The sequence below is a fragment of the Anguilla rostrata genome, chromosome 13 (assembly GCF_018555375.3).
Source record: "Anguilla rostrata isolate EN2019 chromosome 13, ASM1855537v3, whole genome shotgun sequence".
Lineage (NCBI taxonomy): Eukaryota > Metazoa > Chordata > Actinopteri > Anguilliformes > Anguillidae > Anguilla > Anguilla rostrata.
The window spans coordinates 28452059-28596237 of record NC_057945.1 but is presented as its reverse complement, the minus strand read 5'-3'; the positions used below and the strand labels follow the sequence as shown (position 1 = coordinate 28596237).

The window sequence follows — 144179 nt, the reverse complement described above, 5'->3', positions numbered from 1 at the left end:
TCTAAGACATTGATTTGTTATAGTCCAGTTTACGTTTTTGCTTTGTTTTCTCTCATTTGCTTATATATTTAATTGTAGGTGTGCTATTTGGATAGGCCTGTACTGACACACACAGACACAGGGCACTTAAACTAATAGATGAGTATAAGTCTGTTCTCCACTAGTCACTAATGCATATATACTGGCCATTCCATTTAGATACTATAATGCATGGAAGGTGGACCGGCAGAGAATAAACAGATGTAGCATCTCACAAATAGTCCTACAGTCATAATTTGCTGCCTAGAGGTAAGGAACCCATCCTAGAGGCTGTGGTGCCAATGTTAAAGCATTTGCCAGAAATATACTGTTTTTGATCAGGATTACTGGTGGCCATGTGTTTAATTTTTAATTTACAGATGGAATAACAGAATAAAAACATGTATTTTAACTATCAAAACTTTCACCCACCATTCCTGATCCAAGGTTTCCACAGGGGGTTCAGCTGCATCAATTTGTTTTACTTTACAAACACCATAAAACATTCATATTAGTTCTGATGGATAATATTTTGTCTAACCTCAACAGATGCATCAGATGGATGTGATACCCATTATGGGTATTGCTCTGACACTCTCAACATGCTTGACCGATCACCTAGAGAGTTGGTCTGCCGCAACAGAGTTTAATCATTTACACAGCTGTTTTGAAAAAGAGATTCATAAATCCCCTTCTTCAATCTTCATTTATCTGACTGGAGTACAATTTGTATTATTGTTATTATTATTATTATTATTATTATTATTATTATTATTAATAATAATAATATTATTATTTTACTGTTAAGTAATTATCTTTATATTCATGTTGTTCTGGAATAAATAGTTTTCTTTTCATGAGACTGCCTTTATTAACAGGGGACTAACAACTATAATTGTGCTAGCTGTCATTCACCCATAGTATGAACCCCTAACGGTACTGATTAAATTATCATTCCTAAATGTATTCACTATCATTTAATTATATTACATAATGCATGTATTATTGTCCATTATTCATTGATTCATTGTGACCTACATGACGTACAGTGACCTATCAAGACATAATACATCCTGTTTGGCATGTAAGAAAAAAATGCACCCAGTTATGTGTTCTGTGTTTTAGACACTCTTGGAAATGAAGCTGGTACAGTCTTCTTTTTCAACAATTTGTGTTCCTGAATTTTAGCTCAGTACACTGTCCTTGATGACTATAACACATTTTTAGTTGTTTCACATTGATAAAAAGCCAGAACTCAATAACATTCTCAAGGGGAACACTGCAGATGGCTGTAAAATTCTTTTTTAAGGCTACTCAAAACACCCCATGCTGACACCTGTTTGTGCTTTGAAATAAACCATAATAAACCAAGTCAAAGGCATTCATGCTGTATTCAGGTTAGAACAACAATATTCCACAACACTTTCCACAATGGAAAAATAAATAAATAAAAGTATTTACTTACTCATGTACCTAAAAAGTGTCTTTTACAAAGCCATATGTAGCCAAAGTCCAGTGCACCCAAATGGTGTGATGGTGTGACTTTGTGGAGGCAGGTGTTCAGCCATACTCCTTGCTGAGGTAAGCATTACCTTGGGAGTTTATTGCAGATAACATCAAGCGGAACAAACAAGCCAAGAAAGCAATTTAAGATTTCATCAGACCTCTCAGCTCTCATCTCAGAAAGTGCTTCGTGTCAGCACCTGGTAAATAGATCAAATAAATGTTTGCTATATACTATATAGTCACAACAGGAGGCTGCATATACAGTACTGTACTGTATGGGAGGTGGTGATGTATAGCAAACTGGACATAAATGTGCTACTTGCGCTACGATGCATTTTATACTGTATTTGTGTGGCTCATCTCAGTTTTAAAGAAGAACAGAGAGAAGAACTTAATGGTCTATTAAATTACTATTTTAACTGGATCATATGCCCCCAAGTGCTTCTGTCCATAAAGGTGCTTGTGACCAGCATAGGCTAGGGCCCATAGTTGCAGGTTTCAGCAGCTAGCCTGAGTTTTCTGTGACTGTGAGTTTGCAATGGCAGGACACTTTGGGCCTCTTTCCTGCAGGGCAAAGCTAGGTTGAAGTCATTCAGCATTTCTCAAATTATCTCTGCATTAGTTCCAACAATGCACCAGCTGCCCTGGGGCAAGACCATCTCTTCCAATTCACACTAACTGCTCTGTAATGCTGTGTGGTCTGTAATGTAGAAAATAGTCATTAGGGTAGAGGAAGACTATATTGGAGAGCTCTCTGCAGTGCTCTTTGCTCATGCGCAGTGGCACAGTGATAGCAGTATGTGGTCATTTCCTTTCAAAAGCAATCAACCAAACTCCTTACTGACTAATACTCCAGAGAATATGGACAGTTTTTTTGTTGTTGTTGATATTTTCATTGTATTGTAATTCATAATTTTGTCATGTATTATTTCCAATATTATATTTGTCAATGATTTAATTTGAAGAAAAAAATATTCTAACAACACAGGCTACTTGAGTTGTTTTCTATGATTCTTCAGATATGCAGTATTGTTTTGAAAAGCATGGCTCGGTAAGCATTTATTTATTTGTTTATTTATTTATTTATTTATTTATTTATTTATTTATTTAGTAGTCTGTGAGAGGTTGACTATTGTGGTCGAGATTTCATTTTTATTTATTTATTATTTATGGGGAGGGGAGGGTCTAAATTAATGTCTACCCAGCTCTGTGCATTTTTTTATTTTTCACACAATGGGCCTCATTCATCCATCCATCCATTATCCATTTTCACTTATCTTGGGCAGGGCCGTGGGGGTTTCTGGAGCCTATCCCAGTGTACATTGGGCGAGAGGCAGGAATGCACCCTGGACAGGCCGCCAATCTATTGCAGGGCACACACACCATTCAATCACCATTCACCCACACACTCAATTTAGAGTCTCCAAGTAGCCTACCTGCATTCAACTTTTCTTAAATTATTCTTTGTTCTTAAAAATGTTCCTCCAAATAAACAATACGACCTTTGTTTTTGTGCATATCCCAGGTGTATGAGATGATGAATGCTGGCTGTTTGTAAATTTTATGCGCAGTCCTACTCAAGTGATTTGCATAAGGAAACAGCCATGAACAAATGCAAATAAGAAAAAAAAAAAGAATTTCGAAATATTCTTGAAAACTTACACGCAGTTTATGATCAAATGTGACCGTACACATGTTTTGTGAATGAGGCCCAATGAGAGCTCTTAACCATGCATATCATTTCATAATTTTAAAAAATACATGTATATTATTTCATGCTTTTATTAAAATTTCTATTCTCTTTGTCAAATCAGTAGCAGTGGACCCTAATTCAATCTAATTAAGACCTCCAACCTGTGGTCTCCATCAGACCTGTGTCTCATGGCAACTGCAGTTTGAGCCAAAAAATAATATAATCTATAGCACTGCTGTGATATAAATTTAATGGCACAAAAGCACACTCCAAACTGTCTAGAAATTACTTGCAGAAGAGCTTTAAAGTGAGAACCAATCAGGCACAGAAACAAATCTGACATCCACGCAAAACCCCTCAGCTAATCAGGCTGGCTATTGTGGAGGAGATTTCTTTTCCACCCTTGTTTGCCAGCAAGTAGTTAAGGGGAGTTTAACCTCTGGCAAGGAGCCACTGTAAGGATACCCATTCTGATAGCTTTCCAGTCTATACTAGTACAATCATTGACCCATATTGTGATAGCAATTGCGGATGGTCACTAATGCATTTACAGTATAGGCTCCTACACTACTACTATCTCACTACAAGCCTAAGATTACTTACCACTCCCGTCAACACACCAGGCACCCACAGGCTACCATGGTGAAAATGCAAGCTTGGTTCCTGCCTGGTTTTAAGCTGGTCCAGCTGGTTTGGATCTGGTTTGGAAATTGTCAAGCAAGCAACACGATGGTTGAGATGCGGGCAAGACTATGTTCAGCTGGTGCACAAGCTTGGTACAAACAACAAATCATCACCAAATTCCAGATGGTCTCTAGCTGGTGCAGCTGGTTCCAGCTAGATTCCATCTTAGGCTGGTAGCTGGGTAGGGGGTAGCCTAGGGTAGATGGCTTGTCAATCTCTCCTCCGTTCAAGGCTAGGCCTCTTCTGCAGTACTGAATGGGCTCTAGGGCATTGATGGTTATTGGCATGCAGGGGAGCACATCAGGAATGCAAGCCCCTCAGCTATTGTGGTCCTTGTGTAGATGCAGGTGACTGGAGAGACACAACATATAGAAAACAAAATGACAGAGAAGACAGGGTAGGTTAAACAATAACCTAAATCCATTATTTATTTATTTATTTAGTTATTTATTTATTAATTGGACAAGCACTCTATTTTGCAGGCATGTCCATAGAATCACATGGTAAATAGTCTATCCATACTGAGAAATTAAATTGATTTGAAAGCAAAAATGACAAATTGCAACAAAGGCTTCATTCCTCCTTGCTCATTATTTACTTTGACAGTATCATTCATGTTATAGCTATTAATTAATTGAAATTGAGGAGCTGCAACAATTTTGTGCTGAAAGAACAGACATCAATCATTTATTCAGCATGCCTGTTTACATTCAGTAAGCAGAGCTGATTAGATGCATCTATAAAGCTATGCACATCTTCCATTTAATATAAATTTATTCCACTACCCCTACATATGTCCATTGTGTACAAATTAAGTAAGCATCCATAACAGCCACAGATGTTGAGTATGCTTATTTATTTATGTATTTATTCACAATATGTGCCATATGGGACAGGTCTTTCTCAGAATTTATGTTTTTAAGTTCTGGGTGTCCCGAAAGTGATCTATTTTATATGTGCTGTCTTGCTAATAGTTCCAGAACATTAACTAAAACACAGAGGTGTGAGGATTAAGTTTGATTCAACTATTCAACTATTTATTCAATTTGTTTTGGGCTATAGGTTTTTCTGACTAATTAAAAGCAAACATGGCATGAAACTAACTGCACAATGAAGAATCCACAAGCATGTACTCCAGTACTTTTAGGTTTTAACAATGGTATAACCCTTAAAATAGTCAATCTCTTTTTAGGTTCACTGAACATGAACAGTGGCTGGGACTCAATCAGTATTCATCAACTTTTTCAACTTTGACCAACATTAGAAGCAAAATGTTTTTTCTCTTCAGTTTTCTCTTGAGTTCAACAATCATCAAAACTCACCAACGTAGCTTGTAAAGAATACGCGTGAAGCTTGAAATCACTTGTAATGCTAAGGACACATATTGACGGAATATAGGCAAAAACATAAGAGTCGCACATTTTAGGCTTTGAGTATATATTTTCATACAGAGCAACTTATTTTTACCCATTTATGCATACAGCTAAGTACTTTTCTCAAGGGTAAAACAGCAGTGGATTCCCTGGCAATTGACCCTACAACCTCTAAGTTACAAGCCCAGTTCTATAAACATTATATTACACTGGTGTCCCTTTAAAAATGCAGGTTTAAACAGAAAGACTGGGTTTTGAGATGAATTCTGTTTTGCACACACTAGCGAGTAGTTACTTCACTATTTGTCTTCTTCAGCTGCAGAAATAGACTCAGTTTTAAGAAGTGCTGTGAAATGGAAAGAGCCATCAACTACTCTAACTGTGGCATGCACTGAAATCTGCTGTTTTATGTAACAATGGCAGCGAAAGGTGTGAAAAAGCTTTCTGGGCCAAGCAGAAATTAGCTTTTTCCTTCAAGCCAGCTCAACAAATTGTTACACCAATAGCTTTAAAGTGAAAACAAACTATATGAGGGAAGATTCTCTTAAAACAGCCAGTCCATTTTACAACATTCACATTAGCGCTGGTAAACGGGGCAGGGAAAGTGAGGCTGTGCATAGGGTGGGCATGTCCTCACCACGGGGAAGTGGAGCAATCAACAGGAGCTGTTAATTGGTATGTGCAAATAACAGAACAAAATTAACATTCATTATTTTTCCATGTTGTACCTAACAGGGTTGGCTGTACAATTCAGGAATTAAACAATTGAACTAAATCAAATCTATGCACATTCATTCAGTCAAGATGCTACTATATTATCTCATGGTAACATATTTTCCAATTTCCACAATGAATATTCACTGTCAAATTACTCAACAGGATGTACATATAAAGAACACTGCACTAAAATCATTGAAAAGGTGCACATCACCACCAAAGCTGAAAGGTGTAGTTTTCACATTTATACTTGAAAGAAAGAGGGAACAAACCCCTGAGTGTAAGAGAGGCAACAATTTATAGATGGAAACAATGAGGTCTAGTCTTGAAAGGGGAGATCTGAGACGTTTGCCATTGTGTCTGTCTTTCTGACTGATTGAAGAAGGTCATTCCACCATCAGGGGACGAGGGCTCAGAAGAGCTGGGACCCACAGGGTGTGGCTGCTGCGTGCTCAAATATATGGGACAGTCAGCTGGTGTGAAGATGCTGAACAGAGAGGTCTGTTTGGAGTGTATGGTGTTGTCATTGTCTGAAGATAGGAAGGGGCAGTACATGTGCAAGATTTTAATTCAATGCAGGCTGCCACCAGGAGGTATCGATGGGTGTTAAAAAGTTACCCAACGTGTGAATCTTAAGGTCCGTTTTGTTGCAGCACGCTGGACCAGTTGCTGTGGCCACATGGCACAGGCTTGCAAGAGTTACAATAGTTCAGGCGAGATGCTTGCACCAGCCGCAGTGGCGAGTGAGGAAGGGGAGTATTCTGCTGTTGTTGTGAAGGCAGAACTAGCAGGAGTGGTAGTTGCTGCGGTGTGTCATGGGGAGCTCAGCTGGAAATACAGATTTTTTTTTTTTAAGCTCCTCGGTCTCCATGGTTGAATCTTTGCTTGAAATTCATGACCTTAACTTAGACACGTGTACAGGCAGCGAAAAAAAAATGAAAGCACAAATGATCTAATGGGTTGGGCCAGTGTGGCCAGAATGGCCTGAAAGTGGCATAGCATATCAGTTTCCGGAATTCTCCAGGAGGAACCACTCTTTCTCGAGAAAGTCAATCAACTCAGGCTTATTGAGCTAAGTGGGAAAACTCAGGCGTTGTTCCTGAATATCTCACAAATGCGGTTTTTCTCCATCATGAAAGATGCTCCTTTCTGCTGGACAGAACTGCTTTAACATGGAGTGAAGATGAAGTAATGAGTAATAATTGCCATTGGCTTTATAGCAAGTTGAGTACCTACAAACTGCCAGGAAAATGTGCACCAGTTTACACAGCCATCAGAACACTTTGTGATACATATTATTTCACTATCTGTACTTATTTTAATTATTATTGGCATTCATTATTTTATTAGATTGGGTATTAACATATTTTGAGGGGGCAATACAAGGTATCACATCAATTAAATGTGTGTGTATGTGCATCTATGCGTGTGTGCGTGTGTACGAGCATGCGCATGTGCATGTGCATATGCCGCTTAATTCAACCCTCTGGGTCCATTCTGCTTGTAATGCTTTGTCTTTGATTTCCCAGGTTCATGATAGTGAAAGGCAGGCACCATTTAAACAGGTTTGACTATATAGAGTTATGCCTTCTCAAATAAAATAGTCCCACATGCTGGCAGTTTAATTGCCTGTGATGTTTGGCTGAGTTTTGATGTCGTCCTCCCTGCGGGAAGACATTTTACGGGATATCATTGTCCTTTGAAGAGGGTAAAATTACTTCAGTTCAGTACATTCAGTCAGTCATGGACTTTTAAGTGGAAACTGACCCATAGGGTCACATACAAATATTTAGCCATCATACACAGGGGATCAGTATTACCCATAGAGGTCTTTAGCCAAAATACACATATGAACTTTCATACTATATCTTTAGTTGTCATTCTCAGGGGAACTCTTACATTTACTGACAATAGGTATTAGACAGCAAAAATATGTATCTAATGCTATTATACTTATTGTGTCTTACTGACAGAGGTCTATAGCTATCAGATAATAGTCTAATGTATTCAAATGTGCAGCCATTAGGCACTTTGGAACTGTGAAAATATTTTTATCCATCACACATATTGGGACATTACTTTCTCACAATGATGCCTCTATGACTATTTTATTCCCTCCTCATAACAAGTGTTATTGCTTTTGAAATGTTTTCCTAAGACTTTCAATGTGCAACACTTACATTACCTAACGTGTTTCCATTCTATGTATATTTTATGGCATTGCTACATTTACTCCCGTAATCACCGGATATAGCATGTTGGATTTTAAAGGATTTCATCTGCATATTGCACCTCCTCCCTCTCTCCCTCACATATTATTCTGTTTGTAGCACATAGCAGCATTTATCAGCCATCCCTTATTTGTGTTAAATCCCAGAAAATTGCCTAACTGAAGCCAATCTCTCTGAGTTGAATGGGTTTTTGCACTGATTCTCTGATCTTCAGACTGACAGGTGAAACACACCCCCGCCTCCTGAGACTGTGCATCTCTGCAGCCGAAAGCACCGCCAATCTGCACACTTCTCTATTCACCCCGACATTCTGTCTGCTCAGGACCCGATACTGGCCTATTTATTTAAAGGCAATAAATATTTAATTTGCGAACGTGTTGGGGAAGATCACACGAGCTCTCACAAAGGACCCACAGCTGAATATGCAATGCTCTGATGAATATTTCATCATCCCATTTCACCAGCCCCCTGTTGACTTGCCATGTGCCGCTACCCAGCGCTTGCAAGAATTAAACATGTTTTGCTTGCAATATTTATTTGTTAAAAACAGTAAGTGCCTCGCAGAATGGCTGCATGCTGGATGCAGCTGCGCCTTGTGCCTGATTCTTACGTACCTCAGCAGTTGTAATATTGGCTGTGACCCAGAGTAGCACAAACACCTGGTGCAGTGTCCTAACTCTACCCATATAAATCACTTACCTAAATTAATCCTTTCACAATTTACGCCTTATTGTCACCACCTTACTCATAAGCACTGCATCTCAACAGGTTTTCATTATAAGACATAATTATTCTCATTATTAATTGATATGAATTATATGTGTCGTACATTTGGCGCATTAATATCTGTCTGAAATGCAGTGTACAGCATTTTTTCAAAGCCATTGCACAGGGCTGCCAAATTATTTCTTGAACCTAAAAAATTGAGATAATCATGAACAGAATTCAGCCATTATACTAGCACTACAAGTTTGTGTCAGTGTATTGCAGGAAAGGGTATTGTATGTATTAAGTTTAATTGTTCTTATTGAAGGAGGCCAGCATTGGCAAAAGATGTCCTGCCAAAATTTTGAGTCAATAGTAAAAATTCACTGGAGTAGTAATACTTATTTAGCCATAAGTAATAAGAAATAAACATAATAAAAATAAACATAGTCATCATACTGGTAAATTTGACACTGCATTGATAGAGCTCTGGTGTCCCCTGTTGAACAAAGTCACACATAAACAAATCCATAAGCACCCTCATTTCTCAGATGCAGCCATGCAAAAAATGGCATGTTATGTCACTTCATGAACACCTGCCATCCCAAGCATGTTTCATCATTTTTGTGCTTATTTTCATAGTGGAGGAGGAGGAGAAGGAGAAGGAGAAGAAGAAGAAGAAGAAGAAGAAGAGCTGCAGCTTCTTTTAGTTGTAAACCTAGACCCTGGTGGTAGGCTAATTGTTGAAGTATGAAAACCAAAACCTTTCAATAACGAAATATAGAAACTCTGGCTCTGGCAGATATTCCACTCACGACATCTAACATGACCTTGTGTTCATGTATTGAATTTGGGCCCCAATCTTTAGGCTTTTGAATTGGAAACCACTTTTTATATTTCTGTGTCTATTAACTTGAAAAAGCAATGAAACTTATTTTCTTTAATGAACAACAAAATTCAAGGCCAAAAGACCTTTGCAAAAAAAAACAAAATTCTCAAGGGTGAAGCACTGCCTTCCACAAAGCACATCACAGAAAAGCTACTAGTGCTCATATGAAAACAAATTGTTCTTACTTTACATAAGTGTGAATAAAATGTGTGCGCTAGAATAGAACACTTAACATGGATGCTTGTTCCCATGCTTGGCTATGGCACTATTCCCTATATGATAAAATTCATCAATAAAGCAATTGTTTGAGCTCCCAGCAGACTGTGCTGTGCTGCTGCTTGTAAAATTTATGAGCGGCAGTAGAAACAGACAGAGAATGGATCGAAGAGGGTCCCTGAAGCGGCAGGAAGAGAGTCGTTAGCAATAACAACACAATCAATCACATCTCATGCTCACAGGGCCCTAGGTCCTTCAGCAGGATGTACACATGCATTTCTACCTCCACATGTGTATTTTGGACTTTTAGTTTATGAAGTTGTTTTTGTTTATTTAATTTTGGTAGGTTTTTTTCTCCTTTGGGGTTGGGAGTGTGTTGGCGATGGGGGGTTGGGTGGTTGTGAGGGGGCAGGTGGTTAATATAATAGCAACTATACTCAGATTCAAAATGGGTGTTACTTCTCAGTTTTATCGGCGCAGATGGTTTCCTCTCAGCCCCATCGAACCGGTCTGCTCAGAATGTTTGGAATAATTATTTATAGATGAGAGAGTGAGGTTTGCTGATCTCACAATGGGCTGATCTTCAATGAACAGTCAATCATTGACTCTTTTGAAGCTCCACCTATTTGTAATAATACTGTTAGTATGAGTGCTATTTTACACCTTACATATTTAATAAGTCTTTCCAATCCATCACTTCATGTTTTCATGATTCAGTCAATTACATGTTATTTTGTCAGCATTTTATTCAATGGGAAATCTTTTGCCATGGATTTTAGTGCAAACTGTACTGGACTTGATGGATGGATAGAAGAAAACAGTAATCCATTATAAATATAACTGCACAAGGCCAGGAACCTGCTATGCAGATATGTCCACACATTTCTGCCTGTCATGTATATGAAATGTGAGTGTACTGTAGCCTACGTTCTATTTTAGAAAGACGTGTCAGATTCATCGCCTTTGGTTGACACCTTCAGCCCAATCCACTCCTATCCTTACTGGTCACATATTTCATTTCCTCTCACTTCCTGTTTCCAGCAAAAGCAGCACAGCATGGACTGGTTTAGCTGAGCAGACCTTGAGAAATGTTTTGTGGAGGTACACGGAGGCAGCCACATATTTATGACTACCGTGACACAGAGCATCATGACGCCCACCATCTTAAGGCTGCCTTTTAAGGTTGAGAGATAGAGCCCATTCTCTGTGAATCTAGTGAATAACCAAATAGCTGGTTGTCATTTATTTCTCTGAACACTTTTCTCGGTGGGTGAATGTATCTCAGCTCAGCCCCAGGTTTAAGCATGTTCACGCTGGAAAATAATTTGTGTTTGAAATTTACCTCTGACCTCTGTTATATACTGTGATAAGCTGGCACTGTTAATGGTGGTGAAGAGTGAAACCTTATGTTTTGACTCACACTTTCTGTAGTTTGCACATTCTAAAGGGCTGACCGGCAGGGCTTGGCCGCTGGTGTGAATATATGGCATTAGTGGTGCATTGACACAGGGGTAGATGCATTACTAAGACCTGCTGCGTGGTTGACTGGTCAGGTGTGGGGATGGCATTGCTATAATGCTCTATCTCATTCAAGCTAGATAACTTTAGAGCAATTGCAAGTATTGGGATGGCAGGTATGCCATCCCGCCAAGTTACGCCTTGGCGGGGGCATGCCCCATACCTATACAGCACCGAGACTTTGGCACTTTTCAGGGTTCCCCACAGAAATAACCACAACAGCCACAGACACTCAGCCCTTAAAAACATTAAATTCTGTTCATTCTGACCCCATTTCAACAGACAGAATTCATAAACAACTTCACATGTCCACACAATAAAGCCCCAAACTAAGGGGATTTTGCGTTTTCTCCTTCTTCTTCTTCTTCTTCTTCTACTTCTTCTTCTCTTTCTTCTTCTTCTTCTTCTTCTTCTCATTCTTATTTTTCCTGCCGCCTATCCCACTAACAACATGTCTCCCCATTGGACATTTCACTGACACCAGCCAAATCTGCACCTACACGACCCAATCAAAAACGCGCATACACACGCAAAATACCCATACATTTTTACTCTGAAACATTTCCTGTTCAAACAGCTAGTCTGCCTGTGGCCTAGTGGGTAAGGTTACAGTCTTGGGAACATGGGGTCTTAGGTTCAAACCCAGCTTGGAACACGTTTCTTTAACCTGCTTCAACCCTCACTAATAATTGTCTACTAGCCTACTTATCAATTATTGCTTTTGCACCATATTTACCCGCCGTTCACCGTTCTGTTATTTTAACCGGCTACAATATTGCTAAGCCACATGGATTCAACGGGAGCTCTTCTGTGCTTACTGGCCTGTGTTCTTTAAAACCACCGGCAGGTTTGATAATGATATTTCACGCATTGCATAGCTATGGCATGGTGCTGCACTAACGAAGTCACAGACTGGTAAACCTCGGTTTGAGGCTTGAACCCTGACTCGCCCTCAGGCAGATAATTTCCTCTTTTACACTAACGTTTTCTTACGCCTATATTTGCTTTACCAAAACTCACTCACGACCACCCATATGCATTTCATCACGGCAAATGTATTCCTTTTATTAAAAAGTTACACCAGTTCACCACTGTGCCATTTCTACTAACTATATTTCTTCACTTGGCTACCGTACAAAACTTTCATATCAGCAAACGCCACGTTTCTATTTCTACATTCATGTTACCTCGCTCTGTTCTCTATCTAGCCACATACGCTACACACAATTACTACTTATGTACATTCTGCAACTCCGCAGTTTGAACAGCTAATCCGACCGTGGCCTAGTGGGTAAGGTTACAGGCTTGGGAACACTGGGTCGTATGTTAAAGCCCAGCTTGGAACACGTTTCTTTAACTTGCTTCGACCCTCACTAATAATTGTCTACTACTTCTTAATTATTGCTTTTGCACCATATCTACCCGCCGTTCACCGTTTAGTTATTAACCGGCTACAATATTGCTAAGATATATGCATTATGACTTACCGTCTGTACGTTCAGTTATTGACCGGCTACAATATTGCTAAGCCATATGGACTCAACGGAAGCTCTTCTGTGCTTACTGGCTTGTGTTCTTCTTTAAAACCACCGACAGATTCGCTAATGATATTTCACGCATTGCATAGCTATGGCATTAGCTAACGAAGTCACAGACTGATAAACCTCACTCACTCACGGCCACCCATATGCATTTCATGACGCAAATGTATTCATTTTATTTAAAAGTTACACCAGTTCACCACTGTGCCATTTCTACTAACTATATTTCTTCACTTGGCTACCGTACAAAACCTTAATATCAGCAAACGCCACGTTTCTACATTCATGTTACCTCGCCCTGTTCTCTATCTAGCCACATACGCTACAAACAATTACTACTTGTGTACATTCCGCAACTCCGCAGTTGGAACAGCTAATCCGTCCGTGGCCTAGTGGGTAAGGTTACAGGCTTGGGAACATTGGGTCGTATGTTAAAGCCCAGCTTGGAACACGTTTCTTTAACTTGCTTCGACCCTCACTAATAATTGTCTACTACTTCTTAATTATTGCTTTTGCACCATATCTACCCGCCGTTCACCGTTCAGTTATTAACCGGCTACAATATTGCTAAGATATAGCCTATGCATTATGACTTACCGTCTGTACGTTCAGTTATTGACCGGCTACAATATTGCTAAGCCATATGGATTCAACGGAAGCTCTTCTGTGCTTACTGGCTTGTGTTCTTCTTTAAAACCACCGGCAGGTTCGCTAATGATATTTCACGCATTGCATAGCTATGGCATTAGCTAACGAAGTCACAGACTGGTAAACCTCACTCACTCACGGCCACCCATATGCATTTCATGACGCAAATGTATTCCTTTTATTTAAAAGTTACACCAGTTCACCACTGTGCCATTTCTACTAACTATATTTATTCACTTGGCTACCGTACAAAACCTTAATATCAGCAAACGCCACGTTTCTACATTCATGTTACCTCGCCCTGTTCTCTATCTAGCCACATACGCTACAAACAATTACTACTTATGTACATTCTGCAACTCCGCATCTTGAACAGCTAATCCGTCCGTGTCCTAGTGGGTAAGGTTACAGGCTTGGGAACACTGGGTCGTATGTTCAAGCCCAGCTTGGAACACGTTTCTTTAACTTGCTTCGACCCTCACTAATAATTGTCTACTACTTCTTAATTATTGCTTTTGCACCATATCTACACGCCGTTCACCGTTCAGTTATTAACCGGCTACAATACTGCTAAGATATATGCATTATGACTTACCGTCTGTACGTTCATTTATTGACCGGCTACAATATTGCTAAGCCATATGGATCCAACGGAAGCTCTTCTGTGCTTACTGGCTTGTGTTCTTTAAAACCACCGACAGGTTCGCTAATGATATTTCACGCATTGCATAGCTATGGCATTAGCTAACGAAGTCACAGACTGGTAAACCTCACTCACTCACGGCCACCCATATGCATTTCATGACGCAAATGTATTCCTTTTATTTAAAAGTTACACCAGTTCACCACTGTGCCATTTCTACTAACTATATTTCTTCACTTGGCTACCGTACAAAACCTTCATATCAGCAAACGCCACGTTTCTACATTCATGTTACCTCGCCCTGTTCTCTATCTAGCCACATGGGCTACACACAATTACTACGTATGTACGTTCTGCAACTCCGCATTAAAACATTACATTTAAAATCATGATTCACTCATAAGTATAACTACTAGCACTGAACATGAGAAAAACACATTTGTGGAATAGATTACATTACAGGCAAATAATGCACACATTGTTATTTAACCCTCCACTTCAACAACTAACGTTCAATACCGACTGTTATATATACCATTTGATAAGTAATATAAGCTCGCTCATGGTCACTCCATTTACTTCGCACTAATACTCCGTGATCATGTCAACCTTCACCTACATGCCCATTCTGCTAAAAACATATTGTTTCAACTACAGAATTTCGTAATTTCATTTTAATTTCTCTCACACTTGTTATTCTCTCATATGCAAAGCCTGCTGGGACATATGCGTCTGCTCCTATTCTCCACTATCATGTTTTCCGGTTCTAGTTTAGCAAAACAGCGAAGAGGATTCCTACCTGCAGATAAGCCTATCAAAATGCCTTATAAACCTTACAAACACTAAAAGTGCATCTCCACGAAATAACAGACAATGGAGCAGGACAGAAGGATAAACCTTACAAACACTAAAAGTGCATCTCCACGAAATAACAGACAACGGAGCAGGACAGAAGGCTACACAAGTTGCGACCTAGGGAGTTATAATTCTACGGGCGTGTTGATTATTTTGTTAGTCAAGGCTCGTTGGATGGACGTCAAATCCGTGAGTACATACCATATTCCATCTGCGTTTCTGATGCGTTTACGCTTACGCCACTGCATCCTTTCTCACAGCCACTGTTTTACATATATAGCAAACCGAAACTGCTGAACGGTACACGCTCATCAGACTGTACAGATTCACACAACGATAGCCATAATCCACAACCGTTTCTTGCAGGGTCGCCTTTCTCACTCTCATAATAAAACGCTTTGCAAAAAGAACTGATATCTCATAAAAAAACACGTTTTCAACGTACAAAAATGCCAAGTTACTAAAAAGTATTGATATCAAAATGACGCCAAGTTACGATACTACAAACAATATAGGCTATCTTGCCTCACCGAAATGACATAAGATGTATCTCAAAGCAATGCTACCCAATATTTCCTCAGTTCTTTCAAGTCACTTGGCCCTGTGTATAAGCATGCACTACATGGACAGGCCAAACATATGTGTGGATGGCTCTCTCACAGTCAAGATTGATTGAATAGGTGTGTTATGTCCAATTTGTATTGGTATGTAGGCCTATGTATTTCGCTGCCCAGGCTTTCTGTTGCGTGAATGATAGTATGTTTCTTGGTACAAGTGTGTTCGTGAATGTGAATGTAAGATGCTGCCAGGGAAATGTCCCCATGCGGATAAAGAAGTTCTCTATGTATGTATGTACAATATGTGTTTTACATGCAGTATTTATTGTACGTAGCAAATATACAATAACTTGCACATGTACTCAAATTCAGTTCAGAAGCAAGTATAAACATGTTTTCTGGAGAAATGTGCTTCCTGTCGTTGCTCAGCAGCAGTTCTGTACATTAATGAATTTATACATTAATTTCAATGTACAATGTTCAATGTGTTCCATGAGGCAATTCGAAATATTTGTCTCTTTGATCTGACAGAAAGTTTGCATGACATTGTGAAATGGTAAGATTAGAAAACACAGGGCCAAGTGACTTGAAAGAACTGAGGAAATATTGGGTAGCATTGCTTTGAGATACATCTTATGTCATTTCGGTGAGGCAAGATAGCCTATATTGTTTGTAGTATCGTAACTTGGCGTCATTTTGATATCAATACTTTTTAGTAACTTGGCATTTTTGTACGTTGAAAACGTGTTTTTTTTTATGAGATTGAAACTACATCACCAACGTGAGAACACTTCCTCATTCAGATACAGCAGGCATGCATTAGTGCACATTTATCAAGCTCTTTTACACTCCAGGATCTGCTCAGCTTTGTTGTGGGAATCTGAAATGCTGCTGGATTGAAAATATATTGCACTACATATTTGTGTATATTAGTTTAATAAGCAACATTCGGTTGAATTTTCCTAACCATGTGTGCGTTCATTTACTCACGCACTTGCATCTATTGAAAATCCAAAATCAAAAATCCATAAACCAGTATGTGCACTGCATACACCCACATACAGACACTGTCGTAATGGAGCAAAATATTCATTTGGAATCAGAGAACAGGTTTGGCAGTAAGAAACCTTGGGTTTGACCCAGTAAGAAAACTGCTTTGTGAGTATTCTGTCAGAAGAAGAAGAAAAAAAAGAAAAAAATCATAATCCGCTGAGATTTGTTTTTGTTGTGTAGGTTAAAGTATATTTGCTGGGGCATGGTATAAAATGTCTCATTTCACAAGTTAGATGGACTTCATTTGAAATGAAACCTACACACTTCTTTAATTGGAGATAAAATGCTGGAATTACTGAGACACCGGTTTTTATAACTTTTGCTATTGATTGGTGTCTGGCTCTGAATATTTCTCAGACTGACTGTCGGCCAGCACAAAAACTGCCAGATTCAGTTTTTCACACCATGCACTAATATTTTGTATTGACCTGACAAAACAGATCAGAATGTCTTCTTTATTCCCTTTCAGTTTCCTTTTCCTTTGTTTTAAATGAATGTTTTGAACTTTTAAATTTTGAAAAGATATTTTTAATGAAACAAGTGATTATACTTGTTGGAGGATACTCTAAAGGATAGACTATTCCCTTTGGATCGGGGGATTATTTTTTTGCATACTGTTTTGGCTTTTTTTGCCATGATTAATGAAATTTAAATTAGCAGCAAATGTTTTCTTGTTATATATGTATTCTGGTGCTGTTCCAAGACATGTCCAATATTTTATTGATAGCTTTTTATAACCGATGGCTAGAAATAGAGTGGTTGCTTCAGTTCACCACAGACCCTCCAGCAATCATTGCACACAGACCCGTCGCTGGGGGGGTTGATTGGGGCAGTCGCACTGGGCCTTGCACCAGCTTTTTTTGCCTTTAAAGGTGGAAGCTGGAATATGATGTCAGACATGTGCAAACGTGGCAAAGATGTGTTGTTGCGAGCAACTGTGAGTTAGCGTCACACCTGTTTCACAGTGCTCCTTTCTCTGTCTGACAGAGCGTCACCATTCAAGCATAAATCCTTACTCCCTTCCTTTGCAATAATGCCTTGATCATCCACACACATTGCCTGGCCATGAGGCAAACTTCTGCATAGACAAAAGAAGATAAAATATTGCTAGTTTTATGTACAGTATATTGTAGAATCTCATAGAAGATATAACAGATGTTATTCAGGGGAGATATCAGCACAAGTCATTAACTCAAGGGGCAACTGTTCTTGATTTAAACATTTTAGCTAAAAATATATTCTATATCTAGCTGGCTAGCAATAATAACAATAATAATTTTCATTTCTACAGCTTTAGTTTCATTTACTTAATTTACAATCATAAGAATCAGCTAATGAATTAATTGAAACCTATTGTCCCTAGGGAATGTGTCTGCACACAATGAGCACAGCATAAAATATACAAAATATGTTGCACACAGTGCAAATCTATCCCAAAACACAACTTTCTGTATTCACGGCAAGGTTTCCTGTTAGTGCAGCCTCTCAGTTTTTAACGATATCTGGTATCATCCCGCTTGTTTTGCTTATATTCTAAAGTCTACCTTTAATACATTTCTAGATGTGCACACAGAACATGATTTTATTATATTTCCCTGACATGATGTGAAGAAAGAAGTTGTGTGTTCCCTGCAAACGGATTATTCAGATTGTTGGCACAGTAGATAATCAAGGAAAATGAATGAAAACAGGTTGAGACCAATGATCCGATTTAAGAAATTTTCCTCCCCGTCTATTTTCAGCTCACCAGCTGCCAGTGGTCAATCATATAGGCCTAGAAAATATAACATACTGATATAGACTGTATGACGGCATTAGAAAGAATTGTAAAATAGTCCTTTTTCCTATACGTGACCAAATGTGATAAGTCAAATTTTGGTGCTTGGGAGCTTTGGCACGGGTGTTTTTGCATGGTGCAGCTGGAAATTCTAAATATGTAGATATTTGAGGCATGACTGCTTTATAAACCTTAAATCCTAATAAAAATGGTTGTAAGCTACTCCAAATACTTGAAACTATAGTATTCTGTTATTGGCTATTATGTATCAGCAGAGCAGCGTAGGTTAGGCTGTGTTGCAGCAATAGTGGAAGGTGCATGACGAATGCATTTTTTTTTTTTTACAATGTATCATGCCTTATAAAAAATTAAAAAATAATACCTGTGTCACGCCTGTATGTAGTGCATTGTGATAAAGAACTTGCGCTGCTGACTTCGCACAAGGCCTCACATATCACACAGATATATTGTGGGACCCACCACAGGTCCAGCACTTAGTTTTTACCCCCTCCTTCACCACCACATCGTTTTCTTACAGAGAAGATGTAAACTGCATCAGGCATTGTTTACAGGTATTTTCTTTATGAATCTGGCCCCCACCCCCAAACCAGACTGCCAGTATAAAAAATAAAAAAAACAAGATTATATCACTTGAGATGACATGGGATTGATGTAAAACAGAGGTGTTATGGTTAAGACTTGGAAAAAAGTAAATTATTACACATGTCTATGATACTCATAACTTGACAGGAATAAATACATTTAAAATAATAATATCCATAAAACAACAACAACAACAGTGTGTGTGTGTGTGTGTGTATTAAAAAAGGAGACAGGGGTATGGTATTCATAGATAATTTAATTAACTTTGCCACCATATTTGTAAAATCCTGGTTGTCTGTGTTCCTACATCCTGTCCAGTTATCCTGGTCAGACAGTCTCATGGTTAGTACACTTGCCCTTGGCATGCTCACAGCACATGACAGTATGCTGCTCATCACTATCCCTGAATAACTAACAGCATGACCATGGTACAGGGGAGGATTCTGGTGGATGGGCCCTGGAATCTCAGCCACACAGCGGGCTGGGATGCTACCAATTCACTTATATGAATTTACAGTGGTCCATGGGGGACCATGTTGGAGGACCATGTTGTGGTCCGCAGGCATCCGCAGGCAAACAAGGGGGGGGGGGGAGATAGTAGGGGTGTCTGGAAAGTGAACCTAAGCCAGAGTGCAAGGTGCTGCTCAGTCCTGCCCTACAATGGCTGCTCTGCACAACTGGGGCAGGAGATACAAAGCTGCTCCGCAATCAAGACCATGCAGCAGAAACTGGGTCAGGCACAGTAGAACTGCAGCACAGCCGTGACCGTGGTACTTTGAGTGAGGGGTGGCGAGGCGTGCAATCTCCAGTGCAGTGTAAACTATTATGACTGACTACTGACTGGAGCCAATGATAACCGTTGTATCAGAAGGCCAGTATCTACTCACTGAGCACACCTCCGTTTACCAACGTTTACTGTTATACTTGATAAGGCTTAGCCTAGCTGTCATTACGTAATGATAAAAATAAACTCTTAATTTATCCAAGTTTTACAGAATATCTTTACCTTTTCTGGTGTTCAGTAAACATTCAACTGATACTCCAAATGCAGCTTTTAAATGCACTCATAAGGATGCTCCCAAAGAACATTCTTGCAAATATATGGCCAAATGTTTAGGAATATATATTTTCATCACATGTAAAGTAAGATGGAGATGGTGATTTGAAAATGTTTTATTTATTTAACCCGGTTAGTCGCTTGAGATCCAGATTCTGTTTTATGAGAGAGACCAAGAAGCATCTGAAATACCTGTTACAGACAATGACACACATTAAACATAGAAATGACAACGACACACATTTAATTATTTATTTTTTTGAATCATACAATAAAACTTAAAAAGGAGAAGTTATGGAGGTGTAGCATCCACTTATCTTCATAAGGAATCATAGGCTTTGGATTTGCATATGCCATTTATTTTTTATTTTGATTTCTCTGTCAACTGGCAGTGAGTCTTTGAATTACTGTATTTATCTTAATTAATGTCTCCATGCAATTTCCCCAACACAGGGTTTCATTGGGTATTCCCAAGTTACATCTGTAGCAGCTCTTGAAACCACCCTGGGTAATGAACTAGAGAAATTCTAAAGACACCCAGAGGAAATAAAATACTTTTGGCTTGAAACTCACCATAAACAAATACCAGCACACCCACAGCTTTCACAGGGGCCTGAATATAGGCTGAATGTATTGTTAAATTGCAACTATTTCTTCATACAGCAAATTAGCAACAGACCAAGTGTACAATTATAATATAAGTCCAAAAACTGTACACGCTTTTCTGGGTTTCTATAGCTTAGTAGTAAATCGTGTGCAGTATGAATATGTCTTTATTTTACTGTCAACCAGAAAAAAGCAACTGCATTAAAAAGAACAACATGCTGTGCCATGATTTATGTACTGTCTGCAGTCACTGCTCCACAGGTCTTTCTCCCCTGGAATAGTGTGCTCTTTCCCTCCATAAACATGTCTTTTGATATAGGAGAGGTGTATGTTGGATTGGTGCATGCAGCCACTCCCAGACTCAACCTCCTTGATCAGATTACTACACAGCACAAAGCTGCCACCAGTGTTTAAAGGACAGGAAGGGTATGAAAGGAAATAAAAGTTGCTATCCTTTTGCTCACAGAGAATGGGATCCCCTGATACTTCAACACATGAAATAAATGATTATTGGATAAAATTCTTGCCACAGTGAAAAGTTTTCAGCTTCAAATTGAGGAAGCCGGCCTTGAAATTGCAGTGTTGTGATGTCGCCCTCCAGGCCTCCCTGATTTAGCAGCTCCTGCAGAACAGCCTTTTTAAGGTCAAAGGCCAGGAAGGCCAGCAAAAAGGCCACTGTCATTAAAGTAGCCTTTGAACAGGGCTTCTTTTTTCCATAAAAGCTGTCACTATATATATTTTTTTTGTAGTCATTATGGTTTCTTTTTTGCCTCAGTCCTTCAAAAGTTCAGTCACTATGCTCGTTATGAACAGAACACAGCTGGCTTGGCTCCAGACAAACCCTGCTGTGTGCGCTGGGACACAACGTTGAGTCAAAACACAATCCCTCCTGCTGATCCTTCATTACAAACCAAGGGCAAAGACATATCATCTGTGCCTACTCACAAATTTCATCCTGAACTGCTTGTACACTTGATAGCTGTAAACTGATGTTTGTCAGTTCAGACCAACTTCATGACATGCAGCTAGTCGATGTACTGTGAAGACTATATATATATATATATATATATATATGATGCAGTATATACAGTGAGTGCCATAATGTTGATTTAGTTGATTTGGTTCTGTTCTCCACAATTTTACTTTAATAAAATTCACCACAAATAATTTGCATGAGGTTGAATTGAACATTTTCAGCTTTTATTTAATTGAATTTTATACATTTTGGTTTCATCGTGTATAAATGACAGCAGTTTTTATAAATAGTCCCCCATTTTAGGGCATTATAATGTTTTGGACAAATGGCTTCACATGAGTTTCTGATGAGCTATGTGTTTAGTGCTTCCTTAGTGCAGACATTAGAGCTTTCATCATCTAGTTTTGATTCTACCCTTTTGATTACCTTTGAAGTCTGTTACTGACATTTGTCAACATGAGGACCGGAGTTGTGCCAGTCAAAGTCTAGGAAGTCTAGGCCAACCAAAACTAACTGTTTGGAACATTATTAAGAAGAAATAGAGCCCTGGTGAGCTCAGAAATCACAAAGAGCCTGGTAAGCCAAAAAAGACCTCTACGTTGATGACTCACCATAATGAAAAAAACTCCCATGTGCTTTGGGTCATTGTCTTGTTGGAACCTGCATGTTCACCCTAAATGTGAATCTCTTGAGGACTGAATCATGCTCTCCTTAAGGATTTGCCTGTAGATAGCCCCATCCATCTTACAGTTGATCATCCCAGGCCCTCCCCCATAACAACATGCTGCTGCTGCCACCATGATGATAGGGACATTGTGTTGTTTGCACCATACATAGAATTTTGCTTTCTCAGAATTGGCTTCCGTCTAGGCACACTACCAAAGAGACCAAATCTGTGAAAGAGATTCATCTGTGTTGAAGAGATTGTTGATGTCTTCAACTCCATCAATGATCAAGCTGGCCTCTTGGTCACTTCTCTGACAATTGACCTTTCTTGTTGAGTTGCTCAGTTTGGTAAGACAGGCTGATCTAGAAGATCTATCTTAGTAGTGTCTGGGTCATGTCATATTAATTAATTAATTAATTAAGTAATTAAATAGACTTAACAGTACTCTTAAGATAGGTTAAAGGTTTGGCAATTTTTATATAACCTTCCCCAGCTTTATGGATCCTAGCACTGTCATCTTAAAGTTCCATGGGCAGTTCTTGTTCTTCAAGACAGAGTAACTGATCTGGGGCTCATTTCCTGTGAGTTTCAACATGCAAGCTGATATCTGTGAGATGCAATAGACTTCTCCATCTTTTTTGGCAATTTATTTGAACTGTTAGGTCTCCCTAGTAGACCTAATATAGCATACACTTTATTGTAATGTTAGGCATTCTGTTATTTGTAGTGTTCAAATCAAACCTATCCACTGTCATCAAGAAGCCATCCATCATTAATGTCACCTGTGACAAAGCGGTGACACAAATCACTGATGCTCCAAATGTAACTGCTGTGTGTGCTCCCAGTGTACCACTTTGTAATTGGCTTCACGCACAATCAATATGTTTATGAAGTTGTACCCTTTTTCTACACAAAAAAAGGATGTTCGTTCTCAGGCAGTGGCCTGCTGGGAATTTGCAAACCATCAATTATACCTTGGAATTTTGGGAGACCAAACAGTGGATGATATTTTCACTTGACACCTGTGTTGGGGCTTGGGAAATTGAATGAGATCAGTATTTACAATGTATAGGGGCACATCTGGACGCAGAGGCTTTGGTTAGCCCAAAGCATTGTCTGACAACCCTGCAAAAATCTGCCGGTTACAATGAATTGCAGAGTTGTCTTTTTCTGAGCTAAATTCTGGGTAATGAGTGCACTTTCACATTACTTTCTAGAAGTACATTTAGATCATGGTTTTAAAACACTTAACGGATACCAAAAGGATCCAAAGTTTAGAATAAATGGTATATATTTTCCAGGAATTTCTTTAGGTTTACTTAAAATGAAAAATGGACAAAATTATTTTTATAAAGTTCTTAAAATATACTTTAAAATAAACTTGAAGTACTTCCAACCACCCATTACCTATACCTGCTTACTCCTGGTCAGGGTTGCAGGAGGTGCTGAAGCCTATCGCAGGTTGCATTGGGCGACTTATACTTAAAAAAAGACGAAAAAATGAGAAACTTATATACTAATTTTTGTGAGGGAGCTCTTGAAGCAAGACTGGTAGGGCCATGCTCCTGTTAGTGACTGACCTAAGTTCTCTGTCAAAAAGGTCAAATAAACACAATATTTGATGCCATGGAAATCTGTATCGTTCAGTCAACTCATTATCTCCGTAGTCATTTAAACAGTGCACACTGCTTGTGGTAGAAATGGTTGATGTGATGGATTTTTTTTGGGCACAAACTCCAAACTTGACAATGTCCATATGCAACTGTACTGCTAACAGAACCTTGTTTATCATTTGAAAAATAGAGGGTGAGACAACAGTTTCATTTAATCAGTCCAGGCTAGATTTCAGATAAAATCAAGAATGTTTTTGTTCCCCTTTACTGCACATGTGCACTGCTGACTGTAGTAAGCAACATTTTTAATTTTATTATTTATTTAATTAATCCCCCCCCCCCCCCAAAAAAAAAATAAAATAAAATAAAATAAATAAATAAAAATACAAATTACATTGCGTCTGATGCCTCAGAGAGGGTTTCACAAGAATGCAATTAATTGGGAGGGAAGTGTGCAGTGGGTCAGGGTTGTGTTGTGAAGATCTTTTTAATTAATACCTCTGGGTTTCTGAGGTCTCTGAGTGAGGAGCCATGAAAGACAAGCACTCAGTCAACCACATCGCTCCTGCAGTGAGAATTCCATTAGCATTAGCCGAGCATTTCCATTTATTCTTTCCGGTATGTACATATGTTTCTTTACTGTGGGTAATATCTATTGTTATACAACAGCTTGGCTGATTACTCTATTCTGATTGGCCAATACATGTTCCAAGGGTGTGCATTAATTTAAATTAACGGGACTACTCAACCTTATAACAGTTCTAAAATCAATGTACTACAAAATCCAATATTCTAAGTTAAACAGCAACATTCTTTTGATTTTGAATGAACATTACATTCTACATTACATTGCTCTCTAAGTCAAAAATATTGTTCAAACTATTTGAAATATTGTTGGCTAATATTTCAATTTTTACACCTGGTGCGATGTCAAATTTAATAGTCCACTCAAAAGTGAATTTGATTTGTCTACACTGTGTGAACAAACCATTTTTCAAAGCAAGACAGAGGGAGGAAACTTTTATTGAGTTATGGTTTCATGCAAATTTCTTAAATAATGTAATGACAAAAATAACCAGAATTGGTGCTAATTGTATAATATACAAATGAGAAGGAACTAAATCATTGTTTATTCCTCCTACTTATCCCAGGGGATCCCAAAGTGACCCCAGGCCAGTCGCTAGATATAATCTCTCCAGCATGTCCTAAGTCTGCCCCTGGGTCTCTTCAGAGCTGGACATGCCCAGAATACCTCCAAAGAGAGGCACCCAGGGGGCAACCTTATTCAGTGCCTGAACCACCTCAACTGACTCCTCTCAAAGAGGAGGAGCAGCAACTCTACTGTGAGGTCCTCCTGGATGGCTGAGCTCCTCACCCTATCAAGGAAAGTAAGCCCCACCATCCAGTGGAGAAACTCCATTTCGGCCTCTTCTATCTGCAGTCTCACTCTTTCAGTCACTACCCATAGCTTGTGACCATAGGTGAGAGTAGGGATGAAGATTGACTGGTAAATTGAGAGCTTTAGCTTTTGACTCAACTCCTTCTTCACCACCACTGTCTGATATGAATGCCCCAGAGTTTCCCATATGCACAAGGTCATAGTATGATGACACCTAACATCTCTATGCCACCTCTGTGTCCCCAAAAACGGACACACTCCAGACCTTGGCTAAGCCTTGAGATCTTGTCCATGAATACCAGGAACAGGAGAGGTGACAAGGCACACCCTTGGTGGAGTGCAACTCCCACATTGAACAAGCTGATTTACTGCTAAGGATGTAAACACAGCTCTCGCTCCAAGTGTACATGGACTAAACGGACTGCAGCAGCGACCCCTGCACCACATACTCCCACAGCACCTCCCACAAAATATCCAGTGGAACAGGGAATGCAGTCAAATTCCTTCTCCCCATCAAAAGAACACATGTAGACTGGATAAGCAAATTCCCAAGTATCTGTGAGAGGGTAAAAGGGGCTGCTGTGCTGGTTCCATGGCCTGGAGGAAGCCTATAATGTACCTCCTGAATCTGAGGTTAGACTAATGGACTGAGCCTCCTTCCCAGCACCTTGGCATAGACTTTCCCAGGGAGGCTGAGGAGCGTGATTCCGAGGTAATAGGAACACACCCCCTTTTTTTTAAAGTTGTGAACCATCACCCCTGTGGGAAAGGTGGAATATTTGGACAGAAACTGAGAGCAGTGACATTAAATGGAAAATGATCCAGCAGTTCATATAAATAAGTAAATATACATATGCAAATACTGATTAATGTCACAAATATTTTGTGAAATTTTGTAAATGTAATGAGGTTGGTTTCTAGATGTTTTTGCAATATTTATTTATTTATTTATTTATTTATTTATTTATTTATGTATTTATTTATTTATTATTTTTATTTTTTTGTTTTTACTCACAGCCGGCAGGTCCATCGTGGGGTAAAGTCTATTTAGTCCCAAAATGTTCTGTGTACTAGATATTCCTACTAATGTCAGCCTTAGTATGTAGTAAACAGTACAAACCAACATAATTGGTATACCAATATAGTTTGTCAGTATTCCGATTCAAACAGGGTCCAAGGTTTCAAATGCACCCTGGTTGGTGTTTATAGGTTCAGTGAATGGGCTGTTATTAGCCAGCTCAGCAGGGTGTGAGCAGGCTGGCAGTGCAGGCCATTTAAATGGCCAGGTTTTAAGCTCCAGCAGTTTCTTCTTATTCTTCTTTATTTATTTATTTATTTATTTATTTTTATTTAAAAAAGCATATTGTTGTCTTATGAAATGTAGTCTCTGAACTGATAATGATGGATATTCAAAGAAAAGTTCTTCACTGTGGCCAAGTTATTGAAGAAGTTGATAAAAGTGAATGTTCAATGTGAAAAGTTGCACCTTTGTTGAAGTGGAAAGCTTTCAGATATTCAAACCATTTATTTTATTTATTTTTCCCCAGTGGTGGAAAACATGGTGGTGATGAACTATGTACAATAATTTTGCCACTCGTTTAAATGAATTGTGTTAAATAAACAGCAGTGCAAGTACATTATAAAACAATCTGAGGCCCATGGCAGAATACTCACAAAGTCCCTTACAACACCAGCGCCCTGTTTCACAAAGCAGGATTACTGTGTTAGCTGGATAACTGTGCTGAAGGACAGACTGAACAACTTAATTTTTGCATTTTTTCTTTCCAAGATATTGCATTTGTAGCACTTTATTTCTACCTAAATTATGAATATAATCTAATCTAAGTCAGTCAGTATTGTAAATGGTACAAGTGTCTTCCTTCCAAGCCATTTTCACGTCTTTGTGATGCTTTTATCTGGAGTTATAAAGCCTTAAATAGAACACCTACTAAATGGGTGAGTATTGGCCAGATTTGGCATCAAGAGGTTAATGCATTTATTTTTGAAAGGGTCCCAAACACCCTCCTGGGAAGCACTGTCATATAATATGGTCTAAAAGTTGAATAATTGAACAATCACCCCTGTCAACCTGTTTCGAGTCACCATGGGATAACGTGCTAATTGTTTCAATACGATTAAGGTGAAGAGTTTTCCACTAGGACCAACAAGATCCACCCATATTTTTTCCACCATTTTGGCCATTTTCAACATTGCAGTAGAACCTGGCTCATTGCTGTCTGCGCAGCTATATTTGTCTGTTATTTTTTATTGTTCTAGCACAAATGTTTTTCAAATGACAACCGACGTATTTTGTCTAGTTCAGCATCAGTTAATAAATAGTCATGAATAAATATTTTGATTCACTTCTTTTGTTCACATTGAGAGCCACAAATATTTTGATCAGTCTTCTCATTTTGTTTAAATTAGTCTTAATGTCAGATTATTGTCAGAGTTATTGCAGAAAATGTCATTAGGGAAAAAAGAACCTGCAGCCAATGTTAATTGTTAAGAATATAAATTAAATTTAATTCAGTAATGGAATAGGTGACAGCAATAACAATACTTTGCGACTACAGTCTGAGGTATATTTTATTTATTTTTATTTTATTTTATTTCACCTTTATTTCACCAGGCAAGTCATTAAGAACAAATTAGTATTTACAATGGCGGCCTGGTAAGTGACAAAAGCCACTTAAGGGAAGGGGAGGTGGGCTAGAAGCAACTCTATAGTCCGTATAGATCATAGTGCACATTTCACAAATTTATACAAGTCTCAAGTCAAGGGATGTGACTCTAAGAGAGATGTCCATATAATAATGATTGAAGGCAAACTGGGCAAGGGGTTGGGTCGGTTTCCGGTTTTGCCGGTCCGGTGTATGAGCTTAAACCGGTTTGATTTTATGCAAACCGACTGAACCAGCATTTGTCATTATGAGACGTTCTGGCAAATTAAAAAGTAGCCTACATCAGCAACCTGTGCCGACGGCGCTAAATCCAACTTGTGTTGCATTAGTAATAAGCAATATGACAATGTGATTAACATAATAGTATGTTTATTTATACAACGGCTTGGCTGAATACTCGATTCTGATTGGTCCAAGGGTGGGCATTATTTCTAAGCAAAGGGACACCGCGGCCTTTTAACAGTTATAAAATTAATGCGCTACAAAATCCAGCATTCTAAAGTAGTTTCAACAGCAACATTATTATTTCGCTTTTGAATTGTCGTTACATCCCCTCTCCTTTTCAATGTCCAATTTCACAATTGATGGCAACGTTGAATCACATTTTTAGTTACTGTTGCTAGCTTTATTTAGGCTGTTAACCATCCCGCAAATCGGAATCGTCCCTTATTTGGACAGTAGAATAGGCGTTCAGTATTTATTTAACTCATGGCTATGGGATGCATTTTCATTCGTATGTTTGTGAACAATTGCATTTATTGTAACTGCTGTTTTCAATACAATTCAATTGTTAGCTAGCTAGCCGGGAAGCATGTCGTGAGACCATTCTGACCTAAAACCCAGAATTTTAATATTGGCTAGGTGACAAGTGACAGCGAACCTATCATAAAGCTAGCTGACATTCAAAACCCATTTCAGAGGGTCTTGGAAAGACGTTATGTCTACACTGCGCGACCACACCATTTAAAAAGCAAGACAGTGCTAGGGGGATGAATTAGATTGACTTATGATTTCATGCAGTTTTATTAAATAAGGTAATGACAAAAATGACCAAAATTGGAGCTAATTGTATGGTATAAAACGAGAAGGAACTTTTTTTTTCTACCAACCAGGGTTTTTGCATAACAACGGTCATGGGCTCTCATTATGTTCCACTCGGGAGCGGCTGAGTCACGTGAGTCACTCACTCACTCATTTGAAAAAAATGAATCCATACCTGTTTATTTATTCTTGTTTAATCGATCATGCCTCGTGGTCTTTAAATCAAATGCAATGTTTGCAAATATTTCCATACAAACTTGATGTGATAAGGTGTACTGACAGCCACTTGGGACGTGCCCATCAGTAATTCAGGGGTGTGCCGTAATGATCCATTGAAAAACCTGCTCACCTGAAGGACTAGTGAGCAAATGTTTAGCTTATTAAATGAGATTTTCAAATACCACGGTGTGTGAGAGTTTCATCCATTTCCCGTTCTGATGAACAAAAGGGCAGCTGTCACTCTCACAGCAAACAGATATTGAAAAGATCCTGCCGTGGGTATGCAACCAAGCTCCCGAGCCACTTATCAAGGGAGGCTCAGAGTCTCCCTGCTCCTGCACATTACAGCTAGCACCCGTTCTGTGGCAAAGTTAACACATTATGTGCATTTTTTTTTTCTCAGATACTTACTGTACCTGTGAAGTAGTCTATGGATTTTTACCTTTCAAAAATGTGTGTTTCCTGTCAGTCAAGACTATGATTTGTGGGGACAATGGCAGTAGCAAACAAATATGGATTTAAAATCCTTCTATTGTGTTATGGTTACATGTGAATTCCCTGACATAGAAATGCTATGAAAATAGTGCTAATTGTATTGCAAGTGAGGACTATTTATATATTTACTTTTATGTTTACTCAATAGCCCCTCGTGATTTTTAGTGCTCTAGAATTACCAAAACATTATGTAAATGCCATTCAAAAGATAAACCAGTATGCAATCTACAGTACAAAACTATGCGCAAGACTGATTTAGTCAGTCACACACATTTAGGCGTTTTGAAAAATAAGTAAATTTGCATCAATTTACATAGCCTTGCATTTAGCTCCACCAGTTGGTACCTGGAGTCATGAGCAGTCCACAGTTATAAGACACAATTGGATTGGTCCCATCTGAGTATGGTGTTTATGAGTTGGCCAGTCACTTGAGCCCTCTGTACCTTGTCACCCTGTGTCTACAGGTTAACAGTCGTAATTAAGGGATTGAAGAGGAGAGGCATTACAACCATGCAATCATGGAGTATTTAACATGCCAGCATTTATGAGAAACTACATATTTTTATTAGACATTTTCTCACTGCTGTGTGCACAGTAGCGTACTACTGGAAATACATTTGAAGAAACACCCCTTTATTTCATTGATTCTGGATATAGCAACACTGTGTGCCTATAACAGCTTTTCTCACATAACCACAACTATGTCAATGTGAATACTCCATGCTATCACTCCCTTCAATGCCTATATATATTCAGAAGATTTTCCTTTTTTTAACATGCAGCCTAATTCCTCTTTTGCTGATGTGCCAAACCTGCCTCAAGCTTGCATCCCAAAGTAGTAGCAGTATCATTGGTATTTTATTTTCATAGGGTTAAAGAGAATAATTTAGGTGGTTGCACGTACAAAACTTACAATATTAATATTCAAAGAATGATGAGTTAAATTGTGTTACCTGAATACTATTTGATGTACAACCAAAATAATTTGAATTTGAAAGGTGTAATGCCAATCCAAATTCAAAGTTTTTTTGGCACACTGTCGTCACTGTAAGGAATAGTAAATATGACTTGCTGATATATTGTTCATTACAGTTGTTTAAAAACAGAATCACGCCCAGACAGGTGCAGTTTAGATGTTTAATTAACCAGCCTCCACAGCCAAGGAAGAACTGCAGTCTGCTGCAACACGATATTAACACTGTTAACCTAACAGCTCCAAAGGTTGGGCACAATATTCCTAGAGGCAGCTTTTCATCAACAGAAGCGCTCTTAAAATGCATGAATAAATTACCGCATTAATATGCCACAAGGAAGGCTGAATGAAGCATTATTAATGATGGTCTGGTCATGCTGAAGAGTTGTGAGGGTAATAAAGCGGCGTTGTAGCTGAAGAACTTGCTTCGCAAGATTTATCTCAACAGACAAGCTCTAATGGAGGCTCGGCTGACTGACTTTGGTTTAGATTTTTACTTCTGCGGAGCTTTCAGAAATTGAAATTGTATAATATAAACTACTGTGCACAGCATAGTAGTTTAGTTCAAAATGAGAAATGTTTACTACAAGTTTGTGGGTTCACACACTGATTTTTGAAAAGTCAGTGGAGAAGGTTTTATGCAGACGGGCAAAGCCTGTTAACTCAAGCAGGCACCTTCACACAACACAGTTGTGTGGGGACAGCTCTCAAAAGCAGGGGAGGGGTAAATACATTTTTGCGTCCCTCTTAAGTCAAAATTGCCAGCACAGCAACTTGGCACAAAGCAAGGATATGATCTTTATTCTTAATTTATTTAGCGAACGTGTTGCTAAGAAAATACAAATTCGAGATAATATGTATATTATATGAGTCTCTTTGTGAGACTCATGATATGGCTTCACTTAATAGAGTCTTCGTTAAAAATAGACAACATAAATTTATAAGACCAGTTCTTCCTTAGTTGGTTCATCCAGAAAAGGGCTTAGATATCTTGTGGTCCTCTATTTCCGGAAGTCCCTCTGAAGCTGTAGATAAACATCCATATGGATCCATCTTACCTGTCTGCCTTTGAAATGATAAAATCCCAGCAGGAATGGTACCAAATGAAGGATGAAATTCTGTTTGATGCCATTTTTTCCTTCTCCCAGAAGTGTTGGTTGACAGTCTTTTGAAATATTGCCTCTGTTGGACCATACAGCTTCAATGTCCTTGAATGGCAGGTGCAAAATTAAGCTGTTTTATTCTCTTTCAGTATTACATTGCATTATTAGACCAGGTCAATGAATAAATAAATTACTGACTAACTAAATAAATACATACATAATGTGATCATACAAAATTGTTAAGCCATTTTGTTTGGCTATCAAAGTGCATGCACTGCACAACAGCACAAGGCAGCAATAGCACAAGATAACAATTAGAACAAGGCTGCAACATAAACACATAAACTAATGCGGCCATTACACTACACTGTGCTAGTAGAAGGTACTGCTACTCATAGTAGAATACGCCAAGGACTCCAAAGGACTTTCATCAAGCTAAATTCCAAGATTTTATTGCTGCTAATAAATACTGCACATTCAATTTTCCACAATCTGATATCTGTAGGCTATTCATAATGAAAAATAGAAATTTCATCTAACTCTGTAACAGTCATTGAATGTTCAATTTGATGATAACTCACAGACAGGGAACCAACATACTGTATCTACAGTCAAGAAAAACATTATTTTAAAATACAATTTTATACATTGATATAGGGCACAACAGGGCAAGACTTTACAAAAAAAGTGTAATGTGTAGACGGTAAAGTAAGAAGAAACACAGGGAAAACATTACACACAGTGTACTCTAAAAAAAAAATGAGGTTAAACATAATTCAGATCTAAAACATCATATTTCAACATCAAAACAACAATTTTACAAAATAACTATAAATAAAACAAATAATGTATAAATGAAATTATTCCAAACACATCAGTTTGTGGTCTAATGAGACTACAGTTCAGTTATTTCCTTGAAACCAAGGTGCTATGTTTGACACAAACCAAACACAACCCATAACCAAGGTAACACCACCCCTGCTGCCAAAAATGGTGGTGGCAGCATCATGCTGTAGGGTTGCATGTGGAAGGAATCATGTTGCTATCAAGGGCAAGAAGGTTGGATGGTTGAAACCAAATACAGGCAAATACTTTTTGAATTTAGGGGAAAGACAGGACAATAACCTGAAGCATATGGCAGAATCTACAAAGGTATATTTTATAAACAAGAAGGTCAGTATTCTGAAATGGCCTAGCTAAAGCACAGACTTAAATCCAATGCTATCCATGGTATAACCTAAATAATAATTGCTGTTCACCGATGCTCTCCGTTTATCTTTGAAGAGCAAATTTGCATGGAGAAATATACAAAAATTCCAAAATCTAAATTAGCAAACCTCATACAGATATATTCAAATAGCTGTAATTGTTGCCAAAGGCGTATCTACTTTTTTTTTTTTTACTTGTACTTTAGTAAATGAGAAATATCTTTCATTTTTTAAACAAAACATTTTGCATCTTAAAACATGTCAAACCTTCTCTTGAGGTTTATATTTTCTGAATGCTCTTGTTAAAAGTAATGTTATCAACTAGCATGAATTTCTTCACGGCTATTATATTGAGAAAGTCTTTGAGGTATGAGTAGGCTAAATTTTCCTAACACAAACTTGTTTAGGAGTATAGGAATATACCTTTTGACACATGTGTGATGTGTAAGAATGTGTAAGAATGTGGTAAGAGTTCAATTAACTCTCAATATTTTTACGATGTACATGCAACTTTAAACAGATCGTTTTTATCTGTCTGACACTTTTTTTTAGGAAATCCAAAGGGTAATATGTCTTTGTATATTTAGTGTGTATACATTCATCATAACCAACAGAAGGAAAGCAAGCACTCATCAAAAGCATTGTTAACTGTGTACCTCACCCTATATGTATAGTTTTTAAAAAAATACAAAATTATAAGCACTGGAACCAAATGCACGTGCTCAGACACAACTTAACCATCCAATAAAGCAATTTTGGTATGGAGATATATGTATTATGTTTAAACAGCTATGGCGATATACAACAGTTCATACAAAATACAAAAATGGAGACGTGAACTCTGTCATGAATTTACCTTGAGCTAAACACTGCACTCGGCAGGCACAGCTTGTTCAGCTGTGTCCAGAGATTGCACTGCAGCACTCTGAACACCATGACTTATTGTTGACCTGGAAGGCAATTTCTTTACAGGATTAAAGACAGCAGCTTACGATCCACAGTCGAGTGCATTTGGTCTAAAGGCTGCCAAATGTGCCTGCTTTTCACCACACTGTTTATAACAACTCACTGATCCCTTTCACAAACGAGATCCATCTCTTCTAAGGAAACACAATATTTCACTATGGGGTTAAAGGTAGTGAACCCCCAGGCACTGCTGGTCTCTGGTGACCACATCCTCCTTAATGGACATTTACTCAGAGATGGAAACTAGAGTTCATTCTCTCTACATCCAGATGACATAATGTACCTGGCAACCAGATGAAAGTATGTGCGTGTATGTTCTGCTTTTCCAGTCGATTTTGCAGTTTTTAAGGTTGATGAATTATGGAGGAGAAAATGTGTTACAGTGAGATGGTGCTCAAAGCTGAAAATTAAAGGGCACTGTATGTGTATGCATGTGTGTGTGGGATAGAGATGTTTTTTGTTTCTTTTTTAAAGGTGAAAAGTTAGCAGGCTCAATAAAAATGGCATGACTGGTTCAATACTTAATACTTCAACAATTTATTTTTTGTTTGGTAGTTTGGTGCTCAAGCATACGTTTTGTGTTTTAAATGTTATTTGCATTTCAGTAAAACTAGATTTCCAGTAATTACCTTTGCTTTGGTAATCATTTAATTATTTTTGGTTTCTCTCTTTTTGACTTCACAACAGAGTTATTAATTGGGTAAATCTTTTTTTTTTTTTTGATAACCAACATTCCAAACAAAAAGCTCTCCAATAAAGTAAGTGTGTCTGGGTGTCTGTTCGTGTGTGAACCGCAAAGGTGTCCCAGTGCTTTAATTAGATTTTGACATTTTAGGGCCATCACACAAAACACAATCACTGAATGTTTATACATTTATTTTCGTATTTTTACATTTTGAGAAACATTCAAAAACAGAAACATATTTAAGTCTTAACATGTGAAAATGCTATAGATAATTCCACGGGAGAACGTTAAAACTGTGAAATGTGCAATCTTACTGTTTACATGAGTACAAAAGCAACGGAAATATAGCCTACTCTCTCGGTGTACAAAGTTGACAGTTCATTAAAACTAACCATTGCGGTTTATCGTATGATTCTCCGATATGCCTATCACTGGAACACAATATTATATACAGTTTATAGGCTGAATGTTCACGTAATATATTTGGATCTGTTATTCATAGGTTAATCACGGCCACTTCAGTCTGTCTAAATTAACTGAGGGAGGAATGAGAACTGTAGCCTTTTCAACTGGTACATTCGTGTACTGGTAATGAAATCATACAAATTGAACATTCTTAACAGAGAACATACAGGTGTTAACTATGTAATGCAAATCAGAACATCTTGTATGACTTGAGGGCTTAGGCCCCAGTCATTGGATTTGCTAGCGTTTCATTTCGCCAATGAAAAGCTGATGTTCAGCAAGCGGGCGAGCGGTGGCGTAGTTTATCGGTGCGCGTCTCCCTCGTCAGACACGGGCGCCCTATTGCCTCTGCACAACGACTGGAGCGCTGGAAACGGAGCAGAAGAGATGCGCAGAATGTAAATCTCAGCTCAAAAGTCTCCCGTCCTCTTGTTTGGGAGTGATTCAAGCGCCGTGTTACCGCGGAGAGACTACAGCACCGTTGTGTCCGGCAGTTCCTGAGAAACCGGAGCTCTGAGATTCGTGGGCTAATTGCGTGGGTGCTTCGGGGAATACAGAGAGGAAGAGCATCTCTTTCTTGCAGCGACAGGAGATACATATTTTGTGTATTTGGTCTGCTGGACAGAGGTACACACACTCGACTGCTGATCTGTGGACGCTGGTGTAACCTACTCTCGGCGCCTCTCCCTGGACTCTGGCTCATTGAGCTTGCATACCCAGTTGTGGAAATGGTTCCGTTATCAATCTGCTGTAAAGACAGCCCATAGCACCGGTTCTATTCAATTCATACATGCAGTGGGATAAATGATAAACTCAAAGGTTGGTCTTCTAATTTCATGAAAAAGAGGAAAACAGCACTTATTTCAGCAGTTTGGTAAGTAGCAGTTGCATTTATCTGATTGTATTGTGGGAAATGTGTCATAAGCTGAAGTGGCATGGCTTTTTTCCTTAGAATGAGAACGCTGGAGTTACATGGACTACATTTAATTTTTATCATGGGAAGAAATTAACAAAATATGGTAATTATTTCTGGTACATATTTCCCATACGTTGCCTGATTATAAGTGTTCGTTCAATGCAATTATTATTATTATTATTATTATTATTATTATTATTATTATTATTATTAATAATAATAACAAGGTAGCCATAAAGAACAGCAACCACATTGGTGAAAATACCGATGGTTAAAAACATTTCTAGACAATACAGCAAAAGTTACCTTCATTTGAAGAATATTGTGTATATGCAGCTATTTGAATAGGCTGTGGAGATATCAGAATCGAGTCTAAATGCCCTTGTCAACTTCTCCGTGCAACGTGGTGGAAGTCAACGCATCTTGAAAAAAACAAGTCTCTTCAAAATGATCGCAATTTGTCTATACGGTTGGTTATGATCATGCCATGCATATAATGCCTATGTTGTGCGAGAAGCAGTGCAATGCTGCCCGAGGCTGTCGAAATTTATCTCGCTGTGGTTTATATTATCATCATGGGTATAACTCCATATGGGGTTGTTGTGTTGTGTGCGGTCAGTGCAGAACATCGCTTTTCGCTTTTTACTGCATCCAACTTCAGATGCTGTGTTTTATTGCGCCCCCCCCCCCCCCCCCCCCAACTCCACAAAAATGGGCAGGTGCTGCCTGTGGCTCTATGATTTTCAGTATTTCCATGAGTTTGTTTATTCATGCAAAACGTAAATACAATTGGTATGTCGCCGTGCGTTATTTTGCTTTTTCTACCCTTTCTCATAATATCGTGGTCTTTGAAATAAATTTGAGCACACTGAATGAGATGCTTTGTGCATGCGATTGTGTCATGACGGCTCGCGATGCGGCGACTCCTCTCCGGGGAATCTAGACTCTATTGGCAAAATCTGCCTCACCTCAGCTCTCAAGGAGCGTTCCGACAATTCTCCAGAACTGACATTAATCCGCTGTCAGTGTAGGTGTGCCTCTTCAGACTGGCAAATACTATTAGGTAACCTCTGTACAATTACTGGCCCTGTGCTCAAAGGAGGAGAAAAAATATATTTGCAGAGGTACAAAACGATGAAAATCTTCTAAATGTAGTAGTCAGCTGGGGTGCTAAATCCCCTTCCGCCCCACCTGCCCCCCCCCCCCCCCCAAAAAAAAAAGAAAGACAAAAAGAAACATCGTAAATCTGAAATGCCACGATTTTAAGCAACTATGTTCTGACTAAGTACTCGGGAATGCCATTTGAACACTGCGCTACGGTTCTACCTCGTAGTATTTGTAAGTAGGAAGACAACATCTTAATCTTATCTCAGGTTTAAAAAAATAAAAATAAATTATAATAATAATGTATTTTTTTTTCTACACATTGGGACAGTGGGACTCCAGTGGAATGTGTGTAATCATCACTTTGGCAAAATCACTTGTGGTCTGACTCATTTGCAGAGCTCAGTGAGAAAGGACAGGGGGATACAGTCCCTTTACTGTCTGCCTCTTTGGCACAGTGATGCATATATGACCCTGGGGCTTGGGGTCTTGGGATGTGCCACCATGATAATGATGTAGCGGGATGGATCACTGCCCCTTGTCCCACTCTCTATTAAGTGCACTCACGCTCCCATGGTTACTGTCTCCTGGACACATCAGAGCATTCCATAGGGTCTCAGTCAGCACTCCAAGGTGTGAACTTCCTGGAATTCCCTTAATGTGCTACCTATGAAGGTTGACTTACCTTTGTACTAGGGCATTGACCAGTTTTTATTTCAAGTTTAAGGTTCAGTGTGTTTATTTAGAGGGTTTCTGTGTTTGTACTGTGAAACAGGTATTGCATTACAATTCATACAGTATTAAGCAGAATGTCACTCCTTTCTCTCTCTCTCTCTCTCTCTCTCTCTCTCATACACACACACAGACACACACACACGGACACATTTATACACACAATAATAATTTAAAAAAAACTTAAATGTAGGCCAGCACACCTTTCCTTCACTAACACACATCTAATCAGCTGTCATAATCTTGTTTTTGTTTGTTAGTCCTCCGACCCTTATATCATGTACATTTGCAAAGGAGGATCTTCCAGTGGTGTAGTTATCCAAAGACATAGCCAAGAGAGACTGGGGTTTTGGACTTGAAATCACTCAAAATGCTGAAGGATGCTCGTTGGCTTGGGTTGGAATTTTACCCCCCCACCCAAAAAATAATTCCTGGCTATAGTTCTTATTGAATATACGACTGACTGGTTCACACAACAGAATAATTGTTCACAGTATCAACAATGATGAATCAAAACATACATATTATGATGCTGTTGCATTTGGTAAATTATTTATCATCACATGTGGTTTTCTCGTGTAAACGTGTGTGTGTGTGTGTGTCAGGGTTAGTTTGTCACCCAAACACAAGTGTTATGTCATTGGCGCATTACTGTGTCTTATGGTGTGCCCACCGTCACTCATGGTTCTACAATAATGATGCAGTGTGCTTCTATGCCAGGAACACTTGAAATAACAGACAATAACATCTTAGTAATTGCATTTGCATGAAATGCAGATCAGTGGCAAAGAAAAGCATTAGTGCTTTTCTTCCGTTTGTAAATGTTGTGGAATAATTATTAATGTAGAAATTAGCCTAATTTTCTATTTTCATTTGGACACTGCTCTAGTTTTCACTACATCAAGCCTAATTCAGCAAGTACATTTACTGACAGACAGCCATCCATCTGTTTCCCTTCTTATCTACCCCTTCTTCTTCAGACTTCAGAGCGCACAAGCACATGCAAAATATTGGCTCTCTTGGTGTCAAACATTTTAATTATCCAATTTAGTGCATCTTTAAACTTTTGAACAGTTCTTACAGCAGGAGACATGCTAGGTGGCTAGATTAGTAGGTCCAGAAATGTGGAAAGCAAATGCAAGTTATTGAGGGCTAATTATCTACCTTGACCGAGTATCTACTGTCTGAATGTACCACAGGACTCCAACCCTGTAATTCTCAGCCTGTTTACATGCTGTGAAGTTACACATTAAATGCAATCCTTGTCACAGTAACTGCCAATGTACTCTGTTACTCAATCTTGAGCTCCATCTGAATGTTGTTAAGACTTGGGTTAATTGCTTATGAGACAGTGTAATGCGACTTATTTATTTATTTGCTGATTTTTATTTATTTATGTATTTATTTATTTATTTGCCAAAAGCTATGTTCACTGTATCTGTGTATCCTGTAAGGTAACATGAATATATCAGTATTTGCAAATGACTGATTTTATACTCTAACTTGCACACCCCTTTCCTCTGGCCTTTACCCAGTCGGCCCTCGGCATCTTGAAACAAGTCACATCCTCCCATGTTATTCTGACACCACACTCCTTCCCCCTCCTCCGCATTAGCCTCTGAGCAATTATGTAAGCTCTCCGGGGAGAACGGACGGCTTTAACCACCTCCCCTATCAATGATGTGCCAAACAATGGCCTCACTAACCAAGGAGTCATCTCATTAACTGGGGAATCTGTTTTGCCAAAGACGTACATTAGACTCAGTTATTGTGGAGGTGAAACTCTGACGCCTCATTACGTCTGGCAGAACAAGCTTGTTTTCAACATATCACTTCATAAGCTGATGGGCACCAATACCCTGTAAAGCCAAATGGGAGACATGTTGTAATTATTCACCAGATATGATGTTTTTTTTTTGCTATTCTCTTCTTCTGATTTGAGAAACACAGCAGGCAGCAAACCATCATTGTTCTGACAGCACAGCTTACAAAGGGGCGTGTTTGTTTGCTCATTTGCTTCTTTATTTAATTAAATAATTAGTCTATTTATTTATTTATTTATTGATGGCACATACCCGGCAGACACTGCGTGACTAAATGCAGCAGTCGAGGCAGCAGTGTGTAGTTAAAATAATAAAGTTTTCTGTAGGTATGTAGAAAAACATGGCACACAGTGTTCTTTTTTTTCCTTTTTTTTTTTTTTTGAAGAGCAAAAGCATGTAATCCCATTTGACACGATTTACAGTTCTGACATGTGCCCTTTATACTTGAAAGGCAGGAGGAAATCCACTGTGTTGGCATTTACATTACAGTGGATGAGTAATAATTACTTGCACCAGGACTGTGGTGCAAAGCCAGGATTTTCCTGTATATGATGTCATTTATAACCAAATTATGGGAGCTCCCACAGCACAGTCTGTGTGGCCTGTAGGTTTAAACTCTGTGTAAACCTCCAGCAGGCTATGTTAACACTGCATATTCCAGCAAATTGCAGGCCTGTTGCATTAGTATTAACTGGTTAACCATCACAGGAAAGCTTCTCATCTCCAGAACTTGCACAGCCAATATAAAATCATGACATAAGTAATAAGGTGTACACTCTCATTTTGGGCAACCACCTATTCAATTTGAAAAATGAGTAGCCAATTAAAATATTATTTGAGGTTCCGTTACAAATATCTCTACAAACTATTACTTATGATATAAAAAAGGTGAGACTGAATAGTTTAATTGCCAATTGTAATATGTATTTTCCCCCTCAAAGTATATTTTCATTTATATGCCAGTGCTAAAAACTGAAAATCGTTCCACTGGGTGAATATCCCCAGACTTGCCGGGAGCAGGAGAAAGCTGGTAGAGACACCTTCCAATCAGCATCTCCATCATGCTTCTGACGCTACAGTTTCAAATTGACAGGCACCGTGCTTGCGAACCAGAGGATGGAAAAAGAAAATAATGTGTTTAGTTTGAATTTACTATAGCTATTTTGTTTCTTTGCTATCAATTTTTAATACCACTATTTTATATAAACAAAAAAAGCAGCTCTGCAGCTGTTCAAAGAGTCCCTGCTCTCTTGTGCACAATGTTTTTGTAATCTTCACTGCAGTCATCACATGCGACTCTGCCTCTCTCTGTAATGACAGTCCTTTAAAGTGTCCTCTGTGAGGTCTGCGATGTCACATCCAAGGTGTATGGCTATGTAGTGTAAAACCGAGCAAGCCACAAAGAATGCACATGCTTTTTCTGGGCTGTACCGTAATGTACTGCCCGACCCATCTCAATGTCTGAAATGCATTCTCAATATTCCAAAGGTTCACTCAATCATTGACCTGGCCCTACCAAACACCCAATTAAAGCAAGTTGCTGGTGTGTTCTGAAATTTATGTTTGGAGTAAGTAGCCATGATGAATGCATATCTTACACTAGCCGATGGATGTAGAGCCAGTTTCCCACCTTCCTTGTGTCTCTCATTCAAGTAGCTTACACTATTACCTCCATACAGGTGCACTGCCTAAATTGGTGAACATAGCTTGCATTCAAAATGGTGAAATTGAAATATTTCTTAAATCTGTGTTATGTGTACATGCATTCACGTGTGTTGCACATTCATAACACCACAAAAAATAGCACGATGCACCTGCTTTTCAGTTAAAACCTGCTCCAAACACAAAGCATTATTCCACACCAACCTCGCACAGCTCTGAATGCTTCGATTGACGTACCCCCCAACCCATGTTGCCACAAATGGGTTCACTGCACCATGAAACTACCAAACCTGGCACAGGTGAAAAATATTCCATTTGCACGAGACATTGCAGTTGCACTTGAGCCCAGGTGCGTTTGTGCTTGCCTTGCCACAAAAATAGCGCCCTTAATGTTTAACTGCTTCATTTTGGAAGCACCTTCACCTATTCACTCACTCACTTACTCACTCCCTTGACAGTTACGAGGAAGGCAGTAACAATGCTTTAAAAATTTGGACAAAAAGGTGAGAGATAGTTGCAGCCATTTAACAGTTGCCTGTGTGAAATGGTACTTTCAAGAGGGTTCTACGTTTCGTACAAAGCACTTGGGAGCAGTGAAGTTAATGGAAGAGAATGCACATGGCTAAAATCCACAATCATCAGTGACAGGCCAGCATCCCTAACATCCATCTAAGTGACAAAAGCCTTTGCTGTTGGACCCACATTAAGCTGGTTGTCTCTGGCTGGTCCTTTGGAAGAATTAATAAGCTGACTCTGCCAAAGACACGGCGCAGTTGAAATCCATGTGTATGGGTCTGGCAGGAGTGGGTGATATTTCTGTAAGGCCTGCTATTCCTTTGCTGTGTGTGTAAAGGGCTGGTTATGTATGACACTGAGGGTTAAGTGAAAAGACTTCACAGTCACTCCAGGCAATAGAGCTGGGGCATTGACAGCTCAGAGTTAGCACAGCCTCTCAAAAGAACTATCTGGTGAAGAAAAATATAATGTTAATCGTTTTATACATTCACATACATAATATCTGCTGCCTCAACAGCAAGTTCTGTAAGAGCAAAAGAATTTTCGAATATTATTTGTATTAAGTTCCTTCTGTCAGTTCACAACTGTAAGAAAATTCAATTTGTCACTGAAATCATCGAAATATGTCATGTGCACATGATCAATTTTTTTGTGTAAATCGGAGAACGGTGATTCTATCTTGTATTGAGTCTTTGCAACCTTGAATAATTTGCCAGAAGAAATTTTAATTTCCTTAATAAAAGAAAGATCATGCAATTGTAAATTGTTTAAAACTTGACCATTCAGACAGCTTCTCTTTTAAATATGCATAATTGCTATCCCTTCTGAAAATTCCATCTTAAACCAGCCTAAGCTTTGACCAGCCTCATAATTTTCAGTAGGGACATTAAAGCAAGGATATAAAAGTATACCCTGGGATATGATGTACAGTAGAAGCAAAACGAGTGGGACAACGCCAAAGATTGCTGCACTGACAGGAAACCCTACCATGAACACAACAGGTTATGTTTTGCAGTAGATTTGCATCACGTGCAGTATCTTTCTTATGTTTTATGTTGTGCTCATTGTGTACAAGACAAATTTGCTCCTGGAATTTTCTTGACAAAACAAACAAAAAAAAAAGCTGGTTTTTGTGTTTTGTAGTTTCTCATGGATGATACAATAGCACAGACATTTTCCAGGGAAGTTATCAACACAATGGTGTCAACTGAAGAAGTAACTATTTTCTAGTAAAGGTTTTATGTCATCATGATTTTAGCAATCCAGATATCCTTTACACATAAACATTAAATTGTTCGATTCTACAAATTAATACATCAGTTGAAGACGTTCATCTGAGGTCTGGGATCACTACTCATTTAAAGAGAGATTAATAATCCTGCTGCGTTTTAGCCCTCTGAGAGTGGAGCTGGGCTCCCATGCGTAAGACTAAAGGACTTTCACCAAACATGACTTACTGTACAATCTGCAACTGGGAGCTCCTAAGAATGCAGCATGGTTTAAGTCTGGAACCAATACAGACAGCGGTCTGCATTTAAGCAAGTCTGCTGTTCCCTGTCCTATACAGTAGCTAGGTCACTGTTCGGTTTTCTCTGTCCAGTGCTAATGCTCCACATAGAATCGACTGAGAGATTGCGCAGTGGTTCAGCATCAGCTCCCTAACAGCCCATGTCGTCCCATGAACAGAATTTATAATTTTTTTTTCCGGTCCTTATCTAAATGAGAGATAGCATTGCACAGCAGAATACTAAATTGGCACACCGCTTACTGTATTTAGGTTGGCAGTCAGCTCCTATTAATAGGAGGAGAAAAGTAGCTTTTGAGGTCAATAATATCCAGCCCCCTTGTTCATCTTATGGAGCAGTTGGCACTTGTTTCCTGGCTTGACAAGTAATGTATAATTCGGGACACATTTATGGCACTGTGTAAATGGGAAATTCTCTTTCGATGAATTTCCTTTGCTTTACTCTTCCATTTTAATACTATATTAATACTATGGTTCTCTTTTTTCAACTGCTGTAAAAGACAGACAGGTGCTCATGCTATCTTTATGTAGCATGCAACATATAGGACTTTCCTTGTACAGTTTTAATCTCTGCCAAAAAGGATTTATACCTCATGCCTTTTTAACAACTTGCTCAATGTTGTCTTTACAAGTAAGCAAGGGGGTGAATGTTTTGAAAAAAATTATGCTGTCACAGATTTGACTGTGCAAATAAGGAAAGCCACTCCATGCAAAAATGAACATTGTAGAGAGAAATAATAAATATGTCCTTTCAGTAAAATTGGGGGAGGATGTTTTCCCGTGGTAGAGAGCTTGTCTCCACAGATTTAAATATGCAATTGAAAATATATTAATGAGCCCATCATTCTACAGTGAACACTGAAAAGGAGTCACATTGCCAGACACATATATCCACCTTATAGCTGGAGACATTCTATACCTTTCCTTTTCTGAAACTACTCAATACGAGTTCATGTGATTATCCGAAATGATACTAGCTCTGTTAGGGATTCACTTTCTGTTTAAAATTGCACACAAACTGATAACTGTGCAATTTGAGCCTTTTGAATACTGTTTCTGTCTTTGTAAGTGGAATATTCCTTTTTTCTGTACACTGATTCTTATTCTTATTCTAAACCTTGTGTTAACAGATGATGTAATAGAAAAAGTAAAACATTTCAGATTCAGGTATTTTCAGTAATGTAAATTCCTGCTATGTGTGGCTTATTTTAATTATGTCTATAATTACTTTTCCAACAGATTAAGAGTCTTGTATTCAAGGGAAAAGCATTCCATTCACAATTGGATGAGAGTCTTATTTGCCCTTGGCAACTGAAGATGATGTTACTATGGAAACGGCTTGTGCTCCTATCAATCATTGGCTGCCTTACAGGTAAAATAACTTACTATTTATTCAATTTAACAATGATCCAAAGGGAAATCTTTGTATTTTCATTTCATAATATATTGATACTATGTTTAATTATGATGCTGACTGCTATTTTATGTTCTTATATAGAATTTTAAAAAATCAGATTGAAGGACCAGATAAGGACATTTTTCCTGCAGAAACAGTGCACTAGAAGGCCACATTATTTAAACCAGTATACATTTAATATTGACTTCTAATTTAATGCATGTTCTCTATATATGTTATTTGAGATTTACAACATAGCCTACCCTGGCAATGCAGACACATATTATTGAATACATACATTTATTTTCCCTTATAAAATCTTATTTGAATCTAAGGAGCTGAAATGAAGTTTTACCATGTAGATTTTTGAACCCAATTTTCATGCAAGAGTAAGGAATATAGAGGGCCATATTGCAAGGGCAAAAATACAGCTGGCTTGAGAACAGATAATGTGACATGGGTATGACAACTGGCCAATCAGGATGCACTCCACATTCCCACTTCCTTCTTTTTCTGTGCTTGTTGGTGTGACATATGCTGTCTGCTTTTGCACTGGTGTAAAAAAAAATGCATTAAAGTGCAGTATTAAAGGACCCTCTCAGACACATGCTGCTATTCAATGGATGATGAATGTATTTTATTATATCACCCTTCTTGTTCAAACATCCAGTAGATAGTTTTATTATTATTATTATTATTATTATTATTATTATTATACAGCCTCTTTTCAAAAAGTGCAATTGACTGTCATGTTATCTTCCTCATCCTCTTCTGTTCAGTTGAAAGCAACGTATGTAGATATTATTAACCAGATACAAAAATAAATAAATAAGTCAAACATGTTATTTCAAATTTTAAATTTAAATGCTTTTTTGTACTGTGGATTTTTAAAACGGTGGTATACGGCAAAAATAATAACTGGTTCATACCGAGCACCAATGTTGTAAAGTTGTACCTGTATACTCCGCTGACTGGGTAGCTTTGATTTTGTTTTCCATTACCTTCACAGGGTAGCACGTAGATCTATTTCATATAGACGTGGTGCCTTTTCAGAAATGGGCAATTGTTGGCACACTTACTGTCTGCACATCCCCAAAGGTGTCATCATCTCCCTGGATGTGGTATTTTATTTCAGTCGGCCTGATGTCATGGCCCAAACCAACACTATCACCGCCATTTCCTTTTTTTACTCAGCAGATGTCTTCTCAGGGGAGAAACAGGGTGTGTGTGAACCTATCACAATCATGCACAAAACATTCACTCAGTGTTTCCCGTGCAATGGCTTTATTCGGGAGGCCCGCCCTAAATAGATTGGCCTTCGCAAATATATAAGCAACACACTATCGTTTTGTATTCATTATTTTTTCTTTCAAATGTCAGTGACACAGCAGCCGACTGTAATTTTTCTGCATGAGGTGCCCCTCCCTCTTGTAGTTGGCGCATGTAGAGCTGAGCAGCCACACATTGGATCATGAATTAAACATAATTTGAAGGACGGTCGTGTGCCCATATCTCTGCCAGGTAAATAAATGTTTTAAGTTTTTCAATATTGGTAATATTTAGCTGTTATTATGCAACATCCTCTGACCTGAGCAAGACTGTAAATGTATCAAGTATTTATTTATATCAATGTTATCTAGCATTTAGTAAGCATCAGCATTCTCCCAGCTAGCGTTAAGTTACTGTAGATGAATGAAAACGTCAACTTTTCACTTTTGACAGAGATGAGAATAGAAAAAAAAGAAGGCTACAGGAGAAGGAGGGAGAATCTGCACCACAAATATGTTACCATAACATTACTGTTATAGTAACAGTGGTAATGTTAACAGTTGGTACTTTATTTGGAATTGATGAAAACCATTGTGTTGTGTAGAAATTAAGGAATTTTGGATATCAGACACCAATGACTTTAAAGCACTAAACCTATGTTTAGAATTAGTATTTTATTATATTATCCTCCCAATCATCCTGATAGCATAAAGATTTGTCTGTAACTGAGACCATTACTGCAATCAATAAATAAGTAAGTAAATAAATAAATAAATTGTCTATGGGTTGCCTTTTCATTCTGTTCAGTCTCTGTGTTGCTGGTACAACTTAACGTGAAAAGTACAGATTTCATTTTCATCTGGAGACACGGCCAAAATTTTAACAAAATTAAAAAAAAAAAAAAACACAAAAAATAAAGTGCACTAACATGAACTTTGGCAGCAAAATTTAATAACTGGTTACAATTCAATTTAATAAACAGTTCAAATAATTGTCAGAAGTGCATTTTTGGTGCCCCCACCCCCAAAGATACATACACCACCACAAATCACAAATTAAGTCAGCCTGCAAAAAACACTGCATGCCCTGCAACACAAACATGCACAATGCATGCAGTACAACGCAAGTAATGTTACTGTATGTGCCTTGGCTCAAACATAATAGGACATTTCAATGATTTGTGCAAACTTGCTGGTTCTCTTTATGGAGCATCCAAATGATGGAGCCAACAGTTGACATTTTAAAATTTAATTGCACTACTACTGCAGACTCCCTCTTTGTGAAATCCTTGTTAGCGACCATGCCTACTGTAAATGCCTGAAATTAATTTGACACAGCAATTAAGTTAGGCCTTGCTCTCTGCCTTGTCCTTGACCACGATGAGCATAACCTCTTCTGTGAGGAAGAGGCGTCTATATCTGTGTGCTCCTCTTTGAAGGGCCCTTGTCCGTGTAATCTTTGAAGGGGTCTTTGTCCACCTCTGTGTCCACCACTAAACCTGCTCATGTGGTTACCAGTTAATGGTACTGTGCATGTGAAATAGATTAGGGGTGGGCGATATGGAAAAAAATATCATATCATGATTGTTCAGGATATATCATGATTCATGATATGATCACAATTTGTTTTCATGTTGCTTTTATAAAACTATTTTTCAAGTTTCTGAACAGTACAACCAAACTGGTAACTATACAGTACTTTATTTGCACCATTTTTAGAAAATATAGACCAGATGAAAACAAACGCTGCTTATTACATTCAAGTATTTCAAATACAAGTGAAAGAATAATGTAAAGACCTCTCAGGCCAAAGTAATTTTTCCAACATATTCTAATAAATATCACACCTGATTCTAAATGTAAACATCACTCATGTGCATTTCTGCAAAACGACAGGAGTCAAAAAAGTCTGAAATGGCTGAGATTTTAATAAATAAACCAGTTTAAAAACTGCAGCTTCCAGTCAAAAATGAAATGAACAGTTAGACTCAAATCGGGCTCTGAAGTATAACTAGACCATAACTCACTTTTCCTGGCAAAAAATAATGAACATTCTGAATTTTCCTTTCTATCTCTTCGTGACATTCCAAGTACAGACGTGGGATTGCAGTGTTTAAAAAAATATTTATAGCAGGGTATATCGTGATGTGTATCAACTAAATTGTCTTGTGAAAACCTTTGATTTTATAGGTGCCAGTATACTCCAAATTAAAACGGATCATTAAAATGAAGCACAATACATACATGGAGAAATTGTAATCGTTCATGATCTATGACCATCACATACCTCTAGATATCACACACCCCTAACATAGATTAACAATGAGTATTGATAACAGCGACATTGCTGTTTATAAAATAAGTTGTGTGTTATATTTAAACAATTGAATAACGAGATAAGATAGTTTGCATTTAGAGCTTTGAGTGTAGCGTACTAAATTAAAAAGAAAAACAAATAAACACTAAATAGAAAACACACAAATAGCTTTTTCAGACAATCCATTGATCTGGTAAAAGAGAAAAAGGATTTTAAAGACAATATAATTTCTTTCTCTAAGGTTACTAAATACAGTATAGGGGAAAACACTTGAGCTCGGTTACACTTGAAAAGTGCGATTCTGCTATGATTTTGCTATCCATGTTTGAGCACCTTTACTACTGTGCTATGTGGCATTGAATCTCTGAAGGTTGGAAAATGAATCAGCTTGTGTGAAACAAGATGTTTAATACTATGTTAAAATTATATACTTATAAACAGATATACAGATAAATATTTAAAATTTTAAATTCAGAATTAAAATTCAGCACAGTACTTATTATATTTTCTCCTACTTTATCAAGGGTGTGAATCATTTTGGAGGGCAAGGTATATAATGACATAAAACAGTACAATTGCAAGGGCAATATTCTTCTCTGAGAAAATGCCTTTCAGATGATATTGAAGTCTTGATTAAAAGTCCCAAGTCATTGAAAGTAAGAATGCTCCATAGGATCCTATAGCCAGCTAATCATCCCACAGTTTAATTTGGTGGAACAAAAATCTCCATATCTCCCTTTGTGAATGTGTGGTAAGAATTCTGACAGGAATCGGCTGCTGTTGGTCACACAGGTGGAAACTGCATAACACTTTAGTGGGTGTTGCGACGGGCAATTGTTCAGTCAGCGTAAGCCATCTTAAGATTCCTCAGAGATATTGTGTAAATGCAATTAATCGCCAAGATCATCATTTAATATTATTCGACGGCTGTGTCATGAGTGAATGTGTTTGCCTTCAAAGAAAATTCATACAGTAAGGCCCCTGTAGTTGACAGAAACCATTTTGATTGGATTTGGCCTAGTTCACAGTTCAGAGTGAAAACAGAAGGGCATTGACCCACTTATCAAGCTGTGTTCTCCCGGCATCCATCCAGACCACCTACGGGAACAAACATGGATTCTTAAATCAAACACTTCTAAGAGCTGCTTGGCCATTAGCCTCCCTTTACAGACGCCTGTAGTTGTTTGCTAATATTTTCCCATCCAAGGAATGGATTAACAAGGATAGGCAATGGTTCTCACAAATGAAATCTCAAAAACATTAAGGCTGCATTTTTGCCTCCCTTTTGCTTGGTAACTTATCACAAAAGAGGATGTTATGTTACAGATGTAATTTTGTGTGAACATGTAACAAACAAGCACAAAACCGTCCAGACCTATGGCGCAACTTGGCAAACTATATTTTTTGGTTGATTTTATTCGCTCATATATGGCAGTTGGTTGAAAATAGACACTTCATGCTACAATCATGATAACGACAATGACTGTGCTGTGAAGTTTAGGTAGCAAACAACAAGGCTGAATCCTTTTGACGTAATTTACATAGAAACTATATGCTCAGATCGCCCAGTTTCACTCACTGTGGCCAAGGAGAATCGATAACGATGTAATTTAATCTAATACTGGGAGTTTTGCCGTTTATTGAGGGTGTGACAGAAATGTTGGTGCCGCTGACTAATCAAATGTTTTTCACATTTACTGTTCGATTGAGCAAGTACCATTCGCAGTACATTTTTATGGGTTAGTGCTGTTAGATTATGCTAGCTACTTTACATGAACCTTGTACGGTGATCAATAAAGGCTAACAGCACAGTACCACTTACTTCTTGTCAGTTGTACCACCACTGTAATGAACTAAAAGAAAGGCTACAAACGACCTTTTCTATGAGAAATGTGTTGTCGAGCTCACGCGCATAATAATAATACATATTATTATTATTATATTATAATATAATATTATTATATACAAAGAAGTCATCTGTAGATTCAAATCAAAATCACCCAGTTATTATTACTATTTATTTATTTTTTTACTGTCCCTGCCTTCCCCTTTCATCAGTGTATTAGTACTTCCTGCTGTGCAAATGCAGTGTTGGAACAATAAATACATACTGAACATGGTCAGTCACACACCAAATTAGTTCCAACAAGTATATGGCAAGTCCTAGTTAAACGTAAGCTTAACGTCCTTTAGACCTCCAGATGCTACATCCCTAACAGCTTCTGGGTTCCATTTTCATTCTGGGAACTGTACACACTCGCCTTGTCACAGCTTCAAAGGTTCGCATATACTGTAGGCTACAGGCATGAACTCTAGTTGCAAATTAAAAGAAATAACACAGGCAGGGTTTGAGTTAAATCAGTACCATGCTGGAGAGAAAGGTGTTGTTACTATTTTAAACACAACAGCAGCAGCAGCAGTAGCAGCAGCAGCAGCAGCAGCAGCAGACAGTATTGTGCACAAACCAAACTACTGTACATAGAGAGGTTCTCACTATATGTTTGATATATATATATATATAGTTTTGTGGAGGGGGGGCGTTAGTACATATTTTTAAATAAACATGAAAGAAACACCAGTTTACATGCAATTGATTTATTCAATTAATCGCATTCATGTTAATTGTAAAACGGAAACTGATAAAAAAATGTGTCTTCTGGTTCATGATGGAAATCAAATTATGTTTCATATTGACAAGGTTAAACTGATTAAATGTAGCTCCTCGCTCACTTCCTGCTTAGCTATGCTCCCAGCTTCCCACAGCAGGCAGCCTGAATTCCACTGCATTCATCAGCAGCTGGGATTTCACTCCTATGCCTGTGGATGACATGTCACAGATGATTATCTGGATCCCGAGAATGGAAGTATAGCTGAAACCGCTACCTCCCTTCCCCCTCGTCACCAATTGCTGCCCACCCCCCCACCCAGGTTCTGAACAGAAATCCATTTTTTCTCAGCCAAGATGACCGTAGAAAAAAAGGAGAGGGTGAATTTAACAGGTTCCGTTCAGGAAAACGGCGCTGCAACAAATGTCTGCAATTGATATTCGCATGTTTATGGCATGACTCATTGGTAATTTACATCGATATTTCAAAGAAATCATCCCAAGGCAGATCAGCCTGGCTAATCACGTACAAATCAACTCTCACTTCCATTGTTCAAAATATGTGGGCCTCGTCTCTAAATAAGGGAAACAGTCAAATGTTTAAGTTGCTTTTTATATGACTCACACTCGTATCATATTACATGTGCAATTAATGTGAGGCATTTAATGTAACTTCCCTGAATACAGATGGAAGGTTAAAATAAGGCATGCAACTACGCATCGCAAAATATGGCATTCTAATAACACCACTTCACATTGGTGCAATCCAGTGGGCTCTCTCTGCAGCTGTACTAATTAATTAATCTCAGGTGTGCTCAGTTATCAGGGATGCTGTTCCCTCCTATGACAAATGGTGGAGCCCACAAAGCTGAAGATATTCAAGAGTGGTGTTTGAGTCAGATGGCCAATCCACATTGAAAAGCAGGGAGCTGAATTGGTAGTTTGGAGACATTCTTATTTCATCAAATATATTTAATATTGCATTTGAAATATGATTTCTAAAATATTTTTAAGTAATTGTACTGAATACTTTAATGCCTTTAACATAGTATTTGAATCAAACAATCATTTGAATTATTTCAAATAAAAATATTTGTGGTATTTATCAATTATTTGGCAATATAGTGTAGTCATTCAGTTTTTGTGTTCAGTTATTTCCTGCTTCCAGTAATAAATCCAATAATTATTATTTGTAATAAAATATTTTCAGTCAAAGAAATAGGCATACCCCTATACTATCATCATTCAAATTCAAAACGTGTAATGTAACAAACTCTGCTATATGGAGTAGCAGTGGAACTAATTAAATGAATCATAGCAAAGTGTTTTCTTTGGTGAAATAATTCATCATTTTTCTAAACTCCAGATTTCCCCTCTCCTTGTGTTCATTTGAGATCCGTGCCCTGCACATAGAGTGCTTCTTCACACCAAACACAGCTACAGAGTTAGTGCTCTGCTCAGACATGTATCCCTGCATTTTTAATGTTCGGCTGTTACATCATAGCATGTGATTTCATGGGTTTTCAAGGCAGTTTAACTCTGCTTTAGAAGGGCCCAACTTCATGTATCATACATTGGTGGGGGGGGATAAAAGTGTCATCGTGACTGCATGCCGAAGTTACTGGAACATTATATTTCTTAATCCTCTGGGTTTTCCTTGGCTTTTCAACCATAATTTAAGATACACATCTGATTAACTCTAAAGTGGTACCATATCTGCTGGCAGTTTTGTCAGTCTCATAGCAGAGCGGGACCAGCGAATCTAAGAACCGTCAGACAGTTTACAGAGCATGTGATTGTGGAGAGGGCTTAACTGCAGATTGTCTTCTGTATGCGACATTTTCAAGTGGATATCTTAAAGAAATAGAACAGCCAAATGATGCCTGCAGCATAGTGTTTTCTAGTGGGTGCTTTTAGCAAAAGTTAAGTACTGGTTGATGCCTGATACCCAAGCATGCACAGTTTCTTAAGTGGAGGGACCAGCAAAACTAATATTTCAGCGCAGGCTTTACAATAGCCATATTATGTTTTAAGTTTATTTAAAGTCTTCACTCGCCACTGATTATTTTTCATTTTGCAAAGTCAAATTAAAGTATATTAATATTGTCTATTCCTATATAAGGAACTCTCTATAATGTCATAATGAAATGAAGCATTTAGTTATCTTCAGAAATACATAAAAAATACAAACCTGAAAATTACACAATTGAAAGTATTCATTCCTTGTGTATTAACAGCCTAAATTAGGTCAGGTATTTTACTTTTTCTTGAGATATCACGCTAAATACATTAACTAGGACCACCTGTGTTGAACTGCATGATTTCAGAATACTTATTACTGAATGTGAGGTCTCACAATTGAAACAGCAGATCAGCCCTGTCAAGCTATCACACAGACTGACTCAACTGGCAAAGCTTTGAAACGTCCTATACAATTACTTCTGTTGTAACAAAATGAGAAAAAAAGTATGGTACAACATGGACCCTACCAAGATCAGGCCATCCTACAAATCCCAACAAGCAGGGCAATTTTTTACAGACATCATCCAGTAGCCTGTTACAACAATGACAATGTTGCAGAACTCTAGCTGAAATGAGAAACTGTCCAGAGATCAAAAATCTTTTCAGCACTTCTCAGACCTGGGCTCATTGGGAGTTTAGCTAGATGGAAGCCGCTTCTAAGAAAGGCCATGGACGGAGTTTGTCGAAAGCCTTTGGACAGACTTTGAGACCTTCTGGAATAAGATTTTGTGGTCTGAAGAGAGTGCTCTTTGGCCTGAAAGCACAACACTATGATTGGCAGAAGCTAAACAGTCAAGCAGGGTGGTGGCAGCGTCATGCTGAGTTGCTTTTCAGCAGGAGGGACTCATAAGCTTATTGCCATCTAGGGCAAGATGTTATTGTGTTGGTGAAGGGGAAAATAATTTCAGTGCATTAACATTTAAGGTGTAATGGGAAAAATGTGAAATTGTTCAATGGGGCGAATACTTTCTGAAGTATATGAATATGTTTGATATAAACAATGCATAAATGACATTATTACCTATCCAAATTAACAACAACGTGTCTCAACAATGATACTTAAAACCACAAACTGTTTTCATCTGCTGTTTGCAGATTTGAATAAACACACAGGAGGGTTGTTTTTTTTTAATTTTTTATTTGAGGTTGTTATTTTATCCCACCTTGGGAAAGGTGCTACTCAGCAAAGGCCCTAGAGGGCCTCAAACATTTAATATCCTCCAGCAGCTCAGGAGTTGCTTGCTAGTAGAAATTATAAGCGCTTACATGCCATGACACAGGAGGACTGTGTGTGTGTGTGTGTGTGTGTGTATGCTTGCAAGTTTTACAAAAACTCCTGACAAAACTGCAGAGCAATTAAAAGCCAGGACTAAACCGGAGTTGAAGTGTGTACCAGGCTAGGACTATTGTGGAAAAGAATGCAAGATAGAAAATGATTGTGCTTAGACGCCCCCCCCCCACCCCACACACACACACAAACACAAACACACTTGCAATGTCTGGGCAAAAACCAACACACTTCATCTTAATGATAATTGAGAATATCTTTCATATTTTTTCTGGTCTGGTTAATGGTGGACAAGCGGCCAAATGGATTTACCATACATGTATATAGTGATAGTGTCCGATGGATATGCATCGATCCATCGGACAAAGTCCCAAAGTCCCCTTTTTTGCCAATTAGAGGTCATTGCCTACATTTTAAAGATGCAAATCACTGTCTGTCCACTTTTAATTTCAGTTATAAAGCCACTACTATGAGTATTTACTAATATTAGTAACTGTTTATGAGCTGGCAATAGAATATAATTGTAATGGAACTAGAGTGCTTTTTTCTTTTTCATTTAAGGTTATGCAGAAGATGAAATGTTCCAAGGCCCAACCTGGAGGATGGAACCTAGTGACCTAGTTCTTCCCATCGATTCCCCAGACCAGGAGATCACAATAACATGTGAAGCAGCAGGAACTCCTGCTCCACAGTACAGGTACAGCTCCACCAAAATGTTTTACCAAAACAAACGTCCACTGCACAGGACAGGTGCCGCACCATCACAATTTTGCTTACCAATATGCTGGGAAAGAAAAATTGCGATTTTACTCATCGACTGACATGAATGCAAACGTTGATGTTTTTGTGGATTATATGTGTAATTGTTAGTGTGTTTGTGTGTCTTAAAAATTCTTGATTAACATAATCATAAAAGATTACTTTTGAAATCAGAGGGTATTTTAGTTTCTTCCATTGTTAGCTCTGGATAAACTGGGACATATTGCATGTACAAGGAGACACATTAGGGAGATTATGAATGACTACAGATTTCTACTCAGAATTCCTGGATATCCTTTAGGACATTCCCTGATAAACAGAATGCCTGCATATAGCAGTCCACACTGTTTTGTTGGAGATTGTGTTTCACAGCTTGGTCAGCAACATGTAAATGCAAAGCAAGCAGTCGAGAGATGAAATAACCTTGGGTGACATTCTGTTTAATGCTTACATTTCCTCAATAGCTTTTGTGCTGAAAACATGGGCTTAAAGAAGTGCCAGGGAGCATCACTGCACTTGTTATATATAAGCACATCCATTTAAGGAGGAGTAAGTTAGAACAGTGCAACTTAAATGTGCAACAAGGGAATGCTTTTTCACCATACTAAAGAACTTCAAAAACAAAATCAGGATATCGAGCCACAGAAATAGCACACAGTTAACTGCATTTCAAGGTTCAGGGGGATCGCTCTTGCCCTAGTTTTGTATGTTTAACTAGCATGTTACTGTAATAGTTTAATATAAGGATATTGTGATCATCATATATGGTATATATGTGAGGGAGTTGGAGTTTTGGGAGACCAACCGCGACTGAACAGGGGGTTCTTTAAGCTATTAACCAGAGGTAAAATAGCCACAAAGTCTCAAGAGACAAGGGAAAGGAAAACAATACTCCTTAGGGAGAGTATCCCAAAGAAAAGCTCTACACAACCCACGTACTGGGTAAAAAAGAACTAAGGCTTAAGGAGTATGAAAATAAAACAAAACTGCCGGAGCAGAAAACGGGGCAACTCAAAGAAAACAGACCTCGAACCGAGGCTGAAAAAGTAAAACCCTAAAGAAAGAATACTGAGCTTAGATTGTGGCACTAACTTGTTGCCAACAATCTAAAAAAACTAAAGACTGTTGTGCTAATTTTATAGCCACAACAATCCACTATCGCAGCTCTTACCTTTACCTTTACCTTTACCTTTACCTTTACCTTTACCTTTACCTTTACCTTTACCTTTACCTTTACCTTTACCTTTACCTTTACCTTTACCTTTACCTTTACCTTTACCTTTACCTTTACCTTTACCTTTACCTTTACCTTTACCTTTACCTTTACCTTTACCTCGCTTGACAGAATACCGGCTCTCGTGCAACATAAGTGACACTGAAGCAAAGCTTATCGGCTTGCTCAGGGTTTAAATAGAACACCAACAGGTGCAAATAGTAAAAGGAAATTTGCACGTGTATAATTCAATCAACTCAATGGCCGTAATAACTGAAGAAAAGGTGCATGAAAAAACCAATGGCCGTAATAACTGAAGAAAAGGCGCAGGAAGGAAAAGAAATGGTGGCATCAGCCAAAACCATGACAATATAGCTGGTGTAATATGACAGTATGTTGATTTAATATTGTTACATTATTATTTCAAACAATTTAGTCACTCGTTTTACTTTTTGTTTAGCTATGTACATTTTTTTTTGTAACTGAATCATGGTTTGACGGTATTGGTTTTACAGTGTCGTGAATATATTCCCTCTGAATGTTGCATGTAACCAACAGTTTATTTATTTATTTGTTGCTAGGTCTAAATTGCTCTTAAATGGCATCTATGCTCACGTTATTTGTGATACTGTGCATTGTACAGTTGTAGTGAACAGTTATGAAACAGAAAGAATACAGAAAGAATACTCATAAATTATTCTAATTTCTTTTTGTGTTGTTTGTGTGGCAGCTTTAAGTACAACTGAGGTAATATACTGTTTATGTAAAAAGATTATGCATTGTAAAATACAGTTGAGCTTGGAAATTAAAACTATATATTGTAAAACGAAGCTGAGTAAACAATTTTGATGGTTTCTCAGCCTGTAATACTAGATAGTTATTCAACATCCTTTCAGCAGGTCTAAAGATGAATTACAGTCCAAAGCCAAGGTGTTATCTTTATTCTTTTGCTTCAGTGGAGTACTTGATATGTTTAATCATTTGTGTAAGGTGCTGCATGACTTTCATTTGAATTGCTATGGAAATGTGCTGTTTTCATCAAGCTAGTGATTTGAAACTCCCTCTGCCCCAGAGAAAAATTGATGGTAACAGTTTCAAAGAACACAACATCCTCTGGAGGGTTTGTGTACTGTTAGCTGTGAGATCACTTATATTTGTATTTGTATGGCCCAGAAAAGGTAGCATGGAAACTGATGTCCCCTCAAGCTATGAAGAGAATTTTTTGTGATGATTAACAGCAAAATATCAATTTTAAGCTCTGCATTTATTTTACTCACAATGGAGTACTCCACATATTGCTTGTGCTACAGAGCCAGCTCTGCACAAATTGGCCAGAACCATCTCCCCAAGCTTTTCTCTTCTTGCAGTGACTGGCTGAAATGATGGGGCTCTGAGGCCCATAAACCCCAAACAGCTTTTTCCAGCAATTGGTCTAAAATATCACATTGGCTATGTTGGCTGTGAGCAGATGAACATGCCATCTTCTCTTTCTTCTAGGCTTCTCAAGGTGTTGATATTTTGACAATGGTGTTACTTAGTGATCAAACCTCCCTTTAAACTGATCATTGGCCTTTATGCACTGCCATGCCCTATGTAGTGTCCTGTAAGCTTAGACCTCAAGCCATATCCTCACGTTGATAACACAAACTGGCCTTAAAGTAAGCCAGAGCTTTCCACTGCATAGCAAAGAAGCAAAAAAGGCTATGTTTTCCATGTATAGCTTACTGATCACATTTAGGCAATAAGGAAAACAAAAAAAAAAACATCTAGCATCAATAAATGTTTCAGTTCACAGTAAGAATGTTATTGATTATAAATCAATTGAGTGAAAGGAAATGTTTGCCCCTTCAGCAAGTCGTACCTCATCATCATGGAGCATCAATAGAGCTGGCAAATAAACTGACTGGAGTCCATTCTGTAAGACTCTGTGCCTTTTGCTTGTTTTGAAGCAATCAAACAGCACCAGACTGCTGTACTCCGCCTCTTTTACAATATCACAAAATGACCTCATTACTGTGTTTTTTGAAAGCAACTGCTTTTTGTTTTGACCTTTCTTGATGGCCAGACAGTGATGCTGAACCTACACAAAATACATGTCTGTAACTGCAAACAGACGGTGAGCCAGTTGCTGGTAGATTCATGTTTAATATTCAGTGCTTCAGACAATTTTGGAGAATAGAGATATTTGTTTTTCTTTGGGGTGTCTGTGCATGTGCATGTGCATGTGTTTTTGTATGTGCACGTGGATATACTGTATGTGGGTTGTCTGTGTGGGGGGAATTGGATCTCTGTCGGTTGTAGTGTGTGGTGTTCAGGGGCTACCTGTACCTGCAAGCTGAGGTGAGATTTGCCACTGGTGGGGAGGATCTGAAGAGGTTCCACTGTTGGCCCCGCTTTGATGAACTGACCTCATACAAAATTCATATGCACAGTGAGATCAGCCAGGGCTCCTCCTGACCAATGGGCTGTACTGTCATACATCCAGAAGCATTGCTCACTTCACTTGATGGGGACCTCTTGCCAGGGTGGGTTCCCCTTTGCTCAGTGCATAATTCCATTTATTTTCCAATAATCATTTCTCACTCCCATTGAGGGCCTTGGGAAATAGGCTTATTAATGTGCCACTTGAGTTCTTGAGAAGTTCAACAGCTATGGTGTCAGTACCTGCACTAATGATTTGGCAGTGAGGGGACAAACAGTTAAAATGCATTAAACATGGAGATCATGAGTATTCTCAGTCCTATGTTCATGAATTCTCACTGGTTAGCAAGTAAGCAGCAAGTGCCAGAGAGCTTTATTTTTAACCGCTTTTCTTCTGTTTCCCTGGGCAAATTATGGGCATGTTTTTAACATTTTATTTTTTTCAGACAGATTAAAGCACTGCACATTTTTTGCCATATTTTTATATTATTCTCTGGGTTACTGCATCTTTCTCGTTCTGAACGAAACAGTGAATAAGCTAGTGGGGCTTTGCCTTCATAATGTACTTAATGGCATAACTTGTGCAAATAGTTGCTTTGCTGTCTATCGCCCAGCCCTAATTGATGCAATAATTTTGTCCTTCATAGTTAAGATATTTCAGTAGAAACAAGAACACTTGACATATCACTTTGCAAAAAATAGGTTCGGTTTTAATTTAACCAGTGTCCTAGGGCACTGGTGCGGCATGCTGCCCAATGCATATTGGTCAGCACCAAGTTGGTGTACAGTATATGGTTTGCCTTTAAAATGGGAGCACTGCCATACTGCAGGGCTCTGGCCTAGCGTAAGATCTGATGCATAATTTTTAAAAAAGGAAAGATTTTTATTTTTGTTGAATGGATTGTTTTTTGTAACATATTAAAATAAACATATATTTCAAACATAAGTACCGACAACTGCGCATACAAAATGGTCGAAGTTAAAGTAACATGCCTGCTGAAAAGACTGAGCCTAAGGTACTGTTAACAGGCTGTCGGATAAACGTAATGTTGATACAATAGGGAAACGATTCAATGAGAGGGACAATAATGTTGCATGGATGGATTGAATCCTTATATAAATGAAAGTGTGTACAAGATATCCAGTGTTTCCACACTTTTTTTTCTTCTTCTTACAGCACTAATCAGAAGATTGCCTTGTGCCGTAGTTATACTGGCTAGTGTGGTTTCTACAGTATCATTTTTTTAATTTATGCCTCCCATTCAGAGCTTAGAGCCTTTTTTTAGTATTCACCATGCATCTGTTGAAGGATGTAGATAATTCCTCTGGTCTGTGGACTAAAGTACAGGGAGAGAGAATGAGCAGCAGTGTGTGTGTGTGTGTGACCGTTGTAAGCACACCTGAGTCTCCTTCAGCATGACTATGCCAGTGAGCACCTGATTGGCTCAGGCTATTGCCCGTCTGTTCCCATTAAGTGCAGCCACACAGGGAGATGGAGGGAAGTGGTCTGAAACAAAGACCATTGAGCATAATTCTTCCCCAATATTGCTTCCTTTTAAACTTCTACACTTGACTAGCAAGTATGACCACAGCAGACAAAAATCTACTATACCACGAGACTGAACAGGACATTGCTCCATGGTCTGGGTTTTGTGCTTCTTTCCCCAGTTTATTTGTCTTGGTGGATTAGCCTTGGTTACCAGAAGGTGAAGAATGGTAACCCTGCCATAAATCCCATCTTTGTGAAGCTCATACATGCAGTTTTTGTTTAGACTGGCTCACTGAGGTTGATTCATTTCTGTGGTTATTCTTGAGGCTTTAGTTTTGAGGCATTTAGCAACTATGCGGTTAAGTATCCATCTGTCCCTGTCATGAGCTTTGACTTTCAACGACTGTTCCTTTTTGCCAGTGCAGTCTGTTCATGTTTGGCATATGTTGGCATAGTTTTTTCAAACTGCCTCATTAAATTGTTATGAAATATTATTAAATATTTTCACAGTTTTTGAGCATCTTGTTGCTTTGAAAGCCCACATATTAAGTGCTGATTGTCAGCATAGATCGGGGGCGTGTCCAGGGTGTATTCCTGCCTCTCGCCCAATGCACGCTGGGATAAGCTCCAGCACCCCCCGCGACCCTGCTCAGGATAAGTGGGTACAGATAATGGATGGATTAGTCGTATCATTTTTGTTATAGTTATAGTATTTGTTTTCATAACAGTGGTTGCAGTGGGTTTGTATATAAAGGGGACAGAAATGTTACAATAATTCAGACACTGAGGCAAATTATGCATGAAAGACTGCAATACCTTTTGTCTGTCTAGCGTGAGTCTTGGAAATGTCTTTGCTGGTTTTCAGAGGCTGTGAAGCTTTTATTTATTTTATTTTTTTTCTTCAACTCTGTATATACAAAATATATTTGTCACATGCCAGAGAAGCAGACCAAGAAATCACACATTCAGAGTGACATGAATTCTCTCTGCATGTTTTGATTAGGTTAGAGGACTGCAGGAAATAATTCCTCAATGATCCTGTTGCACTATGACATGCCAGCATAAACAGCCATCTGCATAGTTGGGCTGATTACAGGGTAAATTTTGGAGGTGACTGTTGCTACGGTGTAAATTGTTTTTCATTGTACTAATTTACAGACATTTTTATTGTCTTATTTCCATTTTTTGAAAGTAATTGATTTAAATGTAGATCATTAAGATTCGGTGTGAGTACAATTTTAATGAGATCTTATTATTTGTTTTGCTAGGTAGCAGGAGTTCAGCAACAGATAGCTGAACAGCAATTAGTTTCCCCATGTTGTCACATGTAGTTGCTAACCTCTTTGATTTTTATTTTTCACATTTCTTATCAGTTCTACATCAGCTCTGCTTACAGCAGTGCATTGATTTTTATTATGTTTCCTTTTATTTAGATCAGCCCAGGGGGCAAAGTTAATGATGGCGAGGAACATACTGAGTTCAAACTACTGTATACCACAACCCATGTGGAAAATGCAGAGACAAAATCACAGACTGACCAGAGATCAGAAAGAAATGTAACGTTTCAATCATGTATACAAGTGTACAATGTTTAAGGTATAATGTTAGCTTTGTGGAACAAGTGACAGTTGTGCCACTGTCACTACAATACATGTCAGTAACAGTTGCCTTCCATTTATGGTGAGTTCTGGTCAACTCTTATTGGATAAAATGCTATCACATGCTATTTAAACTTCAGTACATTGTTTTGCGCATTGCTACATACAAGTTCCTGGTACTCTTGGTCACTAAGCCTGTACATAATTGTATTAGCTATGACACTAGTTAACAAGGCGGTTCTGTAGCTGTAGCTAGCTGCTAACTAACTGCTAAGCCACGTTAAATTCAGCTCAGTTGATGCCATGGAAATGTCGTGCTTGTGTAATGTTCAGGGGTTGAATGCACAGTGAAGATTGAAGAACTGGTGATGTATTGCCGATTTGGTTTTGATACTATTAACAATTGTTATTGCAGTTTTTCTATTACAAAGATCTTATTCAGATTGGCCTCAGAATACAAAATTGTGGCTTAGCAAAACATTTAAACAAGCAGATAAGTGAATATTAAGGAAATACACCAAACACTTCTTAACTCCCATTTATTTATTTATTTATTTATCCTTGTCTCTCCTCAAGGATACCTTGTAGTTATTCACAGAGTACACACAATTGCAACCACATTAGCAAATCCACCTGATTGTATTACAGAGGAAGCTTTGTGGCTATTAAACTGCTCATGAGAGTAAAGGAAGCCTCTTGACAATGTGCCTGAACTAAACACAGCTAACTCTATCCTTTCAGAGAAATATCAGAAGAATCTGATGATGATATAAAATACATGAGTCATCTCCCAGAATTATAGGTTTCTTTAGAGCCTGGGATATTCATTGCACTGCATTTGGGTTCCACTAAGTAACAGGTCACATCATGCTGAAGAAAGCTGCAGGGGAAGGTCCTGCCTCCCTGTAAGAGAAATGAATGCAAAGTTTGCTCAAAGGTTTTAAATCAGATGTGCACTTACAATGAGGATCTTTGTATGTTATCGCCTGAGTGTATTTCAAGCATAATAGGCACCCACACACACACAGTCCCATACTGTTATCCTTGTGAGGACTTCCCATTGACTTCATCCATTCCTTAACCTCTAACCGTAACCCTAATCCCAACCACTACATGCCTAACCTTAACCCTAACCTTAACCTAATTGTAACCCTAACCCTAAGTCCAAACCCTAAAGCAGCCTCTTGACCTTGTGGGGACCAGCAAAAGGTCCCCACAAAGATACATTTTCCTCATCTTTCTATCCTTGTGAGGACATTTGGTTCCCACAGAGATAGTACTACAAGCACCCACACACACACACACACACACACACACACACACACAAACACACAGCTGAAAATGGGGGGACTCAAAGCAGATGTTTCTTTAAAATGGTAAAACATTTGCATTTAATTAAGATTAACTAAAAGCTGATCATCTGTACTTTTGTGTTGTATTCCTAGTTTTATCTCAAATCCAGATGCCTTAAATATACAGCAAAAATAACTAATTTCACACTACAAGAGGAGTTTGTAATGGAGACCATATTACTTATGCAAGAAACATGGTGGTTTACATTTTAAACACACAGCAGAATGTCTGTTAAGTGGACTGCCAATCAGACATGAACCAAAGTCCAGACTAATGTGCTGTGTTTAGTGGAATAATTCGTAGACTAATGTTTTTATTTTTTGATTGCATTATACGTTTGTTATGTAACTGATTGCAATGACACATCAGATTTCAAGCAGCCATGATTTCCAGTTGTAAGGGCTGCAGTACATTGAACAGACTGAATTTCCATAGGCTAATCAGCCTTAGTGGCAATACTGACTGCAATAATGTATTTCAAGGGAGCTTTTCTGACAATCACACTCTGTTGTGGAAAACAGCTTTTATATGAAGCTGTTGTAGCAGAAAGGAGATCCACCTGTAAGATAGGCACAGGTAACACTGTAAAATGTGTCTTCTAATGCCTCAGTTTCCACCTGCCAACAGAAAATTGGGCATATGCAAGAGCTTGAGCTGAGTCAGATGCCCTTGTGAGAACCCACATTCTTTAAAAAGGCTAAAATGGTGGCACATGCACGAAAAGAGAGTTGCTCACACATTCTGGAATCAGATAAACCACATTTTCTAATGTCACACTTCCTTGGACCCGTTTTATTTGCCACTGGCAGACTCAGATGACTAAAATCAAGGTTCAAAATTTAAAAGCCAAATTGAACATATTGAGCTAGTTCATGGAGAGCACCCACCCAGCAAGAAATTGATTTGTGTGTCAGTGAAAGCTTGTGTTTAACATAACTTCACAATATGAGACCAGGAGCATAAATGCAATACAAGCACAGAATATAAGTACAGAACCTCTAATCACATAATGGGCGTGGGACAATTGCCACTAGAATTAAAAATGTCAAATGCCATCTTGGTTAGATTTCCAAACCAATAATAATGTTATGTAAAGTACAGCTTTCATATTTGATTTGAAATTTGAATCAAATTTGAATGTTGATGGGAATTGCAACATTTGAATTTTTTAAGCAAAAATTAAAATATAGGACGGAGTGTAGCACAGTGGGTAGGGAACTAGACTTGTAACCGAAAGGTCGCAGGTTCGATTCCCGGGTAGGACACTGCCGTTGTACCCTTGAGCAAGGTACTTAACCGAAATTGCTTCAGTATATATCCAGCTGTATAAATGGATACAATGTAAAATGCTATGTAAAAGTTGTGTAAGTCGCTCTGGATAAGAGCGTCTGCTAAATGCCTGTAATGTAATGTAAAAAATATTATTTTTTTGCGTTTGTTTATTTAAGGCCAATTTATAACATATACTTTCTGTTGAAAACTATTTACTGTCACTCATTATTAATTTGTTGAAACATCTGAAAACTTCAGCTTAACTAAAAGTTACATTAAGGGAAGACATCTAGCGCTGGATCCAAAGGAAGATAATTGTATGCATTTTTGGATAGCATACTACTCTTGTACTGTGAGGCTTTTCCTCATCAGATGTATGATGTTACAGTTGTCTTAATAATTGCATGATTTATTTATTATGAATTTTTTAAAGTACCTACCAGACATTACCGTTAAATTATCTAGGTATCCGTCTTTTTGACCTATTGTATAATCACACAGGCATTGTAAAACTACTGCTAATTCAGGAGTGTGGTAAATGAAGCTGCCAAATCAAGGCATTTTGTGATTCTCTGGCGTAGTTTTAAAAGAGCCTGATTTATGAGAATAAATTGGTTGGATTGGCTACATTATGAGGCACTGTTTTCCTTCACCAGTGCCCAGTAAGCAGGCAATCCCATCATGCCTGTGGAACAGCAAGCACTAAGTCTAAAGAGGCTCTGTCAGTCTGTCTCAAGAGGAAAGTGATGTTTGTCTGAGTGGTGCAAAATATTTTTGCCATTTTACTCAAGCCTCTTTGGGCAAATGTCAAGAATGTCAGGCAGTTTAATATATATATACATATATATATGTTAAAATTTGAATTGCTGAAATTTGTAAATTCAAATAGATTTGCATTTACCAGACTATGTGAGAGATATGAAATGATGCTGTATCAACTGTTTCATTGATGTCAGACATTTAGTTGTGATTAGATGTAACCAAGTAAACTGCTTTGCCTACAGCCTACAGGTCCTTGTTGTCCATTTCACTTTGTGTCTCTCCAGTCTCCACCACTGGCGAGCACATGCAGCTCTACCTTGCTAAGTCTTTAGCCCTGTAATGGCCCCTGTGAGCTCAATGTGGCATCCCTGGTGTAGGTCTATGTGATGTGGAATGCAGCATGCCACAATGGCTTTCTTAGGGCTATATTGTGAAGTACTACCTGGCTGGAATGCATCTGAAATGCATTTTTATCATTGGAAAGTTTCACTCAATAAACGACCTAGCCCTAGAAGAGCCGTGCATGAAAGCAGGTTGTCTTTGTGTGTTGTGGGCTCTGCGTATCGGGTAAGCAGCTACATAAATGACACGGTGATCAGATGGCGCATGTAACTGCGCATGTGTGCTGTCAGTGACACCCAAGACCCCAGGGAATCTACAATTAAAAAATAAAAATAGACAGCCACTGCTTAGTTATCTGCTGGCTGTCAAATGTTGCAGTAATGGAAATAAACACTTGTGCATGCTGGATTAGACTGGATGAAACCTAATTTACAGCTGAGCTGACATTGGAGAAATGGCAGTTGCAGAGCCCTGGGTATGCTGAAAAGGCCCGATGGCCAAGTCAGCAAGGGCCGCTCTGACTTTCACAGTGACAGGGAGGGCACAGAGATCTGGTAGGGTGCTCTCCATTTGGAATAACCAGTGAGGAGATTTCAGCTAGTTGCAGTCTCTGCCTGCATTCCTCCTCAGACAGCATTTAGTATATGATACGGTATATGATATAATACTTTGATACGACTTTCAATTAGTTACTGCGTTAAAAAGAAAAAAATGAACATTGCAGAATCCATTTTGCATATGTATATGCATACCGTCAAGTCCAAAATTATTGGCACCCTTGATGAAGATTACTAAAAAGGCTGTATAAAATAATACCGGTACTGAGCTATCTGTATGCTCAAAATTATTGACACCTCTGTTTTAAATACTATGTGTACAAACTTTACTCCCAGAATTAAATTTAAAAAAATAATAAATCATGAAAAATATCCCTTGGAGCTACCCTTCACAGTTATGCAAGTTGTGTATGGTACACGATTGAGCTGCCAGTGGATGACAGAAGATGGATAGCTCATGACATGGAAATAGGCTGTCATGTTATTTGCCAACAGCCTAAAAACTCATAGCAAACAGAAAATCAGTCATTTTACTCTGCCGCCCCTCAGTGTAGCAGGAAGTGGCAATACCTGCCGTGGTCCAAGCCATTTTTGCACCCCTGTCTGAAAATACAGTCCAGTGCCCCAAAGTCATATAACCCATAGCTAAAATAAAATGAATTGTGGAATTATATGTTTTTTGTCATTAAGCATCAGCCCTGTCAAATTAGTGTTAGCTAGCCGTACCCTTGACATGATTTCTGGTCTAGTACCCACTAAAACTGACATCAATAGCTTGACACAAACAGGGCAGGCAAATGATGCAGGGACACTTTGCCCCTCTGCAGCAATATGGCTCTCAGCGTGCTAATTATTATCCCTGTCTGAAAAGTTTGGGTTCTGTTGCCCTTTAAGTCGTCACACTCTCTGGCAGCAGAGGGAGTCTTTACTTCTACCGGCCAGCCAGCTGGCTCATCCTCAACCTTTGGTTCACTGGAACTGGAGGTAGATGTGATTGGTGGTACAGCCTATTCTACAGACGTAAGCAGTGAATGATACTGGCTGTTTAATATTTCTTCTTTTTCTATTTTCTTTTGAAACTTCTGATTGTTGGGTATTTGGGTATTATTATTTTTTTAGTATGAGAGTGTATCGTAGGCCTAGGCTGTAGCTAGTAAATACTGTAATCAATCATTATTTTTCAATTTATAACATTTCATGATTGCTTGACATTGAGAAAAACTCCTGGCAGTAACAACAAGCTGGGGGTGGTGCTGGAATCCAGCTAACCCCACAGCCACTAATTTTGTTGTTCTGTTTGCTAGGGGTACAGCACTGAACTCTGTGGTGGCACCATTGCAGTTTGCCATCTTTTGTGGTTGCAGAGAGTTGCTCAATAGGTAGGATAGCAAGTGAAATGATCAAAACTATATATCCTGTATCAAATTATAAATATGCACCCCTGTTTTTTAGGGATTTAAGGATGCCATCAGTGTGTGATAGCCTGTTTGAATGTTCTTCCCTGTTTGTTCAAAATTTGAATGAAAATGAGAACCTACGAATTTCAAAAAATGATTTGATGTCTCGATGCAATCCGCCATTAAACATATTCCAAAGCCTATTGTTCAGCTCATTCATATGTTTGATTGGTGCCAAACAACTGTGGATAAAGAGACACTGCAAGTTTTACTCTGTGTAGCAAAGTGCTGTGATGTCTTGTACATTAAGCTCCTTAAATGTTTATGATGTCATTTATTTATCTTAATGTGATTTTATTTTAAGCAAAGTCACAAGAAAGCAAACTTCTACTATCCCGCAATAATGTAATAAACACAAGCTGCTCAGAAATAGATATTTGTCTGAGCAGTTTTGTAAACACCCAAGATAATGCAAAATGACCTTCATGGTGAGCTAATCATGTGGAAAAACTGGAAGAGCTAGCAGGAGAGATTTGCCTGGATATGTAGCTACATTGCTATTTTTAACAACATATGCAATGTTAAATGCCATTTAGGTTGAGCTAGTTAAATAGATAACTTTCTGAACATACTGAAAGTTCTTACCAGTGATTCCAAGTGAAGTACAGTATTTTTACTGAAATACCTGCACCATACATACTAATTATTTTGCCAGATATAAGAGGAATCCTTATCTCTGGTTAAACAAAGATTCTTTCTTGGGCAAGCGAGAAAGGAAAAGGTGGGTGACGTGTTGGAATGACATCAGATTCAGATTCATTTAATCACAAATTCAGTGTGGAAGGAGAGGTTATCTAGTGTAATGTGACTTTAATCATTTTAAAGCATTCAAAAGCAACTATTATCTTTTCACACAAAAGTATTTTTAAATGGAAACTCATTGATAGACCCACTTGAAAATGACTACAATTATGCTTAATGAGGCGGTCCATAGAGAAGGCAGTGTTAAGGATTGGTGTAACAGGCAGTAAAACTGTCAAACCACATGTAAATTAATTAGGCTGTTCAGATCTGCAGTTGAATCTTGGTTAATTTTTGTGGCTAAGTTTTCAAAAATATTTATTCACATCTTCAGTTGCTATAAGATGGCTAACTAAAACAAATGTTCTTAAATTAGCTTTCACATGTCTGGTTTGTGTTGTCCACCAGAAAAATTAATCTGTGCTCAGCAAATCAATCCCTGTGATAAATGTTTTCAAGTGCGGCTCTCGTGAGACTGGCTCGCTGATTGTGTTTGTGTCTTTGCAGATGGTCCCTAAACGGAACGCTCATCGATCTCGGAAGTGACTACCGGCGTCACATGTCTGGGGGCAGCCTGATCATTAATGGTCTGGACAGAAACCAAGATATGGGAACATATCAGTGCATTGCTTTCAACCCACGAGGAACCATTCTTAGCAGGAAAGCAAATCTACAGTTTGCATGTGAGTTTTGTACAACCATACATCCTCCACCCCAAATGTGGTACTGCATTGTAGCAAATTTGTGAATATATTTGTGCGCTGTGTGTGTTTGTGTGTGTGTGTTAGATTAATAAAAGTAATAAAATAAGTGCGGGGAATACCAAATAACAACAGCAGCCGCACTGGGATTTGACTGGGACTGAACTCGATGATTTGATTCTCATTAGTTGGGATGCCTCTAGCTCTGACAGCTTATGGGTAGGATTTCTTATTGACTTATGTTCTATTGAGCATTACCTGACCCCAGGAGGTGAAAACAACCTCAGCCAAATGCATTTATTAGATTTCCAACATTAACAGCATGTTTATTTTATTCATATTAGGCGCCGCAGGACTGCTATGTTAAGACTGTGGCTATGTGAGGCTTTTGTCACAAAGATAGGCAGTGTGGGGATGTGCTTTGTCCCTGAGCGGTACTTGGCACAGCAGCGACTGGAGGACTTGCCTGCCTCCCTCCCCATATCCCCGTCTGCTATTGATTGTCCTCATGAGTGAGAAAGAGACAGCCTTTCCACTTCAGCACAAGGGCTGGGCTTTCATTATTCCCATGGGTGAGATGAAGAATCTCTCTAGTTAAAGGCAGAAGCCGTTTTTAGTCGACAGTATGAGGTATAATTAATTTATTAGCTGTTGGTTAGTTAGATGAAGCGTTGAGGGGCTTGAGGTCTGTATTTCTGCGTGCTCCATCGGTGCTGCTCAGACAGATGCATGTTTTATAGATATACTTGGCCTCTCCTTGAAAAATAGTTTAATCTACTGTATTAAATGTTAGCTGCTCTATATTTGTATTGTATCTAAGGTTGTGCATCAGTTTGAGTCATCATCGGGCATCGGGTTAAATATGATAATTATACATACATAGATACATTGTTTGAGTTGTTCGTGGAATGGTCTCAAAATGTGTGTCATGGTGAAAGCTTATATAATGTAAACAAAAGTAATGATACAGATCTCCCAAGGTAAATGTTGACTGACACATTTTTTTATTATTATTTTTTTTTGTCAGAATTGAATCAGGCTTTCTGTTGTGGCAAGGACAATATTATTTTCTAAGGCATAAAAAATCTAGGGCAGATACAATGCAGTTGGATGGCTGACAAAGCATAGCTGTTTATGTTGCTTGCTGGCCTCCATTTGTGTCAGTTCTGATTGGATCCTGCATACTTGACTCTCTGCTGAAGTGGCAGAACACCAATAAATTGCTTCATCCTGCTGTAGGTATTCCAGCCAATAAGGTCCTATAAAAAATGTCCCACCCGCTCAAGGTTTTAAAATTAATGTCATTTTTAGTTTTTTTAACTGTTACTAATCATTCCAACATTCTAGCATGGCACTATTTGTTCTTCTTTTGAGACTTGGGAATCATACCAGTTTTAATTGTTATTTATTCCCATGCAAAATGCCATTAATCAGAGAGAGTGAGAGGGTCAGGACTTTTTATTATCTTTAAAAAAAAATGGTCCATACTCTTGCCAAGTTACTCCTACCTTTCCCACCTCCATATTTCTTTATGGCTGGACTGTGTGGGTTTTCACTTAGGGAAACAGGGGTTCATCCATTAATTAATCTTCTCTGTACAGTTACAGTACTCTCCTTAATCCTTTTCAAAAACATTCCTCGTAATTTCTCTCATCTTTTGCATTACCTTTCTTTTCTCTTTTGTAGTTTGAACCTGATTCTGGGCCATTTGCGCGGAGGTGTATTGTTGGCACAGGCCTCAGTGGGTAGCTCATCAGTCAAGGACTGAAAAAAACGGTTTATCACAGCAGGTGCAAGTGCTTTTCACAAGATCTGTTAATTTACAGAAATGAATTGCTCCAAAGGTATTGACAGGGAAGCTAATGTGTTAAAATATGAGGCTGCACTGCATTTGATAATGATATGAGTTATCCTGCTTGGCTTAGGGAATCACTGCTCCTGTTTAGCCTAGTGTTTACTCGTGAGAGGCCGCTCTGTCTGATTTGATGCTATCTGCCCGCATCGCACCGCAAGTTAATCATGTATTCTTCTGCACATAGTTATGACGGAGCGGTCATATTTTTTCAACTGAATTTCATAAAATGTCATCAATATCCTTCAAAATAGCTTTTCTCTACTGTACATTCAGAGATTAATGGAGCCAATTTTTGGCCAGGAAATGCCTTTTACTTGAAGGTCATCAGAGTTCATTATATATATGTGTGTGTGTGTGTGTGTGTGCGTATGTCTGTGTGTGCGTGTGTGTGTGAATGAAATTCACTATTCACTGTTTGTAATATCATCTGGTATTGTTAACAGGCAAACATATATTATGTTGCATTTCACTGAATTACTGTAGTATTTTTATTTAATGATGTGCAATGGTATGGCAAATTAACTTCATCTAACTGTATTTCGAGATGTATGATTGATGTATGTATAGATGGATGATAGATAGACTGAAGAACTGCTCAATAGAAATTTGTATGTCTGTGAATTAAAATACATTCAGTTAAGTTTTAAAAGTATGTTTCCAGTTTTGCTTCCCTCTACAGTTTTGTGACTTATCTTTTTTTTTTGTTTGTTTTTTTTTTCTTTTCTTTTTTTAGACATAGAAAATTTTAAAACCCAAACAAGGAGTGCTGTCTCAGTTCGAGAAGGACAAGGGGTAGTTTTGTTATGTGGGCCACCTCCACATTCTGGAGGTAAGACAAAAACTTATTGCATACCAATTACAAGAGGAACTGCATGTTCAGAACTGTCAAAATAGTCTCAGATAATCCCTTACCCCATGCAGTCATTGCAATATAAAATCTCCAGCAAAGACGTGCTTTCACCTCAATTTTGTGTCATTTTATTCAAAAATCAAACCTCCAATTTTCTAAATATTGTTGTTGGAAATGCAAGATCATAAACTCTGAAAGGGATTTGTATTTTTCACTTCTTATTCTGGAACGGACTCGCTCACAATAATATTTTTATACCTTATGTTTCTAAATATTTAAATATGGAATCTGCCTTATTCAATTAGAGAAAGCACTTGAGAATGGTAACATTTTTACTATTACTATTTTATTTGGTTGTCTTAGAAAATATGCAAATTGCATGTAATAATTTATACAGCATTCTGCCTATGAATTGTCTGAATCAAAGGATACTCTAGGAGGTGCAGATAACTCCTTCATATGGTTATTTTTAGAAATTGTCTTCTCAGTAGATATGTTTGACAAAGGTAATAGGATTAGTAGGAAATAAAAGGGAAAAATGTCTGTCTGGTTGTGTATTGTCTTGGTATATAAGAGGAAGTGAGGAAGTAAATGATGAAGCCATTTGCTGATCGAGTCAAAGGCAGACGACGTGCTGGCCACGTCACTTATAAAATACATACTCACTTTAAGACTATTACATTAATTTAGCAACTTATGTAATTAGACTCATTATTTATATATGCTAATGCATAAATATAATGGGGAACTGTGTTTTAAAAGAATCATAATTTGATATGCTATTCTTACAAAAAAAAAAAAAACACACACAATTTGTTTCCCCTTGTGATCCAACCAAACCTAGTAATGTAGACTGAAATTATGTTATGGAAGTGTTTGTCACCCACATAAAAGGCAGATCTGCAACTGACCCAGATGCAAAGCTTATCTGGATAGACTAAGAACAGGCAGAGAGCATGAGATGAGCCCTCTAAACAATTCAGAGATCAGTAAATCGGAACCAACGTGTTCCTAGGCGAGATACTCATTGAGGACACATTACAAGAGTACAGATTATTTCACATTATTTGCAAGGAATTATCTGTATCCTGTTCCCCTGCATGAAAAGTATAGATATTAGTATTGATAGTATTGGAGAGTTGAGGTCAAAAATATTCAGCTGCGGTTGATGAATATGGTCATTCTTTTTATAGTATCCAATTTGAATTTATTCTGATGGTAGATGTGGTAATGGGCCTGAATCACATCACAGCCACAAGTGTGAAACAAAATGTGTCAGCCTCCTACTCACAAACTGGAACCCCTCATGCAGTTATTTCTTTATTTCTCTGTCACAAGTCCTTTATTATGTAGTGTTATGCTGCCTTTGAGTGGCAGGAGGTGTTTGCATTGGAATATATATACGGAAGCCCTGCTGCTCCCTGCCTGACCTTGAACTTACTTCAACCGCCACGCTTGAATTATACATTCCAAAGGGGCATCCCTGTGAGGGTGTTTCTGCCTCACTTGCTAAAAGGGTTTGAAAAGATGCTTAATTCAGATACCAGACAGAGTTGGAATTGTGCTTCCATAAATGCTGCAGTAGAATAAAAATGCATGTTGCATGAAGAAGAGCAATGACATACTATTTCAATAAAATCATGGCAGTTTTCTCTCGGGGGATTAATTAAGAGGTGTCGTTTTATACACCCCATTTTTTTGTATGATAGCAGTTACAGGTTTATAAACCATCTTCCTTCCATTGTATAAAGACATTTTTTTGTCTCTTTTTTAATGGCCCTTGTGTTTTTGATGAGTAGTGCATTTAGGACTAGCTATCTTTGTTGCTTGCGTCATTGCAGCCCAGAGTTTGGGAGCCTCAGATCTGTTTAATCCGCGTGAATTGGTTTTGGCATGGCTGAGCCCGCTGCCTAGATTGTAATCCTGACAAAGGTTATGAGGCATTCATGGGTGGAGGGGGGGGGACGTGAGTGTGTGACAGTTGCTGCATACACCTTGCAGCTCCGATTGAGCTGGCCGGGGCGGGGGCGAGTCGCTCCAGCGATGCCTCGATCGCTTTGGATGTGAAGGGGATGACAGTACGCCGCTACTCTGGACCTGGCCCGTTTTAGATCGGAACAGGGGTGGGAATATGAGTACGCAAGTGTAGGCAAAAAAAAACAAACAAAAAAAAACAGCAAACAACTGCTATCATTTGGGACACTAGATAAAGTATGTCTGTGTGTTTTTGGGTACATGATGTACATGTGACATCAATCTGAATTCTTCTTTTTTTCTGTTGTAAGACTTCTGAAGGACAAATGACCCAAGTAATATAAGCAAGGTGATATAGTTTATGTTACAAAGACATCACTTTTTTGAACAACCTGTTTGAAATAAAAGCTGTTTATCATGTACATTTATTTTGCAATTTTGTAAATGCAATATATCTATCTGCAACCTTTTTGCAATTAATTTGTCATGCAAAACTAAGAAATGGTGACGTCGTGCTGATTCTTCAGCCTGCTATTTTATTTAATATATTATTATTTTAATTTTTCTGCCATTTTGCACTCACATTTTTGAATACAGGAGTAACCATATGTCTTCTTTTCATCCTAGAGCTTACTTTTGCATGGGTCTTCAATGAGTACCCATATTTTGTCCAACAAGACAGTCGTCGCTTTGTGTCTCAGGAAACAGGGAATCTGTACATTGCAAAGGTGGAGCCCTCGGATGTGGGCAACTACACCTGTGTGGTGATCAACAGTATCACGAAAGGAAAAGTCCTCAGTTCCCCTACACCTCTGGTCCTGAGGACAGATGGTAAGCCCCTTTCCTTTCTCCATCTCAAAAAAGTTGAGCATTCTTTAGTGATGGCCTGAATTCAATCAAAATGTGTCCTTAACTGTGGCACACAAATAAACATCAGTGTTTTGTTTTTTGTTTTTTATTTTTATTTTATTTTGTTCAGTTTTTTTCTCAAAAAAAAAAAATGTTTGGCAAATTCACCAAATTTAACAATAGCTAATTTTTTTGTGTGGAAAGAAAGGTTTCGATAAGGTTTGATAAGGCTTATTAAGTTATGATATGGTTTTATGCTTTTATTTTATGACACATTGATTTCAAGAGGTATTTGACTTTGAGGAACCCTTTGTGTCAGACCTCTGGTGGGCTGTTTTACAATAAAGTGAGGGGTAAGCAATCGCTCAGAAACTATAAAAATGTCCACAACTGGTATTAAATATTAACTTTCTGTGCAAAAAAAAGCCAGATCTTTGCATCAGAAGAAACTCTACCACCCATGAATTACGCCGGGTGTGTATTGTAAATTATTGGTGAACTTTCACTTTACTTTTTTTTTGCTTTCCTTCAATGACTGCTGTTAAAAATATTATTAATTTTTCACTTCAGAGAAAGTGCTTTGTGTTTCTTGCTCTTTTTTTTTGTTTGTCTTGTTTTGTAAGGCATACAGCATGTAAGCTGTTCATTATTGATGCAAAAAGCCATTTCTGCATTGTTGTGTCATCACAGGAGCAATGGGCGAATACGAGCCAAAAATAGAACTCCACTTCCCAGACACCGTTCCGGCTGCAAAGGGGTCGGTAGTTAAACTGGAGTGCTTCGCTCTGGGAAAGTAAGTCGGATTGTGTACGCCATGTTTTCAATCAATAATGACTTCCTCTGGTTAAAGGAGCTAACTTGAATCATTGAGCTGGCAGGCGGCAATTGAGTGTGTCAGGAGGAACTTGTGGTGAGGGCTGTCTTTGTTTCCCTTCAGTGATAATACTGTAGAATATTATGCTGTGCTCTGCTGAATTTATTTGGATCAATGCTGTGGAGGTTCTTTGAAGGCTTTGCCTTGTTCCTGACATAATGATTTCTTACAAATAGCAAAAAAAATATATATTCAGCTTATCTTTCAAGCCGATCAGTCATTCAGCCAGACACACTATAGAAACGCCAGTTTCAGTAACACCCGGGGAACTTAGATAGATGGCGAAATCATTAAATCTGGGGCAATTTTAAACCCAGTATTACATGGAGAGACCCGGCCACTTTGTATCTAGCGGTGTTTATCCTCACCACATGTTCATCCATCTGCATTTTCCAGCCCAGTCCCCGAAATAACCTGGAGGAGAACAAACGGGGTTCCGTTTCCAGGCAAAGTGAAAATGAGGAAATCCAATGCTGTCCTGGAAATCCCCAGTTTTCAGCAGGATGACATGGGGACTTACGAGTGCATAGCGGAGAACAGCAGGGGCAAGAACACGGCACGTGGCCGTCTCTCCTTCCATGGTAAGTGCACCTTATAATTCCCCTTTTCACTGAAACCATAAATGGGAATGGCTCCACTGAAGATATACAAGAGTGTTATTAGTACAGAAATAAGTTCTATACATATCAGGTGTGTATATATATAATACATTTCAGTCAGGACAAGTAATATATTTAGATGAAATATTTTAATGAATATGTAAGTACATTTTTTTTGTTCTATGTAAAAGGGAGCATGATACATCTCCCCTACACAGGAGGAAACACCCCCCAGTACCTATAAGCAGATCCAAACAATATGTGGTAGCTGGGGTGGTGGAGGGTGAGCGCAATTCAGTGCAGTAGCAAGCGAAGCATGCAAAGCAGCGCGAGCAATTAGCAGCACTGGAGAGATCTGACAGTTGGTTTAAGAAGGCACTCCATTTGTTGTCTGCGCATGTGATTGGATGGGTATGAGAAAATGAACACCCAGTTGTTAAGCTTTTTGGTGAGTTTTTATGCTCAAAAAGTCGCTGACGCCACGGAATCCCACGTGTGTTTGCTGGAACCTGGTTGATGGATTATTTTTTGGCGCACAAACATTTCATTGGCTTGTGGTATTGGAGCGGTCAATAAACATGGATAGATAAATCATTGATTACAGTTTTAATGTTTAAGCCTGTTCAATATGGTTCCCTATTTTCCTCCAAAAAGGGGGTGTTCCTTGCCTCAAGCTGATGCTTAATTGATAAAGCAGTGAGTTTATTGCAGAGTCACAAGTAGAAGGGGACAGACACTTAATTATGCCTTGGTTGACCAGAAAAAGTTAATGGTGAACGTGACTCAGTGGAGGGTCAGTCCCGTGGTCTGGAAGCCAGAGGCAATAAATGCTCCTGTGTATGTGTGTATGAGAGAGAGAGAGAGAGAGAGAGAGAGAGAGAGAGAGATAATTTCACACTCATTTATAATCAATATTCTTTTCAGTGGTTGCTTTGTTTCAGCAGTCATAGCCATGTGACTGAAAATATAGTTTTTGTAATTGCAGTTGACAGAACCTTGCTGTGAAGTGCATTCTGCATATATAACTGGTGACATCGGTGCTAAATTACTTCCTATGAAAGCTGCTCTAAACAAAGCTTTGTTGTCCAGAAAGGGAGCAGCGAAAGAACCTTTTTTTGATCCAATGATCTGAATACAAATAGCAATGGTGGCTAATGGCTGGTGGCTGACTGAGATCCACTCTGGAGCCTGTAGAAAATTGTTTCCCTGTGGTTCTAAATCTGCTGGTTGATTGGTACCCCTTTTTTAAAATGGCATAGCGGTCCCAGATGCAGTAGAACATTTAACAGCATAAGTGTGCTTAAGGATACCATGCCCTACCATCATCAGTGAGTTTGCAAGCTGCATAATGGCAAGTGTGCCATAGACACTCTAACACACTGCAATAATGCAACGGCCCTTTTCCATTTTTCTAGCAAAACCCCATTGGACCCAGACAACGAGAAACACAGCTCTGTCGATTGAGGAGAGCCTCTACTGGGAGTGCAAAGCCAATGGGAAACCTAAACCTTCATACAGTTGGCTGAAGAATGGGGAGACTCTACACACTGAGGTAAAGGCTGCTGTCCAGGAGAGTTTCGCTCCTCCCTTGCAGACTGATGAATCAGACCTGAGCATTCAATCCCACAGACAGATCAAATCAGTATCTGTTCATACCCAGCGCTGCTCAGCCTAACCCCAGCCAGAGCCATCATGGTTAAAGTTTTGACGTGCCTCGTACCGCACCATCAAAAAACCCAGCCCTGTCTCAATGGTTTTTCCAACTCAATAGCCATGGGAGATGAATAGCTTATTAACCCACCGGTGGTAGAGTCAACTTCATTTTTCCTGGCCACTGGAGCCATGGGACAGCGTTTCTTCCTCTCTCACTCCCCTGCTCCCCCCGTATAGAGACACGCACCCCACAAAACAGTATCACAATGATCTTTTTTCTTCCTTTCCTTACTGCATGTGAGTAGTTACATTGGTGCTTCCCCAACTGATGCAGTGTCCCACTGATACCTATGCAGATTGCTGTGTCTAATTTACAGGGCCGAGTGCAAATCGAAAATGGAGCCCTTTCGATATCGTCTCTAAACCTGTCAGATGCTGGGATGTATCAATGTGTGGCTGAAAACAAACACGGCATTATTTATTCTACTGCTGAGCTAATGGTGTTAGGTGAGATTGCTTTTTTCCCCATTTCTATACAATTGTACCTCACCATTGCCACGATTCTCTCACCCCCCCCCCCTCCCCCACCGCCCTATCCCCCCCCTGCTTCCATCCTCACCACAGTGGCTTTAGTGAAGACAATACAAATGTGTCTAAATGTGTCATTTTGTGTTCTATTGCTTCGTTAAACTGATCTTGTTATTTGAAATAGCTTTATATTATATTATCGAAAAGGCTTGTTCATGTAGATAACATATTGATTATATCTGTGGTCTTGAGCCATGCATCTGTCTGCTGATGCAGCCTAACTCCCGATTGTGGACACCAATCACCAGGCCCTCCTTTTTTTTTGGGGGGGGGGGGGTTGTAAGGAGAAAAGTCACCCCTGAATGATTGCTGATAAAATCTCAGTGTGGACAGCAATGTAAATCAATAGAATTGAAGATTGCGTGTCATGCTATTTTTTACCCCTGATACTCTCATGAATCACACATAGGAGAGCACTGGAGGGGAGGGGGGCTTCAGCTCTTATTCTCTAATGACTCCCCTCAAATCTTGCGCTCCTAGCCAGAGGCACAGAGAAAATCACTTGCCAAAGCACAGTTATCAGGTCTGGCTATTCCCACATGGTCTTCCTTTGTGATTTTCTATTGTTCCTTTTGTTTTCTACAGCCTCGTCACCCACTTTCTCCAAGCACCCATTACAGTCATTGCTTAAAGCACGCTCAGGCAGTGAGGTCACCCTAGAGTGCAAGCCCCAAGCTTCACCCAAAGCAATTAGCTTGTGGAAGAAGGGGAATGAGATTCTGCGCAGAAGTGAAAGGTAATTTATAACATTGGTGATCAATACTTTCTAGTTTCATCTACGTTTGTGGAATTTTACATATATATGTGTGTGTGTCTGTGTGTGTGTGTACCACGGTTGCAAGAAAAGGTTGTGAACCCTTTGGAAGTACTGGACTCTGACTTGGCCATTCCGAAACATTTTTCTGTTTAAACCGTTCTGTAGTTGATTTAGGCATCCGTTTTGCGTCATTGTCTTGTGGCATCATCCAACTTTTATTAAGCTTCAGGTGATGGACCGCTACCCTGACATTCTCCTACAAAATGTATTGATACTATTTGGAATTCTTTGATCCCTTAATGATTGAAAGCTGTTCAGGCCACAATGCAAAGCAGCCCCAAACCATGATGCTCCCTCCACCATGCTTCACAGTTGCAGAAGCATCTTATCTGCTCAATTTCAAGCAAATTCCTCCAAATCCATTGGAAGGCGCTTCATCCTACAGCAAGACAATGATCCCAGACATACTGCTAAAGCAACATGCATTCACCTGATCTGAATCCAACTGAAAATGCATTGCATATTGATGAAGAGAAAACTAAAGGCAACTAGCCACCGAAACAAACTGAAGATGGCTTCAGTACATGCCTACAGAGCATCATCAGGGAATATGCTCAGGGTCTCTTGAGGTCAATGGGTTGCAGCATAAGGGCAGTCATTGAATGCAGATGATTTGCAACCAAGTATCAAATATGACCACTTCATTTAAGATAAGGCTACAGTTCCCACACAGTTCACTCAATATATATGTAAATACATACAAATCAAAGCTGACTGTCTGTACTTCAACCTCATATTCATTGTTTTATTTCAAGTCCAAAACAACAAAAATGTTGTCCATGTCCACATATTTGGGGGTCGCAGACTTGATGCAGTTTAAGTGTTGTGCAACCAAATGTTAGATTTTGTTACTTTGATTTAGTAAATTCACCCACTTACTTTTGCACAGTTGAAAATGGGAGACTCTGCACAAAAATACCTGTTTCTGTAAAATGGGAAAAGTTATATCTTGGCCTTTTAGTTTTTTGGTGTGTTATTTTTCTCCTTGCTCCATTGATTGCTGAGATGGGATTGGGAATTATATTATATTCAGGAGGTCTCAGTGCAGGGGTCGGGAGGAGGATTGGGTCTTAAACTTTAATTAAAATGTGTCTTGCTCCATAATAATATTAATTTGATTAGATTAATTTAATTAGGGTAAATACCAGAAGAAGCCCATGTCAGCTGTAATTACACTGAGCACTGAGACAGTATTAACATTACCTAAGAGCACAAGAAGGAAAGGAAGGAACTGGTGTGTTGGGTCAGTTCTTACTATATATGCATGAATGTGGCGCCGGCTGTGTCTTCATGAGATACTGTCATTAATCAGATTTTTGGAATAGCTCATGTTGTTTATTTACAATGCCCTAGCTTAAAGCAGCATTGGTCCTTGACTTTGACTCAAAAATAATGGCAAGTTTTCAAACTCCGTGCATAAGAAAACGTAGTACTTTCTTTCATTTTCAAGTCAAAGTAAAGCAGTACACTTGATTTGAACCCAGGCCTCTGAGGAGACTTTCAATAATATGTCACTTTGAAGTTTGACCGAAGCAGAACTTTATTTATTCTCTTAGGGTAGTTGAACACATTGTGATAGCTGAATTCCAGGCACATAATTATAACCTTGATCACCATGTTAGTGCCGGTAGTTCTTACCTGCATACTGAAGCTGAGATGGGGATGCTCATACCAGTGGAATTACATATTGGTAACTGAACCAAAGAAAATGGCTTAGGATGGAACCCAGTGGTTTCGTACATCAGCATAATTTAAAACAAGAAAACAATAACATTTAAAAACCACTTTAAAAAAAGGTTTGTCACTGATTTGTCTCAATGTTGTGATCTGCTGTATTCTCTGCTGAGAACACTAAAAGGTTTAAGCAGAAAAACAGCCTGATTTTGTGTTCAACGGCTCTCTGAATGGATGAATGTAACACAAGCACTGGAGCTGGAGCAGGATGCTGACCAAAGATATCCAATGTGATTTCACAAAAAAGGCTTCAAAGAAAAGAATATTATCCCTGAATCGAAAAACAGACTCTTGTGACATAGAAACCTGCTGTTCCATGCCTTAATCCCGTCATCAGTTGTCAGCGCATGGTATGAATAGCATTTTTATTATTATTTATTTATTTATTTTCGTTTGGAGCATATTTGACCATATTTGCATTTAAACGTTCTCACACTGTAGCAGGACTCTTAGGTTGTTATGACCATTATAATGTGATTCCAGCAATGACTTTTAGCTGAAAGTCGTACATAATTATCTTGTTTTTTTCAGTGAGTTTAGGTGGAAAAATTTGTCAACAACATAACCAGCATGCTTCTGCTTTCCTCCAATTAGGCACACCCTGTGTTTGATTCTATATTTTGCATGACAGTCCTCTGTGAAACAGAAAATCTACTAGAGCACAAGTCAGAGGCTCAGCAATGTATTCCAACCCAGTTGTCTTAGTTTCAGATGGAGGGAGACTTGAGTTTTTAAAGACATAATTCCTCTCATCAGACATGTCAGTTGATCCCATTCCAGGACAGCATCCCATGGTTAGATTGTCATTGTCTTTTAAAGCTTCATTTGCATTTTCTCCCAAATGTGGACCACAAATAATTGAATATATACATTTGGAATTATATTCCAGTAATGTGCAATGCTCATTAAATTGTAGATTTCTAATGTGTTCATCTTGTAGACCAATAGCAAATCAATTTGTGATTCTGAATGTGTGTGTGTGTGTGTGTGTGTGTGTGTGTGTGTGTGTGTGTGAGAGAGAGAGAGAGAGAGAGAGAGAGCCCTAGGGCTACACTGGAACATACATGCATAACGTGTGTGCAGCGCATGAAAATGAAAGTTGTTCTCTTGTACATTATCCTATAGCTGCTAGACCAATTTTGCACACGTATGTTAGTCTGCATAAACACACACACACACACACACATATATATATATATACATATATAGTAAGTGTATTTTATATAATTATAGCCTAGCCTACAGTTGTTGATAATCAGAGAATCATGGCCTATTAATCTGAAACGCTGGGTTTTTGAACAACTGCCAAACGTTGCTGCAGTCTTTTCTCCTGGGTGGAAGGGGAGGGTAGAACTAGAGTTACTAAGACCAGAGGGCTGAGCCATGCCCAGGCAGTTCCTGCATGGTTGTCTATTTATTGCCTGAATTTGAAGTGCCATTTTTGGATATGTAAACATGTACAAATGAACTTCAGTCATACTCTACAGCCTGTGCATGCAAGGCTTTCGTGCCTGTGCTCATACTTGCATGCTTGGTGTAGTAGACACATAATGCACACAGTACATTTTATGATGAAGTGAAATTCACTTGTGCAGTGTAGCCCTGGGGTTAGCAGAGTATTATTATTATTATTATTATTATTATTTCCAGTAGAAAGTAGTTTTATTAGTAATGAATGGATAAGAATTTTTATTTATTCCAAGACTGGACCTTCTTCCCACAGAATCGCTCTCCTTCCTGATGGAACTCTGAGGATCTCCAATGTCACCAAGAAGGATGGCGGGAGCTACACCTGTGTAGCCAGAAACCAGTTTGGAGTTGCAAGCACAACTGGGAGACTGCTAATCACTGGTAAGCATTGCATTTTTATTATGATGATAATGATAATTGTTAATAATTGTGTGTGTGTGTGTGGGCATGTATGTTTGTGTGTGTGTGTGTGTGTGTGTGTGCCTGCAAATGTCTGAAAACTGTCCCCCTACAACCATTATGAGTGCTTTATTTCGTTTTTGTTGTGCAGAAAAGTTTGACAATATCTTGTTTTACAATATAAGATCACCTTGTGTCTCTAAAACAACATATGCATTTAGAGATTGAATATCCCCATGGGGTGGACCTCAAGCATACGTGAAGAATTGGATTATCGCTGGTTTTTCTTTACTCTTTGAAATTTATTTTGAGAAAATGCTTATGGGCGCCTTGCAGCCGCATCATGTAACTATTTATAACCTTTGGGTTTAATAATTCAGTTCTGAGCCTGCCAACACGTATTCAGTACGTTAAAGGTGTATTTTATATACACTGGAGTACTGTCAGCAACTGATAGCTTGACCTGTTTTCTTTGAACTGCTGACATGAGAGAAAGAGTCTGGGCTGGGAGGCGTGGGGGGGTGTTGTGGATCACAATTTCACAAAGTAGGCATGTCCCATTTTGATTTGCTATCGTGCTTGAGCTGATTCATTCACTGTCTGACTTCAGTTTATCAGTTTCGTTCTCTCAGTCATGGAACAAATATTTCTGTTGCTAAAATTTTAATGATAATGACAAAGGCCTTTTTGGTGAAATTCTTGTTTCTCAATTTTTTAACATAGACACATCCTCCCCAGACCAGCTGTGCCAATCGTTCTAAACCAGCCACCCCCGTCCCCTGCACACATTCTCCCTCCTCCAAGCAATGACCTGTACTAGCACTTCTGTTTTTACACAAGCACATCACACAATCTGCTACATTTGTCCGTTAGATTGGGCATGATGTAGTGTACTGATGTACTAATCACTGGTTAAGTATTCTGAAATATAATTTGGGAAAATAGCTTGTTTGGTGATCTTATGTTTGTGGTTGCATAACAATCACACTGTAATTGCTTCCTTGTCTGGGTGGTATTAGGTAGTGTTTGTGACAACATGTTAACTATAAGCAAAAAAAAAAAAAAAAAGAAGGCAAATAATGAAAGAATGTGTTTCCATGATTTGAGCAGAGCCAACAAGGATCACTCAGGGCCCAACGAACATGGAGATCATTGTAGGGGAGAGCATTGTGCTGCCCTGCCAGATTGCCTGTGACCCAGCCCTTGATGTGTCCTTCACTTGGGCTTTTAATGGACAGCTTATTGACTTCAACAAGGATGGGGATCATTTTGAAAGAGTCGGAGGGGTGAGTCACACCAATCAAGATATGGAACCACTAATTTCTTGTTGTGATTGTGTTGTGTTTTTGTGTTCTGTGTTCTAAAAGTATATCATAAAAAGGTTTCATTTTTTTGCATTATGAATCCAAGGGCATAACTTTAGTTCTTCCCCCCCGGAATAATAATTCATTTTTAAAATAACAGCTGTGAAATGAGCATTTTTGGTGAATAATAAGGGGAAAATACTACAGATTACTGATCAGCAAAGTAGGGTTTTTGTATGGAAAATATTGGGTGAAGTTGCGGTGTAGCCAAGGCAAAGTTGTTGAAAATCATGCGAAACTGAAAAAAGCCAAAGAATCATCAAGATTGATTGATTAAATGAATTAATAGATCTAATCTGCAGCAGTGGGGCACGATTGAAATAACATTCACAATTACAGCAAGAGTAACAACGGTTATTTTTGTAATTTAGAACGTTGTTAGAAACGTTGCTAGTGCATGCTCAAATAAAACACGGCTACCATGTTTCTGTCTTATTTCTTTAAAGTTGTTTCGGTACAATATGTTTTACATTACCAGGTTTGCGTCTTTGATAAGTACCTGTTGTCACTGATGTGCAATGGGGACAGGGGGCCGTCAAACATCGAATTGCTACAATTATCAAGGATGACAATTTTGATCCAAGCGCATTCCAGAATCTGTTTACATTATCACACTTTGTTTTTCACAGCATTTGGCAAAGGCTATTGTTAAAATGCTTAGGCCTATACAAATAGCTCCATAGACTACATTAAGGTTGACAGTTACCATGCAAAACTGTAGAGAAATAGTCAGAATTGGCAATTAAATGTATAAAAGACATGTACATACCAATACCTGCCCAAATTTACATTTATACTATACATTCATCATGAAACAAAGTGCAGAATAATTGTTACTTCCTCACCTATATGTTAACAATGGAAACATTTCATGATGAGACCAGCAAAACATCAGTTTGTTTGGTGTTAATTATTTACTGGCAAACATTAACACAGAACAACTTTGTCCATGGTATGAGACCAGATACCTCAAGTCGATGAGGAAAGCTGCTTTTGTTTGTTTCTTAACAGTCCGGTTAGCTTTTACAAAGCAAATAGCATAGCATAAAGACCAAACTGATTTGCACTTATTATACATCCCTATGACCACTTGGTTGTTTCTTTTCTATTAATCACTTGGAGTCCAGAAGATGAGGCTATGTCAATGCTGCAAGCAAATTACGCATATAAAATGCCTACAGTCTCCCCCAATGGGCATCCTTTCATTTTCTCTTTAGATGTCATTCTGTAAAACTTATAATAACAGCGAAAAATCACATTGCTTGTTATAGCAACTCAGAGGCAGCATAACTGTACAGCTGTTATATTTCTAATGTAAGGGACATTTCTTTTTTTTTTTTGATCACCTCGCATCCAGTTTCTGCTAGAATACACTCCAAAAACCATACTGACTTGTCAAGGATAGGAAACGTTTTGAAATGATGTATGATTTGATTTATTGTACATACCCAAAATTTACTTCTGGAACAGATTTTAGCTAACAAAAAGTTGGAAATATTTCCCGTTCGTTCCTATGGGATGTGGTAGAGGTCTGTATTTTACATGTACAATCCTGAAATAGCTACGGTTGCTGCTGCATTGTACATGACGTTATTGACCCTGTTACATCGTACTATATTATTGGTGATGGGGTGTGTGTGTGTGGGGGGGGGGGGGTTGTAAACCCCTATCCCCCCCGTAAGTTATACCCCTGTATGAATCAGTAACCTAAAACTGTCTTTTCTGATGTACCTCCACCTACAGATTTTTCAATGTCCCCACAGTCACTCTTGCTTAGAGGTCAATACTGAATCATTGGTACCATAAAATAACTCAACTATAAAAACAAGTTTAAAAGAGAGTCCCGTGTTATGAGGAGTAATGCAAACTGGCTTATATTTATTATTGAAACTTTAATTCAAATGTGTCAGTTAGATGCAAAGACTGGAAACCAATACACACACACACACACACAATGGTTTCTGACAGTCTGAAGACTTACACTTTAACCTGCAGTTATTAGAAAGCCTTCTCCCTGAAATAATATGCACATGCACACACACACACACACACACACACACACAAACGCAGATACACACATGCACACATATGCACATACGTACACGTGTGCACACACATCCAAGCATGCACATGCACACACACACACACACACACACACACAATTCTCAGCAACTTCAAGTGACGCTTGCATGTACCCACATATAATGAGATTCAGTTTTCAGTTTTTTTTTGTGGCTCCAGCACAAACAGATTACCATCTCCTCTTAACTGCTTCTGATGAATTCATTATCATAATTAAAGAAGATCTTCCTTGTAGTCTTTTTTTTTTTTTTTTTTGACTGCCAAGGGAAAGAATAAACCAATAATTTACTACTCGCTGAGTCGCTGCTGGTTAGGGACTTCGGGGCAGGAGGCATGGCTGGAGTTTCTGATTTGTCAAAGAGAAACTAGCCTTTAGCCAGTTATATATTGCTTTGCTTTTTCACTTCTTCCCTAATGTAAGCTGTCCTCAGGCATCTCTGTGCAGTTGTGGAGTGGTTGAAGCATAGCCTATGTCCATTACCCATAGACTCAGGTTTATGAAATCTGCTGTGGACTTCAGTGTCACTAAGCTGGAAACCTTGTGGGTGAATCATTTTCAGACCAACTTTCTATTTTGAAATAATCCTCAAGGTTATGTTCGACTGTGACAGAGCCTGTCAAAAATATTGTCACACGTTTTCCTAGAGGTGAAAATGGGTTGCAAAACTGTGTTAGTGGTGTTAAAAACACTCCCTCACTGATGAACATTTACACATTTATTTTGATTGTTTGGTTATTCAGTATTGTGAATAACAAATTTGAGGTTTATGCACATAGTGTGCCTAGTTTGCATAGCTGTCTTTTGTGGTCCTGTTTAATAGTGAGACCAAAAAAGGTCTATGATGTTTTCCTTGCCTTGACCTCTCCCTCAAATTAGTGAAACACCTTTCTGAGCCTTCATGTTAGATGTGTATATGGACTACATTTACATTAACTTTAGCATACCCTGCTTATTTTCTTTCTTTTCTCCCTTTTCCCCCTTGGCTTTATTGCATGTTGTATTGTACTCGGAACAGTATTATTGCTGTGCTAGTCTGGCTGTGCTTCCTTTCCTCTTTATGTAATTAGGGAATAATTTGCATCATCCCTCCAATTAGCCAGTGTGCGTTTGTTTTGTTGGTTCCTGTACATTGCTGGAGAGGATGGGAGCCACAGGGCTGAAATATATGCAATAGGAATGTTTGTTTTAGTCAACTGTTCAAGCCAACGTGCATGCTAGCCTAAACCACCCTCCACCCATCCCTGAGGTTACATATTGTAATTTGAAATGGACAATTAAACCTATTTAATGTTTCATGGGCAATAATGATGAAATGTTAGGTTAAGTATTCATTTCCCCTGTATTTCTCCTGATTTTTATTTTTATTTATTTATTATCTTTTTTGTTCATGGATGTATTTGCTAGTACAGAATGTGTGGGAAGTACTGTAGGCATATGTATATTCACATGTTGTGAGGGAGTTGGAGTTTTGGGAGACCAACCGCGACTGAACAGGGGGGTTCTTTAAGCTATTAACCAGAGGTAAAATAGCCACAAAGTCTCAAGAGACAAGGGAAAGGAAAACAATACTCCTTAGGGAGAGTATCCCAAAGAAAAGCTCTACACAACCCACGTACTGGGTAAAAAAGAACTAAAGCTTAAGGAGTATGAAAATAAAACCAAACAAAACTGCCGGAGCAGAAAACGGGGCAACTCAAAGAAAACAGACCTCGAACCGAGGCTGAAGTAGTAAAACCCTAAAGAAAGAATACGGAGCTTAGATTGTGGCACTAACTTGTTGCCAACAAAGCTAAAGACTGTTGTGCTAATTTTATAGCCACAACAATCCAATATCGCAACTACCTTTACCTTTACCTTTACCTTTACCTTTACCTTTACCTTTACCTTTACCTTTACCTTTACCTTTACCTTTACCTTTACCTTTACCTTTACCTTTACCTTTACCTTTACCTTTACCTTTACCTTTACCTTTACCTCGCTTGACAGAATACCGGCTTTCGTGCAACATAAGTGACACTGAAGCAAAGCTTATCGGCTTGCTCAGGGTTTAAATAGAACACCAACAGGTGCAAATTGTAAAAGGAAATTTGCACGTGTATAATTCAATCAACTCAATGGCCGTAATAACTGAAGAAAAGGTGCATAAAAAAAACCAATGGCCGTAATAACTGAAGAAAAGGCGCAGGAAGGAAAAGAAATGGTGGCATCAGCCAAAACCATGACACATGTATATGTACATGTATGTAGTTATAATCTAGAATAAAACATAAGGGAGTGTCTATCTATCTATCTATCTCTCTGTCTGTCTGTCTGCATTTCTGTCTCTGTTTGTCTGTCTGTGTGTCTGTGCAGGAGTAAAAGTTTATACATTCGATAATACTGAAATGTCATTCTCTACTGAAAGTCTTTGACAGTGTTCAGTTTTTATAGCTATGTATTATGCTCACAGATCAAAAGTCAACAACAGCTATTTAAATGTCTGGAAATGCCCTTGCAGATAAAAGGCTTTTGCACAATACTTACTTGAATACTGAATTGTGAATTTCAACAATACTGAATATTGACTGGTGCAGTGCTGTAAGACTGATAGAGTGCATTTATGTCTTTTATATGTGGATTATGAATCAAGAAAAGGGGTTCATGTTTTTCTTTCCCACAGATTTGGGGCTTATGAAAGCAGGGTGCAACAACTTTCACTGCCTGATCATGAATATTATTATTATTATTTTTTGTGGTTGTTGTTGTTTACTAAAGTGTGTTTCAAAAACATCTGAGGCTTGAAATTTGCAAAAAGATCTGCTTCAACTTCAGGGGGACTGCAAACTCTCCATCCCCTTGTATTGCATCTCTGTTGCTTGTGCTGGGAAGACCAATGCATTTTGCACCTGAGAAAATCCGATGGAATCATCCTCATTCGCTTGATTCTTTTTTCAACCATTTAATTGATTTAAATACAGATCATCGCTAGAAGAAATTATGCTGCATGACACGAGTAATGGTGAACTCATTTGAGAATTAATGAAACAACCCTTGTTAGGTGTTGCTACTTTACTTTGTATTAATATATGATGTGTCGTTTATAATTGCATGGATGGCATGTGCATTGTGGGCAGTGTCATAATGAAATGTGTAAGATAAGTTTACAACTATAATTTCTTTATTATTTTATTTTTATACTTAGTTTAAGTATGGTCAATCTCATTATGCCACATAATGAATGCAACCCATTATCAATTAGTATAAATGCATAACATTGTTTTTGACAATTACAAGTTTTTGTTTGTAGAACCAAATGAGTTAAGGTCACTAATCGGGACCTTTGCTCAGCTCACAGTTTGTCACAGAAACAATGGGAGGTAGGGGAATGGTACAGTAACAATTCCTGAGCAACAGCTTTTTGCTCCATATAGTTCTTTGTTTCCCAAGACATATTGGAAAGTCCAGTCCTATAATAAGTCCGGCACTGACTGGTTCTCTGGCTGAGGCTTCTTAAATCACAGGGATGTGGTAGATATGGGCTTTACATCATTGGTAGAATTTTGGTTTCTTTGCTTTTTTAGATTATTGCTGGCGATTTGATGATCAGAAACATACAGCTGAATCACGGTGGAAAGTACGTCTGCATCATTGATACAGATGTGGAGAGTTTGTCAGCTGCTGCAATCTTGATTGTGAAAGGTAAGAGACAGCTGTACCCCCCCCCCCCCCCCACACACACACACACACACGCACACACACACACCACCCTTGAACTTTTTCAGTACACTATACTTATTCAGCAGGTGGGTTCTGATATTTTCAATTCAGTCCAGTTTCGTTGAGGAGAATTTGTGCAAGAATAAGAACATCTAGGGCTGCACAAAAGCCAGATATCTCCTTTTTGCTTGGAAACATTCTTCCTGGCAAATCTGTGCTTTTTTTCTGGACACATCATTGGCTCAGAAAATCATTATGCAAGTTTTTTTACAGTGCTGACTGGTCGTGTTAAACCTCAGTACTCTGGCAGGATTTCATCCAAGTACAATGAGAAAAACAGAATAGATTAATATAATGAAGTGAATTTGAAACTGGAGCCTAAATTGCATGATTAATTTGTGTGCGCTAATGAGTCGACATTAATAAATCTGCTTATCAAAGCCTTGCCTCAAAGCGAGCCAACATGTTTAAGAGTGGTAAATACCTTTCAATTAAACTGATGCAAAAGGTTTTCCAAATATTCAAATTTTTAGATGCTAAATCATATTAGAGCATTGCAGCAAATGTAATCTCAGGATCTCAGTGATGCAAATATGGGTTGCAAAACCTTGAATGTTTCTATTAAGCTGCAAGGTCCAAAACAGCAGTGAAAATACTGTGGAACCATTAATAGAATATCTCCTTTGTTGTTCTTTTGATATCAAAAGCAGGTTTAGAATTATAGAGCATAATGATGTTTTCCCGTTATTTTTCTGCATTGCATTGCACCATTGTCATCATTCTCCAGTGGTCTGAATTTGTATGCAGGCATGTTACATTCCCGATGCTCTGAGAAGGTGCTATGTGCGATAATGAATTATAAGAAATGTCTTTAATTGCCTCATTTGCACATTGATAAAACAGCACACCAAACCTCCAGATTACATCATGGCTGGGCCAAAGAGAATCACTGTAAGACAGCAAAGAACATTGTTTGGAACTAAACAAAATCTAACACATACGCATGCATGCACGCCTGCAGGCACGTACGTGCACACACACACACACACACACAGTGATTTCTGACAGTCTGATGACTTACACTTCAACCTGTAGTTATTAGAAAGCCTTTTCCCTGAAATAATAGGAAAGTAAGATTCAATTGGAAGAACAGTGATGGCACCTGAGGGGGGGCAGATGGGGGACATCGCTGGGCGATGCTGTGAAAGCTAACTTTGCTAATTGCCTGATTGAGTCAGGTCCTCCAAGCGCTCCGGACAGTGTAGCAGTGGAGGAGATCACAGACAGCACAGCCCAGCTCTCCTGGAGTCCTGGCAGAGATAATGGAAGCCCCATCACCGGCTACATCATCCAGGCGAGGACCCCGTTTACTGTGGGATGGCAGGCGGTTGATACAGGTACCATAACACAGCCACGGAGACCACACCACAGGGCACCATGAGCTGCTGTACAAGAATAGCCGTAATTTCATAACACTCTGCCTTGCTATGAAAAGGGTATCTTGTGGTCTATTCCAGCAATTCTCAGATTATGATTGTGGGGGATTTGGGATTTTAAAAAATGATAAATAAGGCCACTTAAAGAATTAATCATTTTCTAAAGTTTTTGATATTATTTCAGGTTTAATGCATGTTTTTGCTTCCAATTGGTCCAGACAGATTTTTGTCTGTGATGAAGGATGTTTTACATAGTTACTGTTTCTGACAACATTGCATTGGGAAATCAGGGTTCCTGGAAAATACACTTTAAGTAACTCCAAAGCTGCATGTACAATGATCTTATGCTCCAGATGGTGTATGCATGCACCTGATTATTCTTCAAAAAATAATGTTTAATGTTAGAATCAGAAAAGAAATAAGAAACAGAAAATATCAACAAAAAAAACTAACAATCGCTTAAAATGAAGACATCCCTATTTTTAGTTTTTTTTTCTTTTTTTTCGAATGTAACAATTTTATTTTTAAAGCCTCTGATTAGCAGTCTTAAACAGCAGTCACTGCTGGTTTGAAACATTTAATTTGAAACATTTAACATTACATGTGTCACAGTGCTTTGTACGAAAAAGCAAGTGACAAATAATGCCATTTGCAAGCATTATCTGTTACTAAAATAGATGTGCAAAAGCTGTCATGAATAGCTCCCTTCCCCCCGCCCCTTCCCTTGTCTTTTCAGTTGCTTTTTTGCTTTCATTTTACTTCAAGTGATGAGATTTCACTCTGTCCTGTATGAGACCAGTTCCGGAAGCCATTGACGGAAACACTCTGACGGCGACTGTGGTGGATCTGAATGCCTGGGTGGAGTATGAGTTCAGGGTGGTGGCCAGAAACAGTGTGGGAATGGGGGAGCCCAGCCCTCCTTCCATCAAGACTAGGACAGAGGATGCTGGTGAGTTGCATCATCTTGTTCAATTCAGTCCAATTCAGTTTGCTTTATTGCCATGACTGAATACATATTGGCGAAGCATAGTACAAAAAAGTTTGCATAGGTGAGCAACAGTACAGTGCTAAAGAAAAATATAGTGTTTCTGCAGTGTTGCATGTCTATTTTCAGATACAGATGGGTGACAAATGAAAGGAAAAACAAACATAAAGTGTCTTATTAAGGTGTTGGGCCATCACAAACTGGCAGAACAGCTTCAATGCACCTTGGCATAGATTCAACAACTCTATGGAACTCTACTGGAGGGATAGGACACCATTCTTCCAAAAGATATTCCCTCATTTGGCATTTTGATGATGGTAGTGGAATAGTAGCAATGTCTGACACGTTGGTCCAAAATCTCCCGAAGGTGATCAATTGGGTTGGGATCTGGTGACTGTGAAGTCCATAGCATATGATTCATATAATTTTCATATTCATCAATCCATTTAGTGACCTCTCGTGCCCTATGGATGGGGGCATTGTCATCCTGGATGAGACATCAGGATAGAAATGTTTCATCGTAAGATAAAGGTGATCACTCGGAATAACTTTGCATTGATTTGCAGTGGGAAGGGTTTCCCTATGCCAGGAAAATTCCCGCCACAGCATAACAGAGCTCACCAGACCCGCTCACTGTTCTCTTGGTGTATGCCACACTTGGCCACTTGTCGAGAATATGGTGAAGGATGACTCATCTGATCATATCACTTTTTTCCATATCTCTTTAGACCAGTGCTTATGGTTTTTGCACCACTGAACTGTCAAATGTTTATGCACTGCAACCCTACTATAATATCCCTCTCTGTGTAGTTGTCGACGGACTGTTCTTGCTGACACAGTCTGATTACGTCCTTCATTGACATTCTCATTCCTTACATATTGCACTAATGCAGGAGCATCACGGTCATCAAATGTGTGGCCACAATTTCTGACTCTATTTACTGATGCCTTTCCCATAGATCTAAATGCAGATGACACTTTAGTCACTGTTCCTACTGATACACAAGCCAGTTGAGCAGTCTTTGTGACTGAAGCTCCTGCCATCTGTGCCCCAATAATGAACCCTCTTTCAAAGTCACTTAGATCTTTTCCTCTAGCCATCTTTATCCAAAATCAAGGTAAACTTTTCCTGCTTAGCATTTTTATACATGCCACTGAGCATGCTAGGATGTTCATTGCTTAATTGTATCATGCAGTATACCTGTGTGAAAGCATCTGCATTTGTTGTGTTTCTCCACTCATTTATTGAGGTTTTTCCTGTAATTTGTCCCCCATCTGTATAAAAGGAAAATAGAAGTGAAGACATGCCTGCATACCTGTACATACACAGTCACAACACTCCCTGTCTTTAGACCACTGTCCTCCATTCTGTTTGTGCCTTTCGCACACCAATATGTCCAGATGCATACCACACACACACACACCACAGTTCTTACATTTCATTTGATCCATTTGCCCTTCTGACAGAGTAGATATTACAAATATATCTTTGGATGCACATGAGTGGTCCCCAAACCTACAGTGGCAATATGCAGCACAAACAATTGTCAACCCGTATGGTGTTCCCTGCATATTTAATCTGAAATCCTGAACAGTGCAGGCCCCCCAAAAAAAGCATGATTTCTCTCTGCCTTTTTTCACTGTCCAAGGGGAGTGTGCTCTCGAATGGGAAACAGTATCATAAGTAAATGTGTAAAGCTATCACTGGAGACAGGGATGGGTGGCTCGCAGGCCGGGTGCATCAGTGCTCTTGACTGCATTATAATTTTGATCCTCTGGGTTTTTGCCATGTAGTCCCTGATACAGCTCCCACGGACGTCGGAGGCGGGGGTGGCACCAAATCAGAATTAGTAATAACATGGGAGGTAAGTCATCTGTCACATTTTACAGTTTTCTCCGTAGCTGGTTAATGGATTTGCTTAATTGTGTAGAATTGTGTGGGGCGTTTTATGATCTCAGCCAAAGCCAGCTCATCTACAGGCAGCCCTTGGGGCCCCATTACCTCCTGCAAGTGTGACTGAGCTCGGAAATAGTGTTTCATTGAAGCTTGCCCCAGCTGCAGTCCTGTGCCAGAGGTAGATTCACACAGGACAGGAGTATATTTATGCACGGGACACATGACCCACCCCCCCCCCCCCCCAAGGTTTTTTTTTTTTTTTTTCTGAATGACCGATTGAACCCCTTGAGCTGCTCACGCATCAGCAGCTCCACTTTATGACACACCCGCCAGCAAGCTGGTGATTATTTTACACCCTACAGACCACACGGTACTTCAGGAGAATGCTCCCACTACTGCAGGGGATGCATATGATGGTATGTTTTAGGTACTTGGCAATGTGGGTGAGAAGAGGGTGGTAAATCGTGGAACCCTGGTTCACTCAAGCTCAGCCTGCCCGAGCACAAGGACACGTTTTGGTTATAGATTATGCAGATCCCTTTGTGGCCAGTTTTGTGGACTGAGGCTAGCTGAGTCTGTCTCTTTGTCTCTATGTGTTTTAATATCACTATAGTTTTGTGTTTTGCTCCCAGCCCGTGCCCGAGGAACTGCAAAATGGCGAGGGCTTTGGGTACATCATTGCCTTCCGTTCCCTGGGCGCGGTTACCTGGACGCGCGCTGTCATCTCAACCCCTGGGCTGGCCCGCTACGTGTACAGAAACGACAGCATCCCGCCGTTCTCTCCTTTCGACGTTAAGGTTGGAGCGTACAACAACAGAGGGGAGGGGCCCTTCAGTTCAATAGCCACAGTGTTCTCTGCAGAGGAAGGTAAGAGACCCGCAGGCAGTGAGGAGAATTCTGGAACAGTCCTGATTCTGTTATGCCGCGGTGCATCTTTGAAAAGCATTGATGAAGACTGCTTCTAAGGACGCCATCCTCAGGGAAGTGCCAAAGTTATGTTAACTGGATATCAGTTATCACAGCATTATGTCTTCACGTCAGTGGGAATGACCACTTACAAAACTCTTGTGTGCTTCAGTGTTCATTTAATTTTGGTGTACCTTTATCTGATTCATGCTTGTCTCTGTAACTGTGTCAGTTACAAAAGTTGAATTCTCACCCCAGATCTTTTTATTTAGTGCCAAGCATCGGTCCTGAGAGAGTTGTGGCTAGAAGTATTTCTGCATCGCAAATTGAAGTAGCCTGGGCAGCCTTGCCTCCGATTTCGGAAAGAGTCCTTGGATACGAGGTACATTGCCTATTTAAAATGGAAATGAATTTCCAAAAGGAAAGTGAGAAATGCAAGGACTTTGTTTACCAGCATTTAAAGTTCATGTTGCATTTTCTTTACCATAACTGTCCCCTAGAAACATGTGAAAAAAATAAAAATATATGTGCTTTGGGTTTAAATGACTTTGCTCCCTTTGCAATGGCAATAAAAGCCTCCTTCCCTTTTCCATTTTAAAAATACAAAGAGTGGTATGCATTTTCACCCAGTGCTCTTTCAATTTCTGTCACCTCTGGTCCTTGGCGCAAAACTGCAGTGTTGCCATGGTGCTGATTATATTGTCTTGGAAGAATAGTGCTATTATGTCACCATGCAGGACTTTGGAAGGACATTTTAAAAAGGGGGAGAAACTAATTATCTGCATTCTGTGCTTGGATTCAGTGACAGCCTTTGTTTTGAAGTAGACTTGAAACAGACAGCAATGCACGCTGATATCACTTTTTTTGTTGTGTCATTGAAATATGCAAGAAGCTAAATATCGTCTAATTATTACCAAAATTTTAAAAGACTTTAATGTTCTGTAGCAGTTATTTTCATTTAAAAGCTCCCTTTTCAAACGTATGTGTGAATTTAATTTTAGTCTCTCTGCTTAGCTAGCATATTAGACAACTGAATTTCATGAAGGTGAACCACATATTCTACATGTTATGAGTATTTATAGACCTGAAAATGATGACAATAGGTATAAGGCTATTAATATTAACCGCATCTCTCAACTAATGTTTGATTAATTCAGTACATAAAATATTTCTGTTAAAACAAACACTGCTATTAATTAAAATGTTACCTCTTTAGTATAGGCAGTTGGAATGCTCAGCCTATTTACTGCAGTTGCAGATATCCTAAAAAAAGAGACAAAAGTATGGTCATTGTCATTTTTTTATTTGACTAGAGCTACCTTCCTACAGTTTGAACACCAAAGGCTCACTCTGTCTAGAGGGTATATAGCACACATATATTTCCCTCTAGAAGTCATCTTAATGAAATTAATAATATGAATGGTAGAGCAGTTATAATTAAGATAAACCCAGCCATTAGTTTTTTTTTATTTACTTTGTTGAGTTTACAACGTGTCTCATTACAATGCCAATGTAAACATTTCCCCCCAATGAATATAAAATAAACCTATTATGTTAAAACGAATATTAAAATCACTAGTTAATATATACTATGGGAATGAAATACATGCAATAAATTGTTGTAATTAGTTTGCAATCATTTTTTTTTTCCTTAAGTCCTCTTTAGGGGAAAAATGTCTTTAAGAATGGTCTCTTCACACAAGCTGCCATAATCTTTTTTTTTTCTCACTCTGGTGAAAGGTGATATATTGGGAAGATGATACCAAGCCTGAAACTGTGGGGAAAATGAGAATCTCTGGAAATTACTCTTCCCTTAACGTCAGTGGGCTCAAAGGAAGCAGTCAGTATTTTTTAGCCGTCAGTGCTTTTAACACTGCCGGAACTGGCCCTCAGTCCGGGTCTGTCAACGCCACCACTAAAAAGCCACGTGAGTCTCTGAAACAATACACGCTCCTGATCGGGTTACAGTCATGCCATGTAACAGCAACATTTACACATACGCACTCGCACACATGCTAAGTGATATAACTGCGATAGTATTATTTTCCACATTATAAATTATCATAGATTAGGTGTCAAAGGGCATTTTCCAGGGAATTACATTCCTGTTGTCAAATGACTGTGAATTTGATTTGTCAGGTTTCTATCCAGTTAGCAGCTGATGATGCATGACATTATTATCTGCTGACCTGTATTTGACTCTGATAACCTGATTTTCACAATGAATGGGGGAGGGGGGGGGGTATGGGCTATGGCCTTAGAGGATTGAATCTGGGATGGTTGATGAGATGGACATTTTGTGAGTGAAGTCACACATTTTGGGGGTTTTCTCTTATTCAGCCCCAGGACAGCCCCCACTGAATATAGAGTGGACTCTGATTGGCTCTCAGCTCACCCTTCACTGGGATCCTGTCATTGCCTTGGAGACCGAGTCAGAAGTCACTGGATACCAAGTAAGTGCAAAGAAGCTGATTTGCTGCCAGCCAAATGCCAACTTATAGTGCATTTGTAAAGGCAACAGCACCTGACATTTCCCTTGACTAATTAATTTGGTGAATTGCAAGAAGTCTAAAGTAGACTTTGTGATTGCAGATTTCATTTCAGAAAGATACTTATAGATGTATTGGATGTCTAAATCGCAGATTTTCTCTTGACACAATGTCCAATGGTGCGGGGGTAATTGTGTGAGAAACATTTTGTCATTTTTGTGACATTTTATAAGGTCTGAGATCAAGTAGCTGAACTTGTGCTCTGCTGCTACAGGTCAGAACCATGCAGGATTCTGTTAAGCACAGAGTGTGTGCAGTTCACCTTGAACTAACTACAGCAAACAGTTTAGTGACGGTTTATGCTGGCTGAATACCCTTGTTAACACATGATCATATCTCTCAGTTTAACCAGCATTCCCACTAGCAATCTGTAATGCTTTTCTACCAGTGGGATGCAGCCAGTAATTGTTTTCCCTTGCCTGGAATTATGCTTTTGTCTTTCTTCTAAAGGTCTCATACAGAAGACAGCGACATGGTGATGTGAACGCAATCACCACTAACAGAACTACAGCAGAACTGACCCTTTCTGCCAATGACGACTATCTCGTCCAGGTCAAAGCCTTAAGTGAAGGAGGAGAGGGAGTAGGAAGTGAACCTATCCATATTCACAAATTAAGTAAGTTAACCCCACCCCCCACCCCCCTCCCTTTTTCTCCCACTGTGTTGCTCCTTTGAGAGTTGATAAGGTTCTAATGATGACTCAGTCATCGTAATGGCACATTTATTTTGGCCTCCTCGCATCCTGTTTCATCTGTGTGTAATAGACTTCTTTTGGGGCGCAAGGAATCTGATCTTTCTAGAAATTCATGTGCAGGGCAATCCATCTCTGCCACCGGGTTATTATTCCTTGTTGACTGCACAGCTCTGCGGCATGCAGAGCAGGAGCATGCGCCCTCCACCGCCGTTCAGAATTGAAATGTGCTTCAGTCCCACTTTAAAGAGATCTGCTTTCCGATGCAATATAAAGCTTATCATTTCCGAATTCTTTAATGGCCTTTCCTGTTGAAAGCCATTAATAATGAAGATACGGAGGGCACTTTGTATTCAGCATAGGCCCTTGATTTATGACGCGCTGTCGAAAAAATTGAGGCGGCAGATACGCAGTCAGAGGTTTTTCCCTTCGAAAAGTAAACATTTTTTTTTGGTCTTAAATATCTGTAATACTGTGATATTATTTTTTTTTTTCTGTTCCAGGCATGGGTGCGCGAGGCTCAGGAGCATCGGAGTCCATCTCCCTTTGCCTTGCACTGCTCTTCATCACAGTCGTCTCCACATTCAGGTCCAGTTTCATCTGAGCGCTGAGACAAAGGTCTCCAGCTTCATCTTAGCATTTTCTTTACTCAAAATGTGTGAGCAGAGATATGTTCACCCCTCTATGGTTTTATGTATATTTATGCATCTGAACTGAAATTCTAATTCATACAAAAAAATACTAATAATAATATGGATGGCAAGTATGACATAACGGGGTAATGCATATTGTAATTTGAAATGTTAAAAAATACCACGAATAATAAATTTGCATGCATGTTCTTATGCACTGTATCACCTTATGTCATATTTGTGCCATCACACTAGTGTATGAAAAGGTTTCAAGATATTTATGCCAACTATACATATTTCCATACAGGAATACTGATGTCAACATTACTAATTTATTTGCCTCGAGGATCCTTGAAAAATACAAATGCCTTAATTCCATTTACATACCAAAGTAGTTGACAAAAATGCATATCATATTTGTTTCTGTTGGTGCCATTGTTTAAAAAAACACACTTTTAGGGTCATTGTTTCTCACAAGTATTCTGATAGGTCTGAAATAACATCCCAGTTGAGAGTTTGTATTGTAATGGATTCACCTAAAAGTTTATGTGTGGTCATTTAAGGTTGTCTGAGATGATATGATGAAAATCTTTCTAAATTCTTAATTTTAATGGATTGCATTTAAGATTAATGGAGTGGCAACAGTGTAAATCATCAAATATGTCAATGTGTGAACTCTTTAAATACCCTTGTCTTTATGTGGAAGCCAGTACCAGGCAGCAAACCTGCCAACTGTAATTGGAACTATTTCAGCCCCTAATTAGCTAAACGAGGTGGTAAAATGCAAAAAGCGGCCAAAGTTTGCCACTTTGTCATCTGTGTGATTTGTTTTGCTAAAATTGGATAGATCAGCTTAGCTTTATGACCCAGACATTGAGGTGTTTGCCAGATGGAGTAAAAGCAAAATACAATTTAAAAATGAACACAATGTATGCCATTTATATGTATGTCTTTATTAACAGGGACCAGGGCTAGAAACTAGTACAATCACCTGTGCCTCTAAACAAACTCACAACTATTGTCTCATAATAAAATATGTCCTTAAAGATTTTACAAAAAATGAAGATCCTCCTCACTGCACATTTGGTCAAATGTAATATTTTATACTGTGCTTTTTGGTTTATATATTATAAAAGCATAGTATGGTATATATTCTGTGCACAGTGAAGTGTTCTCTGAATTTAAGTCTATAGAGCATCTGCATGATGTTTTTTTCATGTTTTATTTTTATTTTATTTTTTTCTTAAGACTCACTTTTGGTTCGAACACCACCCCTTTCATAATATCACCAGTAATTTGCTTGGGCCTGCATCAATGACACAGAAAATTACAACTTAAACTAAAACTAGTGCCTTCACTAGAAAATATGTGTATGACTCAAGTTACTTGGGAGAGCCATAAATTCCAACCTTATCAGTGATATTTAACTAAGCTAAGTTAGAAGGCTAAGAGCACAGATGTGAAATGCATTAATGATAACAGAGTGCTTATTAAAGATGCAGATACTGATAATCACAAAAGCATTGAATGCTGGGCTGACAGGAGAGATGGACTGGGAATTCCTGGAAAGTACCTTCTGTACATGTCTGGTCAACTGCACACCCCAGCACAATAAATGTAAGCCCAGATCCATGGTGTGATTTATGAGCTGTTATCTAAATAAAATACACTATGGCGGGGGAAATCAAAATGAAATAAAAAATGGGAAAATTCTAGAAAATGTATTGGGATCTACTAGAAGAACCACAGCATGTCATGACAGTACCGGACACATGGATGGACAGTGAAAGAGTTAACAGGAAGGCTTTTCCTGGATGCTTCTGTGACCGGGTTGCACGTGGACTCCTGTTTTGTTACATGTGGTGTGGCAAAGCCGTTCACTCAGAGAGACTGTGCCTTCCAACCTGGCTTTGCTTTGACAACATTTCGGGCAACGGCCGTGCATTTGCACTTGTTTTCAAAGTCGAACGAAAGCACAAGGAAATGAACCAAGGTGACACGATGTCCCGCGGTGTTCAGCCACTGGAACAAGGCCCGCGGGCCCCTGAGGCCTCCGGAGCCCGCACAGCGCTCGCCATGGCTGTCCTATCTGCTCCTCCAGTGCTTTCGCCGAGGCCTGTGTTCCTTGATTAGACTGCCGCAGCCGAGTCAATGGGGTATTGATTTTTCTCTCCTATTATTGCAGCTGTCACAATTCCGACGGCTGATTGACTGATGCCACTGTCCTGCTGTGGGTGTTGCTAGGTTATGGTTTCATATGTCCTCCTGCTTCCCTATCTCTGTTCTTCGACTTATTTTTAGAACGGCATTGCATACCAAAACTTATGTTTAACATGACTTTCACCCTTTTAACCAATGAAAATATTAAACTATGGAAAGACAAAAAACAACAAAAAAACAAACAAAAAACAAAGTTATCGGAAATGTAATATACGTGTAATAATTTTGAATCATGTTCCCTTGTTGCTGAGAAGTTGTGTTAACTCCATTGCTATTGTAATTTATCAGTACTCGAGTGATAACATTTTATTTTGTTATTTAAGTGGGCTCGGAAACTATATTAGATTATGGTCAGTGGGTTTGTAATACTTAGCACTTACAAATCTACCAAATGATGGAAATTAAAGTTTTCATTCAGTTCTTTAAAGGTCAAGTGTTGTGAGAGTGAAATTGCTGTTAAAGTAAACACGCCTAGAGCAGAGCTCTCATTAATAGCATGCTCAGATTGTGCAGTTTCAAGGTAACTGCACTGTTTGGGAAGGGATTCCAACACTGCAGGGCAAAGCAAAAATGAAAATATTTGCCAATACTAAAAAGGGAGTGAAACATCACTAAAGTGACAAAACAAAAAATGCTAAATTGCTTAAAAAAAGAAAACAAAACAAAATGATGTAAACCCGAGGGCACCCATTGTTATTCAGAACCCAAAAGAGGAACAAAGAAATAGTTTCTGCAATAGCATTCACCTGAAAGCCAATTTTTTATTCACTTGTGCAATGATGAACATACACATTCCAAAATGAGCTTTTGGTCTCACTTTATATTAAATGGGCAGTCTTTTACATTGGGAGTGCATAATGAAAAACCATGCTATATCTATGTAAGTAAATGTTTTGATGCAGTAATGAAGAAGAAAAGTTGACTTTGAGTTTCAGTGTCCCCTTCCTGAACATTTATGCCATCATTGCCGAGCTCAGATCAGACTTGTCTTGGTGTTCTTGCATAGGAATTACAATTACTCTGTACTTATTGTAGATTTTTATCTATTCATGTCTATTATAAGTGTCATAACTGCCCATTTAATGTAAGGGAAAGCCCAGTGTTCTGAGTTGCTTATACGAAAGAACATTTTTATGTGTATATTGTGTTATCCCTCGTAAGCTATAAAATGAATTGGAAACAAGATGCTGTATCTTTGTTTATACTGCAGGCAATGATTCTAATAAAACTTTATGCTAAATATGTAAATGTTAGACCCAAAATGCAAGGGCACAAGGGTGTATGAAATATAACTAAATCAACTGGAAAATGGATTTAGATATGACACTGATACATTTCAGATGAAAATAAATGTCAAATAAATAGAAAAGATATCTCTGATACAGCATGACATATTGTTAAAATAATAACTTTAGCTATTTTTTATTTCTAATTGGCCATAAAAGTCTAACTTTGGTGAAACTTTATTTGACAGTGTTCATCATGACATTGAAATGACAATGCCATTAACGTGAAATAATACCTGTCATGAAGGGTCATGTCCTTTCATAACTATGAAATACTGTTGTAATGAAACAATCTGCAGTTTGTGTTACACAACTGATATAGCAGCATGTATAAGAAGGCTCACTGTTCCTGGGGTGTTATAACACAGATTCTCCATGATATTTTGAAATGATTATGCCAATAATTACTGTACTTGAAAGTTATGTCATTGTGTGTCAGCTTGTCAAATAGAGATACTTCATGCAAAACACCTTGTCATGAGTTTATATTTTTTATATGTAGGTACAGCTCAGTTCGCCTTGATAGATTATATCTATATATAATAGATTATGTATCGATGTCCATTTGCTGTGAAACATACCTTAACCTCTGTACCTCACAACTACAATATAAAATGAGTCCATTTTCTGGTCACATAATTTTCAAGAATGGGTAAGGACAATGCAAATTAAACTTAAGTAACAACATGATCAGCAAAGTGACATGACCCTATCTTCATGGGAATATATCCACCTGTCTCTTTAAAGTGACTGTAGAAATTAATTTCAGAAGATATGGTTCTTCAAGAGGTTAAGGTATGTTCTACAGCGAATGGACATTGGTACATAATCTATCAAAATGAAATCAATCCAAAAACTAATGGCAATGTGTTTTGCAAGCTGGCACACTGACATAGCTTTTGGCTAATTATTGACATAGTCATTTTCCAATTGTGTGGTTTTGACACCCCTGACATAGTGATCCTTCTTTCTTGCAAGTTATGTCAGTTGTCTCTTAACACAAACTGCTGATTGCTGATCATGTTGTTACTTAAGTTTAATATGCATTGTCCTTACCCATTCTTGCAAATTCTGTGACCTGTAGTTGTGAGGTACAGAGGTTAAGGTATGTTTCACAGCAAATGGACATCGATACATAATCTATCAAGGTGAACTGAGCTACATATAAAAAATATAAACTCATGACAAGGTGTTTTGCATGAAGTATCACTATTTGACAAGCTGACACACAATGACATAAGTACAGTAATTATTGACATAATCATTTCAAAATATCATGGAGAATCTGTGTTATGACACCCCAGGCACAGTGAGCCTTCTTATACATGCTGCTATATCAGTTGTGTAACACAAACTGCTGATTGTGTCATAACACCGATATGTCATAGCTATGAAAGGACATGACATTTCACGACAGGTATTATGTTACGATAACGACACTGTCATTTCCATGTCATGACAACCTCTGTCAAATAAAGTGCTGCCATCTTTTTTTTTTTTTTACAACACTTGGCCTTTGATTTTAATACTGCTGTATTAATTCAATGCTTTGTGATCTCCATGAGATGACCAGTCTAAAATAGTGTTTTCATATTGAAAAGCAATTGGTTTGTCTTGTATACTAAAGTTGTGCATGTGAAATATTGTTTGGTGCATTTGTGTTGAAATTTTATAAAAACTAACTTAATAAAAATGTTTGCAGCTGCATAATGTTTGCTCACCGTGCATTTTTGTATAAGCTGGAAAAGACTCCAAATGCTCTTGTTTCGCTAGCTCAACAGCAGCTGCCTCTGGAGTAAGAAAAAAGACAAGACAATATGATGTGGAAATAGTACACATTCAGTAATGCAGTGACTTTAATAACACATCTGGCGTGCCTATGAAACGTGGTCTATAGCTTGTGTTAACATAAATATGATGCCTTCCATGCTGGTGATATCTGTATGTATGGCTTCGCCATAGAATTGACCTACCCCGCAAAAGACTTCTACAAGACTGCCAAATGAGATGGTCCAGGGTAGCATTTATCAACGGTAGAGGCCACCTGGCCAGGCCCCTGGAAAACAAACAGTTAAATTATTTTCAAGAATTCTTTTAAAACGAGGGAGATTGTGCTAAGAAATATTCCTTATTGATTAGCTAGCTGAATAGAGGAAAGCGATTTCATCTATGCGCAGTCAAGTTATTAGATTTCCATGTCATTTTCAGTTTATTGCAGTTTCTTCTTTCTTGCATTCACTTTTCATACATTATGGCCCAGCATAAATCAACATTTATCCATAAATTTGACTTGCAACCGTAAACTAAATTTTAAAAAGTTATTTTCTCCAAACAGTTTGCATATTCAGCAGTCACCTGAGTGAACTCTTCTTCTGTGATTGTGAGGGGGGATTCATAGTTATGTTAAATGTAAGGGCACATATTGATTTAATGCAGCTGTTTTATTTAGCTTCCTATATGAAATGAACCTGTTCATCTGGTTTACAAGTACCTGTCTATAGGCACTATGCCACCTCCAAACTGAACCCCTGAAGAAAAAAAAGACTAAATTCCACTTCACTTCAGTCCATTTTAGCACACAATAATACTTTCTAAATCTTTGCCTGATTTCCATTGAGTGGGTTAATTACTTTTCTCCTGTGGCCATAGGATAAATTAATTCTAGTGCAACTGGGTCGTGGGGTTCATGGTTCCAAGCTAGCATGTTTGTATCAACCATCTAATCTTAATTTAGAACATTTTTACTGCTTAACTGACCTTCCCCCTGCACCCAGACTTTCTCTTTTTCTTTCTCTTTGCATTGTTAATATGCAGACAAGCTCTAATGCCCATTAAACTATGCACTAGATGTATATTCTACTGTCAGGTAGTATTTCACAAAATATCTATAACGGCGGTGCAGTGGGTAGCACTGTCGCTTCACAGCACAGAGATCTTGGGTTGAAATCCGGGTCTTTTTGTGTGGAGATTCCCTGTGTCTATGTCGGTTTCCTCTGGGTCCTCCAGTTTCCTACCACAGTCCAAAGACATGCAGGTAGGCTAGTTGGAGAATCTAAATTGCCCATAGGTGAGAGTGAATGGTGAGTGTGCCTTGCGATAGATAGGCGACCTGTCCAGGGTGTATTCCTCCCTCACCCAATGCAAGCTGGGATAGGCTGGAGCACCCGCTGTGACCTGGCCCAGGATAAGCGAGTATAGATAGTGGATGGATGTATAATGTTTAAGCTAGGTAATTCACAATTAAAAAGTAAAATAAAAGTCACAGTTTGGTTGGTAAGAATTTGTAGACAATTTGTCATGCAACCTTATTGAAATCGTGCCAAACAATGTGGCAAAATTACCCCCCCCCAAAAAAACATTTCTGCTTTGTACAACTCTGTCATTTGATGCATTAATATGTTTGTACATTGTGGGTTTTAATATATACTGAGCAAGGAAATTATAAGCTCTTACTTTGGGCAGGGATTTGCGCGCTGCCATCCATTTGAGCTTTAATTGTCTTCAGCTGCCTGAATTTGAGCTTGTGGTTAACATGGCTATGGTAAATCAATTTGACTGCTGGGCATAATTTCAGAAGGCTGATAGAATTACCGATATGTAAGTGCTGCATTACGCTTTTTTTTCAAACCTGAATGGGTAAAAGAATGCAATACTTAATTGGGTTGAAGGCTGTTTCCTTATGTAATCTAATGCCAGGATTGAAAAGTGCAATAAGTCTTCGGGAAGCTCAGCTCCTGGGATTCTCACATTGATGATGAGTAAGACTTTTTAGTCAGTGGGATCCAAATAGGATTACATTTGACCATACCCGTTTGTAGAACAAAGTACTGTGTCTCCATGTAATCACATTTCCATTAAAAAGAATCACAGTTCTCAAGAGATTTAAATACTTTGCTGTTTAAAATACTTGAGTAGTCAATGTTTTCCATAAATAGTAATTTATTTTGTTCACATGTCAAATCTAGATTGATTTACATATATGTTTCACCTATTTGGCCATGCATACAGTGTTGTATCAATGTGAAAATGTATTTTATTAATTTTATTATCTCCTACACTGTCATGGTTTTTGCTGATACCGCCATTTCCTTTCCTTTCTGCGCCTTTACTTCAGTTATTATGGCCATTGGTTTTTTTATGCACCTTTTCTTCAGTTATTACGGCCATTGAGTTGATTGAATTACACACGTGCAAATTTCTTTTTACAATTTGCACCTGTTGGCGTTCTATTTAAACCCCGAGCAAGCTGATAAGCTTTGCTTCAGTGTCACTTACCTTGCACGAGAGCCGGTAATCTGTCAAGTGAGGTAAAAGGTAAAAGGTAAAAGGTAAAAGGTAAAAGGTAAAAGGTAAAAGGTAAAAGGTAAAAGGTAAAAGGTAAAAGGTAAAAGGTAAAAGGTAAAAGGTAAAAGGTGTTGCGATATTGGATTGTTGTGGCTATAAAATTAGCACAACAGTCTTTAGCTTATTAGGTTGTTGGCAACAAGTTAGTGCTACAACCTAAACTCAGAATTCTTTCTTTAGGGTGTTACTTTTTCAGCCTCGGTTCAAGGTCTGTTTTCTTTGAGTTGCTCCGCTTTCTGCTCTGGCAGTTTTGTTTTAGTTTCAGAAAGTTCATACTCCTTAAGCCTTAGTTTTTTTTTACCCAGTATGTGGGTTGTGTAGAGCTTTTCTTTTGGGATACTCTCCCTAGGAGTATTGTTTTCCTTTCCGTTATTTTTCCGCTGTCCTTGTCTCTTGAGACTTTGTGGTTATTCTACATCTGGTGAATAGCTTAAAGAACCCCCTGTTCAGTCGCGGTTGGTCTCCCAAAACCTCCACTCCATCACATACACTTGTGAGGATTAATGTCAAATGAACAATCATTTGAGAACATTTCTGCATGCATTGTTGATCATGTATACAAAAATGGTGACTCATGGTTAAAAATAGGGTAGACAAAGAATGTAAGTGGTAATTGTTCCAAACTTGCTTTTCCTTGCCTGTCATGATTATTAAGTATAGTAGTTTAACCATCCACCAGCAACTGATTCTATTTTTTATAATACTGTTGCATAGTCTGCACTTTACATAAGATAATCAGAGACAGAGGGAATAGGTAGCTTTGCATTTGATCATAACAAATAGACTGGGTACCTGCTTTAAATTACTACGTGTTTTTGTCTTTTTTTTTTTTGTTTTTTGTTTTTTCCCCCCACATTAGCTAATGCTATTTATTTTCTTTGTGCTTTTTTGTTTTTGCACAGTACACGATACAGAGGATATAATTGGGTATATACGTATAAGCGGGTGTCATTTTTAAATTTAAGGAGTAATGCAAATGGGAAATAATACACAAATAGTTGCCTGCTGAGGACCAGAGAAAGTGGAACAGGGAAACATTTACGACATAGCAGTGTGCTATTCTCTCAAGATAAAAACATCAGCCTCTCTCTCTTTCTCTCTCTCTCTCTCTCGATTTTCGGCAGGAACCCAACTATGTTGGCACCTTGGCCCATCAAAATAAGGCCATCAGTTGCAATGTTGCACTGTGGTTGGAGGTCACTAGTATGGGCATTTCCTACTTTGAGTTGTGTGTAATTAGAGGTGTAACAGCACTTAGTATTTGCCTAATTAAGGAGAAATGCCAATCTCCAAAGGTATGCACAACAATAACTGAAGGCTAACCAGAGCTTTTATTTACAAACAACATGAAAATATAATAAGAATTTAAATTAAAGTTCTACTGTGAAGTACTCTCTCCAAGTGAAAAAATATATACCCACATATAGGGAACTATAGAGACTTCATCATGGAGGAATAGGAACACAAAGCAGCACTACTCACCGTCATTCCAGTTGTGTCAAGGCCAGTCAAGTTCTTCCACACTATTCTTGACAAAAATAATTCCTATATGGACCTCACTGTGTGCCTGCTGTGTGACATTGTCATGCTGAAACAGGACAGGAACTTTCCCAAATTCGGGGAAGCACTGCATCATCTAGAATGGGATTGTATGCTGTAGCATTAAGATTTGCCTTTACTGGAACTAAGGGGCCTAGCCCAAACCATGAAAATCAGCCTCATACCAAGTGGTGTCCAGATACATATAGTGTACTACAGGCACCAGACTTAAAGAAATCCCATGTAAAACATTTGGGATAACCTCTGGGAGCAAGAGGAAACTGCTGGGACACCTGGACTTATGTAATGTAGCATGTTAGCACATAATTCAATGTATGTGTTACTGGAGATATGTCCTCTGACCTTGCTAAATAGTATGCCAAGGAGGGGTGAACTTGACAAGTAATATCTTAAGAGGATCTAATTACATTAATGATCCGTGATGTGCATGGCACTGGTATCACAATTAAGTTTTCAATTATTAACCTGTTATCTTTGAGGAGAGTAATTTATGTGTGTGTTATTCATTTGATATAATCAAATTGTGGGTGAAACTGCAGTGTGGTGAGTGGAGTGTTTTTTTACTTTCTCCTCAGGCTTCTTTTATTCTTTTTTTCTCTGCATGTCAAAAAATGTAGATTCTTGTCTTTCAAATTATGTATGAGTCCTCTGTCTATGACAGACTGCGGTAAGCTGTAGACTGACAATAAGCTGGAAAGTCTTTTTGAGATCTCAGAGCAGAGTGTAAAAGTTCAGCACATCAGATGACTCTTTACAACTTCACAAACAAATTGGAACAATAGTTCATTACAGTGGTTTTACTATTTACATTATTTCAATTAACCTGAAGGACTTGAACTAGAATTATGTTTTGTAAACAATTTTTCCGTGATTTGAAATAGCCTGTCCTGCTGCTCCAGTGCACCCCCACACCAGGAGCACTGCAGCTGAAGAACTTACTGATCCACTTGCCAGCAAGCCAATGACTAGATCATTACAGTCTGCATAATACTTTAAGTTAGAGCACGTACCAGCAACCCAGTGGCTATTTTAGAACGGTACACATAATACTACCGGGTAGAGCCAGTGCCAATTAGGGGTGAGGCACACTGACGAAAAAATAAAAATCCTGTGGATGAATGGAATGGCATTTTAACAACACTGTAAAAAAAAGTTCAGAATTCTCAATATTTCAAGGCACCTGGTTTCACTTTTTTTTCATTTTTTCTGATCAAAACAACATGAATTTTCGTTGGCATTACAACTTAATTTAAATTAAGTTACGCTCAAAACACACAAATCTAGTGAAGTAAGTTGCCTTGAAATGTTGTTTTCAACATTTTTTGTTTTTACAGTAAACATTGGCTGACCGAAACTTACCCTACACCTGACACAATGGGGGAAATGGAGTCCAACAACTGTGCCATCACACCCAGTCATAGTGGACTGATGCTGAGGTTGAGGCTTAAACCTGTAACTATCAACAGATCCAATAACCTTTTAATTATTTTACCCCAAAAAGTACAACTCCACATAAAATAATATTGGATAATTATTTGCATTTGACATTAATCGAGTAAGCAATTGGTTGCACATGATTATGCTGATGAGTTTCACCATTCTAAGAACATCTCTGAATGAGATACAATTTGCATGCTGAGGAAGATTCAGCAGGAATGAAACATCCTTTGTATGGAGATTATTACATTGGTGCACCAACACCAATCTTTATGCATGACTACTTTTTCTTTTTTTCAAGAGTTTGATGTTGCTAATAGGGCATGATTACGTGGAAAACAATACATAGGAATGGCAGTTCTGGATGTAGTGAGAATTTCCAATTGATTTTGCATCAACAGGTAGTTAGCTACTCCTGAGGTGCATCAGAAAAGTAATAATGATCTGCCGCATTTCACAGGCTAATTGACTCGTTATGTTTTCCTAAATAAGCAGAGCTAATAAACAGAGTGCCTGACTGTATGAGGGCCTGTAATGAATCTAAGTCCACTGCAGAAAAAACCCAGCAGTATGTCGGTAGCTCCCTGATCATAATTCTGGTGAAAGTGCAACATCACATAGGAGAAATTCATTAAACTATAATATCTTGAGGACAAAATGAACTGATGAACATGGGAAGATGGAAATTTGCTTGAAATGAAAAATATTTCATCTGATTCGCTTTATCTTTAGAATAAATAGTCCCTGGCATATCTACTGATGAAGCTGATCTGTTTATATATATGATTACCATGGGATGGCTGCCCATACTATCGCAAAAACACCACCATGACGAACAGTCGGCTCCCTTTGGCTTTCTCCAAACATACGCCAGCCCAGATGGAGGGAAAAGAGTAAAAGATGACTCATCAGACCACATTACTTTTCTCCATTGCTCTGGGTTCCAGGTGCTTCTTACACCAGTCAGTTTTCAAAGTGTAGCGCTGCCCTAGCCACCGGCTTTGTGTAGCTCACAATGCACAGTTTTTGTTGTGACTGGGTCACAGAGGAGTTGATTCAATTCTGTGGTAATTTTTCAGACCATAGTTTCGGTGCATTTAGCAACTATTCTGCAAATGTCCATCTCTGTCTTAAATGTCATCTCTTTTGGTGTGCTACTATGGGCGACCACTCTTTGCAGATGCAGTTTGCTCATTTTTGGCATGTATTATAATCATTTTTGGCACTTCTCCTTGCCTCATAAAATAATTTTCAGATTTTGTGGCCAATGGCCAGTGCACCTGCAATTTGGACACATCCTAGTTGGCTTCTTTAGAACTCTTTTTTTAGTTACCTTATATTGCTTTGGAAACAAATATAATTTGTGAGGCATTACACACATTTGAAGTGATTAAAATTAAATACAGTAATGATGTTTTAATGTAAAATGTATAGGCTATTTCAATAAATACTGGAACTATCCATAATTGTATTGTACAAGTGCCCCAGGTGCAGGCAAAATTACACTAATCCAGAATGTTCTGGGTTGAACCATATTGCATATTTGCACATATTGCATCTGTTAATCCAAAGCAGTTGCCTGGTATAAACATTCCCAAGTGTCCAAACACCCTAGAAACTGCAATTGCCTCCGCCAGCTGATTTCCTGTTCATTTCCAGCTGTTTGGCCATATTCTTTTTTTTTTTTGCACAATAAATAGGAATATTTAGAATAACTCACATTGGTTTTTTTTTGCCTTCCTTTTTTCGGAGGTATTTACTGAAGCAACTTGGATTGAATATCTGGCTGAACACAACAGAAGAGCTCCATCTGGGACTCAAACTGGCAACCTTCTGGTTACAAGTCCAGTTTCCAAACTCGATGTCACACCACCACTCAAGGCCATAATCTACCGAGGGCATAGCGGGCTACATCCCCCCAATACTACAAAACAGGCCAAATAACACCCCATAATAATTTCCCTGATTTCCTCTGTTTTTGTACTTTCTGTCAACCTTAACATAGCCTATGGTGTTGTTTGCATAGGCCTATGCATTTAACAATAGCCTATTGTGAAATGCTGGGAGAGACAAAGTGCAACAATGCATACCGATTCTGAAATATGCTAGGATCAATATTCTAATCCTTTTCAGTTGCCATCAGATTTGAGTGCCCCTGTCAACAGTGTTGATGCCCAGTGCTCCTTCCCCCATTATGGTAACATCAGTGACAACAGGCACTCATCAAAGACTCAAACCTTGCAATGTATTGTACCAAAACAAACATTAAATAAATAAAAAAAGACGCATTGTAACCATGTTTTATTTTATGAATACAATTTATGTATGCTCTATTTCTAACAACATTCTGTTAAAGTAAAGTCTGTTTTGGTGGGCCGACTTATGCGAGTAAATGCACCAGCATCAATGTAGCTATTTCACTTGTAGGCTGTAGCAGCTGGAAAATGCCCATTGATTATTTTAAATCTTCAAGCTCTTGTTTCTGCTGCTACAGTTACACACGTTATTTCAATTGCTTGCCACTGCTGTGCATGAGATGTATTAATTAGGTTCACAAATTAATGTTTATAAAAATATTTATTTTTTCTGCTTTTTTTAATTTTCCATGATTTTCAACAACTTTCCCCACTGCGACTTCAGCCAGTATTTTTCTATGACAAACACCCAGCCTTACTGATCAGTAATCTGTACTATTTCCCCCTTAGAATTCACCAAAAATGATCATTGCACAGCTGTTCTTTAAAAAAAATATATATTTTGGGGGCGGGGCATGTCCTTGGTCCCCCCTAGATGGTTGGAATTCTCAGGGGTCTATGCAGGGGTCTCTGCCACCACCCATTTGGTTTGTTTCTCTAACCCTTGGTGAAGATACAGTACAGTAACAACTTTTTTTATGTGTGCATCTCCAAGGACGTCAGTTTATAGCTGGCTGTGTCACCTGACAAAGATCACACAGGCAATATGGGTCACATAATTTTTTCTTTAAATATAAATGCTATGAGGACGTAAATAGGGAATGACTTGATTCACATGCAAAAATATATTTTTGGAAAAGCGCAAAGCTCATATCACTAATATTGCTTATCATACATTTTTCTATTAAAAAAATCAGGTTTGCTTACTATTTCATCACCATGCTTTGAGGATATGAATATAATTTATAATATTTGAGGATCTGCCCTGGAGATGACAGAAGGATATGAATCATTCCGGGACCCAAATTAAAAAGCTCAAAAAAATGTTATTCACGCATATATTAACAAGCATGGTCTGAAAACATTTTGAGGATGCATGAGAGCTTATTTTTATGCAGAACATTTGTTATGCATTGATTTATTTGAATTTATTTTCATATGTACAATTGGTGTATTTTGAAATGATGATTTGTAATTTTGTAATGATGATTTGGAATTTATTGTTATTCATTTACTATTATTCATGTTTTAAATATATATAACTACTTAAAACCAGATGTGAATCTTTTCTAACATTTAAAACAAAATGAAAAATGAGTTTCAAAAAGTAAAGTAAATGTGTTTTTTTTATTTTATAAAAGTTTTCAATGTTGAGTTTTATCTCATAAATTGTGAGATTAGGGTTTCCCCTACATAGAATACATAGTCTATGTACATACATGTACGTACATCTATGATGCACCGCCACAATAGCACAGTCCCCACAAAATAAGCTTTTAGTGGGACAATAACGGGATTTATTAAATAAGTCACATTTATTAAATCACAGATGAATGACTGCAGAAATCCTTGACATTGAGAAAGCGACAAATGCATAAACGTCTGCCTGTTTGCTAACATTTTTTTACGGTGACATGTACAAAGTATAGATCTTACTCTTATCCTTGCTGGACACCAGTACTCTAGTATAGTTGATTTAACAAACATTTTTACCCTGTGGTGAAGGAAATAATAGGCAAGGTTTGTTGTATGTCTGTGGGAAGTGGGCCTACTGCCATTTTGTGGGCAGGTTTCATTCTCTTTTTTTATACAGCCAGAGAACCAGTGGGGTGATCAGCAGGTCTCAAATAATCCATAGGAGCTCCTGCAAGGTTCAAACAGTGTGCGCAAGGAATGTGCGGAGCCACATAGCCAGCCCAGTAAATAACATGAGTGATGATTTTGCCTATTAAGAAACAATTCAGGAAGCAAGCAAACGCGCTGGACTGAAATGTGCAGAGCAGAGTACACATATTTGCCAAAAATGGCTTTTTCAAAATTAGTAACCGTGGGCAGGGTGTTACTTATTGGACTATTCAGTACATCATCTGTTCTTCTATTTTGGTTGTTTCCTGCTTTTTTAGGTGTTATGGAATTGAAAGTACAATGCTTGGATTTACTGTTTTAGTTCATGCACTGAGCCAGTTACTGTGGTGAAGGTATTTGTTTGACAGGTCTCTGACCCTTAGTGCATTGTGGATTACAAGAGTAATTGCAATGTGCTGACATTTACCCATGTTTATTTTGAGCCCTTTAAGAAAGATCAGTCTCTTTCCTGTTTTCTTCAGAAGCAACTCATCCATTCTTTGTTTCCACAGGTATGAATTTAATCCATTAACATCTTGGACAACAGCTGCAAAAGTACATAGGAGTTTCACAAGAAAACCACACTTTGTGTTGCTAAAGAGGTTTTTGACAGTCTATTGAAACTATATAATCTCCTTGATATTTCAGAGAAAAATTATTTTGAAGAAACTTTGACTAAATGTGATGCAGGATTTGGTTTGAATGGTTATTAATTTCATGCATTGACAAGTCGAATAAGCAACTTAGCCATTGAAGTGGCTCTAGTTAGGGTTAGGGTTCTGTTTATTTATGCACTTAATTACTGCTCTGGGATTGGCCTACCCAATCAAAACAAAATTTGACAAAATTTGAAATGAATTCTGTACCTGCAGTTGAGGGCAGAAAGTTCCAATTACACAAACAGGAATACTTGCTAATATGATAGTTATCACTGTTTACAGTGGACAGTGTAGTTATCGGACAGATAACAAATGGCTGCGATAATATGAATAAGATGTCAGTACTAAATTAAATGAGTTGTTATGATGATCAAATCTCAGAGGCTTCTGAGCACAAGTGAACAATCACAACGATGTGCATGTTTACTTACAAAATATGTAAGTTGCTGTTACTGATGGTCCAATTGTTAAATTCCTTTATAACACATCATTCAGGGAATCATTTTTCTTCAAATAGTCAGTTCATAGTCTTCAAATATGTCAGTTTTTAATTAAAGATGAAAATGCTCTTGTGATCCTCAGGGATCCTTATATTCTTGGCCATTCCGTTCTGTTCTGCTGTTCATCCATTCAGTTCTGCTTAAGCTACCTAGGTTGTAAGGTTGTGATTTAAAGATCCTTCAATTCACATTTGTCCTTTTAAGTGCATTTTTGGCTTGGCAGTTCTGCCTCTCATTGACATCAATGCCAATGTGCTCACACCCACAGAAAGGATGTCCATTTGTCTTAACCAGTTAAAATACTGAAACATCTCCAACAAAACTCTACACCATAGGTTTGTATCCCCACTCAAATTTTATAGAGGGTCGGAACTGATTAACTCCACCAGCCCTCAGATGGCTCCTTGAACGTGGCTACTTAAGATGTAACTCCCCACAGGAACTGCCCGTGCTTTACTAATACTGGTCACATAGATCAGCAAAGGCTACTATTTAAAATTATTTTGTGTAATGCATACATAAATGTCCAAAATATAAACTTAAATTCAGTATAGCACATACATATGCACATATGTACTACATGGTCACCGTGCAAACAATTACATGTGCTTATTATGTAGACTAGAATTGAAATAGTGTTCTACACGCCATATTTGTATACTTTTTTTTTTTTTTTTTTACCCCAAAGAAAATAACAAAAAAAGCATAAAAAGTAGAATATTAATGCAGATTTAGTTTGATTTGATTTATTAGGCTCATTTGTGGTACCCATAATTTGATACCTTCGACATCTTTTTGAAAAATAGAATTAATACTTGTTAATGAAAACCCTTTTCTCTCACCAGAAGAATATAGCTTTGACATGTTGAGCAAAAAAATGTAGGTCATTCCATGTGTTGTTTATTTTGCTCATCTTTCTCAACGGTGGCAGTCATTTTGAAGGTGACTACACGTGCAAGTACGTGCACGCACACACACACACTGAAAAAGTGAGGGAATATTACTTGCAGTGTACAATGCAGTAGTGCGTGAGGCCATGACTACGCTTCAAGGATTACAACTTCATTAGGTTTCTCACATTAGATTGTGCAGCCTATTCTTTAAACGGGTCATTCAGCATGTCTCCAACTCTTAAGTAATTAATGATTTAGAGATGCCTATGAAACTTCAAGGTAATAGCAATTCATTTCAACCTACTAGTTTCTAAATATATAGATTTTTTAAACATAATGATTTGGAGGTTTTTCAAATAATTCAGTAAATTGTTTTACAGTTTAAAATTATATCAGCTCCCAGGTGGCTCAGTTGGTCAAGGTGTTTACCATGAATTTTATGGGCCCTGAGTCATTTGCCAAATTCAGGAGGCCTAAATTATGAACACAAATCAATGGAAAGAGATAACATAACAGTTAAAATGTATCTAAACCAGATTATTAGTGAAGTCATTCTAATGCATCACCATGAATATCTTGCTAAATGATTTAGCGCAGTGGGTCAATTTCTGTCACTGCTCCTAAGTTATATTACTACATGCAAGTCCCAGTGGCCAAAATAGGGTAGCTTACTAGTGATCAATGTCACACTTATGATCATGGTCATGCAATCTTCCACATCTACTTCAAAAAGACTAGTGAATATGGGGACAGATAACTCCAAAAAATGTTGGTGTTGTGCAAACCACTCATTTGGCCCTATTCTTACAGTCAAGGCTGAATTGTCACAGAATTGTCAGCATGTCAATTCTGTGACATCAGGCTTTAGCATAACTAGCGCAGTTGTGAAAGAGGCTGGTTTGATTGATAAATTAACTGTGGGTGCGATGGAGGTTTGTTTTCATTACTGCCAATTATATGGCTGCATTTCTTTCTTTTTAAAAACAGTGCCTTAGTGCCACAGGCAGCTGCTAATTTTGTCGTGGCCAAAGAACATGTGAACCATTACTCTTGGTATCAAAACAAATGTGAGACTGAATAGTTTTCATTTTAATATTCATTTTTCCCCTCAAACAAAATACATTTCCATTTATATTTCAATTCTTTCTTTTCTGTCATTTTTTGTTTGATACAATTTTTTAAAATATTTTTTTAAAAATCACCATGGCTATAGTAAGTTTAATTATTCCGACATGCACAAGATAAGATTAATGTTTAGTGAGGAGTATCCTGATGAGGTAATAGGCAGGGAGCTCTGCCCATGGAATGGAGTAATTGTCAACATGGAGGGCAATCATTGGTGGTCATGTGCTCTGGGTATTAGGTTAAAGCCAGCTGTTGGCCATATAGGTATAAGGCCCAAGTTGTTCCAGTGGGAAATGTAGTCAATTTCTACCTATGCCCAGATTGTTCTTAATAAACCCCAACTTGAAATAGCTTTTATAATCCAATGTATTAATCAGGTTTAAATATTTAAAAAGCTTAATGTGAGTCCACTTTGTGAGATTAAGGAAGGAATTTTCAGAAGAACATAAAAATGTACGCATATGCTAAAATGCCACAAGTGGCATCAACTTGTTAGCTTGACATTTTTCATTATCGTACTGTGACTCTGGGACTGAAATCTGTGTCTTATTGAAGCTTTCTAATGCATCACATTAAATGAATGGTCAAAGCTGAAATGGTGAGTGGCTGTCAAAGCAACTCTTAGGGAGATCATATTATCCAAATTGTAAAAAGCAAGCTTTAGAAGAAACACAGACAAAACAAAAGTAAGAAGAACGTGCTACATCATCAGAAAAAGAAATTTAAAGGAAATAAAAAACACATTATCTGACCTATAAAAGGCACGCAAAGGAGAGACAAGCAGGGCTGCCAGATTGTCTTGGCATTCTCCTCCCAAAAACTGTATCTCAAAAACACTGTTTAAAATCCCATGTGTATCATTGATTCCCAGATATACTACAAAATGTACCACGTGGACGTACTGTAGCCTTTGGACACAAACATTTGTTGGAAGGAAAGCAACAGACAGCATCACAAAGCAACCATTTACGATGCTGAAAAATCTTTTGTGTATTTCCTTTGTTCTAATGCATTTTCCTGATGAATACAGAGGAAATAAGAGTTTCCCCACATTAACTATTTTAGTAATATACAGTTTACAAATGTAAAATGTTTGGCCAATGTGAAAAACAAAACTATAAGTCTGCTGGAAAATGCAAAGTTGGTAGACGTTATTCATTGATTAATAAATTAGGGGTTGCACTGAGGTGTACAATCCAACCTGTCCAGACCTGACACTTGTATTCAGCATTTCAACAAAAGCCAACAATTACAAGCTTCAGATTCATGAAATGGGTTTCCATGGCAGAGCAGCTGTACACAAGCCTAAGATCACCATGTGCAATGCACAGCGTCGGCTGGAGTGGTGTAAAGCTCACTGCCATTGGACTCTTGAGCAGTGGAAATGTGGTCTCTGGAGTGATGTATCATGCTTCACTATCTGGCAGACTATGATACTATCTGGCAGATAGTATCATCTGTAAAATTTGGTATCGGAGAAATAATTATCTGGGTCTGTTTTTCATGGTTTGGGTTAGGCCCCTTAGTTCCAGTGACGGGAAATGTTAAAGCTACAACGTACAATGACATTCTACAGAACTTGATGTTAATGCCCATTGTTTTAGAATTCCCATTTTTTTAGAATGAGATGTTCAACAAGTACACATGGGTGTGATGTGCAGGTGTCCACATACTTTTAGAAATGTAGTGTATATTGTCTGATACTAGTTACTGTGTTTTTTGTTTTTGTATTTGAGCAATTAATTCTTATAAATGTGGTTAAACACACATCCATATACACAGACGCACGCATGCGCATGCGCACGCACACATTGCAGGCATTTAGCAGACGCTCTTATCCAGAGCGACTTACACAACTTTCACATAACGTTTTACATTGTATCCATTTATACAGCTGGATATATACTGAAGCAATTCCGGTTAAGTACCTTGCTCAAGGGTACAACGGCAGTGTCCTACCCGGGAATCGAACCTGCGACCTTTCGGTTACAAGCCCAGTTCCTTACCCACTGTGCTGCACGCACGCCCACCGACGCACGCCGCACCAGCGCACGCAGCCGCACGCACGCAGCACGCGCACGCACACAACACACACACACACACACACACACACCACACACAATACAACAGTGCTGGGAATATTTTAAATGGTGCTGTGGTAAATAAATACATGGATAAATAAATAAATAAATAAAACATTTAATAGATAAATATCTAATGAATGCAAGTTTAATCTCTACAATGTCACCAGGGTCATGCTTCATTTCTTGGGCAAACAAAATGTCAGCAAGTCTATTGTGAGGATATAATTTCATTATTCATTTAAAGCCTTGCATACAGGCGGTGGTTCCATTTGTTTTAAGGATTTATGAATAGCTGTCTTGAAAGCTAATTAATCTATGGAATGTGGTATTAATTCCACTTTTAACTTGTAACCTTCATCTTCTTGAAAAGATACACAATAACAAATAGAACATCAAATATCACCTATAGAACATATATTTACATAAATTGTGTTGTGCATGTTAAAATGGCATTGTGCAACGCCACTGATACAAGAGAGCTTTACATCCAGTAATGCTACTTATAATGAAAGCAGTAGGTCACAGGAAAATAATCTAAGGTAAAATAAAAAGAGTATTTTTGTGAACTGGAAATGCCAGGGAATTTTTTTATACAGCTCTGAATTCAATTGTTGTCCTTAACTTTACCGTACAGTACAAGTAAATTTACAATGCTATTCTTAGTTTGATGAGTTCAGCAAGTACCTAACTGTGGAAAAAATATCATTTGTGTTTATTTGTGCTGTAAGGTAAAGTTGAGGTCAAGTCAAAGTTAAGCATACAGTATTTAAGTATTCCAAGTGCAGTATGCACTTGAGAGTTCATTGAAAGTTTATAAGAGACTATATTTATGGAAATTACTTATACCATGGTGATCTAAAAAAGAGAAACAATGTAATAATAAAGAAATGGCATGGTATTGAGGTTTGAAAGTTTCTGGAGTTTTTAAAATGTTAATTTCATCCAGCACACCTGTGGACTTTAGAGGGACTGGTTTTGAGAGCATTCAAAATTTTGTTAGTTTAAAGCAAGAAAATATAATTCAGCTAACTCCAGTTCAGGTGTCTATCTGATTATTCTTTCAGAAAACAATGTGTAGTCTTTTGCTTTGGTTGTACCTATGTATTGTGGTACATGCAACCTGAGACTGCTGCACTCAAGGAAAGAGGTACAAGCACTATGTAAAACTGATATTTATGTTTGTGAACAAACACTATGAAATGAATCTGTTCATTTGTACAGCTTGTAGAAATGTAACCTCACCATACACGGTCTTCTGTAATTACTTGAAATGTATTTTCTTGCTTTAAACCAATCTTGTGAATACCCCTATCCCAGGCTATATATAGCATACAGGCCACCAGAAACTTGTCTATGTATGTAAGTATCCCTCATCAAAAAAAACGATCTTCGTAAATCAAAAATACTATTGAGATTGAAATTATATTTTAAAAACTTGGGAATGAAAATTTTGCTTTTAAGTTATTTAAAGAATCCTGCCAACATTTGAAAAGGGTACAATGATATTTAAAGAGCATGTCTCTTGCTTTATATAAAGAGACTGCAGATCTCTTATCAGGGAAAAGGTTACACTTTGAAGGCAACTGAACAAGAAGAAAAGTGGATAGCCTTGAATTTTCCATGCTTTAATGCCATACTAATTCATAACTCAGTTAAACATCTCAAGGGCATTTGGGGACTGAATAGGTTGTTGAAGTAACATATTGACTGCATGCCACACACTACATTTTTTACTTCCAGCCCATTTATACAGTTGGACATTTTACTGTTAAGTAGCTTACAGCAGCACCCTAGCTGGTAATCAAATACATAACCTTTGACTTAAAAGGCTACATTATACGACATTACTACTGCTTACTGCTTGATTAGATTTATTGATTAGGTGTGTGATTAGACAGACATCCCTCTGATGGAAATCCCTCCCTGCCTGGGTGATGCTACGGGACATTATTTTCCACGCTGTGAGGCTGCTAGCCGATGGCAGCACTGGCACAGTCCTGAGTCAATGCCTGACTGTGGGGCTCAACCATATGCAAATACAGTGCCTCAGGATAAACCGCCAAGCAGTTCTGATTGGACAAATTTGATCATACCTCTAAATATGCTAATTGTTTATTCAAAAAATATCCAGGATATCTATGAAACAAATAAAAAAAGAAAATGTCAAACAAAATTGCATTTGTTTGTCAAATGTAGATAGGCGACATTGCTGACAAAATATATCAAATATATGACTTATCAAAATATAAAAGAAAGGGGGAACTATATTCTGGACACAAAAAAATGAGCTAAGCGGCTGAATCTGACAAAGTATGTTCATGTTATTTTATTATTTATGTTTTTTTTTTTTTTGTAACTCAGATGACAATGCTAACAGCATTGTGTTGCAGCCATATGGCCTCTCCTGCCCCATTACCATCAATGGCAAGACATTCTCCTTCAAAGCTAATGTGTGCTTTGAAGCTTGTCTACCATGAAACACAATTTAAAAAGAATCCATGTCTGGCTGAATAAGAATGATAAACATTCTGATGACATTTTCTTTTTACATATTCAAAAAACCCCTCTGGATATGCAATCACCCTCAATACAGGCGTACATTGTAAAAATTCTTTAAGTTTTTCCTCAGACTGGTATACACAAAAAAAAAAGCTCACAGCTTTTTAAATGGGACTTCCTCAGTCACTGGTTCATGCTGCCATAATCACAATGTTCAACACCAAATATTAATACTCATTTGACATAAATTGCGCAGGCAATTGACATGTCAATGGTTGTCACATTTAACTAAAGCAATTTCATGTGGTTTCTGCATTTCTGTTATCAGTTGGGATGATGTAAAGCTCTCAAATCTGTGAAAATCAGACAGGGAACATTTTTTGATAGGTCACTTGTCAAAACATTGGAATGTCTGAAATTAATTAGTTACACTGAGGGCTTGATTTACTAAGACCTTTAGCATTGCTATACATTTTTACACTTGCAAAACCAATAACACAACCAATGAATAGTTCAAAAGAATTGCCATGGCCAATCAGTGGTCATGTCATTGGTTTTGCATGAGCTTAAAGGTTTTGCAAATGTGAAAGTAAATCTGGCACTGTGTGTCCTGCACTATATGATATGGCAGCCGCACAATAGCTGCTAGGTTTTTTGTGGGTCTTTACTAGTGTAAAGTGGTACACTGCACAGTAACTGTTGCTTGCTCACAAATGTTGCTAGCTAAATGTCTGTTACAATATTTCAGTTCCTGTTGGTTGCTGGCTCAAACAGTATTTCAATTATCATGGTCACTGACAACTTTGCTCAAATCTTATGAGCTGGGTATATGCAATTTGCAATATGTTGTGATGCAAAAAGCAGTTTTGTTGATAATGTTTTAAGCACACATGTTGTTGGCTAACACATTACCTAAATCAAGCAGTAAAAAGTTTGTGATACAAAAGGCGGCCAATACAGGGTTGTGGCAGGGCTCGGTTTGTGGGAGAGTTTCAGGGCAATAGGAGAACTATTCCCTGAAGAAAATGACTAAATGTTTTCATAATAATAGTTGAGCATATGCATTGATAATTGATATATATTCATAGCGTAGTAGCTTACCATTGGGCTTGCAGATTAGTAGGAGTGAGCAAATGACAGGCAAGTGGCATTGGCAGAAAATGGCTGTAGAGTCCCTGCACATTGTGTAAACAGTGCAGGCATAGAGGGGCAATGAAGTGTGAGGTAATGATGTGTAGAATGGCTTATTGGCTGCTTTGAAAGGATGACATGCAGTAGAGAACAAACAAAAAGTCTGTTGATCAATTAAATCGACTTATGATCATGAATTCTCTACATCCATTTCTAACAATACCTGATTCTGTGTCCTTGTGCTGGAGAATACACCCTGTCCTTGCAGTTAATGAAGGTTTAGTCCTCACTTTATTAGTCACACTAAAGCCTTCAACAATGGCACCCCTAGCCATACTGCTCAGCAAGATACAGTTCTCAGGGCAGTATTATTTGATTGAAGGTGCATTTATTTTTAGTCAGAGATATGTACAACCTCTGACAGTGATTTCATCACAGTACCCTCTTATCTCTTCTCCATGTGTTATTTATGAGATGTTCTTTAAAACGATAGTGAATTCAGCATATAGATATACTGTATGTCAATGAGATTAAAAAAAAAAAAAAATAGAAACAGGATTACAATGCCCATTCCATATATTTTGTTTTTTAAATAACACTTGCATTGACGTGTGAGTCAAAAAACAGAATGTTAATTGAATCACGATTTGGCATTTCTCTTACGAGGAAGCTCTCAAAATGCTCATACAAAGATTTGTAATTTTTTCAGCTATTTTTAATTTTTTTAAATAGTAACCCTGCTTCGCAAAAACTCTCAAGCCGATTATATATTGGCATTTTTGTGAAATTGCTGCAGGAGCTATTAACAATGACAAACAATTGCCTCGATATTTTGTTCTGATACATCTCAGCCTCCTGTACAATCTTTTGCAAATCCTGCAACGAGATCACAGACATGGATCATGTGATATCTCAAGCAGCAACATTTATTGTATATATTTTTAGCTGCTGTATGTATGTAAAATTTTTCTTTTTCTTCTTATTCCTCTTCTTAATAATAATAATAATAATAATAAAGTATTTTGCGGATTATGGCTAAACAAGGATATGTGTTCAGTTGGTCCCAACACTCCTTGCTTTATCATGTTCATCGTTTGTCAGGCACTGGTTTTTTATGTACTGGAGCAAAAGACAGCTTGCAACAATTGCAATAATGAATCATTCGAAAGCTGTATTGAAAAGTAATTGCATGCCTGTTAGATTAGAGGAATGTAAATAGCCAAGCCAGGCTTCATCTTCCCTCCCATAATGTAGACAGCTTCATTTTTGTGAGAACAGCTTTAAGTATGTTTACACATGTTTTGCTGTCATATCTGCAAGTAGAACCACAGAGATTTGGACAAGTTGCCAAAAGACACAATGGGCTGTCAAGGGCTGTGCACAAGTTAAGACGAATGTACATTCAAATACAAATCAGTGCAACCTTAATGCGCAAGGAAGGCATTACTAAAACATTTTTAACAGATGAGGACATCAAGGTGGGGGAAAGGGATCCCTGTACAGTATACCATAAAGAGCGTATAATGTCACACCAAAGCCTTATGGGTTTATGGAAGCTCTTTTTAAGGAAACATGGACAAATACGCACCGATGTCAGTGAAAGTCACAGCATCTAACGCAGCGCTCAACTCACCCAAGCTTCTTGCATTTCAGATGACTCTTCAAATTCAAATGTGAGCCCTGAGGATACTGAGAGAAAAAGGAAACGTCAAAGGAAAGAAGAACAGAAGGGCTATTTTAAAGTGAGAAATTTTTGGTCATTGCTGTTTAATTGGATTCAGGTTACCAAAATATGCTGGACGGCTAAATATATACGTGGCAAAAAAAAAAAGGTATTGGTGCGTTTCTTGCATATCGCAGTTGGGTTTGCTTAATTGTCAGTTGTTTCATTTAATGTTCTTTGTATAAATGCTGTGCTCTTTTTAATATATTATTAATAGTGTGTTGGATTTCAGTTGGCGCACAAATCCTGTGTAGTTTGCCCTTCTCATGTCTTTGAATATCATTACACATGCACCATGTTACTATCTATACTACATGAGTAGAGTGTGGAAGCACACTTGAATTATCTATCCGTAGTGGGGTTTGATCAGGCTTATTCTGAGCAACTGAGTTCACCAATCAATAGGAATACTGTATGTTTTTAGACCCTAACTTAGTGAAATAACATAGACATGACAATGGTTTGGAAATAGAGGATATATATTTATTGGCTATGATAATGAATATGTGAATAGGCTAATTGAAAACAATAATTAGCATAATATGAGGAATAATATTATATGGTTCATAATCAGAGGAAATGGTAATTCTGCAACAGCTAAATATAGAGGTTAACAGCACTATTTTTTAACAAAGGTTAATTTGTGTTATGGGTTAGTTACACACTGCTCTATTTCACATGGTTACTTTGTTAAACTTCATTTTATGAGACTGATAAAACAATGTAAAACAAGGTCAGGGAATTTGTTATTCTAGACCAACTTATGCATAACAAACACTACAGCAAACATCTGTACAATGAAATCCCCCCCAAAATGTTACTCATAATGGGGGAAATCCTCCTCTAAACAAAAATGAATTTTAAGCCCTGAATAAAAATAAAATAATTTTCTAAATATATATTTTTTTTTTACTGTAACATATTTTTATTTATTTATTTCATCATCCAAGACAATTGCATTAAGTAAAAAAAAGTTAAAGTAAATACTTAAACTGTTTTTATGCTAGGTCTCACAAGAATATATCTGTAGAGATGTGATCCCTTTTCAAAGCCACACACTACCCAGGCCCAAGAGGAACAAGCTGTTAATATATTATTAGCCTATGTGATAAAAAAAAAAAAAAATGCGATAGCATTTTTCACAACACTGCCTATCCCATACAAAGTGATAGGTGAAAATGAGATATTTTTCATGATCTGGCTGAGTCATTGGTTATGGCAGCATAATGTGTGCCTTCAATCCAAAATCCCCATCTGCTACACTTACAGTATAGGCAGAGCAGGTTATTCTCCCCCAAGAAGGGGGAGGGTTACTGGGGACATTCTGCTCAGGTCACACTGTGCTCACACTCCTGTTGCTCACCTTTCCTTCAGCTCCAGTATCATTATAAATTAATTTCAAATTCAAATTCATTTCAGTGTCAAAAAAAGGATCTCAGTTATGCTGCATATTCTAATTGACCCTTTGCTAGTCTTTTGATTGGCTAGCTGGCCACCAATCGGACTACGTATTTGCATAGCCATTGCTGTTCACCAGGATTAACTCTGTCAAGCATTCACTTGAAAAAGATTTAAAAGATTAAATGAATGAAATATGTTAATATAACAGCACTCATGCTACTTCTAATTAATGTTTAGTAGTAACTGACAAGAAATTAGCACAGTTATAAATTATGTCAATTGTTAGGCAAATGGTGAAATCACTTTTTACTATAATAAATAAATTGAAATATAATTTTAAAATTATTTAAGAAAACAGTTCAGCATGTAGATGACCGATTTTAAAATCCAGAGAGAGGGGAAATGGTTCAAGCTAGATGTATCAAATTCATATTGTACCTTGCAGGCATATTTTAGCCTGTCCATACAGATCATTATGCATCATTAGACAAAATCACTAAAATCAATTGTATTTGACACAGTCTGATATAGCAATAAAATATAATAATCACATTTTTCTTGAAGGAATAAATCACCATATTAATATCACAAGCTTTGAGTCAAGTGCAATTATGGCTAGTAGAAAACCCCATTCACAAAATCAGTGCATTTCCATCAACAATGAAAATATGCTATTGAATACTGTGCCCATTATCTTTTGCTGTCTGAAAGCCCTTGTTGTAAATGCTAATAATGACTGCATTGGAAAACTCAAATGGGCTGGGAGAATTTAGTGTTTTGATTCAGTGTCCTATATTTCCAACTCACCAAGTGGTATCTCTTCTCTGCTTCAAACCATTTGATCTGCTTATTAAAATATCTTCTGTTCGCCTCTGGTACAGAAGAAAAAAAGAGACGCACCTGCAGTGGTTTAAGTATGTGATTTACATCAGATTGTATGTATCTAACATATACTGTAGTGCAACATTATATGCATGAACACTTCACTGTGTTTCTCAGTAAGTCAAAAATGTAGAACAGACAGTGCACAGCAGGTTTGCACAAGGTTTGCACCCAACAAGCACCACATTCATTTCTGGCGTCAGCTGCCGTTACTTTGGGTATGCTTCTGTGACAGTCTCAGTATGCGCAGATTAAGGCTGCGACAAGAGAGAACTCTAGGATTTTTTTGGTGGCTCTAAACAAGAATGAACAGTGGAAGGTGGGTTGCTTGCCGGCGGGGGTGGGGTGGAAGGTTAGCTGGCCAAGGAAATCACGAAATGGGGGAGGTTGTCACCGGTGATCGTGGACGAGGGAAATGATCACAGATAGCCACAGACACATACAATAAGTAAAAATCAACAGCACTAGAACAATAGCATTGAAAAAGCTATTTGCACCCTGTGAATGCAGCACAATTAAAAGTTTTTTGTTTTGTTTTGTTTTTTTGAATTTTGGCCCAGGGGTGGTTGTGGCCTTAACTAATGAGGATGTGGCTTAGGGCGAGGCTTGACAAAGGCTTGACAAAGGGTCAATTATCACCTTCAGCACATCAATATAGCAGCTGTGATATACAATGTAACAAGAAACTTGGGTGAAACAATGTGTTTCGAAACTTACCAACAAATCTGCTTCCAATTTAGGGTTCAGGACCAAATTAAAAGTGTTTCATAACAGTAGTCAAACACAGTAAAGATTGCTCAGGATACATGAGATGTAATTTTAACTGTTAGTGGCAATCTTTGCCAGAAACAGTTTCCCCAAAAATAGCCAATAAAATTTAATACAAGTAGCAGGATGAGATGTCCTCCTGTTGAAAATATATAAATATATGCATAAAACATTCCTGACGAATAACATAATTGGAATTTTATGAATTCAAAGGGTGCAAATTTGTGAAATTATGTCTCATTCAATTCTGAGCAGTGTCCCAAATGTTTTGCTGAAATTGTCATTTTGAGTTCACTGACTTGTGGTCCTTTAAATTAATGCAGCAACAATGGATTGCTTTTATACACTACCATTTATCCCTGGCAAGTTTCTAAACTAAAGTTCTTAAAGGCCACGAAGGGTAACCTACATTAGCAAAAATCAATGTATATCTTGTCCCTACGTGATGTTGCCAGAACACATAAATTGATTGTGAGAGGCTGATTGGATGAGTAATTAGACAGCTAAATTGTAACTTGAAATTAAACTATGGATCTCTTCTTTTTGAGATAAGCTCCATGAGTCCTTTAATGGTGACAGAGAGTCAAAATTAGTTTCTCATTTTATGTGCTGATCCATTTATCCTCTCTTACATATCAGTGCAAACTGACCTAAGCTCTCAAACAGAACAAAGTGTTCACTGAAGGCCAAACCTAGCCAAAGTCTAACTTCACCCTTTCATCACAAGAAAGGTTCAGGGTGGGGTATTTGTTGACCATATATTTGTCATGCAATTGAAGTCGTTCACAAAGTGTTTTTTGCTTTTAAAAACCTCATGACATTAGATACTGCAATTATTCACCACATTATCCTTTTTAATATTGAGAGAGTTTCTTGCCAGCTGAATCTAATGCTGCAAATATGCAATTCTATGTGAGATGAGGATATTGATACGAATATCAATATTTTTCCTTTTTAAGTTTCGTACTAGCAAACTTTCTTTGGATATGGTGCACCTTATGTCAAAGAGGGGAGAGTATGTGGGGGAAATATATCTGACAGACAAATTATTGCCAATTAATCAAAAGTCCTATTTCACATTCTATGAAACTTGAGCAATCGCCTGTGGTTTAGAGGGATAAATTCAAAATATGTTCCTGTGATGTGTGAGTGATGTCTGACCTTGAGAGAGGGTGTCCCAGTAATGGATCAATAAAAGACAGACATTGGGCTTAAACATGAATATAAATCAATTATATTGATAAACCACAAATTTGGTCATCATCATAATTCCAGAACCTTAGAATTGATTATATTTGGAAACATATTTTTTGCTTGTGAATTATTAACTTAGCTATAAATATCATGGCTTGTAGCTGTGTTCATTCTCAGGCCACAAAGAGAAAACCCAGGAATTGCTCTGCAAAAACCCAATTACTTGAAGACAGGACTCATCTGGACAAATCAAGCATCATACCCGAAAGGTTTCAAAAGCAACATACCACATGGATCTAAATTTGTTATTTTGTCACTATATTAATTTAAAAATGTTTTCTGCATGGATTAATTGTTTTTATGGATTTTACAAATTGAAGGATATTTGCTGCATTTTCCTCTGAATATCCTCTGAGTCTGCCTTCACTATGCAGCTGTCAAATGAAGGTACTGATATACTGACACAGATGAGCTTCACTTTCCCAGATAATAAGGATTCGACAAGGTGCTAGAAGCATTCCTTGAGGATTTCAGTCCTGACTCCGTAGCATCATACAGTTCCTGCTGAGTTTTCAGCCACACATTCATGCTGCAAACCCCCATTCCACCTCATCCCAAAGGTGCTTTATTGGATTGAGATTTGGGGTCTGTGCAGGTCATTGTAGTTAACTGAAGTCACTGTGATATTCATGGAACCAGCTTGAGATGATGCATGCTGTGATGTGTGCTGTTGTGACATGGTGCATTATCCTGCTGAAAGCATCCATTTTAAAAAAGGGTACACTGTGGCCATAAAGGGATGCACATGGCCAGCAAGAAGGCTTAGGTATGCTCTGGCATTCAAATGAAAAACATTCCACACACCATTACACCACCAACAGCAGCCTGCCCAGTTGAAACAAGGCAGGATGGATCCATGGATTCAGGTTGTTTATGCCTAATCCTACCATCTACTTGCTGCAGTAGAAATCGAAATTCATCAGACTAGGTAACATTTTCTAATCTTCATTTGTCCAGTTTTGGTGATCACCACTGTTAGAAACGGCTGTTATTTGAGCATTTGTGGCCCTCCTGCTAGCCTGAACACCTCTGCCATTCTCCTCTGACCTCTCTCATTAACGAGGTGTTTTCTCCCAATGGACTGTTGCTCACTGCATTGTTTTTGCTTATAATAGCATTTTCTGAAAACCCTAGAGACTGCAGGGCATGAAAATTCATGGTGGGCAGTTATTTCTGAGATGGTATAGCCACCGCGTCTGGCACCAACAATAATAATTTCTTGGTCAAAGCTGCTTACATCATGCATCTTTCCTATTTATAATATTTAGTCAAACAATGACTGAGCTTCTTGGCCATGTCCACATAATTTATAGAATGAGTCGTAGCCACCTGATTTGCTGTTTGAAGGAGCAGGCTATTTGCATTAACTAGCAAGTGCATCTACTAAAGTCTCCATTGAGTGTATATATGCAATATATATTCAGTCAAAAGTCACAATTTTTCCAATACAGACCAATACAGCACATAATTCTATAATTCACAAGACACCTCCTTCATTTACTCTTGTAGCTTTCCTCAAGATGCATAAATAGCAAATCAGTCCCGGTCCAATAGATACAGAAGAGTTCATTTGGAGGAGAGAGTTTGAGCTCCCAAGAACATTTTTCACCCAAGACCGCCCTGACAGGCATGACAACATACAGCAAAAGGGAAAGACTCATTGCACTCGGTTGTAAACCAGAGTGAGCGGTTAACTGGAATATGTGTACAGAATGTATCACGGTAATCACATTGCACAATGGTTACTCATCTCCCAAATTTTTTGGAATGTGAAAAAATAATTCAATCATTGTCTGTGATTAGAGTGATAATTACTTTTATTTGTTGTATAGGCACTGTACATGTTTTTTTGTAGCAATTACACTCTGCATAGAAAAATTACTATTTCTAATTGGGACAATATATACAATAATAGAGTTAAAATTCAGTCTAATGTAGTATATATCAATCATCAAACAGATAAAACCAATGATTTTTTATTTGTTGTATTGCCTGTATTTCGTTAATGACCTTGTAACATACCACAATACAAAAATGTGTTTTACAGTTTTTGTTTTATTTTATTTTCTTTGTCAAGTGTTATGCAAAAGCAACGATATTACAAAGAAAATGTATATTAAATTGGATTACCTGAGATATGCATCAACATCAAAGACAATGCTTCCTGCAGTCAAATCCCAGTGTTCAAGTGAACCTGCAAATCTGGCTTTCATTAGTGCATGAAAAGAAGCAAAAACAAACCTTGATATCCAGATATGCTTTAATTATGTGGTTTGTAGATAGGTCATTGAAGCTCATTTCTGTTGTTTTCAAAACACTTTAAATATGCTTTTTTTTTTAAAAAGGAGCAATAATTAAGGTGTTCTTTCATTAAAAAACAGCAAAAGAAGTAAAAGAAGGACATACTTGTGCTGTTTCTTGATGTTCACTACTGCATCATAACTTTGATTCCAAATGTGTGTGTGTGTGCATGCATGCGTGCGTGTGTGCATGTCTTTTGTGTGGCTGGGGGGACTGGGGATACGGGGGGACGGGGGGGTCCTATGGGTCATTGCATTGAATTTATCTAATATGGTGAACTTAAAATATCAATTGACTTCACTGCAAATATAATACCATACACATAAGTGTCACCCATTGGCACTCTCCCTGTACTGTTGCCAGTCACTGAGTGATGATATGGAGTTACAGTGCAGACCATAGACAGTGACACAATTTTAGTTGTTTTTTTTCCCTCTGTACTCCAGCACATTTTAAATGAAACAATGAATATGGGGTGCAGTGCAGACTGCCTGCTCTAATCGAAGGGCAATTACATCCATATCCAGTGATCCATGTACTGGGGGAATTACAGCCCTTTTTTTACATAGTCCTTCCATTTTACAGGACCAAAAGTAATTGAGTAAATTAACTAAATTAAAGTCGTCATATTTAATATTTGGTTTCAAATCATTATGACATAGAACATAAAAAATACACTGTGAAGTGCACTGTGGCAATTACTTTGTAAAAAGTTCAATGATGAACTGAAAGAACCTCACAAGAAGCTTGCCTGTCTTATCAATTAGCTCATTCAAGGATGATGCTACACCCACAACCACAGCCATAGATCAGTGTGTATGCCAAGCAGACCTTTCAGCATTATGCTTAAAACTGACTGTGTTTACGAGGCTCCAGATTTTGATTTAATCAAAAATATACTGTAAATTTCTACCTTCTCTACTGTATATTACAGTGTTGGTGATACGGTGATATATGACCTCGTACAGCACGCATCAAGGGCCCAGACTTCCTTTTATTGATAATGTGGGCAGAAATGCAACAGTTCCAGCCAAATAAGTTTGGGACAGCTTTTATCATTAAGGGAAAAGTTTTTTTCTCTCTCTCTCTCTCTCTCTCTCTCTCTCTCTCTCTCTTTCAAACTTAATAAGAAACACTCCCCCTGTGCAGCCAATGAGAGAGCATGGAGCGAGGCACAGGATGCCATGAGCCTAATGAATATTGCCCTGAGTTGTAAAGGCAAAAGAGGGATTAAAGAAGATCTAAACAGCCCCAATAACAAGATAATGTTAAAGGCGTTTCTCGGGCGAGACAGGAAGCTGGATCAGATGAGAAACGGTGTCGAGATAAAGAAGCACGAGCGGCAAGACATTTGGTCACTGCTTCCTGACATAACCCACGCGTGACATGTTCCCTTCCTCAGCAGAAACTGCACCACTGGAAAGGAAATGATGTCGCGTGTCACCCCTGCTCCTCTCTGGCACACTCCATCACTGCAGCGAAGGACTTCACTGGGGCCTGGTTCTGCAGGTGTCATACAGCAGCTCGCAGTCAACTCCAGCGACATCCACCTCAAACATTTTTTTCCCACTTCTGGTGACAAGGAAAATAAGCCCCACAGGAACAGCCTCTTGAAATCAGTCGATACTGTAGGGCAGTTTGACAATCATCTTCAGGCACTGGCAGATGATTGCAGATACGTGGCAGCACCTCGTTCTGCCATCAGTCTCTGATTTCTTCTGGGAGTCAATTTCAGATGTAAAGCGAGGGGTAACAGCTTAGCAATCGAGCCACAACTCGGCATCATCAGGGCCTTTCATATTATGCAGATTCACTGAGGTATTGCCTTCAATCAACATTCTCCTTTGTCTAACAGATAAATGTAAGTGGAATTTTATTCACAAACATAGTTTGCCAAGTTCATTACTGAGATTGCCAAGCTTGCCAAAAAAATGAAAAAAAAAAAACCTGCTTTTACTTGTATAAGATAGTTAAGCGAAACTATTGATTGAATCCAGGTCATTATTTTTTAAAACTGGCTATTTTATGTGGTAATTTATCCTCCTGTTTCCTGCCATAGCACTCAGCATTTGGTAAATTGGCAGTTTTGAATCTGTTTCTGAAAGTCTCCCAAAACTTTTCATGTGTTCATAAAGAGTGCAGAAATAAATGCCATTTCAACACGAATGCAGACTCATTCACTGCCCTTGCTTTTTTTTTTTTTTTTTTTTAACTTCATTCTGTTTTCATAGGGAGTCACAAATATTGTGTGACCACCCTACCTAATTTCAGGTGGTATACTGGATACAGTTTGATTGATTGAGTGGTTGATTAATTAAGGATTAGTCAGATCGTTGTAAATCCATTGTTCAGTAATTAAAATGTTCCTTTTCTCCCCTCACTCATGAGAGGTCATCCCAGATGTTCTTGGCTGAAAGTTCAGTACTTGAGTAGGTACCAGCTGTTCCCTAAGCTCAGGCATGAAAGGTCAGAAAAACATCTGATATTCCAGAGAACATATTTAAAATCTAGCAACAAGGGAGGTATTTTTAATACTAGATGGCATTTCAGCAAATCTTTTTGATTAATATTTCCACAGGTTTTTTTTTTATTGCACCAGCCCCTATGGCATTGAAGGAAGGTAATTAAGGAGCATGAGAGAGCTTTGGTGTCCACGGCCTTGATATAACTTTACACTGAGAGCAATACATCATTTATTAAACAAATCCAAAAGAGTGCGCAGCTGGGATGTCTTGACAAAGGTGTATCCTGCCTTAAATCATATCTCTACACTTTATTCTACTACAGTTTCCTTTCTTAAAAGAGAAATGTAGGTGTTGATGTAGAAAGAAAAGAGCTCACAGTTTCCCTTTTCCGAGGCGATATTATGTTATCCCAGGCAACTTGCACTCAGTGACTACTGTTTATTTTGTGTTCAGTGTCTACTGTTTATTTTGATGAAGACATACACTGTAGGCCTGCTTCTGAGATTCCAAAGTTTAAAAACATTTTAAAGAATATGAAAAGTAAATTTAAGGATAAATAATGTAACATTGATTTTACAGAACATATGGCTTTCACTGTAAAAAAAAAAAAAAAAAAAATTCTTAAAATGCAGCTCTGAATTTTTCCGCTTTGTGTTCATTAAGAGTTTTAACATTCTTTAGAGAGTATTGCAGGTTACTGTTGAATGTGTCATGAAAGAGGATGAAAGCAGATTGGCAACTGCAAATGAACAAATGATGGTTCAACTTTCCTTTCCATCCACCCATTTAATAACCAATGATGAAGCAGCTGGTTTCAGTACAATCTACTTTTTTCATCGTATATGATCAATGATTGGGACTAAATTTTAGTTTTGTGATTTTAACAATAAAATCACAGAGTATTTTAAGACATTGAATGCAAATTAAACCCTTGATCGACAGTACAGTCATCATGCTCATACATTACCAGTTTGAATAGCACCAGATTCATGCCAAGCAATGAAGGTACAAAACTTGGCCGGGAATGTTCTATGCGAGAAAAATCACACGGTTTCTGCAGATACTCTAATCCAAGGAGTCAAATGCCAAGGATAGAAAGAGCTCTTGAGATCTTGCTGCTGAAAGTAAAAAATAAGATCAAATACATTTAAATGGATATATTTGCTCCTGAGATTAAAACTGTTGTCTTCAAGAAATATGAATCATTTGCCATGTAAATGTCTTACCAGTGAGGATAATATCTAAAGGTTGCATTCAAGTCAGCCCAAGGTAATATCTGGTAATACATTATGAACTTGTACGTGGACACACTTCATAACAAATTGGCCTATCATCATTAATGACTTTTCGTGATAAACTACAAGGGAGAGCGGGGCAAAACCTAATGCGGGGTAAAATGTAACACAGATTTTTACAGTAGGTAGATGCATTGAGCTTGAATGACGTATTTCAGGTTAAACACCCAGAATTGTGAGCTCTTTGTCTCCAACAAAAGGTAGGAGAGTTCAATAAATATTGCTACAGGACGGACATGCTAATATCCGCACCATTTCTGCTCCAGGGGCTGTTTTAGGAGAAACGAAACAGAAATATTTGAATATTACATTACTTTCTTTACTTCCAGACAGCAAATACCATTTAAATATCTTAATATAAATAACTTAAATTGCATTGTCCTAATTGCATGTGATGTACATTTTTATTTTAAAAAGAAGCTCAGATTGTGCCGTGCTTCAGTTCACAGTTCCCTTTATTCAGGAAGGCACGGGTTCTTTCATTTTGATTTGTGTCAGATTAACACTCAGAAAAGAAACAATGAAATGGATCCAGAAATCAGATATGAGCCTGTAGAGGGAAACATATGCTTCATGTATTTATCAAAATAAAAGTTGATCTTTCTTTCATTATTTCTTTCTGTCTTGTACGATCTATCAGTTCCATTGAATAAACGGTGATCCATATGGCCATGTCTTTTACTTGCAAGCCAGAATCCATAAACATAAATGTCAAACTTGACTGTTCACTCAATACAAATCCAAAACAAAAACAAATTTACAAGCAGATATAAAACAAATATAAAAAAACGAAAATGTTATATACTAGAAGTGATTCAAGATAGATAGGCATTAAGGATTAATATGCTGCCTTAGCCATTCAGTTCAGTGATGGGTAAATACATCAGTTAGATTACAGATATATAGAGGTATAGCTCAAAAAGGTATAATCAGTATAAATGGTTCATTTTCAATTGTATTTCAAAACCCAATCACTTTCCAAAAAGGGAAGGTGATGGAGGTTGATCATTGACTCTGTTGCTCAGACAGTGGTAAAAGGTCTGCAACAAAAATAACACAGACCTGTACCATATGATACAAAATTGTGAAAAGAGGCAAACTGTGCTGGTACTTTGTTTGAGCGGATGTCAGCAACATTGTGTATGCATATCAGCATGAGGGCATGTGATAAATGCCAATGACAGTTCATGTTTGATTTGGAGAGGCTGGGCTTGAACTGGCTAGGGGTCCATCAGGCAGATATCTAAACAAGACAAATGGAGATTGATGAGCCAATGTGTGTTTCATTCAGAGGGGAAGAGAGATCTGAATGCCATCTGTGTAACAGAATTATGATGGCTCCAGATTTTGGATATGAAAATACATCATAGTGGGAGAGCAGCAACATGCTAACAAATGAGAGCAGGTCTGAAATTAAGCTTCTGTGGAAGATTTACTACATGGAGATCAAGCATGAGGATCTGGAGATCTGGAGTATCAGTGCAAACAAAGGATGGTTGTATGTAACTAGCCTGGTGCTTGAGGATCTATTCCACCAAATGCCTTTTGAACACCTTTCATGCTCCATAAAGGAGCATCTCACTGATCTCCTGATAGGTTCACCATACATCACCGACATAATGTTATTTATTATAATATTATTTTCAGACCTCATTTTCTAACATGTTTCCTCCAGACACACATACAGAAAGACACACACAGAGACACACACGCACAAACACACACACACACACACAGTAGGAGGGAGGGACAGATTTTCTCTCTTCCTCTTTCTCACCATCTCACAAATTCACACACAGATTTCACAGCACAAGGTTTAGCCAGCAACATCAATCAATTTCTCAGTCCATCTGTCTGTCAATTCCTGAAAAGAGAATGGGAAGATGACAGACATTCAAAGAATAAAAATCATCCTTGTTTATTATTATTAATTATAAATTATTTACCGATCAAAAATTGAATGTATTATTAGTTTATTAATATCGCTGTTGTTGGATTATTATTATTATTATTATTATTATTATTACTAAAGTAGATTTTGTATATGCTACTGCATTCCAGATTAACCATATCCATCTTAAACTGATATTTGCCATGTTCTGCACAAAGGATAAATGTACTCATGCAAAATGCAACAATTATGACATGAATCAAATAATGCTTTACTTGGGCATGTACACAGCCAGTACAATTATTTTTTGGTTGCAAATTGAAAAGGCTTTTTTTAACTTGAGGGCGTAAATGTGTTTGCAGAAGTCACTAAATTGAATAGCACAAAACCAGTGCCTGGGGGCTGACATATGTTAATATGTTCTTTGGCTACTCTCTGATTTGCTGCTCTGCACATAAGCCTGCAGCAAATTAAACACATACTTGAATTATACATGTGCATTAGCAGAAAAATAAAGCAATACATTAATAACATTCTTGTTTTACTATTGTATTACACTGTAGTCATCATCTCCAGTTTTGAGTGCAAAAATGTCAGCATGCATGCGAACACCATCTCATCAGAGTGAATTCAAAAGGTCACCTATGTTGTACATGAAATCATATCCAGCCATATTACCATGCAATTTAAGGAACATAGATAACATCTGAAATGTTTTTCCTTACATATATTTTAAAACTTTCTCCTTCTGTGAGAGACGATCCCTCAGTGAATGTGCAAATATGTTCCTGATTATGATCTGATCCTCTGATTTTGATCATGGACTGGCCATTGAGCCCCCTCCTCTCCAAAATAATCATGCATGCTTTTACAGACTGAGATGCCAATCATACTTTATGTGCAAACCCAATTAAATTTATCACAGACCTTGGACACACTGCTGACATTTCTTTTCTGATTTACAATTAATTAATCTACTGAAAGCAGATATGAATGGCAATACTGGTAACCATGGCCATGGTGGTTCCGTATCAATTGCATGCACTGTAACTTTTTTATCTGTATTTTTGGTTTTGCTACTTCTGCAGTAACTGCCAAGACAAGTATGATTTCACAAATGATTTTCATATATTCTGTTAACACTGACAAACAGAGTTAATAGCTTTAAAAACTGTGGTACATTGTAAAGTAAAAATTATAATTAGCTGAATTAATAATGAGCTGACTCACAAGACACATTCATAGCTTTAATTACTGTCATGTAATTCTAATGTATCAACATATAGAAACTATGAGATGCATATTATTTACACCAAATGACTCACATCCAGACTTCACACCAAGAGCACTCTACACCCAGTGTCAAGGGTGAAAACTGAAGAGACTGCATATCAGAAACACAAATGCCGATAAATATTCATAAGTATTTAGCATTACATTTCTAAAGCCAGATCTCTCAAATCATAAACATGTAAAACATTGCAACACAAGCCCAAATTTAGAATTACACCTTCACAACCTGCTTACAAGAGCAACTTGTCTTGTCTAATGCTATCTATTATGGTATGCAGATGAGAGCATTATGTAGCATTTTAATATAACTCCAGTAAAGAGTTTTAATGTTTTACCAATTGTGACATCTTCACGGCCATACTACAGCAGCATTAACAACCAAATCTTAAATCAAGGGAAAACAACAGTGTAACTTTTTTTAGATGTTTACATGAACAGCCATGTTAAAAGTTAGAATAATATGATACAATGTGATCATAGATTGATACAGCACATACAGTAAATAATTAATATACCATCTATTTATGAAGTTGAGTTTTCGAATAAGACGGGGTCCTACAGTATACTGTACCTCATGTGAATTTCAAAAACTTTTCTCAGGCAGTTCTTCAACCACTTAAATTGTAAATGAATGACCAGATAAGAGACTTAAAGTTCAATATTCTCTAAAATAAAAATTAAAACGCTCAAAACTGGAACCAGCTTATAACTTACAATAATTTGCATATACATTGGAAAGCAGTAGACACTGAAAACATCAGCTCTTAAAAAATGGGACAGACTGAAGTTTAGTTTACAGGTTAGGTATGGCTATGTTATGTTTAAGTTTTTTTTACAAGGTATAGAAATCATCAGAATGTGTAATATCAGAAATTCATTTTAGGTATCACAGCAAACTAAAGTTGATGCATGAAATGCCTGCAATTAAGAAATCTTTCCTAGTGTTTGAAAACTTCTTCACATTTTTAGTTACTAAAAACAGCCCACAAAGGGAGAGTTTATTTTATTTTATTTTTTTTGAGGATGAGCAGAATTTAGGGAACATTGCACTCTCGAATGTTGGAGAACAGGCTCAATGGATTGACTTAGCTCCCAGAGCACAGGGACATTGAGGTGACAGCTGAGGAGGTAGTCGATGCCTTCTGCATAAAGATGAAATGGCTAGGCTTGGTTTTGTGAGGTAGGAAAGTTTTTATTTTTTTATTATAGATCTGTTGTAAATTAGAATTTTAAAAATCAAATATTGGGGACTTTGGTTGTGTGTGTGATGTACAAGCTGTGTGTTTGTGTGTGTGGGGTGGTGGGATTAATTGTGCTCAACTGACATGCAGTGGGTGACAAATCATTATTAGATGGAAAATGTTCTTTTAAAAGGTTCTTTTAACCTGAGCTATTACATAGGTCATTCTTGATAACTTGACTTTTACATATTTATTATGGTAAGCAGAATGAAAGCAGAAATCTTGATGCATTCACATTATCAGTCAAACTGATGTGCTTTTTTTCCCTAAATATTGTCATTGGTTTGATTAATTAAAAATCAAAACATCAACATAATTCTAATTTATTTCCTTTTTTATTTTAATAAAACAATTATATCATTAGATTATTGGCCATATTATTAGCTATATAGGCTTTGTAAGCACACTTTGACATTTAAGTAGTGAATAATAAATGAGTAATAATAAAGTACTTTTCACCTCCACAAAATACTGTCTATTGACAGAACAATCTACAAATGTTGGCAATGATAACATTTACATAGGTTATGTCTGGAACGGCATGTTACTATGATTTGTAGCTGGGAAATAAATATAATCCAGGCTGTCCAAGGTGGATATTCTTCAATAAGATGCTAAAGTACTGAAAAACAAACTCAATTAAAAGCTTGCCAATGTCACATCTAAAAATTGGGACAATAGTTGTCATTTTAATCAAGCAAGCTCAATTGTTAAAAGTAGATATTTGTTGTCTTCTACCATATTTTACTACATTTGTGGCTTTGTGAACCATTATACAGAAACTTTAATAAAATACCACTGTTGACAATAATATAAATTAATTACCCAGCATACACCTGTGAGGCACTGACACACTCAAAGAACCTTTTGCCATTTCCATTCCAAGTGGAGTCCTTAAAATTGCAAATAGAAATGCTTGATTATACTCACTGATTAGTTTTAGTCTCATAAATAAAAAGTATAAATACCACGGGTCAATCACATCATGTATTATGTTTTGTGTGATGCTTAATTCGCCATTACGGCTGAGTAGATGCAATCGCTAAACAAATGAGTTTGGAACTGCAAGACTCATTCAGTACTTGTGTCAGGTCCAGATCCACAGCATGCCGATGTCCCTGAAGTGAGCAGAGTCAGTGGTCATGGCCAGTGGGCCCCTGAGCGTGTCTTTATGTTGGACAACAGCTGTGCTTCGGTGGCTGACGTGGTTCTTTCAGCTGATGTGAATCAGGCCATCTCAGGGGAGGACACTGCAGTGCAACAGCCTGAGCACTCACATGAGGTCACACCCGCTGAATACACTGATCCAGTAAAATAATGCCAGTGTTCTCAGAATACACCCAAAGCCATCAAGGCACTTTTGTCTACAGATTTTATGCATTGAAAGATGCAATGATAGTATGAGTGACAATGACACAGCGGTGTAATTATCTTCACATTTTCATTTAGGTATCCATGAAAATTAAAACATGGGAAATCAATCATGTCATTGCTCGCATTATAAAAATGAAACGGACAATAACTTCACATCTTCGGGGGCTGATCACTCAGTACAATTCCACTTAGAACACAACAAATTAGGCAATATTTATATCACCAAACTTGAGAGATTAAGTATCTGTTATCTGTGATCCAATCTTTGGAAGATGTATGGCCACAAATACAGGAACTTATGTCATAAACACCTTCCTTGAAGAGATCTGTCCTTCAAGGGGGGGGGGGGGGCGGGGACAAAAAAAAAAACGTATGGAAGGACACAATAAATAAAATACAAAATTAACTTAATTAAAGTTTTTGTCATTTCTACCTATACATATAATTACCAGACTAAACATTAGGACTGAATGAAGCATTTTGGAATTCACTTTTGTGGTTGCTGAATTCTTTTTGTTCTTAATCATTCCCATCATACCACAAACAAATTTCAGCCTATGAAAATTATCATAGTGTCAAATAAACCCATAAAACAGCACATGGAAAATGAAATCCTGTCCCATCTGCATTGTCTTTGATTTGGTTTATTATGCAGATTAAGTGGACAATGACTACGCTGAGCATTGTAGAGTTTTAATAGTGTTAAGCGATAGCCACAGCATGATAATACAGCAAACTGTGGTTTCACAAAGCTCCTACGTGTTTGAGATAATTGCTTCATTAATGATTGCGACTGATTCAGGCTGTGGAGATCTGCAGACTTTGATAGGTTGACATCAGTCAGTCATTAATAAAACAATTAACTGAAATTGTTTTATGATTGGTGAAGCCTCACTTCAGTGATCACTGCTATTAATACTGTGCAAAGTTCAGGATTATCGGCAATGTCAGGAAATGACTGCAAGCCATGAATCTGTCCTGCAAGTGCCTTGATAGGTATAAAACAGCAGCACAGATGGTCCTGTGAGCCAAACCTCTGCTCACAGGCTCCCGATTTTGAGTTCAGCTCAGTACACCGTGACCTAGCTACACTCCTCAGATAAATCTTAAAATGAGATGATGGCTTCTAAAACGTGTCAAAGCGTTTGAAATACAATGGGCGTGAAATGCACGGACAGGTATTTACAGTGGGTATGTGACAGGGGCACCTTCCCCACATTGCCTGAATGCCGTTTGAAATTCCTGTCTGGCTGCATCACTCTATTAGGTTTGTGCAGGCCGTGAATGACTACGCAGCTTTTATGTGCATCTCAGCATTTCCTACCCCCATCTGACAGTGCAACCAGTGCATAAACAAATTACATCTGATCAGTATGGAAATTTTTCTGGCTCGTTGAAAAATGGCTGGCCCTCTCATGCCAGTGCTTCGCATATACTAGCGGTGTGTATTACTGACAAATCTGGAGTCTGGTCCCTCACTCCCTTCCAACCATTTAAAACTAAATTCTTGAGACATATCTCATGTGGATTTGTGAGTCTGCCAGTCACGACCAACCCCCCCCCCACCCCATCCCCCCATTCCCCCACCCCCCTTCCCAACAGCCTCCTGGGACTCAAGAGATGTGGAAGAGCAAACAGAGAAGGAAAAACAATCAGCGGGTTCATGGTGTCCTTCCACCGTTCTGCCACCGCAGGCTCCTGTGAGAGGCTGTGGGGCTCCTCAAACAAAGCCTTGTAACACTGCACAATCATCTCCCTCAGCCACCTCAAACAATGTTTCTTTTCAGATCCCTTCAAAGGTCACGTCTGACTTTTATGAGCTGCAAACTAGAGGCTTTGGAATGCAACACTGTAATCACAGTCTCAGTGAGACAATGCAGAGCTTATGTGCAATTGTTGCCATGAGCGGATGGGAATTCCATAAGCTGCAAACCCATTTGGTGACCGATCGAGCAGTTTACACGTTGAGTGTGTGAGTGGGGGGCTGGGGATTACGTTTCTGAAAAGGATATTTATCTGCATTGCTTTAGATGAGCAAGAAAATAAGGAACCTGTTTATCTGTTTGAAAGGTCTCAAAGCATTCAAGCTTTTTGTATAACAGTGGTTGAGTTGATTATGATCATCTAAGTTAGTATTATATACACATAGGACGGAGTGTGGCACAGTGGGTAAGGAACTGCGCTTGTAACCGAAAGGTCACAGGTTCGATTCCCGGGTAAGGACACTGCCGTTGTACCCTTGAGCAAGGTACTTAACCTGCATTGCTTCAGTATATATCCAGCTGTATAAATGGATACAATGTAAAGTGCTATGTGCTATGTAAAAAGTTGTGTAAGTCGCTCTGGATAAGAGCGTCTGCTAAATGCCTGTAATGTAATGTAATGTAACATATACAGCACAATAAGGAAGAAAAAGATTGGATCAGGCCCTCAAAGTTCAACCCCCCAAGTGACTGCCTCTTAAAAAGAGCCCTGCTTAATTTCTTCACCCATTCTTTATACTTGCACCCACAACCATTTTAGAACTCACTTCTTTTCTAGAAAGTGATTAGTTTGCTATCACATTAGGATTAGCAGGCTGAGATTGTCTGGGATAAAGAGCTTTAAAGTACTCTGTAGCATTGTGCAATCAATGAGCCATTGATAAATGCTAATATTGCATTATTACTCATTCTATCACGGTCCCACCCCTGTCAATGAATGCATCATTGTGCCAATATGTGGTTAGTAGGTGTCTGTTGATATTTTGTGTCCAGGCATATGGTATTGCCCCACACTGGATTTTAGGCACCACATGGAAGTGTGTACTACAGTCTATACAGCCTGATCCAGCTGATGCCATGGTAACTGGAATGGACCACTTTAAAACCTAGCTGTATTTGGACCATTTGGGAAGCAGTAAATATAGCTTCTTCTATATTCTGCTGTTATGTTGCAATTGTGTCCATTGGTAGTAATATATTGCAATCCTAGCTACATGTTGATCCTGTGTCAATGTATCACCAATATAGCCACGTCATTGCTGATCCATTCACACAAATAAATCTGACTAGTAAAGCAATTACTAGTATTTATGAACAAGTTGAATTACAAAAGTTTTTATTTTTATTTATTTATTTATTTATTTTTGCTGTGTGTATGAGTACAGGGGGTCCTTGCTATAAATCGCAGTTACGGTCCGAAAAAACTGCATTAAATACAGTACAGTACTATACAGTACATTGAAACATTATCCATCATTTTGCACTTACATCATTAAGTTTTTGAGTAGCTGTTTTCAGTTTAAGCTGAAACAGTCCCCGCACTTAAGTTGATTTATCCCAACTGCAATCAGGTGAACTGTGTTTTTTTCTTTCTCTTTTGTTTCTTACAATGACCTGTATAGTGAG

General features: G+C 38.1%; 1 protein-coding gene across 2 annotated transcripts; it reads left to right on the top strand.

The window, feature by feature from the left end:
* The first annotated feature begins 35697 nt into the window (after nucleotides 1-35697).
* Nucleotides 35698-101522, top strand: cntn3b (contactin 3b). Of its 2 annotated transcripts, none has more exons than XM_064305345.1 (23): nucleotides 35698-36258; nucleotides 44902-45034; nucleotides 55120-55255; nucleotides 69030-69205; nucleotides 71812-71907; nucleotides 74530-74733; nucleotides 75442-75544; nucleotides 76022-76206; nucleotides 77640-77776; nucleotides 78255-78384; nucleotides 79051-79201; nucleotides 82740-82867; nucleotides 83996-84171; nucleotides 89893-90010; nucleotides 91267-91425; nucleotides 92264-92413; nucleotides 94244-94314; nucleotides 94979-95213; nucleotides 95525-95634; nucleotides 96993-97179; nucleotides 97593-97705; nucleotides 98252-98417; nucleotides 98996-101522. In XM_064305345.1, exons 2-23 carry the CDS (start codon nucleotides 44980-44982, stop codon nucleotides 99094-99096), a joined length of 3087 nt encoding a protein of 1028 aa, XP_064161415.1. In that variant the 5' UTR covers nucleotides 35698-36258; nucleotides 44902-44979; the 3' UTR covers nucleotides 99097-101522. The 2 variants fall into 2 exon arrangements, with proteins under 2 accessions (XP_064161415.1, XP_064161414.1); XM_064305344.1 differs by having other exon boundaries at nucleotides 78234-78384.
* The last annotated feature ends 42657 nt before the right edge of the window (nucleotides 101523-144179 follow it).

Bases quoted from the DNA above. Each gene is read 5' to 3' on its own strand.
- cntn3b (XM_064305344.1), top strand. From the start codon at position 44,980: ATGATGTTACTATGGAAACGGCTTGTGCTCCTATCAATCATTGGCTGC. The intron at 77,777-78,233 runs GTAAAGGCTGCT...ATACCTATGCAG, and splicing joins GGGAGACTCTACACACTGAG to ATTGCTGTGTCTAATTTACA. The intron at 95,214-95,524 runs GTAAGAGACCCG...CTTTTTATTTAG, and splicing joins AGTGTTCTCTGCAGAGGAAG to TGCCAAGCATCGGTCCTGAG.